This window comes from Homarus americanus, unplaced genomic scaffold (assembly GCF_018991925.1).
Source record: "Homarus americanus isolate GMGI-L3 unplaced genomic scaffold, GMGI_Hamer_2.0 scaffold39155, whole genome shotgun sequence".
Lineage (NCBI taxonomy): Eukaryota > Metazoa > Arthropoda > Malacostraca > Decapoda > Nephropidae > Homarus > Homarus americanus.
The window spans coordinates 8,232,401-8,350,272 of NW_024737042.1; the positions used below are offsets into that span (position 1 = coordinate 8,232,401).

Here is a 117,872-nt window from a genome sequence, read left to right on the forward strand (position 1 = left end):
TAAATTAGCTACGAAGGATAAGTAACATGCTAAGGAAGACATTAAGTGTAACAATAAAACAGGATTTCTTTTGTCTTATGTCTATGATCAGTGATTCAATAAGCGTGTTTAATTCTAATCTCACTAGAGTACGATAAATTAATCCTTTCAGTACGATGACTTTACCCTTAGAGTACGATAACTTAATCCTTTCAATACAATGACTTATTAACCCCTAGAGTACGATAACTTAATCCTTTCAGTACAATGACTTATTAACCCCTAGAGTACGATAACTTAATCCTTTCAGTACAATGACTTATTAACCCCTAGAGTACGATAACTTAATCCTTTCAGTACAATGACTTATTAACCCCTAGAGTACGATAACTTAATCCTTTCAGTACAATGACTTATTAACCCCTAGAGTACGATAACTTAATCCTATCTGAACGATGACTTTACCCCCCTGAATAAGTTATCGTTTTTATAGTTAAGATATTATACTTTAGGTCAAGGAGCTAGTCGTTCTGTTGTACTGACGTAAGGTAGTTATTTAAGTCATGATCTTGAGCCAGTGATATGACCGAAAAACTATCATCACATCCCCTCACTTCACTTAATCATAATAAGCCGCCCACCTTTGCCTGTTGTGGTGGAGGGTCGCTATAATGGTTCATCTCCTCCCCTTCACTGTTATGGTTGGTGGTGTTAGATAAACGGATTTGATATTTACAGCTACTGAGAGAGGTGTAAGTTACGAGTAATATAGTTCCTCTCAGCTACTGTGGGAGGCGTAGGTGGTGAGGAGTTTGATGCATCTTAGCTCCTGTGGGAGACGTAAGTGGTGAGGAACTTGCGGGAGGCCTTTCAGCTGCTGAGGGAAGCGTAAGTAGCGAGGAATCTGAGGACACCGGTGACGGAGAAAGGACACTTAGGGTACTGGAGCTGGCAGTTAGCGCCAGTGCGACCCATCTCCACAGCCTCCGTCAGGGAGGTCTTACCCACCAGCGTCTGCAGCCACGTGCTCCTGCGCCGTGATATAAACAAGTTAAAGGCAAGGAAAAAGAAAGTACTGCACCATACTTAATAAATATGGTGAAGGTTTATGTTGACCTTAAGTATAGTTGTGTGATGGAACACGAGGATGTATGGTGACTTGGTGGGCAGAGTCTCCAAGGACACGTCTCAGCCTCAGTAACCTTAAGAAAATAAAATGACGTATATCTTTCTCTAAAATATCTTTTAGTCTTAAAACAGAAGTTTAATGATGAATCAATTACAGAATTTGGAAGCTTGGTGTAAGAAATGACCAATATCATGGAAACACTACCCCTCTACCACCACCCTCAACCTCCACCCCCTCTACCACCATCACTACCAACGCCCCTCTACCACCATCACTACCAACTCCCCTCTACCACCATCACTACCAACTCCCCTCTACCACCATCACTACCAACGCCCCTCTACCACCATCACTACCAACTCCCCTCTACCACCATCACTACCACCACCCCTCTACCACCACCCTTCTACCACCATCACTACCTCTTCTCCGTCACGAGCCACATCACCACTAAAGATTTACTCCACCATGACAGCGACACTCACCCGGGTTTTACTTTCATCTGTTGACGGGAAGCTTTAATGGGTGTACTGTACTGTGTGTCGTGGAGCGTGAGGCGTCTAGTGCTGCCGGTAGTGATGACGACGACAGCGATGATGATGACGGCCTCGTGTTAGGTAATGATCACATTGTGTCATATCTCTGTTCCACTCTACGGCTCATGTATTGTTGTGACACTGATACTATTTCTGTTTTTGTTTGACTTTCTATCGACAGTTAATGTTTGGTAATTAATACGATTATAATGGCATAGGTGTTATTTGTCGAGACCTCACTAGCACCTGTGACAAGAAGATCTACCTGGCTATCACCCTCACAGGTAATCGTCTTCAGTACTATTCTCCCCTACTTTCTGGGATCATCTAACTCTTATTATGTCACCGCCTGTTTATACCTGATGGTAATTTTGATGTATTTTAGCACGTTACTCACACTTGAAGGGTGGTGGTGGTGGCTCAAACTGTTTCTGACTCAAACTCACCTTAACTCTTAGACGACGATGAATTAACCCTTTGACAATAGTGGCTTAACCCTTTGAGAAGGATTATTTGACCCTTTGACGATGGTGGTTTAACCCTTTGACTATGATTAATTAACCTTTTAAGATCTATTATTTAACCCTTTGACGATGGCAGTTTAACCCCATGATGATGATTTAACCCTGTAAGGACGATTATTTAACCCTTCAAGACACAAGGGGGTAAGTTGTGTCTGATCGTATAGCCTTGTGTTGAGTTTGCCGTCGCCCGGGGTGTTATGAATCAGACAAAATGAAACTGCCCTAGACTCACTAACCTGGTAAGTCGGCATCAAGACAGACCCATTTCAACACCAATACCTGCATCAATATTTGCACCAACACCTACATCAACACCTGCGTCAACACTCACCTAGCGAAACCCGACACAATCATCTCTGAAGAATCTGCGTCACCCTCCTTCACGCTCTGCTCAGATTCGGCCACGTAGGTACAGACGGCGCGCTGCATACAGGACGTGGAGTCGAGGTCGTACTGAGCCAGGGCGTCGTCCAGCTGGTTCAGGATGGAAGTGAAGGGCTCTACCGGCAACACACCTCCGCCTGTATCAGCGGAGGAACCAACGTGTCAGTATTTCACATCAGGATTTAGGAAGGATTTTACAGGACAACAAAAAGGTGTATACTAATTTACAAGTGGTTAATCACAGGTGAGTTAGAGAGTCATCCAGGGCAGGTGAGTCACAGGTCATCCAAGGCAGGTGAGTCACAGAATCATCCAGGGCAGGTGAGTCACAAAGCCATCAAGGGCAGGTGAGTCACAGAATCATCCAGGGCAGGTGAGTCACAAAGCCATCAAGGGCAGGTGAGTCACAGAATTATCCAGGGCAGGTGAGTTAGAGAGTCATCCAGGGCAGGTGAGTCACAAAGCCATCAAGGGGAGGTGAGTCACAGAATTATCCAGGGCAGGTGAGTTAGAGAGTCATCCAGGGCAGATGAGTCAGAGTCATCCAGGACAGGTGAGTCACACAGTCATGGCAGGTCAAAATCAAAGGGTCATCTAATCCAGGAAGGAAACCAAGGTCATGACTGATCACCTGGCACTGGTCTCACGGTGCCTCCTGCCACACAAAGTGATTTCCTTATCTGGGCAGCTATACGTCTTCACTTCTGTAACCACACGTCTTCACTTCTGTAGTCACACGTCTTCACTTCTGTAGCCACACGCCTTCCCTTCTGTAGCCACACGCCTTCACTTCTGTAGCCACACGTCTTCACTTCTGTAGCCAACGTCTTCACTTCTCACACGTCTCACTTGCACTTCACTCTGTAGCCACACGTCTTCACTTCTGTAGCCACACGCTTCACTTCTGTAGCCACACGTCTTCACTTCTGTAGCCACACGCTTCACTTCTGTAGCCACACGTCACTTCTGTAGCCAAACGCTTCACTTCTGTAGCCACACGTCTTCACTTCTGTAGCCACACGCTTCACTTCTGTAGCCACACGTCTTCACTTCTGTAGCCACACGCTTCACTTCTGTAGCCACACGCTTCACTTCTGTAGCCACACGCTTCACTTCTGTAGCCACATGTCTTCACTTCTGTAGCCACACGCTTCACTTCTGTAGCCACACGTATTTACTTCCATAGTTACGTGTTTGCGGTTATAAGACTGTGTCGAGGAACTGATAAACATAAATAATTAAGATATGTTACGACAATGGCAGAATAAGTGATTGCATTATGCCAATATCTTTCAACTTAAAATGAAGACATGTTATGGATTTAATAGCCAGGGAATGAAAAGCAGAGGCTGGGGGAGAAGGCGGATTCTGAGTAACTTGCTGAGAACGGTCAAGATGTATACAGATCATCTCGGATTCATACGTGATAAGTTTTTCTCGTAATTAGGGTTCAGAGAATCTATCTACTTAACGGAAGAGTTTCATTATAATTCCGATATCACTCAAATCGGGAGGATGGGAGTGTGGGAGGGAGGGAGTACGGGGGTGTAGGAGGGAGGGCCAGATGATAACAGACCCACGTACCATGTTAACCTTACCACTTGTTGCCATGGCTACTGTAGAAGGTTTTGATAGTTGTGAGAGTGTGTGTCCAGACTCCATAGCTCACTCTTGGTGCACTTCAACACACTCTAGTTCGAGATAGTCTACCACTACCCTGGGCGTCTGCCTCCGCACCTCGATCAAGTTTGACGTCAGAGTCAGGTGTGGATGCAGCTGGTTTGACTCCTGGTAATTTACCTGCATTAAGGTTTCTACAACAACAACCAGCCACGAGGAGTGACACAGTCAGCGACGAGCTTGTTTTTTCGCCTAACTGAAGTCACTATTTATGTTCGCCAGTGAGAAAAAAAAACAATTCCCGCCCGCGAATGAGTAAACTAGTGACAAAATAATATAGATTTTTTTATGGGATTAGCCCACTGCTTACACTTATTACTTAAAGGCATGTATACAGGTAAACATTGGAAAACATGTACAGCTGTTGAATTAAATACTAATTACCCTTAACAGGAAGAAAAAAAGAGGCATGCATCAGTGTGTTGACTGACCTCGTTCAATATTACGACCATAAGAGCTACCGTAGCCCGTGCCGCTGGTGGTGCCGGTGCCGGTGCTGGAAATGAGGCTGGTGAACAAGGTGGCCACCTGAGGCAGGATGAGGACGGCAAGCGCGATGGGCAAGACTATGGACAAGACAGAGTTCCAGTTGATGTTGACGAGAGAGTTTAAAGCGGTGGAGGTTGTGGCCCCGAGAGACTGCCCGATGTTCATTAATGAGGACGCCGGGATGGAGAGGAAGGGCACGGTGAAACTGAGGCCCAGCTGGTGGTGATAGAGGGAGTTACTAGTCTGACGGGATCACGTGAATATTAAGCACCCCAACTTATATCACCTTCAGAGTAAACACCCTAACGCTAACCTATCATAACCTAATCTAACATTGCCTACATTAACCTAAAATAACCTAATTTAACATAACTAAACCTAACCTTAAAAAAAAAATCGAACTCTCCAGGTAAAGTTCGGGGGTTAAATCTTCAGGTGAGCCGACTAAACTAAGGCTCTCTTGTTCATTCTTATCTTCCTGGCACTCAGAGTGTGTGTGTGTGTGTGTGTGTGTGTGTATGTGTGTGTGTATATATGTGTGTGTGTGTTTTATTATGCTGCGTGCTACGATCGATAGTTACAAAAGACAACAATCAAGACCAGAGAGAGAGAGAGGACGACAGGGGGAGACACTTACGTCAAGGGTCTGGGTGCCGCCGGAGTTGAGGGTAAAGAAGCGACCGGTGTGGTTCTTGTAGTTCGATCTCTGATAGGAGTGGTCGCCCCCGGCATTGTTATCTGCACCTGGAGATGAGGACCAGGCTTAAAGAGAAAGAAGCTGGGATGAAGGTCAGGGGGATGGGTGGGATGGGGGGAGGAAGTAGAAGAGTGGGGGGTGGGAGGGAAGAAAAGGGGAGGTGGGAGGGCTGGAGTAGGGAGGGAGGAAAGGGGCTGTGGAAGGGCTGGGGGATGGAGGGAGGAGAGGGGAGGTAAGAGGGAAGGAGAGCTGGCTGGAGAAGGGAGGGTAGAAGAGGATAGGTGGATGGCTTGGAAGAGGGAGGGGAGGAGGAATATAAGAAGAGGGGAAGTAAGAGGTCTGTAGGAGAAGGGAAGAAGAATTGAGGTGGGGAGGGGGGCTGGAGGAAGGAGGAAAGAGAGGAAGTCAAAGAAATGGAAGAGAGGAGGAGGAGGGCTGGATGACTAGAAAGTAAATCCACATAAATTTCCATCTACGTTACAATAAAAGAGTCAAGTAGACATTTACCCATAACAAGAGGTAGACTAAAGTAAGATCAATATATAAGTAAACTAGAGTATACACTTACTGTGGGTCGATTGACGACGTTTGTTGTTGGAAGAAGAATAGTGCTATAATATGACTACTGGGCTACATCTTTAGTATCTGAAAATCCACTTGTTCTGGGTCATCCGACACGAGAAATTTCTCTCCTCAAAATTCCCCAGATGTGACCCGCGACGTATATCCGGTTTCACATTGTGACGACTCTGTCCCTTCCTCACTCTACCATCATAACCATCACTTGCTCCAACTTGACACCAGGAGAAGAAACTGCTTCACGAAGCGACGCGACCCCAGTGAGCACCGTTTGAGAACCAGTTTCCCACCTGACTATGAGACCGAGGTATCGAGGCAGGTGTGTCTGCCTGGTAAGCTGAGTCTCCTCTTTGCGACCTACGGTGTTCCAATGAATCCCCTTCTCCCGGGGTGTGGACGACGAATTGTATTAAGGACTACTGCTGGTGGTGTTGTGATAGTTTGATGGTAGTGGACTACGGCGTTAATCCCCGGTTCCTTGTGGTTGGCCAACGCAACATAAGACCTGCTACCTGAGCTGCCATTTTTATCAGGTTTTTGTGTTGTTGTATATAGTATGTGTATTTAATGTTTAAAGTGAGAATAATTGGGTAATATTCTGGTGTTTTTTCGTAGATGCATAGTTGCTACTTTTGTGTTGATAATTGCATATTTTGTGTTTTACTTGTGTTATTAAATGTACTTAATTAACTAACTTAATCAATATTTAATATAAATGTTATTAAATTACTTAGTTTACATGATCATCACATCCCTTTCATAACTTAAATTTGTTTGTCACGAACAGTAATTCTTGTGTGTGTGTGTTCCTAACTTGCTGCATCCACGTATTTCAACCCCTAGATTATTCACTCGGTATTTTTACTTGTCAACTTTGCCATTCCTCAATGTTGTGGGTAGCAAGGAGGGACATCACAACATCTAACGGACTCTCGATATAACGGATTTTCATATCTATATAGTTCGTTATATGGAGGCTTCACATTTAATGAACCCTAAGTATAACGAACTTTTCCATCCAAATAGTTCGTTAAATAGAAGTTTCACTGAATCGTTCATTTTCCAACAAGACACTTTCGTAATTCGGATTTAGTGATGTATGTCACCATGGTCCGGATTTTGAATGATTTGAAGAGATTTTTTTAAATTATGATAGAGAAACGTATCTAGTTCTTTCATGGTGTTTTTCGCTAACTAGGCTACTTTATTTATATAGCATAGAAAGATAGACAGTCATGTGTTCTTAAATCCCATCTTAGAAAAATGAAATTATAGTAGGAATCTTTGACACTCGGCCCAGTGTTACAACTTACCAGGGAAGGAAGTCAAGGTACCCAGATCAAACTTGGTGGTGTTGTCAACATTGGTCTCGGGGGGAACGAAGCTGCTGGAGAGGAAGTTGAAGTCCGACGCTTTGTTGATCTAAGGGAGGAAGGCGGGCTGAAGAGGAGGACCTTCTGCTGTATGGCCAGGAATTGTGGCTAATATTGAATAATAGGAAGGATTTAGTCGTATAAAGTCTTACTAAAGGAGGGACTGAGACACAATGCTCAAGAGATGGGCAGGAGGTAGGAGCACTACTGAGGTTATACGATATGTTATGAACAAACTAAAGAGTTAAGAAGTAGATGTTAAGAAAACCTTACTACAGGTACATATTAATTATTCAAAACCATGTCTCAGAATCCTTCCCGAAAAATTATTCCCGAGCGGGATATGTTGCCTAGACGGTAGTGAAGCCAGGAAGAACAGTGACTCATTATACACAAAGCTCAAAATTAAAGTGATCGTGTGGAAATAAATCTTAGTTGAGGATCCCAAAGCCAACGAGAAATCTCAAAGAAAGATAATCAGAAGGTAACACTTGGGGGTGGAGGTAGAATTGGAGGGTGACTTACTGTTAATGTGTAAAACGAAATACCTTTACAAAAAAGATGTGAAGATCAGATAGACAAACAATCAACATTTTACTGGACACAGATACCAGACGTTAGCACTTAGACTAAAATGCTTACGAGCAACAGTGACTTAAGTCTGTAAGCTATATGTGTGAGAGAAGATCAAGAAAAATAACTCACTGTAAATGGTACATATATTATGTAATATGTTGTAAGGGTGAGTCGGGGTAGCGATTAGGCCACGTTTAAAGATGTTTATGACTCAACCATTGTCCTCAGTCAAGTCAGTGGAATACTGTGGTCCTCCTGAGGTTAAGAGTGTTCAGTAAGACAGTCAGGTCGGGTACAGGAGCGTCACCAATTCTGAGAATGATAAACAGACAGCCACCACACCTGCTGGTGGTGATGGGTGTTAAGCCCCTACAACAGGTATCATTACTGTACACTTTGGTCACAATGTTTTACTTAACTGGCTTTACTTGATCCGTTTTTCGTTACTCTTCAGCTTATTAGCCAGTCAGGTGGTCGGTCAGTTACAGTATCTGTTACACACTGAACATGTGTCAGTGTTGGTCAAGTCTTGGCCAGGATAGGGCAAAGTTTCGCTATTGTTAGTTTACACTAAGATGAGCGTGAGTGAAACTGCAGAGAGGTACAACTTGTAGCTGCATGTTCAGAAATATTCAGTTATTCTGTCTCGTAGTTATTTGGTGTTGTGTGTGTGTTTAGTCCCTCTTCATCCTCAGATTTATTGTTTCTATTAAGTGTCGCCAGAAAAAAATCCCCAGAAAATGAATATAGCAGCCACGGTATTGTCACTGATACAACGTAACAAAATATACAGCAAAGATCCATTATGAGTTTAACTACAGTGTGAAAGACTGAGGGGCAGCACAGTTAGTCTACTGTGGTAGGTAAGACCCGTGTACCCGTCAGAGCTGAGGTAAGGAGTGCGGTGTAGGTACGCACGAGGACGAGTTAGTTAGGTGACTAGCTACACCTACATGCGTTTACCCAAAGAGCCACAGGTGCAGGTGAGGGTGCGGAGGAGACAACACAGCTCACTCACCTGCCCAGTGTCGGCGGAGCGGTAGGAGGAGCGTCGCCTGTCCTACGGGTGATAACACGAGTCAGTGAGGGAGGCTGGCAAAGTTCAACGCCTATCCTAAGTATAATATATCAAAGACTCACGTCCGTATTATTAAACAACATCTTCCCTTCAGGAGGGTCGTCGTGTTTCAATCCGAGTTTGACACTAAATGAGCTCTGAGGGACACCGCAGTACAGTACTTAACGGGGTGGTGTGGCGGTAAAATTAACTTATTCCAATATTATAAATTAATTTGATTGGAATTAATTAATTTTCAAGACTTCGGCCCCAGTTCATCGATTTATTAATTTGAATGTTGTTATCTCTGAATAGCATGTGGGGTACAAATTGGACTGGAGGTATTCGAGTATTACTTGAAATGCTGACATCGTTTAATTTTGTAAGTGAAACAGATTACTATAGTTAATGATAGAGTGTGAGTTTTGGCATCTTAATTTACACTCCGCCGAGAGACGTAGAGTGAGGGGCGATATGATAGAGGTGTATAAATGGAAGTCAGGGCTAAACAAAGGGGACATTACAAAGGTACTCAAACTATCCAACCAGGAGCGAACTCGTAACAATGGTTTTGAATTAGACAAATTTAGATTTAGGCGCGAAATAGGTAAATATTAGTTTGGAAATAGAGTAGTGGACGAGTGGAACAAGTTACCAAACATCATTATTAACTCGAATACGCTGGATAGCTTCAAACGTAGGTTGGATGGATATATGAGCAATAGGGGTTGGGTGTAAATGGGACTGCCCAGTATGGGCCAAAAGACCCGCTGCAGTTTCCTCCATTCTTATGTTCTTATGTCTGTGAGGAGATAGGTCAGTGGGCCTCGTCTTGGGTCACCAACCGTCCGTCTCAACTGTCTCTGGGATTTCAATTCTATTGTTTTCAAGTTTCATCATTTTCATGTAATCCACCGCAAAGGACACCGCCCTAGCAGTCCTCAATAACCAACGGAACGTTCCCACGTTTATGTTACCCTAACCAATTAAACCTTGAGGGGTTGTATCTGCCTTCCTTAATATACCTGTCCCTGCTGTGTTACACCTATCACCAGCTGTCATCATGCTTCACTATAACAGGAACCGAGGAAAGAGTTATCAACGTTTAACCTAAAATCTTATTGTCGATAAATGCAATTTCATAGGCTGGTTTCTGTATACTTGTTACATAACCTGATTTGATTTTAGCATGTCTCTCTTATGTGATGTGTTAAGACGCTGCCCTCCTCCACGACACACCCCGGCGTGTTGTGTGTTGACTGTTGCCTTGTTCCTGTCTTGCGTTTAGATCGACATTGATGAGTAAATGTCACAGGAATGTTGTTTTATTATTTTCTTTCTATATAAAAAAATTAGTACTGAGGTAAGTAAACGGCTGCACTGTATAAATTTTGTGAAAAAAAAGATATTTCTGAATAGGTTTTACTGCGATTCAGTTCCAACTTGTGTATCCAGTATGGTAGAGGCAAAACATCATTTCATGGCGCGCGCGCTCGCGCTTTTGTGTGTGTGTGTGTGTGTGTCCTTACCGTCACATAGTAATAACGTCACACAACAGTAGCGTTAAGTAGCAGTAACGTCACATCGATCCTGTCAGATGGCAGAGTTTCCAGACAAACCTGTGTCGCAGAAGCAAAGTACATTAAGTGAGTCTTATGTTCGTATAAGTCAGTCATAGCCACTACAACACACAAGACATTAACGTCATACTCACTATCCTCAGTACTCTCGTGCCTTCCCTCACCCACCCACCCCCCTTGTTGACCTGTCGAACCTGAGAAACCACACTTAAGTCAGGGAGTCTTGTGTGGGTGGTCGTCCCGTGGTCTCTCTGTGTGGGTACTGTCGTGGGCGGTAACATGTATATACAGAGAGAAAGATATGGAATACCTGGTCTGGTGGAGGCACAACCACCTCCTTGGCTATCGAAGACTCTGCTGTCCATTGGTCGTGTCGCACCGATGGAGTGAATATCGGGAAGGTGACGCCTCCGTTACTGCTGGAGACAGGGAAGGCGGTGATATTGTGTTGTGCTCTTGACACAGACAGACAGACACACTTAAATATCTAGAAAATTATAACAGAACTACAGGGACTATATATAACATGCATTTATTAAAATTATATGTTGTTTACATTACCCAGCGCCTCAGTGACGAGCGAAAGTATAAAACAGAAGTTGTTAAAATTTTACTGTTACTTTACTTCACCACTTGTCAACTTACTAGCAGAGGGTGGTTGATTTGTTGACAAGTACTAGGCATGTGCGAACTCTTGAATATACTGTACCTGAACAGTGAACATGTGCCAGTGTTGGTCAAGTCTAAACTAAGATGGATAGTAATGGTGAATAAAAGTTGCTGAGAAGACGTGATAAATCCATGACGACAAGTGTTTCTCTGCCACCCATTACAGTAAATCCACTTGCTGAGAAGAGTTTGTCAGTAATTAGGAAGTTATCATGAGCCTGGGAAGTGACCAAGAAGAGGCACCTAATAGAACCCGAAAATTTCTCAAAACTAGACAAAGACTAGACGTAGCCTCGAAAAACAAAAGTATAGTACCTAAAACAAAACTATCGTACCTAACAGAAGGAGTGATCTGTATGGACTGCGTGGCTGCTAGGTGAACGAGTGTCACCATCATGCCCCATGTTGTCACCATCGGCTGTGCCTGCAAAACACACTATAGTTTAGTCATTACTTATAATACGTTTTGGATCACCTGAAGATATAACACCTTAGATTATTTCACCTGATTATTAATCACCATAACGCTGCATGGGGGGAGGGGTGTTAGGATAGGTGGTTTATCTTGAGTTGACATTAGCTGGAGTGTTAATCTTCAGGTAATCCCAGGTTTCAGCAACAATCGCTGTACTTAGCACCTTACACACACTCCTTCACTCAAATACCATTTTCAGAGGTTCATGAAAAAAAAATAAAAAATAAAAAAAAATATATATATATATCTTGATAAAATCACACACACACACACACACATACACACACACACACACACACACACATATATATATATATATATATATATATATATATATATATATATATATATTATATTTGAAATTTGAAGTTGTCGATGTATCGTTAGAAAATGGATCACTTTAAAATTAGGTTAGGTTTGGTTAGCGTTTGGTTATTTAATCGTCGGGTGAAATAAACATTACCATTGACACATTTCTGTAGTCATTCGGTACATACAGGTAATACATTCATGTTTTAACTCGATGCTTGCAAGGTGTAGGTGAAGATGGTCAACTAAACGCTGTGTGTGTCGTGTGTGTGATTGGTACTGTGTGAGATGTGTCACACTAGAAACTATAAACAGATACATAGAGTATTAAATCAAGTGAATGTTATGCTTTTACTGATGGTTCTGTGCAGACAAACACAGGTAGAACAGGCTGTGCAATTGTAATATATAAAGAAAAAGAGATGATAGTGTCAAACAAACAAAGGCTGAACAACTGGGTCAGCACAACACAAACTGAACTAACTGGAATCTACTTAGCCACAGACTACCTCAAAGAAAATGGAGGTGGGGTGATATTCTGTGACTCTCAAAGTGCTTTGAAATCAATGAACAGCCCGTCAGGCTCTATGTCTAAAGTTGCGTGTGATATTAAAAGGAATGTGATAACTGCCAATGAGAACAACTTTCGTATCGAATTTGTGTGGATTCCGTCCCATGTTGGAATCAGGTATCATGACCATGTTGATAGACTGGCCAATGAGGCATGTAAGAAAGAAAATGTTGACCGCGACCTTGGTCTGTCCAATGCTGTAATTAAAAACATTCAAGTCAGAATCATGAACTCTGATCTAGAAGAAGTGAGAAATGCAGAGAGACCTGACAGTTGTAGCATTAGTAAATATGACAAATTTTGTAACAAGAGGTACCGGTATGGCCAGCATAAGGACAGAACCAGACAATGTGATGTAGTCGTGGCCAGAATTAGGCTAGGATACAGACACATCTGGCAAGTTAGTAACGCTGTACCCATACCGGAACACTCAGCATGTAAACTTTGTGATAAACCTTTAAAGCATACACTTGAACACTATATTATTGAATGTGACACTGTCAAAGACTTCAGGCCACCTGACTTATTGTATCTTGAACTATGTAATTACTTCATTGAATCAGGTGTGCTTGAGGACATTCTTGCTGTTTATCCCAAATTTGCTAGCCCACACTGATTAGTCTTCAATTAGAATATGACTCCAATGTATGTGATCCACTGACCTATATATACTGCTAATGAATATGATGCATTTCCTTCTTTGTGTACGAACCTCTGTCCTGCATGGCAGTGAACAATGGCATTACCCACATGAATCTGACCTATATATAGTGTCAATGAATATGATGCATTCTTTGTGTACGAACCTCTGTCCTGTATGTCAGTGAAGAGTGACATTACCCACATTAATCTGACCTATGTATATGCATATGTGTATGTATGTATATATATATATATATATATATATATATATATATATATATATATATATATATATATATATATATATATATATATATATATATATATATATATATATTATATTTGAAATTTGAAGTTGTCGATGTATCGTTAGAAAATGGATCACTTTAAAATTAGGTTAGGTTTGGTTAGCGTTTGGTTATTTAATCGTCGGGTGAAATAAACATTACCATTGACACATTTCTGTAGTCATTCGGTACATACAGGTAATACATTCATGTTTTAACTCGATGCTTGCAAGGTGTAGGTGAAGATGGTCAACTAAACGCTGTGTGTGTCGTGTGTGTGATTGGTACTGTGTGACGACTGTCTATACATTTAGAAATAATATTATAGAGCCAGTTGTTATAGTTGACTTTGACCAGGGTGATTCTTACTATAACTATATTCAGCATCTTCCGTGTTTACAGTATACTAAGGTCTAAAATTCTAATTTTAGTCGAAATTATTATATTAGTGAGATTCATGATGTTCGTTGTGTCTTTGGCTGCAATCCATACGTGAGTGTGCAGAGAACGTCTGTAGAGAGGTAACGTTATGTCCTCCAGTATGTTGATATTGTCATGATAAATGATCCTGGTATACAGTATGTCTCATTAACATCAGCACATGGTTAGGACTTTGTGGTGACTTTTACGTGCGTCTTGGTTTAGTGTTGGTCTACGTGTCTTTGTTGCCACGGCAGTGTTGATTAACTCGCCGCACTTCTTAACTCACCTTCAGCGCCAGGCGAGTCATCCTGCAGGAGGGTGTTGACGGTTGGCAGGGGTCTGTTAGTCACCAACAACTCAGCTCAATAACTTGCCCAGTCAGTCAGTCTTTACCCTTTATTAGTGCGGTTAGGTCTGCTGTTGGTCTCTGCTGCTACGGTGAAGCCTTCTGCTACTGTTACCTTACTTAGTTAGCAGTTGCTACCTCTGCTGCAGATTTGTCTGAGCCTGCTGTGTCTGTTGCTGCTGGTGATGTCACCCTGAAGGACCTGTGGGAAGGACTGCAGGGACGGAGCCACTGTCATCCTTTATACTAACTTTCGAAGTCGAGACCGTGTCGACGGGCTCGGGTGGGTGGATGGTGACAACATAGGCGTGGCGAGGAATCACGTGGTGAGGGAGTTAGGGGTGGCGGCTCCGTGTAACACTTTAAATGACGTAATGTACAGCCTACGCCATACAACATGTTGCCGAGGAGTTATGGCACAATTCTCCTCATCAGCCAGTGTTGTTATTGATTAGCTGACTCGGCTATCTCACCCGGTGGCCGGAGGGGGGGGGGGATGCGGCACCTAGCGTTCAACTGTACCTTCAACGACGATGAGAAATATATACATAGTGAGATAAACATTAAGACTTTAAAATTAACTCCATCCAAACTCAGAATGTTTCACACATGTACTGTATAGTTGTATGCTATGTTCAATCGGGGTCAAAAGTCTTGAACACTGAGCAATCTGGCATCTACTTCTGAGTTATACATATATGATTGGGATATACTAATAACACTACTTGTCATCACATATTATGCCTGAACTACAAAATGGGATCAAACTCTCCTTAATACCTAAGATCTTCGGGTACTTACATGCCAAATACTGTCAAGTGTTCAAGATTTTTGACCCCGACTGTACATACTCAATAATAATAATAAAATAATAATAATAATAATAATAATAATAAATAAGGTTTTCTCTTGAGAATTTGGGTACTAACCAGCGGATCTCAAGTCATAAAACACAAGGTAATATATAAGACAATACGGTACAATAATAGTTACAGTACAGTTATTAAAGGTCTACATCATGTAACACTACACACTCCCTCACAACACAAAACACACGACACAGAGTTAAACATTATTCTTAATTACATCAGCAAGAAAATAAACAAGTGTTTCAAAAGTTTCAAAAGGAGGCTAGATAGATTCATGGATGATAGAAAGTGGTAGTAACTCTCGACAGGAGCTGCCATGCACAGGTCAACCGGCCTATTGTAGACTCCTTATTTTCTTATGTTCTTATGTATGTTCTTATGACGTATGAGATACACTAAAATATGAACAAGTATATCTGTACACACAGTACTACACACACACACACACACACACACACACACACGCATATACATTTATAAATACCATATACTGTATTGTCTGTCTTTTCAGATAAATACAAGAGTGTATGTGTATTAGCGTTTAGAGACCCTGGTGTAGTGGTCAGCGTACTCACTTCTCGAGAGAGACCCAAGGTTCGATCACGAGGGAGGACGAAGTTTGAGTAAGTTTGTTTATGCCACATGCGTCTCTAAACTGATGTACTGCTGGGTGATAGGTAGAGAAACTCCCTATATTTCTCCTTAACTAAAGCTCAGGGGTAATTTTCAAGGAAGACAACAAGTATCTCAAGCAGGACACAAGAGTTAGAATCGTGTAATACAGCTGAAACACTGCACCATGAAAACTCCAGCAGGAAGACTATCTAAAAATCACCTGAAGTGCCTCCACCCCAGCTCATTTCACCTAAAAATTAACAACCCTAACATTATTTAGGAGGTTAAGTTAGGTTAACATTAGGGTAGTTAACCTTTAGAAATAAGCTGGTGAGGATGTTCTTCAGGTGATCCCAAACTTACTCTGACGACCCGGTCTCCAACGCCAGATAAACAATAGCCACTGTTATACTTGCAACAGGTTTTGTAAGTGATGCATGCATTCGCGTCTCCTCCCACTTAATGAGGTCCGCCACACTACCACCTTCCTTTTCTATTGGCGCCTCAGTATTTAAACCACGTCATTAACCTTGAATCGTGATTTTTTTTTATTGTTTGATTAATTCCTCCTTGGTCAACATCCAACCCGACCTGTCGTCTTCAAAATCAGTCAATCAGTTTTGGGATTATTTTGTACACACACACGCGCGCGCGCACTCACACACTTTGCTGTCACTTGTAATCGAGTATGACGATCATCCAGCTATGATACAATGATATGAGTTATCAAGGATGTCACCTTAGTTGGTGAGTTCTGAGGTCACACACACACACACAGTAAATGCGACAGACCACAAAAGTCGATTACCTGATTCTTATGTCCTTCAGTAATTATCATTACTTTCTTGTAATAGTATTTCTTAGTGCAGGTCTGCACTTATATTCTGACAAGCACAGGAATAGACTAATATCTTGATAAATGCTATTACTTAACGCGTTGTTCAAGGTCTAGAACGTCTGGTGTCATCTTAGGTGTGATATAAATGTGCTAATTACCCTTTGAAAAATGTTAATTATGAAACTCTATACCCGTATTTCAGTAATGGTATTTTGATCTGTGCAGGTTGTGTTTCATTGTCTCTAACTAACATTTCCTCGAAAATCTTTTATTCTAGTCAATGATGTATCTCTCATGTTATATAACTTTCGCCATGAAATAATTGAAAATGAATTGCATACATTTATAACTATGAGTGAATAATGGGGTTGTGTGTAGCCTAACATGATTCTCCGTCACGATATTACGATTTATGTCATCGTAATTATTAAATTTATTATAATTATAGCGTTACTTTCAAAACTGTTACTTGCTATAGATTTCCACTCACATTTTACCCCATAATGTTGTTAATAGTAAGAGAAACAATTAAAACCCAGCAAATGTGTGTAAATGGGGCAGAAAGTCAGATCAGCAACCTGGGACTTGCTCACAATTTTCGTGATGACATATGGCAGCAGGGTCTACCATTAGACAATACATTATGCTTCCAATATCTTCCCAGGCGGTAGTACCTCCCTGTTTGGTAGCTGCCTACAACCTACTGCTTTCCGTGTTGTTACCAGCAGAAATACAGGACTTGTGGCCATATAGTGTTGATATATACAGGCATACCCAGGGCCGTCCCTAGGAGGGTGCGAGGCCCCACCAACCCCCATGGGACTGTCGCTATGGATGGTAAGGTCAGATTAACCAGTCAACAGGTAATGTGTCCGAGGTCACTGGGTCTAGTGCTGGGCCCCGCGGGGCCCCGGGCGGTCGCCCCTGTTCGCCCCCCACCCCCTAAAGGACTGGCCTGGGCATACCGTATATTTAGGTTAAAATAAATCACTGCTCAAGTATCATCGTGTGTATTTACTTGCTGGGTGCCAAAATGATGCAAAAGACCGATACCTCCAACATGGAAGTTTTCATCACTGTTCTCTATTTCATGTCTAGAAAATGTAAGTTTTCGTTACTAATGTCTATATTTCATGTTGTGGAAGGACTAGGGATGACCATGGCCAAGGAATGGGCTTGAGATGATCAGATGACAGATGCAATTTAACGGCTTCATAGCTGGATGGCGGAGTTATTGATAAAACTCTACAATCATAAAGAAATCTACTTTTGGTAAATTTCTTTCATCTGCCTTGATGAACCCTGGAAGTAGTTGTCCAACCTTCTTGGCTGATCGGTTCTGTAAATAAATATTATTAGACTATTAATTGTGCTTTACTGTGCAACACAGTAATGCTATATTGAATATATAAATATTACTAAGCACATTAACTAACTCAATGGATATTAGCTGCCCCTACTACAAATTTCATAGTATAAGCATTCCAAACAATATTGGTATTATTTTGGTTTTGGTCATCTGGGGAACCTTAAGATTCTAACTATGGCATTAAGTACTACTTTAAATAATAAGACACATTATCTCTACGGGATTTCTGTCGCAAAATTTTTTTCGATTGCATAAGAAAATACAGGTCATAGGTTAGGTTAGAGTATGATGAGTAACATAAGTTATAAGGTTAGCTTAACATACACCGGTTGATTTCTGATAGAAATGAAAGTCAAAATTGTTCATAACTCATCGCAAACCATCAGAAAAAAACAGTCTGCATGTCTAAGTACAGGGATGACTAAAACTTAAAATTTACCCATTATAGCCTATCTCGAATCAAAACATCCAAATACTTATGGTAGTTTTAGTAAAATTTTACCCATTAATTAATATAAATGATATTTCCCATTACATTCTCAAAACAAAGTCCAGACAATGTCATTACTTCTAAATTGGCTTGTGTCTCCATCTAGTACTGATATACTCTGTAAATGCACTGGAAAAAAAAGAGAAGGTCCACCAGGTAAGAGTACATGACAGCTGAGCTGGTGTGACCATGGGAGTTTTTGTATGTCCATAAGCTGCTCTTCACGGCACATTTCTTCACTTACGAAATGTGCATTTTTATGTTCGTAATTTTTAACATTATTATTGAGAAGAATAGGTCTAATTATAAATTGTGAACATATTAGTATGATAAATGCAGAGGTAAACGAACACTTTTTATGGATCAATCGGCTACTTTTTTAGCATAGAAAGGGGGCGTCGCTTCTGGGCCAAGCTAGTGTAAAGTGAGTTTTTTTATAACGATTTTACCAGAGGTCACAGTTTTAGGCAGTTTAACCCCTTCAGTACGATAACATAACCACCGTAAGTCATCAAAATCATCATGCTTAAGGGGTTAAATCATAGGACTCGAGCTGTTGTCATCGTACTCGAGGGGTTAAGGCACAATTGCGTCTTCAGGGCATATAGAGACTGCTTGCCTGAGGAGGTAGGTGTCAGGTCTCCCACAAGTTTGAGAGATGTGTGGATAAGAATTTTGGGGCAAATACAGAGGTGACCTTTTAGTGGCTTTCTTGGGTCATCCTTGGTTAAATATGCTTCCCATTTACCATTATTTGTATACTTATACTGCCTCTGCACATGCTAAATTAATGTGAACCTGTATGGCAATTTTACTTAATTAATATCTCTGTCTACCTACAGTATATATCAAGTAAACTGATCTTCTATTGTAATGTATATTTGCAACAAAATTCTCTCGATATTTATGGAACTATCTGGCAACCACCTGAAGGTCAGGTAAGGGCCAAATTGTAATTTAGATCAATCACGGCTCTCGAGTTGAGCAATGTGTTTTTTCCGATGGTTTAGACAATTTTAAGAAAATTTTCTTCGATGGCGTTTCCCTTGCATATGACTTAAATATACCGGGGGATCCAGGGGGCGGTTAGGTAATTTTAGGTCATTTGCGACGGAAACGTCATCGATGAAAATTTTCTTAAAATTGTCTAAACTATCGGAAAAAACACATTGCTCAACTCGAGAGCCGTGATTGATCTAAATTACAAATTGGCCCAAGTAAGTCTGGGGTGATTGGTGTTTTAATATCTATTTACATATTTTTTTTGTGTTACGATTTTTTATCTTTGTATGTTTACTCTGACAGTTTATAGCCAAGAGCATCGTTCACTAGCTATAAAATAATTACATAATACGACCCACAAGTAAAGTACAGTAGATGCCAGATATTGCCAAGTGTCCAATGATATATGTATGACAACAATGGACTCAATTTAGTACAATATATCCTGTCTGTGTGTGCTCAGTCAATCAATTACGTATCTTACTTTCACTTCTCTCTGACGTTATTAAAAAAACTTCGAGTTTAATATTTTTTATTTTTTTTATTTTATGTTTGCTATTACTTTCTATTTATAGTTCTGCTTTTGTCGTCAATTAGTTCAGGAAGTATAGGTGACCGCAAAACTCACCTCCTGGAAACAAAACATCTAATCTGGGAGAAAGTGCGACTGATTTAATTTCTTTTTATCGTCTATCTCTCAAAAAATTTAATTGCTTGCGTGTGTTTTTACCTTCTATGTGATGACTGGGTTATAATATTATAGTTAAGGGTAAATAGCGCACTCTGTAGAGTTAATTAATACCTACAGAAGTAATTTTAAATAATTTTGTGACAATGGAAAGTGATTTAAGAAGAGAGAGGGGGGGGGAGGGAGGGAGATAGACTTATTAAGGAGAAACAAGTAGTGGTAAAGACAGTTAAAGAGACAGACGGAGATATTTAGAAAAAATAAAGAAAAACATAGATTTAAAGAGGAGAGACAGAGGCCTGGGAGAGGAACATAGTACGTACAGTAGGTGTCGGGGTCGTGGTGGATGAAGCAACATAATTGTTTTCTTTAACAAACAAATAAACAACAACTTGTCATAATACATAGATGGCTTAACTATCTTAATAAGACCGTATGTATGTGTGTGTGTTGTGTTGTGGATGGCACTCATTAAACATTCACACTGATAAACTATACAGTTTAGTTTGGTTTTGTTTTTGTTTTGTTATGTTTTCTGGAGTGTTTGGGGGGAAAGCTTAAGTTTGTGTGTGTGTGTACGAGTTGTGCAGTTACTACTTGTTAGATCCGTCAGGGGTTAATCATCACAGTGAAAGGGCCCGACCCAAACTTTCCCTTTCAGCCATGTCACGTCCGCTGCGAGTCTGTTGTGACGTCATTCATACTTCATAATGAATCGAGACCTCCAGGACGTACACACCACTCCTGGTGATGTCACTGAAGTTCATGATCGGTTAAAGTGAGGTATGTTACTCCAAGGTCAAGCAGCAGAATGATTCCTTATCTTAATGACCCCTGTGGGTCATTGGTCATTAATATAGTGATAACAATCACAACTGACACTCAGTAATAAGTTTCGTTCCATGATGTCACAGAGGGTGAAGAGGTTCGAACAATTAAAACTACCGCTTGAAAGAACAATTCATTCAAGAAGACTCTTCGTCGGAGAGGGGTGATGTTTAAAACGCCTGCGGTGTGTCGTGTTGGTAGACCTATGGGACCCACTTTCGCACAAGCCATCCAACACTTTTATGGCCTTTATGTCGCAAGTCATGGTGCACCGAGCTGTCAGGTGTATCTGTCACACCACCCATGTTCCATATACTTGATGATGTCATGGCTATCAGTACAAGTGTGACAGTCGGCAGGTGACGGGCGAGGTTAGGTAAAGTGTAACGTTTCCTGATCATCATTACACAATGTAACAGTTTGTAACACCGTCCCCCAAATATAACGCATTTCACGCTGTAACCAACTGTTGAGCAACTATACACAATAATCGGTCCTATTTGGGAAGATATTGGAAGCATAATGGTGACCAAGTCCCAGGTTGCTGATCTGACCTTCTGCCTCATTTACATAAAATTGCAGGATCTCGATTGTTTCTCTTACTTTGACAACACAACATACATGAACTGTACATATAGTTACTCTCACACGAAGCTCTTTATTATTTCAACCCCTGTCATTCATCACCCTCCCTGACCTCGCCTCACTCCTTGACCTCGCCCTCCCTGACCTCACCTCACTCCTTGACCTCACCCTCCCTGACCTCACCTCACTCCTTAACCTCACCCTCCCTGACCTCACCTCGCCCTCCTTGACCTCGCCCTCCCTGACATCACCTCACTCCTTGACCTCGCCTCCCTGGCCCCACCTCACTCCTGACTCACCTCACCCCCCTGCCTGCTTCAACCTGACCCACCTCTCCCCTGACCCTCACCCCTTGACCCACCTCACCCCCTGACCCACCTCACCCCTGACCCCCTCAGCCCCACCTCACCCCTGACCCACCTCATCCCCTGACCCACCTCATCCCCTGACCCACCTCAACCCCTGACCCACCTCATCCCCTGACCCGCCTCAACCCTGATCTACCTCACCCCCTGACCCGCCTCACCCTCCCTGTGCCTCACCCTCGACCCACCTCACCTCCCCTGACCCACCCTCCCCCTGACCCGTCTCCCCCTGACCCTGCCTCACCCCCAGCCACTTCACCCCCTGACCCGCATCACCCCGGACTCACATCACCCCCTGACCGCCTCACCCCCTGACTGCCTCACCCCTGACCCACTTCACCCTGCCCAACCTATCTCACCCTATATAGAGATGAAAGTCCGTTATATGGAAGTTTCATTGTGCATCGATATTTTCCGGTAAATAGTGTTGAGTGGACGCATCTAGTTATAGCATTGCGGTTATTATTATTTTGTTGTTATTTGGTTTGTCCGAGGAATAGGCAACTTAACGTATTTCAACTGAAGATTAATCGGTTTACAGCTATCTAGGGGGATTAGGTTAGGCTAAGTTAAGATAGGTTAGGTTAGGCCAGGCTAGGTTAAGATAGGTTAGGTTAGGCCAGGCTAGGTTAGGTTAGGCTAGGCTAGTTCAGGTAAGGTTAGGTTAGGTTTGGTTAGGTTAGGCTAGGCTAGATCAGGTAAGGTTAGGTTAGGCTAGGTTTGGTTTGGTTAGGCTAGGCAAGATCAGGTAAGGTTAGGTTAGGCTAGGTTTGGTTAGGCTAGGCAAGATCAGGTAAGGTTAGGTTAGGCTAGGTTTGGTTTGGTTAGGCTGCGTTAGGTTATAGTTCAAGGTGTTTTATCATCAGATGAAATAAGCTGGGGTTCCTAAGCTGCACGTGATCCCCCTCAAGTAACACTGTGATCCAGCTCCACTCTACAAGTTGTACAGCAGTAAAGGAAAATGAAATATCCTATGGTACAAATTATTATCGTTAAATGCATGTGGAAGATCTGTTGTTCAAGAATTATCAGCCAGAGTAAGCACACACACACACACACACACACACACACACACCAGTGCCGGATTTAGACCTGTGGAGGCCCATGGGCAGCCTCTTTGTGGAGGCCCCCCTCATTATAACTACCCAAGAGGGTGGGGTGGCGAGTGAAGCGAGCCTAAACATCTGGGAGTTCTGGGGGGCACTGTAAGACCCACGGGAAAATTTTGAAATTTGAACACTTCTTTGGAGAATTTTGAAGCCATATGCAGTTATATTGAGGAAATTAGAACATTGAGAAATTTTTAATTAACTGTATATTTATTGATAGTGTACAAATTCCCAACACACACACACACACAAAAAAGTGAGACATAACTGGAGTCATTCATGTAGTTTCAAGTCAGCCCTGTTCATACCGGTCAAACATTTTCAAAACCAGGTATTATTAGTTATTTCAAGGAGTAGCTAGCCTAATTTCTATCACGCTTCTTGCTGAACATAGTTTTACGTGATGGAATAGATAAACATGAATTTTAAAGAATGAAAATAAAAATAATCCAAATGAATAAACAAAAAATAAAATATTGTAATATGTGGAGGCCGCCAGATTGTGGAGGCCTCTGGGCAGCTGCCCTCCCACACACACACACACACACACACACACACACACACCATCCTCGACACCGGCTCCTACTGCCACCTGAGATCCCTAGCCCGAGAATTGCTGTTCGACACCACAACCGCATCCAGCCCATACGTGCACGAACTGATCTCTATAAGAACAGCCCAGTCCCAACCATTGTAAAAATTATCAATAACTTGTAATAAACGAGTGTATTCACTCCCAGTAAACACTACTCCTTGCACTGTCACTATGTTGAAATGAACTGTAGTTTGAGCTTTTCCCCATCTAGTTATTATATATCTTATTTGTATCACGTATGTTACTTGTATATTATTTGTAATTCGAAACCCATTCTCCAATTATGTAACTGTATATTTTCAGCCTTCTGGCTGCCAAGCTCTTTCAATAAACCGTTAATTATTATTATTATTTATACACTTTAGTTTTTGTTTTATCTTTTTTCTTTGTTTATGTGTCTCTCCTTATCTTTTTCTCTGTCTGTCTCTCTCTCTCTCTCTCACAAGTCTTGCATGACACTTTCCCTTTGACACTGGCAGACCGCCCCCCTCCCTCCCCTCCTCACTCACCTTTGTTTCGGCTCACCCCCCACCACCCCACCCTACTCCGTGTCTCCACTCACTAACTCTTAAATTTTCACTTTTTCTCAGTTGAAAGTGAGATGACTTATGGCATTAGAACGTTATCGCTTGCTGTTCATATCTAAAAACAAGTTGAACTAGTTTGACAGTTTTTTTTATGCAGATGAGAAGCACAACTAAGATCTTAATTATTTTCTATTTTAACTCGACCTTTTATTATAAGGAAAAGAAATTTTATTTTATTACTGTATAATATTCTCATATAATATAAATACAACAGTATCTATTATAACTTGCTACATAATATAACTTAATATAGAATGGCAAACAGAATTAAATTTGAACTGTGCTAATACTCGTGAAGGACTTTGTTCCTGTGTGCTTAAAGTCTTTGTTGAGTGTGAGGGCCGCGTCCTTGGTGGGCCCAGATCCTCCCGAGAGACGTCAGTCAATCTCATCACTTATATCCTCTTCGCCACTGAATTCACTAGGTGGGCAGGATGTAGGTCATTTCTGTTACACACTGTTGGCAAGTAATGGACATGTACGGGCTCTTGAATGCAACTGAACATGCGCTAATTTTGGTAAAATCTGGTCTTATAGACGCTCACGCTCGGTGCCAGTTGCAACATCCTCTGGCAGATGATTCTAAAAGTTCACAACTCTTGCTACAAAGATGCTAACTAATAGTTTTCGTTACTGATAATTTCTTTAACGTTGAGGCTGTGACCTCTAGCGGGATGGCCATCTGCTAACTCCAGATACCTGTATGTACAGTACATTTAGCAGAATTATGTCCTTTGAAATGCTTTTACATCAATCTTATCTCTTCAAACAAGTAATTATATTGAAACACACACACACACACACACACACACGCCAAAAATGTCACTAACATTAAACCCTAAATTAATCCCTTTCCCTTAAATATTGTTTCCCATAAAGATGAGGTAGACAGGAAGTGACGTACTGTACATATACGTCATGACAGTAGAGAAAAAAACGTGTAAATCATGACACGCAAAAAAGGGAAAGAAATTAGAAAATGTATTACCGAAGTGACAAAGGTTATGTAATGTACTGACGTAATGCTACACACCATTTGTTCAACCTACAAAGAGAACAAAAATAATAATAGTTATTTGTTCATGTCAGTCCATATCACGAAAACTGCGTGAAATGAACACACTAACAACGAAACGCCTCATCATTCACTCTCTTACCCAGGGGGGAAAAAGTGTTCCCATCCCTATTTTATAATGTTCCACGCTTTAAGGAAGTTAGTGAGAATGATAACTTTATGTATATTTATAACTTGACACTTGACACATACTAGTTTATGCTATGTAGGATCATCGGGAAAAGAATATAGATTTTAATATGTAATCTTGCATCTGTTGTTTTTAACACTAGTGAACTGTGTATATTGTACTACAGTAACATTAGATGATATAATGTTAAATTTAACTTGGTAATCTTAAAAGTATTTCAGCCCCGGTGAATAGCCCTCACACGGTAGTATAAGCGAGGGGTGTCACGGGTGGAAAATTGATAAATAAAGGAATTTTATCGTGTAATCTTGTAACTAGGAAGTTTTGTGGTCTGTGAAGTGTGTGTGTGTGTGTTGTCATCTCTGTCTTTTACCAAGGTTGAGTGGATATGGCCTTATTTTAACTCTTTTTCACATGTGTGTGTGTGTGGGGAACGGGTGAGCAGAGAGTGTTTTACCTTCACCCCGGGCAAGAACACTGACAGGTGGGGCCTCCTCTCACAAGCCTCCACCACCTGTTTCATTCACACGCAAATTTCCATTATGAAACGACAGGAAAATTAAATTTCATCTTCGTCATCACCATTTCCGGTTAACTTACATGAATAGTGCTGTTAACACACACACACACACACGCACACATATGCCAGGTGTATGATTGTCTTGCATCACATCTGACATAACACCTCGTAAAATAAATATGTATTGACTTGGTGATTATGCTTGTCTGTTTTAGTACTCTAACTATGGAAAGCTTTGAGCTCTTACCTTCTAAGTTTCAAATTGGCTCAGTGTTCCTCATCTCTGGAAACGCTGTATTTTTATATCGGGTCAAAGTCAGGTTTTCAAGGTCACCCATGTAGATCAGAGTGCTAAAATGCGATGGTGGTGGACCTCTAACACATAACGTTGTTGATCGTTACCTCTGTGGTGTTTATTCCAGATCACAGAGAGGTTAAGGCCAGCTTCAACCTTCTTAAAGTTTTTCAAGGCGAATTGTTGAGAGTTTTGTCAAATAACATCCTAGTATAATTACTTTATTAATAAGTCATCCTAAGTTTATGATATTTGTTTAAATAGTGTAGAACTAAAGCATTGAAATACGTTCCTTACAATCCATTAATTATTGAGGATGGTACAAACCAGAGCCTTCAATAGGGATTCTATAGTTACGCCAACTTTGCGCTAGGCGACACAATTTTGAATGCCTCACTCTGTAAACCGTCCTGGGTATACAAGGCTCTGCTGATCGTGTTTGCCGCAGTGGCGTAACTTTCCCTAGATTTTACGAAATAGCAGAAACTTAATGATGGAAGTTTGACCGCTTCATTATTTTGGTGGCAGGTGTCATCTGTCCAATAAGAAAATTTTCTACCAGTATTTCGTCCGTCAGCTGCTGTTATTACTGTGAGACGCTATACCGAGCCAATGATTTGTGATAGATAACTCAGCGAGCTCCCAGAGGCACCTGGAAGGTAGTAGAAGGACAAAATACCACATAGATCCACGAGAATACTGCACCACCACCACCACAACAACTACTACGACCATCACATCTGCCACCACCACAATCTACCACCACCACCACAACTACAACTACTTATACCATGGCTTACAGACTTCCTCAGTGACCGACGCCAAGCTGTACGCTTCCGAGGGGCTGTCTCCACCTTTCAGTCACTCACCTGTGGCGTCCCCCAAGGCACCAAGATGGGACCACTCTGCTTCCTTATGCTCATCAATGATGTCCTAAGAGAAACCCCTGCTCGCTGGAAATATGTCGACGACTCCACCAGTGGGGTCAGCGTCAACAATTCTGCTCCCGACTATACCGCCCTTCAGGATTTATTGAACAGTCTCCAAAACTGGGCCACCAACAACCATGTCACCATCAACCATACCAAGACCATGGTTATGCACATCAACCTCTCCTCCGACATTGTCCCACCTCCTTCCATTACTTTAGGTCCGAACACACTCCAGGTTGTAGATTCCACGAAGCTCCTCGGCGTCACCATAGACAACAAACTAAATTGGAAACCACACGTCAGTGAAGTTGTCAAATCCTTCAGTTTCCGTCTCCACCTCCTCCGCCGACTCAAGTCCCTCGGAGTTCCTGCACCCGAGCTCCTCAGTGTTTACACAACTATCATACTTCCCAAGCTCACCTATGCCTCCCCTACCTGGTCTTCCTTCCTAAATGCCACACAACGTAAACACCTAGAAAAAGTGCAAAACGGGACATGCAAGATTATTCTCTCCCCTTCCTACTCCACATATCAAGAAGGGCTCAATACACTGACCCTTTCGACTCTCACTAACCATCACCACGACCTCATCTGCAAATTTGGTAAGAAGCTTCTACACCATCCTCGACACCGGCTCCTACTACCACCTGAGATCCCTAGTCCGAGAATTGCTGTTCGACACCACAACGAACTGATCGCTATAAGAACAGCCCAGTCCCAACCATTGTAAAAATTATCAATAACTTGTAATAAACCAGTGTATTCACTCCCAGTAAATACTACTTCTTGCACTGTCACTATGTTGAAATGCACTGTAGTTTGAGTTTTTCCCCATCTAGTTATTATATATCTTATTTGTATCACTTGTATTACTTGTATATTATTTGTAATTCGAAACCCATTCCCCAAATATGTAACTGTATATTTTCAGCCTTCTGGCTGCCAAGCTCTTTCAATAAACCGTTAATTATTATTTAATTATTATTATTATACTACTACCACTACCACCACCACAGCTACCACCACAACTATATATATATATATATATATATATATATATATATATATATATATATATATATATATATATATATATATATATATATATATATATATATATATATATATATATATATATTTTACCACCACCCATACAACTACTATTACCACCACTATAACTACAACTATACGACTCCTACCACAACTACAACTACCAACATAGTGTAGCAGACTTTCCCTCACGTCAGCCACAGTACTCCTTTGCTTCACTTTTACAAACGCCTCCTCATGTAATTAGTAACGGGTCCAACCAACCTCTAACACACACACACGTACATGACTTCGCGCACACATGTACTCCTGCTCGCTGGAAATTTGTCGACGACTCCACCATTGGGATCAGCGTCAACAATTCTGCTCCCGACTATACCGCCCTTCAGGATTTATTGAACAGTCTCCAAAACTGGGCCACCAACAACCACGTCACCATCAACCATACCAAGACCATGGTTATGCACATCAACCTCTCCTCCGACATTGTCCCACCTCCTTCCATTACTTTAGGTCCGAACACACTCCAGGTTGTAGATTTCACGAAGCTCCTCGGCGTCACCATAGACAACAAACTAAATTGGAAACCACACGTCAGTGAAGTTGTCAAATCCTCCAGTTTCCGTCTCCACCTCCTCCGCCGACTCAAGTCCCTCGGAGTTCCTGCACCCAAGCTCCTCAGTGTCTACTCAACATTCATACTTCCCAAGCTCACCTATGCCTCCCCTACCTGGTCTTCCTCCCTAAATGCCACACAACGTAAACACCTAGAAAAAGTGCAAAAGAGGGCATGCAAGATTATCCTCTCCCCTTCCTACTCCACATATCAAGAAGCGCTCAACACACTGACCCTTTCGACTCTCACTGACCATCACCACGACCTCATCTGCAAATTTGGTAAGAAGCATCTACACCATCCTCGACACCGGCTCCTACTACCACCTGAGATCCCTAGCCCGAGAATTGCTGTTTGACACCACAACCGCATCCAGCCCAGATTAAATTAAGTTTACCAATTTTTTGTGATTTTGTGACAGCAAATACTAGTCGAGAAGTGATTGGCAGTCCGATTTATTCATCTAGGACCATTATTTGACTTCACTGCGACTACATTTGGGTACATTTAGGTAATTCCTCGCTCCCTCGGTACATGGCCGCGATCTATTAACTCATCTTAATGTAAGTTTTCCAATTTTTGGTGACTTTCTGACACCAAATACTCGTCGAGAAGTGATCGGCAGTCCGATTTATTCATCTAGGACCATTATTTGACTTCATTCCGGCTATATTCGGCTACATTTGGGTACATTTGGGTAATTAGTCGGACCCCTTATGTTACTTGTATATTATTTGTAATTCGAAACCCATTCCCCAAATATGTAACTGTATATTTTCAGCCTTCTGGCTGCCAAGCTCTTTCAATAAACCGTTAATTATTATTATTATTACACGCAAGTGCACATGTGTATATAAGTAAATATATGTATATAATAGTAAATAATATATTATTCGTTAAGATCTGCACATACACACGCACTTGTTTGTCTACTGTTCTCACAAACACGCCAAAAAGCTCACATACACACATACTGTACACACACCGCGTTCATAATCACATATATAGACTAAGAACAATAAAAACGGGAATTGTGTAAAACGCTCAGCCTCTACACACACACACACATGTCGCACTTGGCAGGACAAACCCAACATCATCTCGGGTGGTAGACAATTAGAGAGTGGAGCTGTCATGGTCGCTAATGACAAATAGTTTCCAGTCGGTAAAGCAACAAATATAAAAACATTTTGCGCACTTGATAATTGAATAAGTTTCCCAAATTATTTTTTGCGTAGTTCTATTGATTTAAGTAATATTGAAGAGGGTTTTTTTTATTGTATATTAAATGAATTCACGAATAACAAAAAAGAAAACGAAAGAGAAATATTAATGGGTAAGTATATGTGTGTTGTTATGGTAGGGTTTCAATGCAAATTCGGCATCATATTTGCCCTCATTTTTGAGACGCTGTTTCAGTGAGGTAGTGTTGAAATTTTGACTGATTTGTTAAAGGTTTGTTGGAAGAGAACGAGTAAATTACAGTATACTCTCTCACAGTGACACGTAACGTTCTTCATTGACAATTCATTGTGAATTTTATAGTGAGTTAATTTCGGTAAACAGTTTGGTACAAAAAGAGACTACAACAGGATATTGCACAACCCGGCTGACACAGATCCCGTCCCCAGGTATCAACAATTGAATCATGGCGTCACTAAACATGTGATGGTGACTTACCTGAGGGCCAGTAGCCTGCCCTCTACCTCGGAACCAGCCTCAATTCCCGTACGCCGACCCATCTCTTCTACTAACGTAAGTGTTAAACCTAACCTTGATTTTTCCTAACATAACCTAACCTTAGGTTAATATTAAACCCTCATTTTTTAAAACATAACCTTACCTTACGTAAGTGTTAAACCTTGAGTTTTTCTAACCTAACCTACTGTAGTGGAATTCTCCCCTACAAACGCTGTTTGTCGCTGCCTAGCCGACCCCACCAATTCCCCAGTGTATGCCTCGTGGTCTAGGTCAACCAGCGCCGCCATACACCACGGAGCGGGGGTCAACTGCTAAGCCACGCCTACTCCCGCTATTTAAGACCTGACCTCGTGGTGATCTCTCTCTTACTACATACAGCCGCAGCCAGCAACACCTCCTCCTCCGCCGCTGCCCGGCGGCCCTCGCTCCTCCGCCTGCCTGGCGGTCCTCTCTCCCGCTGGCGAGCATGGCGACCCACAAGCTGTCCTTCTCTGAGCGTCCTCACCAACCAGCTCTCTCTACATCACGCTTGTAACCATGCTGCCTTCCCAGCACCAAGCTGCATTGTACACCCAATACAACATGTATATAGAGAGCACATTGTGAGTTTCCTTTCTCCATTCCATCCTGAGTGTGAACCAAACAATCTCATACCCCACAAATGGTGACTCCCAGAGATTCGCACTCACACAGGATGGAGGAGAAACTGATCACGCTCCCAGTCTTCAAGCAACATGGAAGACTGGCTTATCCACCCAGAAGCAGCTCTCATCGGCTCTACAGCTACTGTCTCTACACCGCAGGTTAGACACCCTAGAGCAGCTCTGCTACTCTAAGCAGACACCAGCTCCTCTTCCTGCCCTAAGCACCACGTCCTACCGACCCCAGCACACCCGTCCTGCCTCAGACGCCGACCCCGGCCCAGCAGTAACCCCTGCCGCCCTTGATGCGGCCTCTGTTCCTGAGTGCGGACACACACACCCCTCTTTTCTCCCTCAGGTACTCCCTGCTAATGTCCTGCACCCTGCTGCTGTCGTGGACCCAGCTGCTGTCACGAGCCCTCATCCGTTTCTGCTGACACAGCCCCTGCTCCTGACCCAGGCCCACACACCCCAGCAGGCGCATCTGACGACTCGGTACCTGCCGTGAGGGAAGCACAAAATTCATCGCCTCCACACACCCTTATTCTCCCTCTCTACTCCCACAGATATTGTGTATCTAGACAGTTGTCCCCAGCGACCGGCTCATCCACGCCATCGCCGTTGTCTCACATGAGGCACGCACCGCCCGTTCTGCCTCACATGTGCTATGCAACTCTGCAGACAACAAGTCTCCTACACAGCCTGGAGGGAAGGGGGAGTATTGTAGTGGAATTCTCCCCTACAAACGCTGTTTGTCGCTGCCTAGCCGACCCCACCAATTCCCCAGTGTATGCCTCGTGGTCTTGGTCAACCAGCGCCGCCATACACCACGGAGCGGGGGTCAACTACTAAGCCACGCCAACCCCCGCTATTTAAGACCTGACCTCGTGGTGATCTCTCTCTCTTTCTACCTACACCAGCCAGCAACACCTCCGCCTGCCTGGCGGTCCTCTCTCCCGCTGGCGAGCATGGCGACCCACAAGCTGTCCTTCTCTGAGCGTCCTCACCAACCAGCTCTCTCTACATCACGCTTGTAACCATGCTACCTTCCCAGCACCAAGCTGCATTGTACATCCAATACAACATGTATATAGAGAGCACATTGTGAGTTTCCTTTCTCCATCCCATCCTGAGTGTGAACCAAAACATCTCATACCCCACACTACCATGACATATGTGTTAAACCTTGATTTTTCTTATACCTGGTACAGTATATTATACTCTTATTGATATTTCTCTTCTATATTATGTATGTGTGCATACCATCATAAAGTTAAGATGTTACTTTTTACTAAAACGTACGTATTGTGTTGGGAAAAAGTGGAGTTTGGGGGTCGTCCCAGTCTCTATTTCAATTAATCCCATATGTTCTGTTGTTCACTTTACGCGTTTGGGCCTCCGTGGGTTCAATTGACCGCGTAAAGCGAGGTATTACTGTGTATATATATATATATATATATATATATATATATATATATATATATATATATATATATATATATATATATATATATATATATATATATTTATTTATTTATACTGTACAGTATACCGTATTTACCGGTACATTTTCCGGAAAATTCTGAGAATATTTTCCCGATACCCGGAAAATTCCTGGGATGAGGGCCTGGGGGGCGAAAATGTGATGATAATAATAATAATAACAATAATAATAATAATAATAATAATTCAGATAAGTAAATTTTTAAATAAAATATACAAAAATTAAAATAATAAAACAATAATGATAACAATAATAATAATAATAATAACACTGCAATAATAATAATAATAAATAATACTAATAAAGAACCATAAAGAAATAAAAAAATAAAAAAGATCAAGAGTGAGAAACCATATATTCTGTGCTGTGCCTGTATGTATGTTGTGTTGTCAATGGTAAGAGAAACAATATTGTATATAGTTTTGACTCATTGTCTGGGCAACAGTTTTTATTTTAAATTATGTACTTGTGGGTTAAGCTGAAAAAGAAAAAATTATTGACAATTGTGATGTTATAAGGAAAATTAAAGTATATAATAATAAATGGAAATTTTTATTTTGGAGAATCAGAGATCCCCCCAATCATATTCCTCTTCCCAGTCTCACAAAAAACTAATCCGAAAACATTAGACGGTAATTCCTAGAGATTCTCAAAGTTCGTACCAAAACACTCTTCGTAACTGAAGACGCAATAATGCACTGTACCGAACTGAATCCGAGTTGAGTAGTCAGTAGCTTCATATAAATGTTCTCTGAAGTGTTAGTTTAGTGGATACTGTGAAGAGCTGCAGAAGGACCTCTGTGGGCTACAGGAATGGTCGAAGAAATGGCTGCTGAGATTCAATCTCACGAAGTGTAAGAGGGTGTACAGTACCTGGGGCGTACCAACGGTAAGGAGGCGTGTCATATGTCCCAACGGGATGAAGAAACTACACTAGTTGAGACTGAATGTGAGAAGGACCTAGGTGTGTATGTTGACAATGAGCTGAAGTTCTCGGGCCATTGTGAGAAGAAGGTAAACCAGGCAAATAAATTATTGGGTCTTATAAGAAGGTCGTTCAGCTATCTAGACGGTCCGTCCTTCGTAACGATCTTCAAGCGTGAAGTGCTTCCCCATCTGGAGTACTGTCACCCCATCTGGTCCCCGAGATATGCTAGGGACTGTCAGTTGGTTGAAAATGTTCAAAGGAGGGCCACCAGACTGGTGCCTGCACTTCGGCACCTCAGCTACCCTGAGAGATTGGAGCGCCTGAACTTGCCTAGCTTATATTACAGACGGGCAAGGGGAGACCTAGTTGAGGTGTATAAGCATCTCAGGGGGCACTACTCAGTCGAGAGTCCTTACTTGGAGCTGGAGGACGCTCGCCCCACAAGGGGTCACAGCTCAAGATTGAAGAAGCCGCAAGTCCAGAAAACTGTGAGGGCAAACTTTTTCGGAGTGAGGGTTGTAAACTCTTGGAACAATCTACCAGAGAGTGTTGTGACGGCACCGAGTGTGAGCTCTTTCAAGACAAGACTTGACCAACACTGGAGCGGGTTCAGGTACATCCAGGAGCCGGTGCATGCCCAGTACTTGCCAACAGTGCGTGACAGAGACGTGACCGATCGCCTGGGCGGCTAGCGAGCCGATCTTTTGGTGAAGAGGATAAATGAAAAGGAAAAGTAATCAGAGACGTGATCGATCGCCCAAGCGGCTAACGAGCCGATCAGTGGCGAAGAGGATAAAAATAAAAAAGTAAAGTAAATGAGACTAATCTGTGCTCCTCGTTATTATTGATTTCTCTATTACAACTAATGCCTGTCCTGTTACTGCTACTAATGTGAATCTACTGGTCTTAGCAAAGTAAAATATTAAATTGTAGTGTAAGGGTCAGAATCATGTTTAACTAAGTTTAGATAATATTTTTGTTAAAACCTATCTCGATCAATGGTAACCGTTTAAGGAACCGTTTTAATGACATATAAGTTTTGTTGTCGTAGTCCGCGGTGTTGTCAACCAGCCTGGCCGAGCCTGCAGGTGTAAACAAACCTTATTGTAGGAAGACCTGTGATTGGTGTACACAACTTTTGTTCAGCCAATCACATGCGTTGCACTAAATACATAACAACAGGGCACTAAGTCTGACTGTCTGTGTTCGTCAAAACAGCCTTAACCGAAGTAGCAGTTATAATGGTGTTGACAGCCAGAAAATAGGAATAATGTGTGTGTGGTAGAATCATTCACTCACCTGGAGGTACAGGTAAGGTTACTTATTTACTAAATGGCCACCCACTAGAAGTGGCCATACCGAGGGAAGGATGCCAGTGGCCTTTATAGGATCACTATTGTTCTTAATTCCAATTTTATTAAGGGCTATAATGAAGCACAGTAATACAGTACTGGGTGAATTTATAGTAATACACCGGTCTTTATCTTGCTGTTATTAATATGTATTTCATAATGTTTAGACAATTCTAAGACATTTTTCTTCTATGATTTTTGCGCTGGAAATTAAGGATAACCGAGATATTACTTTTTCAATATTACAGTTGGGTCTTCATTTACGCGGTCAATTGAACCCGTGGAATACCGTGTAAAACGATAAACACGTAAATGGGATTAATTGAAATAGAGACCAGGCAGATCCCCAAACTCCACTTTTTGAGATACAATACGTACGTTGTAGTAAAAATAGTATCTTAACTTTATGATGGTATGCACACACACATAATATAGAAGAGAAATATCAATAAGAGAATACTATACTGTACCAGGTAAAAAAAAAATCAAGGTTTAACACTTACGTTAGTTTAGAAAAAATCAAGGTTTAACACTTATGTAAGGTTAGGTTAGAAAAAATCAAGGTTTAACACTTACGTTAGGTTAGTTTAGAAAAAATCAAGGTTAGGTTAGGTTTAACTCTTACGTTAGTAGAAGAGATGGGTCGGCATACGTTGATGGGGGCTGGTTCCGAGGCAGAGGGCAGATTGCTGGCCCTCAGGTGAATCACCATCACTATCCACCATAGTTGTCAGGGCCTCCCTGACAAATCCCTCAAAGTCCATAGCATCACTGTCACTATCACTGGCTTGGGCTGGCTGGCTGTGGTGGGTTGCGGGGGAAGAAGTCCGTGATGTTGCGCTGACGGCTAGTGTTGATGTTGTCGTGATACATCTGGATGTACGGCCCCATAGTTTGCAACAGCTGGTTATTGAAGACTTCATAGCGGTGATCATCAGGGTCGTTGGAAAGGACGAGCTTGATTTTCTCTGCAAACTCGATGGCATCCTTAACATTACCATGCGTTAACTTGTGTTCTTCTCGGGATGACGCACCACCTGCCTCTTCACTGACGTCATCGTCTTCTAACATCTCGTCGGCAGTCACCTCAGGATTCCTTATCACCTCCATAATGTCGTCGTTGGTGGTCTCGGAGAAGCCTGCAGCTGTAACACTCTGCGCAGCTTCTCTTGCAAGGTCCACTGCCACTGCAACAGACTGAACCTCACCAGTCACAGGTTGACTCTGCCTCCCACCTGGGATACCTTGCAACACATGCCGCCTTGCGTGACGAATCGTTGCCACAGACAGCTGCTCCCATGCCTCCACCAAGAAATCAACAACTTTCTTGAAATTAAATTTCTTCCAAAACTGTTTGACACGAACCTCTTGATCCGCCAACTCTTGTTCCTCGTCGTCGCTCTGGCTATCGCTATCGGTGTCACCCAGGTTACGCAACTCATCCTTGGTGTTGGTACAGTCGTTCAGGAGCTTAAACTTCTTTGTAAAGAATGCAGCCTTGACGTTGCATATCAACTCCTGGTCCATGGGCTGGATTAACGACGTAGTGTTGGGAGGAAGGAAGACCACTTTTACGTTGGGGTGACGATCCAACAGTAGAGGCGAGAGTCCTGCTTTGTTGTCAAGGAGCAACAAAATGTTGAATGGAACATTCTGTTGCTCGCAAAATTTCTTGACGTCGGGAACGAAACAGTCGTCAAACCAGGAGAGGGACAGAGCAGTGAACATGCACGCCTTACGTGCGGTTAGCCAGTGGACATTTAGCTTGGTCATGTCCATGTTCTTGTAGGCGTGCAGCTTGCGTGCTCTGTGGATCACCGATAACTTGAGCTTATAAGTACCGGAGGCATTGGTGGTAAACAGGACGGTGATGCGCTCCTTCTGCAACTTCCGGCCCCGACACTTGCTGGCAGACTTGACAACGAAGGTCTTGCTAGGTAGCTTTTTTCCAAAACAGACCGGATTCATCCATGTTGAATGCCTGGTCGTCAGTGTATTGTACTTCCTCCATAATGTCACGTAAGAATGGAGGAAAATCACTAGCCGCAACACGGTCAGCACTCGCACCTTCACCACCAATGTTAATGTTGGTGATCTTGTTCCTCTTCTTAAACCCTTGCAGCCACGCAGAGGAAGCATTGAAGGGTTTGAGCTCTGCAATTCCCATCTTACGTGCCACTGCTACGTACAGTTCACGTGCGTAGTCCTGAACTGACCGCGTGTCCACCGCCATGTTCTGTCTTGCCTGACGAATCAAGTAGCTCACAAGTAAATTCTCAGTTTTGAGCAGCACCTTGTTCTGACAGTACTTCACCATTGAAGCACCTGCAGACTTTGTGATGTTCACGTGTTCTTTTATCTTGGCGGCATCCTTCTTGATCGTGCGGATCGTAGATTCGTTCACGCCATGCTGGCACGCCAAATCAACTTGTCTCGTTCCTTTTTCTAAATATTGTACGATCTTGTACTTAACTTCGTAACTTAGGGAACGTCGTATCCTTTTCGGCTTGGGGCGGCTGGGTCCAGGTAATGCAAGGTTTTTCTGTGGTGGTGGGGGTCCAGCGGAAGCCATTCTTACGAGATTAGCGGGCACAATAGAACACAGTTTAAACTGAGTGACTGGGAGGAGAGTGACTGACGCGGGTAGGTCAGCAGCTTCTTCCCTCCCGTGGCAGGGCACGTCATATTACATTAAACCAATCACAGCTAGCGGTGGAGGGAGGTAAGGATGCGTGGCCCAATCACAGTCCGATACGTCATATGACGTCACCGATAACGCAACAGCGACATACCTTACGACATACCCCCGCTTTGGTCAAACATGGCGGGAGGTTTGAATCCAAAATGGCGTGACGCTGCAGGACCGCCAGCTGCTCTCCGATAGTAAATGACCAAATTTACCGCGTAATTAAAGCATTTCAATTCTGGCAAGGCACCGCGTAAATGACAAAACGCGTAAACAAAAACAGCATAAATCCAGACTCAACTGTATTAGATTTGCTCAGTCACAAGTGTCTCCATGTGTTGTTTATTTTTTGCGGAGAAGATCTGCCCCCCCACACGCAGTACTCCTTACCTCTGTCTTTGCTTTTTAAGGGTTTACAGTGCATGTGCGGGGGTGGTGTGGGAGTTTCTTATTGGCAATACCAAATAACATTCTTTGTCCAACCTGATTCTTCTTCAGATTATGGTAAGATGTGGGGCATGAACAAAGGGTGGGGGGGAAGGGGTTGCTGGTTGGTTATGTGATTTACTGGAAAAAAAAAATCTAACTTTTCCGTTAAGAGTGTTGGGTGTGGGGGAGGGGGGACTCTCGAAAACTAATGATTTCCGGCGGAAATCAATATCAAATTCATTCGTAACTCATCAAATACCAAAGGAGAAACATGTTTCTAATATCAAAAGAAAGACCGGTGCACTACTATAAATTGACCCAGTACTCTTCTTGATTCCACAGCTTGGGCTGGTAGATGGTTCCTTAGGTCTACCACCCACTGTGTGAAAAAGTATTTCCCTCTATTTGTTTAACATGATAACTTGGCTAGCTTGTATATATGTCCCGTCATGTTGGTGGTGCCTGACATCACAAGGAAATGTCCCGGGTTCACGTTTTCCATCTCTTTCAGGATTTTTCATTTTTCAATGAAATCTGCCCTAAGGTTTTATACTTTCTGTTTACAGTCCATGCTGACCATCTAACTTTACAAAATTATGCAAAATATTCCTTTGTATAAATATTTATTTTATAAAAGTGCACAAGTTGTACAGTATTGTACTTAGGTTTTATTTATAACTTCCATTATTACAGATAATTATATTGCCACTTTGATGGGGAAAGGATGTCAGTGGTTTGTTTAATATTCCATTGTTCTTGATGAGTTTGTCATTTATTGTCCAGTGTTAGTACAGAAGGAAACTGGAATACCCTGTACCTTGAGAAAACCTGGCATGATTGGGTAGGGTCGCACTGGATAAACCCTTCTCACATCTTGCCCAAGGATTGAACCCAGGATACACTGATTAGAGGCAAGCATACAACAACTGTACCACCAAGTTTTATATGACTATGAAAATTAAAGGCCTAAATAATACTTAAAATAATTAAAACACACCAGTAGTGAAGAGCAATGTTGTAGAGGGTCTTTTTACTGTACACTCATAGTATAAATACATACTGTACAGTATCTTAATTCTTGCAATTAAACTCAAATGTCGGCCTCATTAAGATCCATGTTATCTGTCTTGTAATCTTAGACTCATAACTTATTATCTGTTTTATCAGAATACTGTATGGCTCTTTAGTAACAAGTTTGTTTGAACTGATACACCTTACTGGTATTGTGCACAATTACTTCTCTTCTGGCAGGTTAACTTGAACTTGGTGTTTCTTGTTATTACTGGACACACATTAAGCATACAGTACAGTAGTTTTCATAGTGTTTCCTTTATGGTAGCTGTAGCGAGACTGGGATGAATTTAGAATGTATCTTGTATTAATACAGTATTTAAATTACTAATTAGTACAATTGGAGTGCATGAATATTAAACACCAGTCTTATTTCACCTTATCATTAAACACCCTATCACTAACTTAACTGAACCTAATCTGCCCCCAGAGAGCATTAGGGTGTTTAATCATCGGGTGAAATTAGCTGGGGGGGGGGGGAATCTTTATGTACTGTGCTGTAATCTGAATACTGTGTTACTCATAGGAAAATTTACCTGATGGCAACTGACATACCATGCCATCAGGTAATCACGGCTAACACACACACACACAAACACATATAATGGCTGTAAAACAGTGTTGATAATGATTTATATGCAGCTGTAGGTAGGATAGGAAACTTAAGAATATTGTACTTTATACTAGTCTTCCAATGGAATATGAACTTGAACAGGATCATTGATGTATCTCTGATATTTCAACTGAAAATCTCCAATTATGGAATGGCATACCTGAGATTAACCTTTATCTGGCAGCTAAGCTATCATGTTTTTTTTTTATTGTTTTGTATTTGTTTGTTAATTTCAAACTGAATCAACTGATTTTCCATTTGAAATAAAAATGCTGTACTGTACTATATAGAGATTATTGTGCCAGTGCTGTACTGTACAGTAAGAAAAGTTTGCCAGTTTCCCTGTCTTATAAAATAGTAATAATTACAGTACAGTATATTAATATCCCTTGTACCTCTGCTGGGGTACCCCTCCCCTGCCTGCCTTCTAATATTCCTTTAAAAATTTTATTGGATCACATGAAGGTTAACCTTCCAACTAATTTTACTTGATGATTGAATCCCCTAAATCCCTAATGCTGCTGGGGGGTTTAGGTTTGGATAGGTTAGCATTGGGATGGTTAATGTTTAGATGAAATAAGCTGGCCTCTAATCAACTTGTGACTTCTCTTACTTCATAACTAAATGAGAAATCCAGGTGCTTTTTGAAGCAAGAACAGTACAAAAAAAATTCATTGTCATTGTGTCAAGTTCATAAATGGTTGTACAGTACTTAAATTTTTGTTTGATAGTTGTATAGTACAGTAATGTGAATATCTTATCAGAATTTATAAAGTAGTAAATATCTAATTTTAAGCTTAAGATTTGCTTCAAGCAAGGATATGTTCTGTAATTTAAAATGTTCAGTAATTCCACAGATGAAGGACACTGATTTCCTATGAAATTACTGTAATTTTCAATAAGTGATTATGTAGAGGATTCCGAAGTGCTCTAAAGATATAAAACAGTCTTCTTAAGGTGTACTGTACAGCTTCTCTCAATTGTTTGAATACCGCACCAGAAACATGTGTACATAAGAGGGAAAAGAATTGTAATTAACATTTATAAATGTACTTGCAGTTTAATCATGGCAGACATATATTATGTTGGAGTGGATGTTGGTACAAGCAGTGTCCGTGCAGCTCTGGTCCAACAGCATGGAGCCATCCTAAAGATTCACACCGTCCCCATCACTGTCAACAATTCTAATCCTGATTTTTATGAGCAAGACTCTGGAGAAATATGGCAAGCTGTCTGTCAGTCAGTAAAGGTATTCTTATTATTACATGATGAATAGTTTTGTATGTTGTATAGGTCATAGATTGTACTGTGCTGAAAAATGGTATGAAGTTAGATTCTTTGGAGTATTTATGCTAATACATGTACAATATTGACTTTGTCTGACAAATATTTCTTTATTCTTGAAACAAATACTGTTTCTTCAGGATGTAACTTGTGATATTAAAGACAAGACCCAGATTCACGGTGTGGGGTTTGATGCTACATGTTCCCTGGTAGTGTTGGATAAGGACTTGGACCCTGTTACTGTCAGTCCTGCTACTGGTAAGAACTTTGCCAAAGAAGAGAGTAAAGTTTAAAAAGTTTTTTTTATTGCTTTCATATTAAATACAACTAAAAGTGTTATAACTCGTTGTATCAAACTTGTTTTTTTTTATTATATACTGTACGGTACTTCTTCACTTTTCTTACAAGGAAACTTTATTTACTGATGGTTGTTATTATGAAAATCCACTGAATTACTGTACTGTACTCCTCATACACCATACATAGTTCAGTTCAAATGGATACCAACACTGACTGAGAACCATTTCACACACTTACTGTAACTTGATTTAACTTACTCGGTCTTCCTTCCTTTTAACCTAACCTATCTGTTCCTCATGTCTGCTTTGGTTTTGTCCTATATGACAGCACACTGCAGGTTTGCAGGAATAAATTGGCCAGAATATGTCCCATTAATGGTGTGAATGAAATGAAGGAAGACAATATGCAAAAGAAAAAAGCTTTTTTCAGCTTATATTAATTCTGTTTCAGGAGAAGACAGATTTAATATCATGATGTGGATGGATCATAGAGCAAAAGAACAAGCTGACTTCATAAATTCTCATGATCACAAGTAAGTATTAATTTAGAATTTTTTGATTATACAATTGAAAGAGGCAGTGATACACAAACAAAATTGTCCTTTATACATATTGGAGTGTCTAACTATCTGTACCCTTCTCAGGTCTTGATGTCCTGAGGCCACTGAAAATTTTAGTTGCACCACTTAGAAATTCCAATAGGGGAGAGGGGGAGTTGAGGGGCGTATACATTTTGAATGGACGTCAGGGATGTAAAGACGAAGATCTCTCCTGTTATTTTTTACCCAGTACAAAATATCAGTGCCAATATTTGAAGTCCTTCTTCTCAAACCACGTCTCCCCTCTCTGTTACTGTTGAAAAAGTAAATTGTTAGTTCTTTCTTGTATGTAATTTCTGTGTTTATCTTATTTATTTATATTATTTTCTCCAGTGTACTGAAATATGTAGGAGGCAAAGTGTCCCTTGAAATGCAAACTCCCAAACTCCTTTGGCTAAAGAGTCACATGAAAAGCACCTGGGCTAAGGCTGCCTACTTCCTTGATTTGCCAGATTTCCTTACCCTGAAAACCACAGGACAGTTTTCAAGGTAAGTGTGTGTGTGTGTGTGTGTGTGTGTGTGTGTGTGTGTGTGTGTGTGTGTTAAAACATACAAAAAACAGAGTAAGCTTTGGATTTATTGAGATCTATCAGTTTTTTCACATACAGTATAGTCTGCATTTACGCGGTCAATTGAACCCGTGGAAGTCTGTGTAAACGAAATAACAGAACATATGGGATTAATAGAAATAGAGACTGGGCCGACCCCCAGACTACCCTTTTTCCGACACAATACGTACGTTGTAGTAAAAATAACATCTTAATTTTATGATGGTATGCACACACAATTAATATTTAAGAGAAATATCAATAATATTAGGGTTTTTTACACTTACGTTAGTAGAAAAGATGGCTGGGCACACGGGGATGGGGTGTTGGTTCCGAGGCAGAGGGCAGATTATTGGCCCTCACCTGTATCACTTGTATCAATTGTATCACTATCCACCACAAAGGCTTGCAGGGCCTCTTTGTCAAACCCCTCAAAATTCATATCCTCACTATCACTATCACTGACTTGGGCCGGCTGTGGCGGGTGAAGAACTCGGTGATGTTTTGATGACTGGGCGACCTTGTGCGCACCCTGCCCGCGCCGCTTCCCGCGTAAATGATGAAATTTACCGCGTAATTAAAACATTTCATTCTGGCAAGGCACCGCGTAAATGACCAAATGCGTAAACAAAATCTGCGTAAATCCAGACTATACTGTAATCTAATTTTTAAAACAATTGTTTCAATACTAATCAGGTTATTGGTTGTTTGGGAGGTTGGCCTGTTCTTTGTTATGACCTTCCTTGTCTAATGTTAGTACAGGAAGACACTGGAGTACCTACAGAAAACCGGTATTTTTGGTAGGGTTACACTGGATACACCCTTCTCACATCTGTCCCAATGTTCTTTATTGTATTTTTCCAACATCCTTATAGCCTATTTGTTTATTTACTCTAATGTATACTGTATTAATGAAGTATTCTGTTGTCATTTTCTGTACACATAATAGTTTTGTTGTTTTCCTCAATATAAATACAGTACACGTATAATGTATGTGCTCACTTTGTTTTATCATCCATGTTTTCTCACTCAGCTTCATGTTTTATAATGTCTTTGTTGTGCCTTTTGATCATCTCTTGCCTCCCTTCTAAATTTGCTGCTAACAATATTTTTCTTTTCACAGTTTAAGATGAATTTTACTTTTGGTCTTTCCAAAGGTCATTATGTTCCATGGTGTGCAAGTGGACATATATGTGTGATGGTCAGACTCAAGGATGGGACCTCAACTTTTTCAAAGCAATTGGATTGGAAGACTTAGCTGATAATGATTGGGTTAAAATTGGTATGTATGGGTCAATTCTAACTAGACTCAAATTGGCTAATACAGGTTGACAATCCCTTATCCGAAATCCTTGGGACCAGATGCATTTCGGTTTTTTGAATTTTTCGGTTTTCAGAAAGGTTAGGGTTTTTTTTTTTTTTTTTTTTTTTTTTTGCAGGGATCAGCCCACCCGGGCACAGGTCACTGACCCACACTGGGGCCTGGGGGGTAAAATATAATAATAATAATAATAATAATAATAATAATAATTCATACAGTAGGTCTACTGTAGGTCGTGTTTCTCACTTTTGATCTTTTTTTCATTCTTGTATTTCTTTATTATTATTATTATTATTATTATTATTATTAATTTATTATTTTATTATTACAGTACAGTATTATTGTTATTATTATTATTGTTATCATTCTTATTTTACTTTTGTGTATTTTTTATTAACAATTTTATTTACTATGAATAATTATTATTATTATTGCTGTATTATCATTATTATTATTATAATTATTATTACTATTACATTTTCACCCCCCAGGCCCCGATGTGGGTCAGTGACCTGTGCCCGGGTGGGCTGTTACCCAAAAAAGAAAAAAAAAGGAAAAAAAAATTGCTCCACAAAAAACTTTCGGTTTTCAGAGCTTTTCGGGTTTTGGAATTTCGGATAAAGGGTTGTCAACCTGTAATAATAAGAGAATAATACTGCAGACTTTATATTAATATATTTCTGTTCACGAAATAGATCATATTTCCTTTCTGTGAATGCTAAAACCAATAACATGTCTAAAGAAGAGATTTGTAAAAAAATATACCTTCATATTTTTTTAGATTGAAATTATAAAATAAGAGTTTTATCAAATTTTACTTATCAAAGGCACAGAGGAAATTATTTTCATACTACAGTACATAAAAATAACATTAATTTAATTGATTTAATAATTGTAAGAAGGCTGTGGAAAGTGTTCAGGATTTATCAAGAGGGGAAGTAAATATAATGTAAAAGTAGACATATACTGTACCATGTACTGTACTACTGTATACTGTAAATTGTTTTAGGTAGGATAAAAATTTTATATGTCTGATATATTGGGAGTTCATTTTTAATTATTTTTGTACAGTACATGCCCTACAGGGGGTCCCTGACTTACAAACGTCCAACTTACGAACAGGGATAAACTTGAGATTTAGAGTACAGTATTTATTTACCTGATGACTTTTTTTACTTTCAATTACTGTATTTTGTCATTCTATTTTTTCTTTTTCCTTAAATTAAGTGATTTTAGATGTATATAAGGACTTAGGCTGTGATATGCACATAACATGTGTTCCGACTTAAGAACGTCCTCAGGAACGGAACCCGTTTGTAACCCGGGGAACCCCTGTACATGCAATTTTATTTTTTCTCTTTATAACATGCAACAGCAAGCCATACATCCTGTATCTGGTTGTCTCACTCAGGGAAGGAAATGGTGGCCCCTGGGACTGAGTGTGGCAGAGTATCAGCAGCAGCAGCTCTGGAGATGGGGTTGTGTGAGAGCACTCATGTTGCAACATCTGTTATTGATGCTCATGCTGGAGGCATTGCTCTAGTGGCTGCTGAGGCTAAAACCAAACAAGATCTTATTGGAAGATTAGGTAAAGAAAGTTTATGTAGTTCTGGAAAAGCTCATTATGAAATGGCAAATATCCTAAAGAAGTCTCGGCTTCCAGAGTTTTATAAAGGACATTTTAAAAACCGGAAAAATTAGTAATTACTGTACCCTGTATATCATATTATTGTAATTGAGGGAAATACTGTACAGGTGCTCTTCTACTTAAGATCATTCAACTTACAAATTTTCAGAGATACAAACATCACCACTGAAGGGGGTTACCTGTCAGAACAGGTGTTTAATGTGGATGAGACTGGATTATTTTGAAGAAAATTCCAGATAGAACAAACATTACCTAAGAGGAGAAGAGTGAGCCAGGTTTTAAGGCTGTATTAAAGGGTATAGCTGTACTAAATATCCATAATCTTTTCATTTTTTACAATATGTTTGGTATCTACAAGAGTAAAGTTGGACTTACAAACCAGCCTCAGGAACGTAACTCGTTCGTAAGTAGAGGAACACCTGTATTTGGACGAGGAATGAAAATATGCAAAATACCTGTATGTATGGAATATAGAAGTCCTGGGAAAGGTGTATTGATGAAAATATATTGAGATCACGAAGACAAGTAGAGAGTACCAAATAGTGAAGAGTAGGATGGTAGAGATAATTTACAATATTGCAGTTGATGATGATGTAGAGAGGAGTGAGGTGTTCAAGCGGTAACTTTTTGTCAGGAGTTTAAGTTTTATTTTCAGAAGACATAATTTGTGCAGTTATAAATTTTAAATACTTAACAGTTCTGTATCTATCCAATTGATTCTATCATTTGTTGCAGCCTTGATCTGTGGAACATCTACATGTCATATGTGTGTGAGTGTGGATCCCATATTTGCACATGGTGTTTGGGGGCCATACTACAGTGCAATGATTCCTGGGTATTGGTGTGCTGAAGGAGGACAAAGTGCAACTGGTGCCCTTGTTGATCATGTTATAAAGACTCACCCAGCTGTCAACAAAAACCCAGACAAGTAAGAACAAAAAATGGAGTCTGAATATTTGTATATATAATATATTTATCATATCCTCTTTTACAGTGTTTTAAAATATTTCAAGTTCTTATATACAGTAAGCCCAAGATATTCTTCATCAAATTAGGCTGATGGCACCTGACTTCTTGCAATTGAGGGAGAAGGTTATCAAGAGTACACAGAATCAAGCCAAAAATTTAAAACTACACCAGTTGATATATTAACCAGTCTATAGGCAGACGTAATGAAAGTGATGAGAATGAAGTTAGAAAGAAACAGAGCCCCTAAATGAAGGTTGTACATGTATAGGCAGAATACAAGCACATAGCTCTTATTTTTCCTATACTGTACCGTACAACCTCCATTAGGGTAAACATTGGCTTCATTTAGGGAAATTGACTTTGATTTTAGTTCATTGAGTGAGTCATAGGACCATACAGTATATTGTACTGTAGCTTTTCAAAATATTTTTTAATTTGTCATTTTTATTTATTTCTAATTACTGAATATTCTTGTTTTTAGTTCGTATTGATACAGTACAAGATCTCCAGTCTGAATTTCCCCAGGGTTGAACAGTGTTTGAATTGTGAATATTTCTTGCTTACAGATACAGTACAGTATAGCACTGTGGTAATATTTAGCCTAGAATGAAGTTCAAATATTTCATAACTTTAAAAGCAATGTTTTGCATACCTGATGTTGATAATAAATGCTACTTTACTGTATTTGTATGTAATAATGTATTTTTAAATACAGTATAGTCTCAATTTACGTGGATTTCCTTTACACGTTTGGTCATTTACACGGCACCTGGCCAGACCGGCAATTATTAGTTACGTGGCACATTCCATTATTTACGCGGGAAGCGGCGCGGGCTGGGTGCGCACTAGGTCGCCCAGTCAACAAAACATTACCGAGTTCTTCACCCGCCACCCACCATAGCCGGCCCAAGTCAGTGATAGTGATAGTGAGGATATGGACTTTGAGGGGTTTGACAAAGAGGCCCTGCAAGCCTCTGTGGTGGATAGTGATACAAGTGATACAGGTGAGGGCCAATAATCTGCCCTCTGCCTCGGAACCAACCCCCTATCCCTGTGTGCCCAACCATCTCTTCTACTAACGTAAGTGTTAAAAAACCTAATATTATTCATATTTTCTTAAATATTAATTGTGTGTGCATACCATCATAAAATTAAGATGTTATTTTTACTACAACGTACGTATTGTGTCGGAAAAAGGGTAGTCTGGGGGTCAGCCCAGTCTCTATTTCAATTAATCCCATATGTTCTGTTATTTCGTTTGCGCGTTTCTCAATTTACGCGGACCTCCACGGGTTTAATTGACCGCGTAAACCGAGACTATACTGTATGTACAGTACAGTAGATAAAATTTTAAAAACACTTATCAATTGCACTGACCCAAAATGTCCTTCAAGGTACACCATCACTACAGCATTGCTTAAACCTGGCATAACTAAGGCTGTGAAGGTTAGGGATTTAGCTTCATACAAGCGTCTGTGTTTCATAATGCCCCTATTTGTATCTCTCTTGGCATAAAACTTTCTTTGTTTTTGACATTGATTCTTGTTAATATTTTTTATCATATGGGTGTTGGTGATAGAGTTGTTGGTAGTGGCCTTGCCTCGCACCATTGTGTCCTAGGTTCAATTCTCGGTTTAGATGTGAGAATGGTGTTATCCAGTATGACCCTACCAAACTTTGCTGGTTTTCTCACCAACACTAGACGGTGAAAGCTGTAGCAGAGAACTTACCAACTGCCCGACTGGCTAATAAGCTACTGACAAGTGCTGAAAATTAATAATATAAAGAATTATTGCTTCTTCAGGTAATGGACTAATTTGCCTAATCTGATTTCTTTGCAATTTCTTCTGTTTCTGTAATGGTCACTGTAACATATTTCCTCTTCACACCACTACACTCAGCACTATCACTTTGATGCTTATTGATATCATTATAAGTGCAGAACAAGAGCAGGATCTATAGAAATAAGTGAGAAAGGGACAGTAAACACTGATGACAGAGTGAAGGCACCACATGGAAAAAGTTATAATCTTCAAAAACTTATGCACCAGTTTTTATGGAACTTTTAATGTATGGGCTCTCAAATTTGAAACTACTGTACTGTACTGTATAGTACAGTATCCTCATGTTGATTTTTGGACTGGGGGTCATGTACTGTACAGTACATTATTTGTAATTTTAGAATAAATTTTTTCTTAGAAGCTTGAAGGACCATGGTGGATTTGCAAGTTTTGATGTAGGACAACCCACCTTTTTCACAGAAATGTGTATGAATGGCTTGAAGGAATCTTGGATGAAATGGCAGAAAAACAGAGTCTCTGTAGTTCCACATTTCTCACCAAGGACTTGCACTTATATCCAGATTTCCATGGCAACAGGTCACCTCTGGCAGACCCTTCCATGGTTGGAATGGTGTGTTTACCAGCTTTTTTGTTCATAAGAAGTAATTTGAATATTTATTGTACTGGTATATAATTTTTATCTTTGTTTGATTGATAATTTGTTGGGTGTGCTATATGCTTCAATCATTACATGGCTTATGAGTAAAGGTAAACAAATGTAAAACGGTAAAGATAAGTACTTGTATGACTATGAGAGTGTAATTCAGGATGGAGAGGATTTTGAAATTCAAAATTATTATTACTGTAGTAGTAAATAACCATAGAGAACTGATGTATGCTGTAATAGATATGAATAGGTGATAAACTGAATTTGAGGGGGAAAGATAAGAGTGTATAAATTACACCAAATATTAGGGCAGATGATAGGTGAGGGAGTTTGCATCCAAGTGGTATGATATTGAATTCTACTGAGGCATTAATGTTTTTTGTGCATTTCGCATACATCAGTGTAAGTTTGTGTGTGAATGGATATTAGAATGGGTCATCCAAAATTTTTTATGCATGTAAATTTCTTTGTTAGTTCAAGATACTGCACACAAGCTGTATGTAAAGTGTAGGAAATGTTTATTGAAAAGAGGGCAGGTTGAAAATTGAAATTATGATTTTTGCAACAAGAAAAACTTAATTGTACTGATGTGTTAGTGATGTGAGAAGAAAGGTAAGAAAGGAGTGACAAAGATTATGTGAGATAGGGTGCTGCGAGTCAAGAAGGTTCAGGGAATTGGATGTAAAAGATTGTTGTACTCTATTTATATAGTAAAATACAGTATATGTAGCTATCCCAACTGTATTTAGAGAATATTATATGACACTTATTTTATCAAGGAAACATTGTTTTAAATAATAAGTTGAATAATTTGATTAATCTCTCACAGATATGTGGCCTTACTCTAGATTCAAGTGAAAGGAGTTTGGCTTTGTTGTATCTTGCAACTCTTCAAGCATTGGCAGTAAGTATTAGAATAAAATATGCACACTTAATTTTGTGTGTTTGCATGTGTATGCAAAACTATGGTTGTCTAGGTTTTACCCAGCATTTTTTATAAAAAATTCTTCAAGCTTTGGCAGTAAGTACATGACAGTATCTTTATCCCAAATCCATAAGACCTAAACCATTCCTTTAATCTTAAATATCTACTAAAAAGAGGTTATGGATGCATATATTAGATTAGGAGTGTTGCAAAAATAATTCAGAATGTCATTTTAAATTTGAATGCAGAATTATACAGTATTCAGGGGGTCCCCAACTTACGGACACCCGCCGATACGAATGAGGTCCCTTAAGGTCAATTATTTTAAGAATCCGACATAAGTACAACCGGTTTATAGTATTTACGTACGAGAACTAGTTTGTGAGGAGGAACAGTGCATGGGGAGTGATGCGTCACCCAGCCACACACCTTGGGGGAGTGTCAGTACACTTTACCTTCACTGCATTAATATGTGTGATCAAGTGCAAACTGTTGTATTTTGCTTATTAACTCTGTCTGCCCTCATCATAACTCCCAAATGCAAACCTGATGCAAGCCTAGTGCATCCAAGAAAAGGAAAACAGATACAATGGAAGTGAAAGTTGATACAATTAAACATAAAGAAAAAGGCGAAACGCCTTCAGTCATTGGGAAAGCGTTGGGCTTCAGTCTGTTAACGGTTGGAACAATTTTGACAGACACACAGAAAGTTCTTGAACATGTAAAATGATCTACACCAATGCACTTAACTGATACAACAAAACAAAGAAGTGGATTGTTAATTGAAATGGAAAGACTGTTAGTGATATGGGTAGAAGATTAAAATCAACAGCATTTGCCTCTTTAAGTCTAGCCTTGACTCAGGAAAAAGTGAGAAGCTTGCACGGTGACTTGCAGGCTAAACGTGGTGGTGAAAGTGATGGGCAAGATTTTGTCGCTTGTAGGGGCTGGTTTAATTGGTACAAGGCAAGGGCAAATTTACATAACATTAAAGTGCAAGGTGATGCAGCGAGTGCAGATGCAGCTGTAGCTAGTGAATTTCCTGCTGCTTTAGCTAAAATAATTGAAGAAGGGGATTATTGTGCTGAGCAAGTTTTTAATATCTATGAGACTGGTTTATTTTGGAAAATGATGCCCAAATGCACGTACCATTCAAAACAAGAAAAAACAGTACCAGGGTATAAAGCTGCCAAGGAGAGGCTGACCTTACTGCTGAGGGGCAATGCTATAGGGGACTATAAACTAAAACCTTTGCTTGTCTACCAGTCAGAAAATCTTAGAGCTTCAAAGGATGTATTCAAGGCAGCACTTCCAGTTATCTGGAAATCTAATAAAAAGGTTTGGGTGACATTGGCTCTTTTTGAAGACTGTTACCTAAATCATTTTGTGCCTGAAGTGAAGCATTATTGTACTTCAAAGTTTTATTGGTACTTGACAATGCACCTGTCATTTTTAGATTATGTTCATCCAGACATAAGGTTGTGTTCCTGCCTCCAAACACAAAATCTGTTTTACAACCTACTGACAAAGGGAGCATATTACCTGAGACATATGCTCAACCTATCAGGGCAACAGAACAAAAAGAGGATAGGACTTTAAAAGAATTTTGGAAGTCGTACAACATTTATGATGCTGTGAAAAACATTGCAGATTCATGGGCTTAGATAAAAGAAAGCAGTTTTTTTTTTTTTACGGGGAATAGCCCACCCGGGCACAGGTCATCGCTCCACAATGGGGCTTAGGGGGCAAAAAAGTAAGAGTAAAAAGAAATTAAAAATGTAAAAGAAAAAGATTATATTAATCTACACCACAAAGATGCCGGAACAGCAAGATCCCAAGACAGCAAGATTCACCAAGATTCATAGAGGTATTACTGAATGTTTATGATGCTACAGAGAGATTTGTGATGAAAAGAAGAAAGTTTCAGTTCCACCATCCATTTAAAAGTATTTTAAGAAGTTGAAATGTAGCCCAAACCAGTCCCAATAACCTCTGCAGCATCTACAGAACCAGTTCCATCAACCTCTGCAGCATCTACAGAACCAGTTCCATCAACCCCTGCAGCATCTACAGAACTGGTCCCAATAACCTCTGCAGCATCTACAGAACCAGTTCCATCAACCTCTGCAGCATCTACAGAACCGGTCCCATCAACCTCTGCAGCATCTACAGAACCAGTTCCATCAACCTCTGCAGCATCTACAGAATCAGTTCCATCAACCTCTGCAGCATCTACAGAACCGGTCTCATCAACCTCTGCAGTATCTACAGAACCGGTTCCATCAACCTCTGCAGCATCTACAGAACTGGTCTCGTCAACCTCTGCAGTATCTACAGAACCAGTTCCATCAACCTCTGCAGCATCTATAAACCGGTTCCATCAACCTCTGCAGCATCTACAGAACAACTCCCAGCAACTCCACAACCAGTTCTCTCCTCCTTAGCAGATTCTCCAGAACTAATCCTATTAACATCTACATCATCATCATCATCACCATCTTCAATTTCATCCCAATAAAGCCTCTTGTCATTCCTACAAATGCCCATCTCTACATGCAAGCCAGCCCCAGGTTTCAGTGTAAGTATTAAACTTAAAATTTTAGTTTCCTTTATTGTATTTTGTCATTCAATTTCTTCTTTTCTCTTAAATAAGTAATTTGAGATGCATAAAAGGACTTACGCTATGCTATAGTGCACATAGGGTATATGTTTCCACTTACGTACATTTCCGACTTGAGAACGTCTTCAGGAACGGAACTTGTTAGTAACCCGGGGACCCCCTACTATGAAGAGAAAGTAATTTCTGTACTCAACATTTCTCTCACTGAGTCATTATAAGTTGTTTACTTATAATTTCTGCAATATGATTTTGTTTTTAATTGCAAAAGATTTCAGAATCCCAGTGAATGATAAGTGGACTGTTAAGAGTTCTCCTGGGAAAGTGCCAACGCAGACATCTGCATTGATTTTGCATATTTCACCTGTCATGAACCTCTTTTATTTCAGAGACTGGTTTTGTTACTGAACCCACCATAAATTGACTGTATGCTGTATAATTCACCAACCATTATTTGATAAAGTTCTCCTATTTTTCATATTATAGTAAGTAATTTCAGCAGATGTAAAAGTTTCAAATTCTCCAGCAGAACTGATACCACCAGGACAGAGTTTAATGGCAAATTTGAGAAAATTATCATATACAGGTACAGTACTGTATACAGTACCTAGATCTTTTTGAACTGTGCTAGGCCTTCCATTTGTAGAGTTCATTTACCTTAATGAATCATAGAAAGGGAGGGCACCTTTAATGGCTTCTAAGCAAGTAGGGATATATAAACAAGTTACATCTCCTACTGGCATTCTTCAGGACATATTAAGGGTCAAGAGCTTATTGGTAAACTTGGCCAGTATGCTTAGAGCAGAACATGTTCTTCAGGCTTTCTTGGCAGCCTATGTGATGGTGAGCAAAGACTGTCATGGTGGTTTGCAGGTTTTGGAAGGGCTAGAATAATTTTCAGTGGAAACAGATTTATGTAAAAGTACTACCGGTATGGATCCTGTGTAATTCATGATTGTCGAAAGAGTTAATTGTGTAGCCGTTTTGAATTTCTTGCTTTGTGTCCGAGATAGAATAAAAGAAATTGATAACAGTTGTTGAAATCAGTGACTAAGGAAAATTGTGAATTTTGCCTCATAACAGGACTGAAAAGGTTGTCAAAATTTTTTAACTTCCCAGTTGTACAACCTGAAAAAGAAAATTGACCCTTTGGTTGGTTAGGTTGAAGGGGTTCAACCTTTTTTCATCCCCTTGACATAGATGAGGATATATAGCCCTTGGTGTGTGTGTATTTGACTGTCCACAATCAAATTTATAAAATCACCCCTGAAATTTTAAATTGAAGTTTATGAAACTTGGTAAAATTTAAATACAGTATAAAGATGAGTCATGTGGATGTGTGTCATGTTGGTTCCATTCTGACAACTTTGGGTAGTTATTGTTCTTTACTGTTGTTTAATCCATGCCTAGGAGATATTTTATTTTATTTTCCAAATAACTTGTTTTTACAATCTTTTTCATGTTACTTGTATCACATTTGGTATAATAATAATTATATTTGTTCTATCTTGAAAGGGGAGACCATTGTACAGGAGTTATGCTGAACATTTGAAACCCACATGGGCTGGCTTTAGCTGAGGGACCTGCAGAGTCAGCAGGGTTGTAGTCATTATAGTGTGCAGAAAATTTGTCACTCCATTGTTTCAAGGTCCTTAATGAGTTTCACTTTTGTTTCTGGACGATCATGCACCACCTGATGGAAGTTCGAAGGACAGACAATATTCCCTTTAAAACTTTTAATTCTCTTCTGGAGGACTGAGTTTCATTTACAGTAAACCCTTGATAACTCAGAATATACAGGGCTCTAACCAATCCAAGTTATGAAGGCACTTTCTTCCCGGTCTTTTGATTCCTTTGTCTTTTTCGGTTTTCATAATAAAACCTTGCCTCCCACCTAAATACCAAACTTCTTGGCTAAAATGACCTCCCATAATCAGAAAACTTGAACAAAAATTAAAACTTGCCAGCACTGCAGGCAAAGGATGAATGTAATTCAAGTTTGTGGTGCCATGTGGTAGGCTAAAGAGGTGATGGGGAGCTCATTGCACTACAGTAGAGTACTGTAAGCACTTGCAGCACCAACTGAAGATTAACTTGGTTACATATTCCTTTAAATGATATTATTCATTTAATCTTTGATGTTGGACTAATCACACACATAATGCATGGCTGCCTCAGCATTCACCATCTCTAAGACTTTCATCTTTTCTTGAGGACTAGGGGGTTTCAACTTCATTCCCCTCCTATTAGGCCTTGTTGATGGTGCAGAAGCCATAACTACGAGTGTTGAATAACACTTTGCACACATAGTGAAAATAAAGAAATTAAGTAGAGCGACTGCGGATGGATATTCTCTCGTTAGGCTGACCGACAAGTAAATGAGCGGCAGACCAGGTACCACATGCTACACCTTTCCGAGATTACGTCATCATAACTTGGAAAATTGCGAGTTATATAAAAAATTATTTATAGTTAACTATTTTACTGCCACTCTGAGTTATATCAAATTACGAGTTATCAAATTCCGATTTATCAAGGATTTGCTGCATTTTATAAGGTACAGTACTGTAATTACTATTTCTTTTATGTTGAAGCTAGTATTACTACTAACAGTATTACAGTATTTGCATTTTTGAGTGTTAATTAACTGCATGTTTCTCTATATTGCAACTGGTAGTATGGAACGCGACAAATTATAGAGCAGCTAACAACATGCGGTCACAACATTACCTCTGTGCTCATGTGTGGCGGACTCTCTAATTCCTCCCTCTTCATCCAAACTCATGCTGATGCCCTTGGTTAGTAAATACTGTGTAAAGATATTTGTGTTTAGGGTAGTACAGTACAGTAATCCATTTAAAGTATAATGTAGCTCTTGTTTTACAGATTTGCAATTCATTTACTAAATTTTCTCCTTGTGTATTCGTTACTCCTAGATGTTGAATACATATGTGAAAAAAAAGTATATATAAATAAGTCACTGTAAATTGTATTGTTTCATTATGTGAAATAACTTTTATGTTGTCCAGTACTTATGTGGACATTCACATTAGATTGGAGGTAGAATACAGTATTTCCACTTGTTTTAATGGCTATAAAATAATGGTGATGGTTGGTTACTGACCATCACCACACCATCAAGTTTCAAAATCAAAACTCCATTAATACTCAGAACATATGAAAAAATTTTATTGTAAGCTTTTACTGTTAAAAGTTGAAAGTCTTGAACACACAGCTCAGATACCATATACAGTATGTAGGTTTTTAACATGTGTACATGCATGGAATCACTTATCCAGCATCCCCCCTATCTGTAGGAATTTGAAATACTGTGCACTCACTAGTAGTTCAATGAGCTGCCACTTTGTTTTGTTGGTGCTATCAATGTGCCCTTCACAGAGCTATAGACAGAGAGAGTTCAGTCAACTCGGTGACATGTGAGCACCATGTTGTTACTCGGCTGATGAAGAAGTTTGTGTTCGTACTGTAAAGGATGATGAGAATGCTGTTTATTCAGTAAAATTTTCATACATGTTTACAATTGGATAAGCATACTGTATTTATAAACTTTTGTGGGAGAGAACCTGAGAGAATTTCCGACCTGCTAAGTAACAACATGGCACTTGGTTGGCCAAACTCTCTCTATCTACAGCTCTGGCCCTTCAGATACACATACACTAACAGTTCTCTGAGCTGCCACTATGTTTTGGTGATGCTACTTCAAGTAAGAGAGCAGCTTATGTAAACAGGCATTTCCGGGTGATTATAGTACATTTTTAGCCCTAGTTATATGAAATCATGTCAAAAAAATGAGTGCAGGAAGTCCTCTTTATGAGTTGATAGGCATTACAGAGGAACTTATATGTTGGCAGGAAAAAAGGAGCTTCATTTCAGAGAATTGTCCAGACAGACAAACCAAAAACATCCAAAACAAATTAAGGTTCAAGATATGTTTACATGAATTATATTTTCTATATACAGTACTTACTTCTGCAACATTTTCTTTATTTGATGCAGTAGGTGGGTCAATTTATGAAAAAAACCCACCCTAACCCTCAAAAAATTCTAACAAAAGAGTTTTCAGTGTTTGTTTGACCTACTGGGTGTTGTAAACGACAGAAAAGTGGTCTACCAAAATCTGACCACTGGAAGTGGGTCAAAACTGGGTCATTTCTAAGTTGGCCGCCGCTGACCTTGAAAATCAGGAAGGCAGCTGTAACTTCCATATTATTAGGAGTAGAACAATAATTTTTGTATCTAACCTTGGGTTTTAAGGGTCAACGAATTCATTGGTGCCAATGGATTTATGACTTGGTCCAACAAATCCGTATATCCAATATGGCGGCTAACACTCCCAAACGATTTGATATAGGTCAGTGGTTTTTGCTTCATTTTTTCTTCTTTAAATATTAGTTATTTTGACATTCTTTCATCGAGTAAACACTTATACACTTATGAAGTCACTAAAAAGCACAGGTGGCTTGACTCATGGCAGTAAGATAATGGAAAAACAGTGAGTATTGTGGACAATGTCAGCCCCCATAATGTCTGAGTTCAACACTACCATGCAGGAATTCAATGATCTCACATACACCACAAGTGAACAACACAAAGATTCAAGTGATGCCAGAATTAAAAGAGACGCATCAGACCTTTCGAAGATAAGCGCAAAGCTGATTCATGTTCACCTTTCTCCTCTGACCCCTCATTGAGAAATATCAATGGTATGGTGGTGAAAGAAGACGTCAATGTGTATGAATACGAATCCGTTGAAAGGAACATCATCAACAGAATGATTGGACAGTCTGTATTTTCCTTCTCTTTCAAGAGGAAAGACAAAGCCAAGACCCTGGGAAAATTCGTCTGCTGTCAAGGTTACTCCTGACAGAACCATTGATCCTGGCCTACTGTTCCAGCAATTCCTGTAGTGTCCAGGACAGGACATCTGTCTCTAGAGGAGGTGATGAGATATGAGCTGAGTCCGTACCCGTCATCCCTTTTTGAGGACAAAAATATCTTGAGAAAGACCGACAAACCTCAACTAGCCCAAGCCATCGATGACCATTGTAACAAGATACCATCAAGTGAAGCGAAATCAGATGCTATCCCGAAGACTGAAAGGTGTGTGCTTGACGGAGGCTCCTTAATACGCAAGCTGAAGTGGAGGAGGGGAGATACCTATGGTAAATTAGCCAAGGTATATGTTGACTTTACAAGTAAGCACTATGGGGCAGTAACTGCTGTGTTTGACGGGTATGGGGCAGGTCCCTCGATAAAGGATAACGCATATCAGAGATGGAAACAAACCATCAATTATCTGGTTTTGAACTTCACCAGTGAAAAAAAACGAATTTGAAGGGAAGCAGGAAGAATTCTTTTCAAGGGGAACTAACAAGCAACTACCAATCAGCTTAATAAGTGATGAACTGAGGAGAGTGGGCTGTACGGTCATTCAGGCAGAAGGGGACGCCGATGTGGACATCATACTAAAGCCACAGTTAACACTGCATATGCACTTTCCATCACGCTGATTGGAGAGGACACTGACTTGTTAATTCTTCTTCTCCATTACGCCACAGCAGATGGCAAACCACTGTATTTTACATCGGACAGTCAGTCAAGAGGCATTTCAAAAGTGTACAACATCAATTGCATAAAGCATGTTCTTGGCAGTTAGTTGTGTACACAATTGTTATTTCTTCATGCTTTCACAGGATATGATTCAATGTCCCGTGTTTATGGTGTTGGAAAGAAATCAGCCTTCCAAAAACTTGTGAAAGGTGATCCAGTCCTCCAATCCTGTGCAAATGCATTCTTTTTACCAGGCAAGAACCGTACTGACATAGAAAATCTCGGCAGCCAAGCGATGGCAGTTATGTTTGGTGGGAAAAGCACATGGTCTCTGGCAGCCTTGCATTATGACATTCTCACTAAGAAAGTCGTCTCTGCAAAATCATTTGTTATGCCTGTACGTCTTCCCCCAACTGAGTCTTCCACCAAATTCCATTGTCTCAGGGTGTACTTTCAGAACATGACATGGATGGGGATGGAGAGTGATATTGATCCTTTGAACTGAGCTTGGAGACTTAAACACAATTAACTTGTACCCATAATGTCTGATATGAATGCTACACCTGATACTTTATTGAAATGGTACATTGCAATTACGCAACTGGTTGCAGCACCCCCCGTTGCAGTTGCAGAAGATATGGGCTTCCATGTATACTTCTACATGTGGATTATGCCAACTTACATCCTGTGGCAATCTGCACAACCAGCTTTCAGAGTAACTAGAGGACAGTTTTGAGGACTAAACTGAGATGGTGAAAGAGTGAGTTTTTTTTTTTTTTTTACTACACTATTGCATTTAGTATGTACAGTCTCTCATCGACCTACAACATATTCGACTTACCATAACCCAGACATACGACGGCCACGGTCGTATAAAATATTTTTCACATTACGTATTTTCGAGTCCCGACAGTGATCGCTCTGTGTACTGACAAAATTTTCGTTTGTAATTCCCTTTAAAATGGCTGGCAAGCATAAAAGTGAGAGTTCTCATGGTGCTGAAAAGAAAAAGAGACACCCATTTTAGATTTTCTATATATTATTTTCGCCTTTTCGACTTACGACCTTGTCGTCAGGACGGAACCCCGTCATAAGTCGAGTAGAGACTGTATAAGATTTTTCAATGAATCATTTCAGTATACTCTCTGAAATACATTATTCTGAAACATGTCAATAAAATTTACTCTAAAAAATGGATATTTACATTCTTTGGCCCTAAAACTGCTTTTCAGGTGAAATAACATGGGAGTTATTGGTATTTGTGCCTTCATTCATGATTGTTGGCCGTAATCTTTAACTTAAGGGTCTGATTGGTCGGATTGAAATTTTATTGGCACCAATGAATTCCTTGACCCTTAAAACCCTTGGTTAGATATAAAAATTATTGTTCTACAAATGATAAGGGAGTTACAGCCGCTTTCCTGATTTTCAGGGCCGGTGGAGGCCATCTTGGAACTGACTCAGTTTTAACCCACTTCCGGTGGTCGGATTTTGGTAGACTTTTTTTCTGTCTTTCACTACACCCAGTAGGGCCAAAAACCGTTGACAGATCTTTTGTTAGAATTTTGGGGGGTTTGATGGTATATTGACCCATCTACAGGTATAGTGTACAGTACTGTAGACACATTTTAGGCCCTGAAATCCAGACCTCCTCAGGCTCCAGGCTTTCAGGATAAGGGATCCCATATTTGTACTTATTAGTTCAGTACTAAAGACTTCTGTTTTGAAGAATTTATTGAGAAAATTCATGAATAAAAACCCAGTACATAATCTCCAAGTAGAATTGGCCTAAGTGATATTATATGTATTTAAAATTTCAATCGGTCTTTGAAATGAAAAGTAATCAATCAAAACTAACCGTGTCATTAGTCTTTTTCCCAAAATTTAATACTGTAATGATGACATTCATATTATTTTTCAGTGTCAAAGATGATTTCCCTTTGTATGATTTGGTCCCGTTACACAGCGCATCACTCAGTGTGGTTTCATGAAAATTAATACAGTGCTACATTCCTGTTAACCTGACAAGGTGAATTTCAAAAGAAAATAATAATTATAGTATATCCTCAGGATGAAGTTCCTTACACAACCTTTCACATTCCTTGTTTTATGTCATTTAATCAGTATTTCAACTTACAGTACATTTACAAACCTTTGAACAGTATTTAGCAGTTTCCCAGGTTACCCTTAATTTTTTATATACTGTACAGGTAGTACTTTCCACATGGCTCTTCTATCAGGTCTAACATATGCTTTTTCCAGATCTAAAAGTGTACAAACATTCTCCTCTATTGCTAGGTATTTTTCATTCATATTCCAGAACACAAATACCTGATCCATGCATTCTCTTCCTTTACTGAACCCACAGTTGTTTCCTTGGCCACAGTGTTTAGTAATGAGTCACTGTACAGTACTACAGGTATTCACTTACCTGGTAGTAATTAACAACTCTTAGCACCCTTCCCTATATGCCCTGACTGTTCCTCTGTTATAACTTATACACTTGTCTTCCATTGTATAATTTTTTCCTTCCATCCATACCATTTCTAGGACTACATTTACACCTGGTGTCTTACCCTTCACAATGCAAACATCATCATCTCACTTCTTCCTTCTTTTTTTTCTTTCATTTTTTTTTTTTTTTTTTTTTTTTTTTGACTGGGATTAGCCCACCCGGGCATAGGTCATTGACCCACATTGGGGCCTGGTGGGCGAAAATGTAATAATAATAACAATTCAGATAAGTAAAATTTATAATAAAAAATAAGTTACATTCAGCAGTTACTATTACGGGTGGTCAAAATGTTCTTTCCATCTCCTTTTCACTTCATCTTTTTACTACAATGTCTACCTTCCATCTTAGATGCCATAGCCACACATTCTCTTGAATTTCTCACCCCATTCACCTTCTCCCAATATAGCTTCTAAATCTTTTTCAGAACTTTGATAACCTTACTTCCATCTTTCAGCTGCTCCTCTTTTGTATTGTGGCACCACTCTCTTCAAATTTCTCTTAACCTTCATACACCCTTACTTTTATTACTCATCACTTAAAACTGGCCCCTCCTTATTTTATTTACATATATTTTTTTTAAGTACTGTAGTACAGCTATCTATTATCTTAGACTTTTATTTTCTTGTTTCTTTTACTCATTCGCCTCGGCTGCATTGCCCATTCTTCTTCTACCCCTTCCACTTTGCACTTGTTTATGTGTGATTATTTCCTCACAGGCTTCCCTTTAATTCTCTTAGCTACATTTACTTTCCACAACCCATCACCTATTATAACCTCCTTTACATCTCACTGCTTCTATATTACCCTGAAGTTTCCTTGCACTATTACTGTATTCTCTCATCTATCATATAATAGTCAGATACTGTAAGTTGTTCCCCTTTTACATGAAGTGTTAACCCCTTCAGTGTGGGGATGCCACTTGTAATATTCTACTGTATTTGACTAGTGCCTGGTGATTTTATTTGGCACAGAGGGGACCCTGTACACAAGGGTTTAATTATGCTGTATAATTGCTTATTCAAATTATCTTAAAAAAATTAATGGCTTGCCAAATGGAAAAACACTGTTTGATATAGGATACAGTACAGTACTGTACAGTACTTACGATATTTATGATTTGTGGAAAGTTAATTAATAAACGCACAATTTCTGACAGGAGTTCCTGTACTGATTCCTCAAGAACAGCAATCAGTATTACTTGGAGCCAGCATTCTTGCGGCAACAGCATCTGGTGACTATCCTGACCTCACTGCTGCAGCTGTGGCAATGGGGGGGAAAGCACGTACATTTGAACCTCGGAAAGATGTGAAAAGGTGAGTTTTCCTTTTTTTCAAATGAAAATATGGTTAATTAACTTTAATATTTTCCAAGTATTTTGACCACATTCATGTACAGTATACAGTACATGTGTATTTACTGATTTTTTTTTAACTAGATAAGTTGTACGGTATAGATTACCGGTACAGTAATTATATAATCTATGAGGAAGTGAAGCAAATGGTATACAGCACAGTTTATTGTGTATGTGAAGGTTTGATGGGGTTCAAAGAGGATTAACCCAGCAAGTCCATTAGCTGATTTTATAAGCTTGAGATAACCCATCAAGTGATTTCATATCTTATGATTTTTTATAAAGCAAACAAGTAAGGTGAATATTTTTGTACATTATTCAGTGGTGCAGTCCATTAAGAATGTATATTACTATAAAAATTTCAGAGAAACAGAATTTCTAGTCTATTATTACTCTGGTAATCTAAGAATTTATGCCATGTACAGTACTGTACTTGTTTCTTCAGATATCATGACCAGAAGTTTGCAGTTTTCAAGAAGATGCAAAGTGACCAAAAAGACTACAAGCACATCATGTCAGGGATGTGATACCACCAGTATAAGATTGTTTTGTTATTCTGTATCACTCAAGCATGTCTCATGATGACCAATATGTCATGATCATTTGTTTATGATGTCTGAATTGCTCTTGCAGCTTTTCTTATGTTCATTGATTCTGTATTTTATATCTTTGTTAAGAAATTAGATTTTTTCTGTTTTTAGTTTTTATATTCCTGTACGGTATTTTGTTTATCAGAGAACTGTATACTATATCTCCAGATATCCTTTGTATTCTAAAATATACTTTCATTTTCTGTATTGGTGTCCTCATCATCATCATTTTACTTACCCTGTACAGCCATTTTATCAGAATCAGGTCTTCCCACTACAGTAACAGTACCAAGTACAGTATAGTCTGGATTTAAGCGGATTTCCTTTACGCGTTTGGTCATTTACGCGGCACCTGGCCAGACTGGCAATTATTAGTTACGCGGTACATTCCATCATTTACGCGGGAAGCGGCGCAGGCAGGGTGCGCACTAGGTCGCCCAGTCAACAAAACATTACCGAGTTCTTCACCCGCCACCCACCACAGCCAGCCCAAGCCAGTGATAGTGATAGTGAGGATATGGACTTTGAGGGGTTTGACAAAGAGGCCCTGCAAGCCTCTGTGGTGGATAATGATACAGGTGATACAAGTGATACAGGTGAGGGCCAATAATCTGCCCTCTGCCTCGGAACCAACCCCCCATCCCCGAGTGCCCAGCCATCTCTTCTACTAACGTAAGTGTTAAAAAACCTAATATTATTGATATTTCTCTTAAATATTAATTGTGTGTGCATACCGTCATAAAATTAAGATGTTATTTTTACTACAACGGCCGTATTGTGTCTGGTGACGTATAATTTGTTTATTTATACTTGAGATTTTTGTTTTTAGCTCATAAAATTCATAGAAATTACCCGGCCAGAATATAATTTACATTTCTGGAATTCTTATAAGATAGTGATTAATTTGAATATAAACAAGCTAAAATTTGCATTAGACATACAAATTTTAGATCTAATTTAAGAAATTTATTAGAAAGCAAAAATTTTATCTTTTGTGCAAAATATATGACGTTTATATTCAAATTATTCGCTATCTTACAAGGAACCCAGCAATGTAAATTATATTCTCCTAACTTTAGTGTGAGGTATTATTTATTACTAAACATGTAAGCCTAGTCTTTTTCCCCAAACATTTCTCGGGAAGGTGGTGGGTGGGTAGGGAGGGAGGGAGCCAGCTAGCGTGGGAAGAGGGGGGGGGGAGTTGAGTCCATTATATGAACGGACATTAACCCGGCGACTGTACAGTATTTCTCTTAAATATTAATTGTGTGTGCATGCCATCATAAAATTAAGATGTTATTTTTACTACAACTTACCGTATATACCCGTGTATAGCACGAGTTCTTAAGACCAAATTTTTTGGCAAAAAGTTGGGGGTCGACCTCTATACGGGTAATAGTTTCGTTAGGTTGAAAAATATTTACCAGTAACTACCAGTAAACAATGGAAACGACGCACCAACTCACCACCCGCTGTGAGTGTCGGTACAGTTGCCAGGGTAGATCTCTTGCGTCATCATAGCAAGCCCAAAGTAGCCAAATGCATGGTATGGTATGGTATGCACAGGAGTATGTAAAACATAAAGTATTCATTTTTAAAAGTTTATTTATGGATACATAAATTTTTTTAAATTAAATTTGAAACATCAATCTTTGTTAATTAAATTTGAAACAAAAGAAAAATACGATACCTTATTTATAAATATTTTCATTAAAATATTACATCACAAGTATATTTTACCTTAACTGTGCCTGAATGAATATATTCTCAGAAATAAATATGGAAATGTAATATTTTTGCTGAAATGACGTACGTATTACAGTGGAAAGTGGGATAAAATTGTGACGAAAACAATGACTTTCACTTTCTTTCGTCGTTCAAAAGATTTTGCCGTAATCGCTTTTCGAATGGTTTTCAGTTAAAAACTGTTGTATTACAATAATATTCTATCCTAATTGACTTGAATAAATACTACGATACCATATTTCTGAATATTTTCATTAAAATCCATCAAAATCATTTTCCTTGTCATCATCTGCAGCACCAAACAGCTCCTCCCAGTCCTCTCCTTGAACAGCATCGTCATATGGATCAACACCATCATCAGCCATAGGATCATCAATATCTTCATCCTCATTCACGCTCTCATTAGCCTCATAATCCCACAACAAGTCGTCTTCTGTTCCATCAAGAGCATTCGAAATCCCACATTTCTTAAAAGATTTCACCACAATTTCTGGTCTGATTGCATCCCAGGCCTCTACAATCCATTCACATAATGTTGCTAGTGATAGAGCTTGGATGTTGCCTCCCTTTGTGTATGTCTTATCGCCTTCTATCATCCAGTTGTTCCACTTCACTTTTACCGCATCTTTAAATGGTTTGTTTATGGAAACATCCAGTGGTTGGACAAGACTTGTTAATCCACCAGGAATCACAGCTGTATCAGTGTTTTCCTTCCTAATCCCAGCAGTAACACTGTCAACAAGATGTGACCGAAACATATCCCACACAAGAAGACTTTTTTCTTTGCGCAGTTCCCCTGGTCTAAAGTTCAGACTTTTTTAAGCCATATTTGTATGCCGCCTTCATCCTTCCATCCTTTCTCGTGCACATGGATGATTAAAAAAATGCTGTCTGACTTGCAACACTGTTGGTAGGGTCAGGTGGTTCTAACGGCACCTGCCAGGACCCGGTAATCAAATTTATAACAGTGTCTAACCTCAATTACTGTAGTTTATCTGATGTAGGCAATATGAAGTAAAAAATACCAGTTAAAGTGAGAAATTGGAAGAGAATAATTAAGAAAGATGTCGTTGGGCTATTTTTGGTAGGGCTGAGGGAGAGAGTACCAGCTGTTTGGTCTTTTTTGGCGGGAGAGTCACGCAAATAACCGTAGGACTGGTATTTGTTTGGTGTCTTCTGTATTTTTAAAAATGAATACTTGTAAATTAAAAGTACCGTAACATTGTATTATATACAAACTTGTCATATTTCTGGAAAATAAGAAGCAAGAAAATAGAATATACCGGTAAACACAATTTCAACGTACGCTAAAATTAAAAGCTGCTTAAGAAGGGCCCAAGCAAACACAAAGCCTCCGCGACCAGGGCTCTGCCGTATCAGCTAGACGGTACACGTGTTTTTCAAATCGTTTTCAGTTAAAAAACTGTTACATCACAAATGAATTAGGATAGAATATTATTGTAATACAACAGTTTTTAACTGAAAACCATTCGAAAGGCGATTACGGTAACATCTTTTCAACGAAAGAAAGCGAAAGTCATTGTTTTTGTCACGATTTTATCCCACTTTCCACTATAATACATAAGTCATTTCAGCAAAAATATTACATTTCCATATTCTCAGAAATAAATAGTAGTTTTGCTGAAACGTGATGTATTTTAATGTAAATTAGGATAAACTACATGAAAACAAAAGACTTTACCAAACCTTCCGATGTTCAAGATATGTTACTCGTGTTTTTATTAGTTTTCGGTTAAAATACTGTTATATTAGTGATACTCTATTCATACTGTGCTTGATATAATACATTCACGGAAATGTAATATTTTTTGCTGAAATGACGTACGTATTACAGTGGAAAGTGGGATAAAATTGTGACGAAAACAATGACTTTTGCTTTCTTTCGTTCAAAATATGTTACCGTAATCACTTTTCGAATGGTTTTCAGTTAAAAAAACTATTGTATTACAATAATATTCCCTCCTAATTGACTTGAATACATACTTGAATGGAAATATACAATATTTTTGTTGAAACTACCCGCGTTTCAGTGTGAAGTGTCGTAATAATAAATGGTAAACAAGTTTATAGGACGTAGTGTTTCTCTGAAGGTTTTGTTGTTCCTTTACCCTCAAAAACTTGGGTCGACCTATAAACGAGGAATATCATAAATTAACAATTTCTTGGTCAAAAAATCGGGGTCGACCTATATACGAAGGGGGGTTATAGACGAGTACTGTATATACGGTACATATTGTGTCGTAAAAAGGGTAGTCTGGCGGTCGGCCCAGTCTCTATTTCAATTAATTCCATATGTTCTGTTATTTCGTTTCTCGTTTTACGCGGACCTCCACGGGTTCAATTGACCGCGTAAATCCAGACTATACTGTACTGTACTGTAATAGTAGTTGTACCAATCATATTTTTAGAAATTATTTGTATGGCATTTATGAGGTGCTAAACAAGATCCTGTGTGAAATTTTTTATAAGTTTACCTTGTAATCCCTGTTAACCACCAGTTAGACCTAACAATGACTGTTAACAAATGAGCTAACATCTTCATTTGGTGAACTAACCACTTGTACAGTGTTTAATATTTAAATCTGGAACCATGTTTGAGTAGAGAAATTATGACACACAACCTAGTTGAAGAGTGTTTTAAACTTTCCTGTTTCTGCTCAGTCAACCACTATGATTTACTGAGAATATTGCAAAATGCCTGGTTTATTGAATGTACTGTACAGTCGTCCCCCAAAAAGTATGTATTGTTAGCCTTGGGGTTGATATGATTCGAGGCTTTCTAAGTAATGTTACTACTGTATACAGGTGCTCCCCAACTTACGACGGGGTTAGGGACCCAAATCCAGGTCGTAAGTCCGACATAGATAAAAAATAAATAAAAATAAATAAAAAAATTAAAAAAAAAAATTTCATTTTTTTTTTAAATAAAAATCTACAATGAAATACAGTACAGTACAGTAAAAGTAATAAATAATGAGGAATGGATACAGTGTGACTGAGCACTTATCTTTAATGTAGTCAGCTGAATGCACAAGGGGCCCCCATAATTTTCTAATTATACATGGAGACTACATTAACTGGAAGAAGCAGAGGAGGAGACAGGGCTGGATGGGTCATCAATGTCGCTTTCTTCAGACAGGTTTATGTACTGTGGAAATTTGCTGGTTGAAGGAATTGGATCATCTTGAGGGAGTGAAGAGGCAGCACTGGTGGGGCGTGAGGAGACAGCACTGGGGGACTTCTTGAAATAGATGTCCAATTTAGACTGCACAGTTTGCTTTTTCTTTTCATTATAAATTTCTCTGAAGCAAGCAAGTGCATCTTGGATCATTCTGTCAACTTTGGCATAACGCTCATAATTTTGATCCACGCCATCAAGTAATTGCATTCCTTTATTAATTGTAGCAAATGTCTCTGCCATTTGTTTCACTGAAAACTTTTTGGGGGGTGCAGGTTCTTCTTCTACATTTTGTCTCTCTTCTTCCTCTGCAATTTTCTGTGCATCTAGTTCAATAAGATCCTCGTTACTGAGCTCTTCTGCTACACTTTCAACCAATTGTTCAGCATCTTCATTATCAATTTCTAACTGAAGCTGTTTACCTAACTCCACTATCTTGTTACTAATATCCGAAATAACTTCATTTTCATTAAATCCTCTAAAACCGCGCGTGTCATTAAAAAAAAAAATGGTCACAACTGCGGCGGTCGTATGTCCCGATGGTTGTAAGGTCAGAGCAGGTCGTAAGTACCGATGGACGTAAGTTGAGTCAGTCGTAAGTTGGAAACTACCTGTACCTGTTTCTGAACAGTTAGTAGTTTTACAATCGGCCACAAGAATAAGTACTGTATACACCTACAGTTCATGTTTGAGACAAAATATCTAGTAACACTGTCCTGAACAGAACAGACAAAATTACATAACTACATTTGTTGTGAATGTTTTACTTGTGTCTTGTGTTTATATTACAAGTACCTGTACAGTCATTTCTGCTACAACGCGTGTTTGGTCAACGCGAATTGGCTATAATGCGATTGATGAATAGAAGAACGATATTTGTAAAACGCGAACGGTGTTGGCTGTAACGAGTCCACTCAAACGTCCCCTCCACCACCACCACCAGTGTCCCCTCCACCACTACCACCAGTGTCCCCTCCACCACCACCAGTACCCCCTCCACCACCGCCACCAGTGTCCCCTCCACCACCACCAGTGTCTCCTCCAGTGTCCCCTCCACCACCACCACCATGTCCCTCCACCACAACCACCAGTGTCCCTCCACCACCACCACCAGTGTCCCCCACCACCACCAGTGTCCCTCCACCACCACCAGTGTCCCTCACCACCACCACCAGTGTCCCTCCACCACCACCACCAGTGTCCCTCCACCACCACCACCAGTGTCCCTCCACCACCACCACCAGTGTCCCTCCACCACCACCACCAGTGTCCCCTCCACCACCACCACCAGTGTCCTCCACCACCACCACCAGTGTCCCTCCACCACCACCCCCTCCACCACCACCAGTGTCCCTCTCCACCACCACCAGTGTCCCTCCACACCCTACCATGTCCCTCCACCACCACCACCAGTGTCCCTCCACCACCCACCCCCTCCACCACCACCAGTGTCCCTCCACCACCACCACCAGTGTCCCCTCCACCACCACCCACCCCTCCACCCACCACCAGTGTCCCTCCACCACCACCACCACACCACCACCAATGTCCCTCCACCACCCACCACCAGTGTCCCTCCACCACCACCAGTGTCCCTCCACCACCACTACCAATGTCCCTCCACCACCACCAGTGTCCCTCCACCACCGCCAGTGTCCCTCCACCACCACCACCAGTGTCCCTCCACCACCACCAGTGTCCCTCCACCACCGCCAGTGTCCCTCCCACCACCAGTGTCCCTCCACCACCACCACCAGTGTCCCTCCACCACTACCACCTGTGTCCCTTCCACCACTACCAGTGTCCCCTCCACCACCACCACCACCAGTGTCCCTCCACCACCACCAGTGTCCCTCCACCACTACCGCCAGTGTCCTTCCACCACCGCCAGTGTCCCCTCCACCACCACCAGTGTCCCCTCCACCACCACCAGTGTCCCTCCACCACCACCACCAGTGTCCCCACCACCACCACCACCAGTGTCCCTCCACCACTACCACCAGTGTCCCTTCCCACCGCCAGTGTCCCTCCACCACCGCCAGTGTCCCTCCACCACCACCAGTGTCCCTCCACCACCACCAGTGTCCCTCCACCACCACCACCAGTGTCCCTCCACCACTACCACCAGTGTCCCTTCCACCACCGCCAGTGTCCCCTCCACCACCACCAGTGTCCCTCCACCACCACCAGTGTCCTTCCACCACCACCAGTGTCCCTCCACCACCACCACCAGTGTCCCTCCACCACCGCCAGTGTCCCTCCACCACCACCACCAGTGTCCCTCCACCACCACCACCAGTGTCCCTCCACCACTACCACCAGTGTCCCTTCCACCACCGCCAGTGTCCCTCCACCACCACCACCACCAGTGTCCCTCCACCACCACCACCAGTGTCCCTCCACCACCACCAGTGTCCCTTCCACCACCACCAGTGTCCCTCCACCACCACCACCAGTGTCCCTCCACCACCGCCAGTGTCCCTCCACCACCACCACCAGTGTCCCTCCACCACTACCACCAGTGTCCCTTCCACCACCGCCAGTGTCCCTCCACCACCACCACCAGTGTCCCTCCACCACCACCGCCAGTGTCCCCTCCACACCAGTGTCCCTCCACCACCACCACCACCAGTGTCCCCTCCACCCACCACCAGTGTCCCTCCACCACCACCACCACCACCACCACACCAGTGTCCCTCCACCACCACCACCAGCAGTCCCTCCATCACTGCCAGTGTCCCTCCACCACCACCAGTGTCTCCTCCACCACCAGTGCCCTCCACCTCCACCACCAGTGCACTCAACCACCACTGTTCCACCAGCACCGCCTCCACCAACAGTATCCCTTCCACCAGCACTACCTCCACCACCACCAGCACTGCCTCCTCCACCACCACCACTAGCACTGCCTCCACCACCTCCAGCACTGCCTCCTCCACCACCAGCACTGCCTCCACCGCCCCCAACACTGCCTCCCTCCACCACCACCCCTCCTCTGCCTCCACCACCAGTGTCCCTCACCCCCTCCACCACCAGCACTGCCTCCTCCACCACCAGTGTCCCTCCACCACCAACACCAGCACTGCCTCTACCACCACCAGCACTGCCTCCTCCACCACCAGTGTCCCTCCACCACCACCAACACCAGCACTGCCTCTACCACCACCAGCACCTCCTCCACCACCAGTGTCCCCTCCACCATCCAACACCGCCCCTACCACCACCAGCACTGCCTCCTCCACCACCAGCACTGCCTCCGCCACCACCAGCACTGCCTCCTCCACCACCAACACCAGCACTGCCTCCTCCACCACCAGCACTGCCTCTTCCACCACCAGTATCCCCACCAACACCAGCACTGCTACCACCGCCACCAGACTTCCTCCTCCACCACCACCAGTGCCCCCAGCCGACCCACTGCTACTTTCACCAGGTGAGGGAGTGAGGTGGGCCCGCCACTACTACACTGACCTGTTGATTACCATAACCACCCTCTCGCAAAACTACTTCGAATATAAAATTCCCATCTGGATTATATTTGTCTATATTACCTATTAAGACGTCTCAGACAAAATATAAGAACTTAACAAATTCTCTCAATATTTCAGGTTCTAAGAATTTTCGTATTAGTATCAGATTTTTTTAGCGCCATATGGGGAGCTATGACTGGGTGAACCGTGTTTGGTACTTTCAACTGAGGCTTTTTAGTGGGTGATGTAGGGTGGGTGACACAACTTTCCTTCCTGGAACCAAATGCGGCAATCTGGAGCGTTGGGTAAGTTTGCTTTCGACGTTGTGTGCTATTGTATCATTATCAAGGATGGTCTGTAGTGTCAAGAAAACGAAGCTTTATGGGGAAATGAGCATGACATTTTCTATCAATTGCATATAGTTTTTACTACAAGCGTTATTGAGTCAAGTGGAGATCTGAATGCAGTGTATAGGCATAGAGTTGGTGTCCTGGGTACTCCTTCTGTGTTTAGGTTACAGTAGGAGTCCTACTATAACCTAAACACAGTAAATCAATATTGGCTTTAAAATACATATTTTATTCTTGTGTTCATCCTTTCGCTGCGGGAGGTTACCCTAAGCTGAATAAAATCGTCTGGCGGTAGGCAGAATAAATTGGCAAGTGCGCAAAACGCAGCGAAAGGGTTAAACCGCGTTGTATAACTTACTGATATTACTGTACTCTGGTTTCTACATGAATGCGATAAAAAATGTTTCATCATATTTATACATCCCTTCTTTGCTAGGATAGTGGCTTTCAGTGTAACTTGAATCATTTAGATAAAAATGAAACAAGTGCGAACTTGACATCGTTTTTAATTTGGGTGAAAAGTAAACCGTGAGTGGGCCGTCTATTGCCACTGGCAGCGCCTACCGGGACGATTGATCTGATAAGGTCTGTTTACACCCAAAATATTGGCACACTTTAGTCATCAAAGATAAAAACTATTGACGCCCCTGCTCAAGTGAAGTAACTCCATTTTAATTTTTTTCATCATCACCTGGTTAAATTCCCCCTTTAAATTATTGTTAACAGTGTGTTTGGTTTAATTACTGTATACCATCAAACGCGTTCCCGGGATGTTAAGAAATCGCTTGCGGCCATGACCAAGGCCTATAGAAATAGACCTTGGCTATGACCACGGCCTTCATATGAACACGATAGCCCTTGAAGGAGTGGACTAGTTCGATAACAAGAATGGTCTGATTATTCTAAGTAGGGTGTTTTGAGTGATCGGGGATATTTACCGATTTACCCCACCCACTAAAGGTGGCCATGCCGAAGGAAGGAGGCCTGTGTAGGATCATCCATTGTTCTTGATAATTTAGTTAAGGATCATTTTGAAGCTGTTCCATAGGTCTAACGCCCTCTGTGTGATGATGTATTTCCTTATGTTCGTCCTGTATGATAACTTGGCAAGTTTTTAGTTATGTCCCCTTGTGTTTTTTTTTTTTTTGATTATCACCAGGCACAGGTCACCGACCTGATCGGGGCTGGGACAACAACAATAAATTGAACCATAAATAAATACAGAATTGGAAAAAAATAAAATAGATGAAGAATGAAAAACGATATACATTATGTTGTGTTGTCAAAGTAAGAGAAACAATTGAGACCCTGCAAATGTGTGTAAATGAGGCAGAAAGTCCAATCAGCAACCTGGTGGTGCTTGACATCACAAATAAATGGCCCGGGTTCACGTTTTCAATCTCGGGAGGATCCACATCCTAGTGAGACGATTCCCCCTATACACTGACGTCGAAGATGCGAGTGACTTTAATTCTAGTATACTCGGTATACGTCGACATTACCGGGGGAACACCCCACCAGCTGCTGTCATTGTCAAGTGGAAGGGAAGGGAATGCCCAACCACTGTGGAGGCCCACCCAATCCTCCCTCCACTTTATGCAGAACCCTATCATCCTGGGCCTGCATTTTGTGTTATCTGTTCTCATTGGGGTCACACCCTCACTGCCTGCTGCCGACATAATCGTCCCAGATGTCGCTTCTGTTCACGTAACCATAACTCTTCCGCCTGTGCCCAGAAAATCAAAGACCACCTTAATAGGAGTGGTGTGGGCTATGTTACTGATCGCAGGTGTTGTAACTGTGACGGCCAGCACAATGCTGACTCATGGCAATGCCCCAATCGCCTGTCTGCCCCAGGGGAAAAGCCTCCTCGAAGGCCGCATCCACCACAACGTTCCCCCCCCCCAGTCTACCGGGCCGCCTCCCTCTGCGTCCCCTCTGTCTCCAGCAACGCCTTCTTCAACAACACCTGCCCCTGCCTGGCCTCATCTGGCTGCAACACAGCAATCCCTTCCGTCACCTAACTCAACTACCACTGGGCCTCCTCCCCGTCTCTACTCTGACGCTGTCAGGCCTTGTGCTCCCACCGGTGACACCCCCCCCAACAACCTCCCTCCAGTGACATGACACAGATCATATCCCTCTTCCAAGAATTTACCAACCATATTGAAAAACTCTTCGTCACACTCTGTACCACCATCTCCGACCTACTCTTGCCCTCTGTTGCCACCCAGTCACTCCTCTCTTCTGGTTTGACACAACTTTTTTACTTTTACTTTTATCCTCTTCACCACTGATCGGCTCGTTAGCTGCTTGGGCGATCGGTCACGTCTCTGTTACAGTCACGTTTCTGTTACGCACTGTTGGCAAGTACTGGGCATGCACCGGGTCCTGAATGTACCTGAACCTGCTCCAGTATTGGTCAAGTCTGGTCTTGAACGAGCTCACACTCGGTGCCGTCACAACACTTTCTGGTAGATTGTTCCACGAGTTCACAACTGTCCGAAAAAGTTTGTCCTCACAGTTTTCTGGACTTGCGACTTCTTCAATCTTGAGCTGTAACCCCTTGTGAGTCGAGCGTCTGCTGGTAGTCCTCCTGTGAGCCCCCTTGCTCAAGGCCTAATCCACCGCCGGCGGCCCTCACTACTGGTATAGCACCTACCGGGCTTGCCTTGGTGTGTCCTGCTGCCCCCGAGCGAAGTCCTGCCTCATCTTCACGACACATGGTGCCTCAACCTGTCCACCCACCGCAAGCAGTGCCCGCTCCTGTGTCTGTGCTGTCTCCACCAGGGCTACCTATTGGACCTGAAGACACCACCCCCGGCATGCCGACGCACACGCCATCACAATCACACTAAAAGGTATGTCCCTCAATATTGTTAATGCCTATGTGCCTCCCTCCACTGCTACTGTACCTGTCCCACCACACCATATCACCTCCACCCCCACTGTACTTCGCCACGCCTCGTACATTGGCCACCCTGAGCCTGGCCGCACTGTTTGTAAACTTTGTGGTCAACTCGACTCTCACACCCTCTCTCACTACATCCTCACTTGCCCAATGACCTCCTCCTACAGGTCCCCAGCCGTTACCAACACCTCTTCCCTCCCTGACCAGATATCCCTCCTCCTGGTGACAGGCCTGGCACTTGACATTATTAGGGACCTGCCACACTTTGCCATAAACAGATAAATTGTACCGGGAATTTTCCCCCCACACACTCATCATTCTGTCACTTTATATAACTTGCTGACAAAACCCATGACCCTTCAGGCTTTTACGCCCTTAATGCACGAGTCATAAAGGCAAGCATGAACTACGCATGCTTCTCAGATGGGCGTTGTAAATGCTTCTGCGCTTCACCTTGCACAGGGTGTAAGGGGGTTGCCCAATAAACTAGCCCCCTCGGAGGCAATAATAATAATAATAATAATAATAATAATAATAATAATAAGTACAAAAAATCCAAGAATATCAAAAGGATTGTTAGTTTAGAGTCTAGACTCTAGACCAGTGGTTCTTAACCTTTTTTGAGTCACGGACACCTTTGAGAATCTGGTGAAAGCTATGGAGCCCTTCCCTAGAAAAATGCACAAAAGCTCATAAACAACTTTGCATGCAATGAATATTCTTTATTTTATTGAAAATTAATTGCTTCATGCTGTATAGTGTATGACATATACAAAGTATGAATAAAGTAAACAATCTTAACAAAGAATTATGTTTCACACTTTTTTATGCAAAAATTAATTTTTATCTGATCTTCACGGACCCCCTGAAGCCCATTCATGGACCCCAGCTTAAGAAACCCTGCTCTAGACTCTAGACCTTCCGTTTGTTTGGATAATCTGATATAATTCCAGGATTATCTTGGCACTCCGTATTTTTTTTTTTTTTTTCTGGGGATGTTAGGGTTTTCTGAGAATAGGGTTTCCATGCCTTTATACAGTAATCCAGACTGGGACGTATTTGAGATTTGTCCAGTTGAAGGAGCATTTTCCTGTCTTTGTACGCTTTATGATTCCCAAATCTCGATTTGCTTTTTCACTGTTAACCCCAAGATCTTTCTCCTCATCGACAGTATCCAGAAGTGTTGTTAACAGAATAGTTGTGATTAGGGTTGTTGTATCCTAACATCACGTGTTTAACTTTGGGTGAAAACACGCACACGGCATCTACTTGTGTTTGGAAGTACAATGAAGATACATTTATGTAGAACATTGTTAAACAAGCTTTTCCACATACCGTACTGTAGTTTTCTCTCTCTCAAGGACAGCGGTTTGCTTGTTCTACCGTCCACCACCGCATTGCAACGACGCCTATGTAGTGGCCAACAACACAAATTCACACTAGGATGTGGTAGTATAATATAACATATTCCACTTTAGATTAGTGATTTCAAAACTGCTGAAGACAAAAACTTCCATATGTATTATGTTCTTTTTATCATACGACAAAGAACTATATCACTGTGACTATCAGACAGACAAGTAATGGAATTAGTTGTGTAAATTGGATACTAAAATAATTCAACAAAATTAAATGATTTATTGGTAATAACCCTCAGGTGAGACAAAAAAAATATGTACGCTCATACTGTTCACTAACTAATCTCAGAGAATGTCTTCAGATAGTGTCTATGTAAATTTCACACCACTTGGACGTAATAGTTTGTTTTAGTTTAAAGTCAGCTGGTTGCATGTCACAACATGTATTCTGACATTTCTAGTTAACAGGAAAATTTAACATATGAATCTTTGAATGCCCGAGCCCCAACGTCCGACCTTCGCGAGACACACGTGTTGTACATGTTTCCCTGTCTTTGATCATTACCTTTGATCATTAGTTTTAGCCTACAACTGATGACAACTTGCTGATCAGTTTCCTCACCAGGAACCAGCCAGCACTGGCCCGTACGAACGCGAACATTTCCTATCAGGTTCCGCCACACACAGCATGGCACAGTCGAAGTTTTTTTTATTTTGTATGTATCGCTCTGATGTGTCCATAATGATAATCTATTCCCAGAAAAAAATCTAAACACATATAATATCCCAATGATTATGAGTAAAATTAGAAGAGGTTTTTTGTATGGCAGCTTAAGAAGGATGGATCATTAAGTTTAACTTTGCCATGCGATCGACTATAGAAGATCTTCTAGGGTTATGAGATATTGGTTCACACTCAGGATGGGATGGAGAAAGGAAACTCACATGTGCTCACTGTATACATATTGTATTGGATGTACAATGCAGCTTGTTGCTGGGTAGGTAGCATGGTAATAAGCGTTGAGTAGAGAAAGCTGGGTGGTGAGGGTGCCCAGAGGAGGGACACGCTGCTTGAGGGACGCCAAGGTCGCTGGCGGGAGCGGCAGCCGCCAGGCTGGCGCGGAAGAGATGTTGCTTGCTGGTGGCACTGGGTAGAAAAGAGAAAGAGAGCGGTCACAGCGGTGTGACTCAGGCCTTATAAGGCGGGGCTAGGCGTGGGTAGATAGTTGACCCCCGCTCCGTAGGCGGCGCTGGAGGCGTAGGCTGTGGAATTCGAGAAGGTTCGGTGCTTGTAGGGGAGGAATCCACTACAATCTTGCAATCGACAGGTTGGCCACCCCTGGACGAAAGTGCCAACAACAAAGTGCGATTTGTGAATATGTGCTCTCTCTCTGTCTCTCTCTCTCCGTGTGTGTGTATGTGATATTCAAGTTAAATTTAGCTGTGAAAAATGTTCATTGACGTCATATTTCCGCTTCCTGTGTCTTAATCAAGTCCGTTACACATGTTCACATGTCAATGACTTCCTACACTGACTTTTCCTCCTGAACTATGTATGGTTAAGAGAATGCATTGTTGGTGGAATCTAAATGCAGTTTTAGCGTCCTTTTGACATTCTTGGAGGGTCATATCTTTACCTAGTTAGATGTATTCTTATCTGTTTGTTTATGTGCACTGTCTATGGGCATTGTTTTTTCTATTTTTATTTATTTATTTGTGTATTTTATTTTTTACGGGGATTAGTCCACCTGGGTACAGGTCACTGACCCACATCGGGGCCTGGGAGGCGAAAATATAATAATAATAATAATAATAATAATAATAATAATAATAATAATAATAATAATAATAATAATAATAATAATAACTAATAATAATAATAATAATAATAATAATAATAATAATAACCATAGATAAATAAAATAAAAAAATAGTGAGAAATGATATATGTATGTTGTGTTGTCATAGTAAGAGAAACAATTTAGACCCTGTAATTGTGTGTAAATGAGGCAGAAAGTCAGATCAGCAACCTGGGACTTGGTCACAATTTTTGTGTTGCCATATGGCAGCAGGGTCTACCATTAGACAACAAATTATGTTTCCAATATCTTCCCAGGCGGTAGTACCACCCTGTTTGGTAGCTGCCTCCTACCTACTACCTAACTGCACTGTCTGTGTACATGCTTAATCAAAATAAATGTGTTTAACCATTTTGCTTGTCTATCTGTCTATCTATCTATCAATGAGCCACTGAAAATCCTGATTCTTTCTCACTAGCATCTGGTTGACACCATCACACTACACTACCCAGGATATGACGCACTTCACCTCCTGCCTCACTGACAACAACCTTTATACATGTGTACATCTGGGGATAATCTGTGAATTGTGTACCACATCCCCCCACCTAGTCTTTTCTCTCCTCTCTTCCCTTTTACCCCTCTTCTCTCCCATCCCCCTCCCTCCCACACTCATTTTTCTCCTTCCTCTCATTTCACTCCCTCTCCACAAATTCATACCCCATCCCTCCATTCACCCCCTTCTCTTTTCTACCAGGCCCACGTACTGTAAAAGTACTATATACTGTAGACCTAGGTACTGTCGGCCTCCACACGCACACACACACACACACACACTCGTAATTTATATGATATGCAGGTAACCACAAGGAAATACAAATACGAAAAGATAATAATAATAATAATAATAATAATAATAATAATTAACGGTTTATTGAAAGAGCTTGGCAGCCAGAAGGCTGAAAATATACAGTTACATAATTGGGGAATGGGTTTCGAATTACAAATAATATACAAGTAACATAGGTGATATAAATAAGATATGTAATAACTAGATGGGGAAAAGTTCAAACTACAGGGCATTTCAACATAGTGACAGTGCAAGAAGTAGTATTCACTGGGAGTGAATACACTGGTTTATTACAAGTTATTGATAATTTTTACAATGGTTGGGACTGGGCTGTTCTTATAGCGATCAGTTCGTGCACGTATGGGCTGGATGCGGTTGTGGTGTCGAACAGCAATTCTCGGGCTAGGGATCTCAGGTGGTAGTAGGAGCCGGTGTCGAGGATGGTGTAGAAACTTCTTACCAAATTTGCAGATAAGGTCGTGGTGATGGTCAGTGAGAGTCGAAAGGGTCAGTGTGTTGAGCTCTCGTGATTACTCACATCACTGCTCTTGTATTCCCCCAAGATATGAATAAATACGAAAGTGCTGGAAATTTATTGCGTTTCTCTTTCCTTGCGGTTAACACTATTTCTTGCATATACAGTATATATAATTTTCTTCTTTTTCATCTTATTTTTCTTTTACGTATCAATCCTCTTCTCGCATAATACAGCTTAGTCGGATACAACAACAAATACTTTTACTAACTTTTATCCTCTTCACCACTCATCGGCTCGTTAGCCGCCCGGGCGATCGGCCACGTCTCTGTCACGCACTGTTGGCAAGTACTGGGCATGCACCGGCTCCTGGATGTACCTGAACCCGCTCCAGTGTTGGTCAAGTCTTGTCTTGAAAGAGCTCACACTCGGTGCCGTCACAACACTTTCTGGTAGATTGCTCCAAGAGTTTACAACCTTCACTCCGAAAAAGTTTGCCCTCACAGTTTTCTGGACTTGCGGCTTCTTCAATCTTGAGCTGTGACCCCTTGTGGGGCGAGCACATACAATTTCCTTTCAATCGTTGTGCCTCAGTTTATCGCTGTAAGGGGTATGTTCGACTGTGGCACTCAACAAAAAGATTCCAAATCTGGTTTATCTGTCTCTCCAAAAAGATTTGTATCACGTCCAATCCGCAGCTGCACGTCCTTCCCCAAAAGTCACTCGACATACTTTTACTTTTATCCTCTTCGCTCGTTAGCCGTTTGGGCGGTCGGTCACGTCTCTGACTCTCTGTTACGCACTGTTGGCAAGTACTGGTCATGCACTGGCTCCCGAAGTTATCTGAATCTGCTCCAGTGTTAGTCACGTCTGGTCTTGAAAGAGCTCACACTCGGTGCCGTCACAACACTCTGGCAGACTGTTCCAAGAGTTCACAATTTTCACTCCGAAAAAGCTGTGGCCCCTTGTGGGTCTGGAGTCTGCCACCTCCAGGTATGGACAGTTGACTGAGTAGAGCAGATGTTTATACACTTCAATTTGGTCACCCCTTGCCTGTCTGTAGTATAAGCAGGCAGTTGCAGGCGCTCTAATCTCTGTGGATAACTAAAGTACCGTAGTACAGGCACCAGTCTGGTGGCCCTCCTTTGGACATTTTCAATAAACTGACAGTCTCAAGCATATTTCGGAGACCAGACAGTACTCTAGACGGGGAAGCACCCTACTCTTGAAGATCATTAAGAAGGACGGACCTTCCGTCTCGATATCTGAAAATCTTCTAATAAAACCAACTAGATTAGTTACTTGATTCACCTCATGCTTACCTCTCACGGAATCAGGCACACTTGTGCTTCTTAAATGCCCACCCCTCTCAATTTTGATGTGTCCTCCCCGTCCTTTCATCTCCCTCTTGGTCTTTCATTTTCCTCCAAAAATATCACGGTCCCGATCACTGCATTTTGTGGTCAGCATCAGATAAAGGTCAAAGTCATACGAGATCATCATTTAAGTTTACCCCTCTTCAAGAGTGGGAAAGGAAACTTGACCAACACTGGAGCAGGTTCAAGTGTCTGTACATTCAGGACCCGGTGCATGCCCAGTACAGTACTTGCCAACAGTGTGTAACAGAGACATGGCCGATCGCCCAAGCGGCTAACGAGCCGATCAGTAATGAAGAGGATCGCTACCACCAAAGCAAATAAGTGCCCATTTTGCCTCTTTCCATCCTCCTCCACTGACCGATTATGTGTCAACAAGCCATCAATAATTTTTACTTTTATCCTCTTCACCACTGATCGGCTCGTTAGCCGCTTGGGCGACCTGTCAAGTCTCTGTTACACACTGTTGGCATAAGCTAGGCAAGTTCAGGCGCTCCAATCTCTTAGGGTAGCTGAGGTGCCGAAGTGCAGGCACCAGTCTGGTGGCCCTCCTTTGAACATTTTTAACCAACTGCCTTTTATTTTGGGGTCCGTGTCCAGGCCTGACTTTCATTAACTTAGATTTTTTAACATTATATTGTTAATTCACCTTTTTATACTGCTATTTACTGAATTATTATTCGTTAATTTACTTATTGTGGACTTGTAGTGGATAATCTCCCCTACAACTGCTGATTGGTCACTTGCCATCCGCTTACCAGCCAACCAGCGGCGAGTTCCACAAATCAGCCCTCGCGTTCGAACTGCGCGGTGATTGGTCAGTTGGCGCCTTCATCTGAGCCAATCAGCAGCATTTCTCATCTTATCATTTCGATTCTTGATTACACACATCAACTGAACATACACGAAGAACTTAGCGACGGAGCAGCAATAGCTATCAAAAGAAACATCAAATACAAACTCATAGACAACTTCCAAACCAATTTCTTAGCAGTCGAAATCAATACAACAAAAGGCCCAATAACAATTGGTACAACATATTACCTTGCCGACGACAAACATTCCCGACTGGTGACTTACTAAAACTAATGAGACGTAACACACCAGCATATTTTATAGGAGACTTAAACGCGAGACACACCATACTCGGACACCGAACCAGAAACCCAAGAGGGAAGATAATACACGACCTATTAGAAAACGGCAACATCACACACCTGGGCCCTGATGTCGAAACCTACATAGCTGCAGGAAACACCGGGAAGCCGGATATAGTTCTGACCAATAGACACCACCATTTGAATACACACATGAAACCTGGACCAACCACCACTAGCGATCACCTGCCCATAATTATCACTCTATCAACATCACCAATACAAATCCCCTCCATCCCTAGATTCTCTTTCAACAGAGCAAACTGGGAGAGTTTTAAGGCAGAATTCAACACAAACGAACAAATACATCTACACAACAAAAACACAGCAGACATTGACATAACCCTGGGAACAGGGTACACTAATGTCACCACAGCCATGGAAAACAACACCCCCAAAACATCTTACCGTACACTACCCCACGCACAATTAACACACGAACACAAGATAATCCAGACAAGACTGAATAACCTTCTAGAACATATAAATACACACGGCTGGAACCAAGAAACAATAACTCTTTAAAGAAACCTAAAGGAAGAGCTGAAAGAAATATGTAAACAATCACACAACGACAAATGGAACCAGCTAATCACAAACACAGAGGCCGACTATCACAATCCAAAACTCTTCTGGAGTAAAATAAAACCCTAATGGGCACTAACTCCATAGATAACAGCCATCTTACAGATGACAACGGGGTAAAAGCTCCACAATCTGTAGACAAAGAACTGATTTTCAGAAATTTCTGGAGTAACATAAAATCACAGAAGAAAAAAAACAGAAACTACTGTAGAGTAACAGAACAGATGGTAACAACACACCTTACACTAAACACAGAGAAACAGCAACCACCAAGAACAATAGACCTCAACATACTAAACAGTGCAGACACATTAACCACGCCGATCACCACAAAAGACATAACAAATATAATAACCAGTTTTAAAAATAAAGCACCTGGACTAAGTCAGATAAACAAAACCGTCCTTCAAAACATACCCACAACACTGATAGAATAACTTACACAGATCTTTAACGCCTCACTAGCAACAGGACACTTCCCCACGAGATTCAAAATAGCCAAAATCAGACTCATACCCAAACCCGGGAAAAAACAGAACAAGGCCGGAAAATTACAGACATATATCCCTATTAGAAACACCAGGCAAAATACTAGAAAAAATAGTCAACAGCAGACTCAGAAACTATCTAGAACAGGAAAACAAATATAATCCCAGACAACATGGATTCCGAAAGAACCGAGGCACAAACTCGGCTATTGCACTAATTTACGAAACAATAGCTAACGCCCTCAGCATTAAAAACGTGTGCAATGTCGTTCTCAGAGACGTATCAAAAGCGTTCGATAAAGTGTGGCACGAAGGCCTCAAATATAAAATAATTCAACTTGACATGCCAAAAAACATGACAACCCTTCTCTGCAACTTCTTAGACAACAGACAAGCCAAACTCATTATAGACAACTACACTGGACAAACCTTCAACATACACAATGGAGTCCCACAGGGCAGCAACGTTTCACCCACACTGTACACAATATACACAGCAGACATACCAGAACTAAGACAGTCGGACTACATAGCATACGCAGACAATATCACGCAAATAACACAATATCCAGGGAGATCTAAACAAATGATGGCAATAAGAACAGGGAGAGAAATAGAAGCAATTAATAACTATGAGAGAAAATGGAAAATCCAAACCAACATCCAAAAACTAAAGATCATATACATTGCAAAAATAAATCCATACCCAATCATAATCAACAATCAACAGTTACCATATGGAGAAAGTGGGCAAAACACTGGGACTCAAAATCACCAGAGACGGTATACACCAACACATAGAGAAAGATTGACGAAAGCCAAATTACAACAAACCAAACTCCGTCGCTTTAGAAAACTAAACACCAAAACACAGCTGCATCTATACGAATCACTCGTCAGACCACACCTTGAATACCCACCAATTCCACTTAACACAATAACTAAAACAAACAAACTCAAGCTGCAAGCAGTCCAAATTACAGCACTAAGAAGAGCAGCAAAACATAGGCCGCCATACAGTCAAAAAATTCGAGACATACACATCGAACATAACATAGACACAATTAACATAATAACACACAAACAAGCAAAAGCGGTATGGGACAAACTACACCTAACACAAGACTCTATTTTACAGGAACTAGTACAGGCAAATAACAACATATCACACAGCTGGTGGCCAAGAAGCATCAACATTAACACAATCAGCCCAGAACCATTATGCGCGAGAGAATAACACCACTCTTATAACCGAAAAGATGGGGACTATCCTGCCAGTTCACACAAGGACCTGGTGGGACCCCCCAATCACTAAAGATGAGGAACATCCCTTCAGTTACACAAGGACCTGAAGGGATCCTCCAAGAAACAACCAACAAGAAAGAGCAACACCATATGCATAACCTTAAAGATGGGGATTATCCTGCCAGTTACACAAGGACCTGGCGGGACCCCCCTAGTCACAATCACAAAAGATGAGGAACATCCATTCAGCAACACAAGGACCTGAAGGGACCCTCCAACAAACCCAAAAACATCACCTTCCTTAGGATGGCACTTTAAACCAGCTTAGCTTAGCTTATCTAACCTCCCTTGCCCCTGGAGGACTAAGGAACGTCTGTCACTGGTTAAACCACAAACCAGCCTCCGCAAGGTGGAAAGCCCACCTGCTATCATTCTCCTTCTGCACTTCCCACTTCTTAACTATACCTTGCCCTAAATATCCTTGTTCACCTCAGAGCCACGGCTCTCTTATCTCGGTGTTCTGACTGACTGACTGACTGTGGGCAGAACCGTCAGACAACACCACGCTCTTAAGCAGAGAAGACCTCCTCTAAAGGAGCTCCTCCACAGCAACTCCTCTACCACTCAGCAACTTCCCAGGACCAGACTGTTCTGTACATATATATATATATATATATATATATATATATATATATATATATATATATATATATATATATATATATATATATATATATATATATATATATATATATATATATATATATATATATATGCTGATAACCACAAGGAAAGAAGAAAACACGAAGTTCCCAAGCGCTTTCGTGTAATTCACTTCGTGTTTTCTTCTTTCCTTGTGGTTATCAGCATATACCTAGATCACGCGCACCTACAGTGATTTACTTGCATATATATATATATATATATATATATATATATATAACGTAATTGTGAGTTTCCTTTCTCACCTCCATCCAATGATAAATTAGACAACTGGCCACGTGCACTACGCTATAGACTTGACTGGGATTGTAGGGTTACTTGATATTCTGTTGTCTAGCACTCAGGATGGGATTGATGGAAACGCTAAGGTGGTGGTTTTTTTATATAAAATATATTATATACAAGACAGTTTGGTGCTGGAGATGCCGTGTGGCTAGAAGCTTGCTCAGAAGACACGTTCAGTAAGTAGCGTGCCTGAGGAGGTATCTGTGCAGGAGCTTCGTTAGAGGAGATGTTGCGTGTTGCTGTCCTCCAGGTTGAATGAGAGCTGGACAGCGAGGAGCTTGCTTGGAGGAGGTGTTGCATGTTCAGGAACATAGGGCAGAATGAATCTCAATGGAGAGAATGCGAGCTTATATACACAGCAGCCGGAAGTAAACCCGTGGGAACTCGCCGGTTTCTTGATTCCGTTGCTAGGGAAGATGTAGCAGGTGGCGACCCCGGTGTTGCTAGGATACTGTCGCATTGGAATGCGGATATAGTTGTAGGGGAGAGACCCACTGCAGGATCACCTGAAAAATCGTCACCCTGGAGCGGGCTGGGATGCCGATAATTCAGGTGGAGTTAGATTAGGTTAGTGTATATTGAATGTGGGCGGGGTGATGATTCTTCAGGTGATACCTTGACTATTTTAAGACTATTGTACAGTGTGTTTTTATACATAGGGAATTTTTCTCGAACCTAGATATACAGTATATACAGTGTGGGGTACGGGTTGTTTGGGTTCGCACTCAGGATGGGATGGAGAAAGGAAACTCACAATGTGCTCTCTGTATACATGTTGTATTGGATGTACAATGCAGCTTGATGCTGGGAAGGCAGCATGGTTACAAGCGTTGAGTAGAGAGAGCTGGTTGGTGAGGTTGCTCAGAGGAAGACCAGCTTGTGGGTCGCCATGCTTGCCGGCGGGAGCGAGGGCCGCCAGGCAGGAGGAGGAGGTGTTGCTTGCTAGTTAGTGTAGGTAGAAAGAGAGAGGTCACCACGAGGTCAGGTCTTATATAGCGGAGGTAGGCGTGGCTTAATAGTTGACCTCCGTCATGTAAGGCGGCGCTGGTTGACCTAGACCACGAGGCATACACTGGGGAATTCGCGGGGTCGGCTACTCAGTGACAAACAGCGTTTGTAGGGGAGGTATCCACTACAGTACTCCCCCTTCCCTCCAGGCGGTGTAGGAGACTTGTTGTCTGCAGGGTTGCATGGCACATGTGAGGCAGAACGGGCGGTGCATGCCACATGTGAGCCATAACGGCGATGGCGTGGATGAGCCGGCCGCTAGAGGAGACAACTGTCTAGATACACAATATCTGTGGGAGTAGAGAGGGAGAAAAGGGGTGTGTGGAGGCGATGAATGTTGTGCTTCCCTCACGGCAGGTACAGAGTCGTCAGATGCGCCTGTTGGGGTGTGTGGGCCTGGGTCAGGAGCAGGGGCTGCGTCAGCAGGGGCGGAGGAGAGTCCGTGACAGCAGCTGGATCCATGACAGCAGCAGGACCCACGACAGCAGCAGGATGCAGGACAGAAGCAGGGGGTACCTGAGGGGGAAAAAAAGGGTGTGGGGCCGCACTCAGGCGCATGGGCCGCGTCAGAAGCAGGGACTGCCAGGCAGGAGCGGAGGGTCTTCGTCAGGAGGAGGGTCCAGGACAGTGGCAGGGGGTACTGTTGGGCCGGGGGCGGCGTCTGAGGCAGGACGGGTGTGCTGGGGTCGGTAGGACGTGGTGCATGGGGCAGGAAGAGGAGCTGGTGTCTGCTTAGAGAAGCAGTGCTGCTCTAACCCGTCTATCCTGCTGTGTAGAGACAGTAGCTGTAGGGCCGATGAGAGCTGCCTCTGTGTGGATAAGCCAGTCTTCCATGTTGCTTAAAGATTGGGAGAGTGATCGGTTTCTCCTCAATCCTATGTGAGTGCGAATCTCCGGGGGTCACCATTTGTGGGGTATGGGATGTTTGGTTCGCACTCAGGATGGGATGGAGAAAGGAAACTCACAATGTGCTCTCTGTATACATGTTGTATTGGATGTACAATGCAGCTTGGTGCTGGGAAGGCAGCATGGTTACAAGCGTTGAGTAGAGAGAGCTGGTTGGTGAGGTTGCTCAGAGGAAGACCAGCTTGTGGGTCGCCATGCTTGCCGGCGGGAGCGAGGGCCGCCAGGCAGGAGGAGGAGGAGGTGTTGCTTGCTAGTTAGTGTAGGTAGAAAGAGAGAGGTCACCACGAGGTCAGGTCTTAAATAGCGGGGGGCAGGCGTGGCTTAGTAGTTGACCCCAGCTCCGTGATGTATGGCGGCGCTGGTTGACCTAGACCACGAGGCATACACTGGGGAATTGGTGGGGTCGGCTACTCAGCGACAAACAGCGTTTTTAGGGGAGAAATCCACTACAAGCACACTCTTGGTGCACTTCAAAGAAATCAAAGCATTTCCGAAAGCTTTCGACGCTGGTCTTGCGTTTGAGTAATGTTTCGTTTTCTGAACAAAAATCGTAATGTAGAATTTAAAGGAAATTTTAAAATATATAAATAACTGAATGTTCATAGATTAGGCTTAAATTTACAGGTAGTGTGATAACACAGTAGTCGGTAGATAACTGTACTAGTCATTCCTGAAGAATGTAGGTTACGTTAAAATCCTGAAAACAGATAGCGCCAACTTACAATATATTTTCTAATGTAAAATGAAAATAATAAGAATTATAATTAATAAAGTATTAATAATGTGATATATTTAGCATAATAAAAATAGTATGATCGAAATTTTTTATAAAAATGTTCTAAATGAAAATGTTTATGTGGATCTTGTTAAGGCTTACTCCTGCAGGCGGCAGAGGGCAGGAGTGTGTTGATGAACTACGCCCAGCTGGTGAGGAATTACTACCTAAATTTACTTGTTTCCTCTCTAAATATACATATATTTTTGCATTAGTTAAAGTGCATGATTCTTAGGAAAAGGATGAAGTACAGTGTTTAGCAAGGCTTTGTGTAATACTCGCCGAAAAGGAGTTAAAATGAAGGCGGGGCTCGTCAAGATGGCTGAAAAAAAACATTGAAGTTGACGTTAGGAAATTAAATGTCAAGGTGTCGGTATTGGTTCTAGTCTGAAATACCTTATATGTGTATCTATGTTCTCAAGTATGAAGTTTTAGTTACTGAAGGTAGTGTGTTGGTGAGTGAAAACAGAACTATGTGGTAAAACAACAGTGGACCTGCCAGGACTACTCAGTATATGTGTGTTTAGTAGCTCGTTTTAGGTGATAAAAAAAAATTAGCGCATGTCTTATACACTATTTAACAGATATAATTGTTTTATACTGTAGGTAATGTGATATAAGCTTATTATCAAATCCTATTCCCCTCCAGCTTAGGAAAACACTAAGGTTGTGTGATGAAGGGAAGGGTGGGGTATGTCTGAGTCATTGGATTTCCTGGATACTGAACATTTAGGAAATATATTAATTTAGCATAGTATTATTGGAAGAAAATCCGTTTATTATAGTTATGAATGTGATGTGTTTATCTAATTTGAAGCTGAAATTGGCTCTTATTAAAGTTCATAAACCATGTTGAGAATAATATGAAATTGTTATGTGCCATATTCTTTAATCTCGTTAGCATGTAATGATTATTAGGTAAAGGTGTAGACGAGGGTGACCACCAGAAGGAATATCAGAATTGGTTGAAAATTATTCTACACATTAATATCATATTAAACACAAAAATGGAAATGACAATGCATAGAACCTAATAGAACCTGACCTAACATACCCATAGGTTGGGTATGTTAGGTCAGGTTCTATGCATTATCGTGTTACTTTGTGTTTAACTACTTACCTTAATACCGAGGTTGATATAAATCAGCAACGGCGAGGAGGAATTCGTGGAAGCGTTCACCATCATTTATAGGAAACATATTTTGAAGAGGGATTCAGTGAGGTAAACAACAAGAATGGCGCCGGGAGGAGAATTGTGAAGCGGGGTATTTAAAAAAAAATCATAATAGAAAGTTGTCGTTTCTTTTAATATACTTAAGATCATCAAAACAATAAGTATAGCAAAATTAAAGAAAATCAACAAACAACTTCTGGTAGTCTCCCTCTTCTACACCTTCACCGATTATAAGATAGGTTTTACATGCTAGAGGCAAGTAAACTTAATTATATAAGTGCATGCTATGTACAAAATAAATGTACATAAATCATTCCCCTTGGATAGGATGTCTTTTTGACTCGTGATGATGGACACAAATGAAGTCGGCCATTGGTGACCTCGACCCAGTTACAGTGGTGATCCTGGCCCATTTCGGTAATCTCGGCCTCACATAGGATGGGCCGATGTCAACAATCATTTAACTGTCAGGCTTTTTGAGGATTTTTTTATTATAATTTTATTTTAAGCACATGGATTTAATATCATATACATATACTGTACAGTTTATTCTTATGGGCCATACAGTCTGGATATTGCAGAGAGAAATTGTTTGGCGCTTTGCCTACCATTTTCATAATCTTCCCATACGGAGAAGACCCTTGCTTGTACAGTAGTTGTTTGTAGGTTCGGCTTTGATGACGCTTCAGTTTTCCCTCAGACACGAGATGAATCTAAGTAGTTACTAAAGTTGCTTCATCATGTAAAAGGACATCTGTGCCTTCCCTTTCGTCTTCATATGGTTATGCCACCCCTCAACGTCGTTGTTAGTTCTCACACTTAGTTTATATATGCTCCAGGACTTGGGTGGCCAGATAGAACTGTTAATCCCAGAATATGTTGTTCCGGAATAAAACAACGTCATGAACTTCCGAAACAGCTTGTGAGTCCCTTCATCTGATGAGTAGGAAGTTTAAAATCCAAGCTCTTGTATTTTCTGGAAGAGTGCTTGAGCAAAATGGAATGCACACCCTTTTATTTCAACAGTCGGAAGCAGAGAACTTGTAGCACGCCACAGAGCTTTCTCAAAGTCCATCACAATTCACTGGGAAGCATATCAACGATGGCTGCATAGTTAATCAGTCTGGATCGTTGAGAACATTTCCATGTCGTGGACTTGGCACATTTCCTCTTGACTGTACATGAACAACCGCTGGAATCGAAAAGTTTATCTCCACCATGAATTAAAGTTCCTTCAATAATCTTGTAGCTGACTTCATGCGTGTCTTGGTCCACTGCAGTCATTGTGTTAGGTTCCATATCAACCAGCGAAGATTCGTTGAGGGGGTCTGGTTCATCTTGGGTTGCAGTGTTCTGAACTGTGTTGTCAGAGCCGTCCCTTGGGGGGTGCAGGCCCACATCCACATCCTATGTGGGCCGAGATTACCGCAGTAACTGGACCGAAGTCACCAAGGGCCGACTTCACTGGCACCCATGATGATTAGTAGCAGTCTTTCATTGATTTTATTATATGAAGTGATGGCATCAGGAAGAGTAATGTTGTCAGTCTTATCCTTTCCAGTACTTGTATTCTAGTTTTGCTAATAAGAATATTTTTGGTAGTTATCAGGTTAATTGAGACTACAGTATCTTTACCTTCAGAAGTTTAGCTCATTTTAAAAAGGCAGTGGATATTTTGCTGTGACCGGTAATTTCCACCGAATGCTATTTTACCGTGAGTGCACGCTGATTGGCTAATCATCCATTACCGGCAAACAATGCGAGAACTATATTTGACTGTGACTGGCGGCATTGGGCATTAATTTTGCCCTGAGTTGATCACTGTGTAGCTGTAAACATACCTAACCATGTTTCAGTTGTGCATGGAAACTTGTCACATAAAGGCGACATTTACTAGAACGTAATAGAACCTGACTTAACCAACCAAAGAACCTACCTAACCTTACTTAACTTCATAGCCAGGGGGTGATCCCCCCGTCATATAAAGCAGAAAGTACTAAGACAATCAGAGCGCACTTGAGGTAAAATAGCGTAAGCTGGAACTTAGCCGGTCACAACAAAATATCCACTACGTTTTAAAAAATCAATTTATGGATATGAAAGTCAAAACTTCCGAAATGTATGGATATATTGAATGGAAGATTAGTCAAGGTAGTACAGTAGTTTACCCGGTAACCATTCTAGCATACCTGAACCAACTCTGAGACTTTTTATAGAAAAAAAAAGTTGTTACCTCAAGAATAGTCGTATCCAGTTGAGATATTGCAATTTATAAATGTTTTATTTTGCTTTTCGTACTTTTATGTCATCTGCCTCTACATTAGAACCATAAATCTGATTTGCTTTAGTTTTGAGGGAAGAAATAAATTCTTTCTATAGAGCTTTTAACTTAGTTGGATGGATAACATAGACAACTGTCTTTAAATATCATAAATTTTCTATGGAAGAAAATTTCTTTCTAAACCTTTGAATGTCAATAAAATGGTGGCTAGGAATTGCAACTTTTGTACTTTCACATAAGTGCATGTTAATGTGGGCAACGTACTTGAAGTGCTGCCATGATTTACTTATATGCATGCACCAAAAGACGAACTTTTTCACACATTAACACATCCGTTAAATAAACAAGGAGAACCTGCAGCATCTTTTATTAGTAATATAACACTAACAATGGGGTGTTGGTGGTGCAGCGGGAACATGTTATCTCTCACAAATATGTCAGGACTTCGAGTCCTACTTGGCACGGACACACATGAGAAGGTAGGTCTCGGATTTCCTCCCATACTAACACTGGAGAGACCAGCTGCCCGAATGGCTAGTAAGGTGATAAGTGGTGAAAAAGAAAATATGTATAATAATAATATGCCAACAAATAACAAGGATTTATGGCAATTATCTTGTTATTGCTTTAGCCACAATTCATACATATATAACATAGATGCTCCTCCACCAATGAGATGATATATTGTATGTGAAATAAAACCGACTAAATCTACCTAAGTTGCCGATCCTAGGATGGAAGTGCAGTGTTCTACATTGGGTTTGGCCAGGTTAGCCTGTTACTGATATCCCTCATTTAGTGTCAATTTATTTTACGTTAATTTGATGTAACAATAAAAAAAATTTGACACCCTCTCTCGCTTAATGTTAGGTCAAAATCCGGTTTAGCAATAGCTTGACTCATTGGGAAGGGGAAAACTGAGGCTCAGGTGAACTGTGAGATGGCATGTTGCCATTGTTACATGTAATGAAACTATAAAAGTTGTGGAAATTTATATGATTAAACTACTCAAATGTGGTTTAGAAACTTAAGAAAATATAATATATAACTATAAAATAAGAAAATTGAGGAGCATGGGTGTGTAAGTGTAGAGGCAGTAGGCTGTAACTGCGTCGCTGACTCGCCACCCAATAACATTCCCTCCCCTTGGTGTGATGTCATGGCAAACACAAACACACACCTCTCAAAGTCAGCTGAGTGACTGCCCAGCTGAACTGTCGTGTTACCCACAGGATGGTTTAAGTGTGGAAGGAGTTATTTTTTTGGTACATAAATATGTACTATTGTATTTTAAGATAGGCTGTGTATAATTTTTATTGTTTATCATAGCAAATTTTGTTCCATTTTTGACATAGGGACACTGAAATTTATTTGAATTGGGCTCACCTTTTGCTTACTAAATTGTTTAACTCTGAACCACATCATTTATATACTGTAAAGGTTTGGTGTTAATAAAGCAATCATTTGACTTTGAAACCGTTTATAACAAACATTAGTATTTTTATTATGTGGTACAGTATATAGCCCCTCACCATCCTCGGGAGTTAGGTCCTTGAAAAATCCCTTGGTTGGCAAGACTAAAGACAGACTGGTATAGGAAATAAGGGGCTAGGTTCCATGGCGACGGATGACACTCGTCAGAGCCTAACTAAGTTGCCTGTTTCTTCACTAAACAATACCTGTACAGTCAACCCTCGTTAATTCGGACTAATAGGGGGGGGAAGGGTGTCCGTTTTAGCCGATTATCCAAATTAACCGATTTAGGGGTTAATATTGCATTATATTTCAAAGTCATTGTTTTCTTCACGATTTTATCCCACTTTCCACTGTAATACATACGTAATTTCAGCAAAAATATTACATTTCCGTGAATGTATTATATCAAGCACAGTATGAATAGAATACCATTGTAATATAACAGTATTTTAACCGAAAACTACTAAAAAAACGAATAACATCTCAAGAACATCGGAAGCTTAGGTAAAGTCTTTTGTTTTCGTCATGTATTTTATCCTATTTTACATTAAAATACATCATGTTTCAGCAAAACTACTATTTATTTCCGAGAATATATTCATTCAGGCGCAGTTTAGGTAAAATATACGTGTGATGTAACAGTTTTTTAACTGAAAACGATTCGAAAAACACGTACCCTCTAGCCCTGTTCAAGGAGAGGACTGGGAGAAGCTGTTTGGTGCTGCAGACGATGACAAGGAAAATGATTTGGATGGATTTTAATGAAAATATTCAGAAATATGGTATCGTAGTATTTATTCAAGTCAATTAGGATAGGATATTAATGTAATACAACAGTTTTTTAACTGAAAACCAATCGAAAAGCGATTACGGTAACATCTTTTGAACGAAAGAAAGCGAAAGTCATTGTTTTCGTCACGATTTTATCCCACTTTCCACTAATACCTACGTCATTTCTGCAAAAATATTACATTTCCATGAATGCATTATATCAAGCACAGTATGAATAGAATACCATTGTAATATAACAGTATTTTAACCAAAAACTATTAAAAAAACGAGTAACTTCTCTAGAACATCGGAAGGTTGGGTAAAGTCTTTTGTTTTCGTCATGTATTTTATCCTATTTTACATTAAAATACATCACATTTCAGCAAAACTACTATTTATTTCCGAGAATATGTTCATTCAGGCACAGTTAAGGTAAAATATACATGTGATGTAACAGTTTTTTAACTGAAAACGATTCGAAAAACACGTGTACCGTGTAGCTGATACTCAACAGCTGGTGGTGCGTCATGTGTCGTTGTAAACAATAGGAGGTTGAAGTAGATTACCGGGTATTATATTAAGTGTGAAATATCAAAAAGGTTTTTATCACCGGTATTTTTTGTAGATCAATGAGAACTGTGATACCGTATGATATGATAAGTTAGCCTGTGCTAAGAACTTCAACATAGACTACTGAAAACACGTTGTAAGGTAATTTAGCCTATTGTAAGTTGGTGAGCTTCATTTGCTGAAGGAACTGCACAACTTTTCATTACTAATTGGTACAAATTTTACGTTTCCATTGTTTACTGGCAGTAAATGGTAAATATTTGTCATGTCTGAAGCTAAAAGTTGCATCCCCCCCCACACTAGTGGTGGAGATGTTACAATTGACCAAAAAGACACTGGTGTTTTATCCCAGCAGTGGGTGGACCAGCATTTTAGCTTAAGGTCCGCATAGGTAATATTCCTACAAATCTTAAATAAAAAAAAGTTCATTTAGATTTTGTCCGAATTATCCGAAATCCGGATTAAAGGGGTCCGAATTAACGAGGGTCGACTGTATTGTACATTTAATAAAATTTTTGTCAAATACATATAAAATAACTTACCTTCACTTTCCGATGTGTTGCGAGGAACACTTGCCCTTATCATAGCCTCTTTTTGATGTTACAAATCAATTATTCGTTTATCCCCCATAGTGCGTCCCACTGATGCTATGCTCTCCCCACAGGCTAGTCTATCAAGTACTTAATTTTCTTTTCTAATGTCATTACATTATTTGCCCTTTTCACCTTCATCAATAACACTTGGTGAACAGTTAGGGGTCATAGTTAAAGGAAAAATCAATGTTAATACAGTAGAAAATACATAAGAGAATACCGACCGGTACAGTACATCTGTACACTAAGAGATCACAGCACCGAAGAGTGTGGATAGCAGTGGTGGGAGATGGGACGCAGTACAGAGGAATACAATAGACCACGGGGGATAAAGACCCTCCACTAACCTGTGGATACATAAAACTTAATGCCGCAGTTTGTAAACTTGTATACAAAGTGAAAACCGCTGATACTGTGTATGTAATCCGCGGTTGGCGAGGGTCTACTATAACATAATACTGTACCTGGCCATTCACTATAATGCATTAATTCTAAAGCTTACATCCATGATGTTTTATTTCATCAAGGGGAACACTTTGGGATGCTTTATTAGTTTATTTCTTACACACGAACAACTTCCCAACGTCTGCTACATTACAGTACTGTACAGTCAACCAAAGATGCTCTGACCCCACCCTGGGTCTCATACTGGTAGTTTTACCTGGCAATACTGGTAAAGTAAGGCTGTATGTAAAGGTGATAGGTGGATCTATTTTGGGCTGTATTACTGTCAGAATAACTTAACAAACCAAAGGTGTCATTTTTATGAAAATAAACTATCATTATTTCAGATCATGAGAAGCTGCCAAATGTTCGTATATTTGCTTAAATAATGAAGAAAATTTGATGTGAGAATCTTGTGGCAGCTGTGGTTGTAGTTAAGTTGCCAATTCATTAATATAATTTTATTCATTGTTTAAGCAAATATATGAACATTTGGCAACTTCTCATGATCTAAAATAATGATAGTTTTTCATAAAAATGGCACCATTGGTTTGTTTAATAGTTATTCTGACAGTGATACAGCCAAAAATAAATCCACCAGTCACAACCACCATTACATACAGCCTTACTTTATCAAGTATTACCAGGTAAAATTGGCAGTACGAGACCCAGGGTGGGGTCAATGCATCTTTGGTTGGCTGCGCATGTACTCTACGGTACAGTAGCTATATGATTTATTATAGATAAAGGAAAAACCTAATCTAACCTAATTTGGTTTATCCCAAACAAAATGTTCTGGATGTAAACATTGAATATTGCATTGTAGTGTATGACTGTAAAATACTGTTCGGGTGGGAAAAACATAAAACTAATATTTAAAAAAGAAAATTTCTCCTTTTTCTCATGGGGAAAGAAAACATTTATCTAATGCAGAAAAAAATCTCAAGTTGCTGGTTGACATGTGTTAGTTTTTCAGTATTACCAAAATAGTATTGTATGTGTGTGAGAGTAAACGGAGGACTACTGTAAGTGAAAGGGAGTAAGGTCACAGTGTACTGCTGCCAGACAGTACTGGGACCCTAATTGCAGTTTACTGAGGGCTAGATGAATTGTACTGTACAGTACTCTGCTCTTAGAGCATAATGTACCATTTGTATTTTTTATTGCGTGCTTACATAGTCGGGTACTCTGGTTAGGTAAAGTTGGACAGAATACCTGGCTACACAAGCTCTACCTATTTTTTAATGTAGAATCTCTCAGTATGCTCTTTAAATGTGCTTTAACTACTTACCATACATATGTTTTCCAACATTGTTTCATTGCATGTGCTTTGATATTGCCGTCTCTTACGTTGCATCACCTGGATGGGGAGTGGGCCTGGTGTCAAAAAAAATTTTTCCTGTTCCATGTAATGCTTGCAATTTTGTTGATTATCGTCATACGTTACAGTAAAGAAAGGAATACATAATGTTTGCACATAAAGATAAAAAGTACATTTAGTTTGTCAAAATGTGAGTAAAGATACATACCATCTTGTATTTGGCAAATTGTAATTGTTTGCATTTACTTCTGGTAGAGAAGCCATTTCGTTCTCTCTTTTACTGTTGTGTTGATCAGGCTCCAAGAATGGATAAAAGTTTTACAAGTCATATCAAAAGAACCAACCTTAATTCAAGATTTTTCATGGAAGAAACTGATAGGATTGAAGCTCAAGCCTTAGTTATTCCATCAGATATTAGACATCAGGCAAATTAATATCGTATTGTCATTCAATTGCAAAAAAATTTGGTATTGATTGTGGTTTACATTTGTGAAGCGTTAGCTTTAACAAAACACCCCAACAATCATGTAGTTTTAGTTCCAAGCACCCCCTCCCCCCATCGGTGGATCACAACTGTACTTGTACATTTTTTATTTATATTTTTAATTTATCGAGAGTATCATATTCGGTGTAGACATAACTGACATTCACTCAACATCCTTGTCTCATGCCGAGCACACAGAGATGGCCCATCCTGCCATGAAAATATATAATTTTTCTCCCTTGATGATCATCTCCTAAAAAATGAGAGAGAAAAATATAAATTAAACCATCATCCAAATGCCTTTTTGATGTACATGTACAATAAAACCTCATTCAGGTGGACCCCACAAAGCTGGATATCGCTAAAGCTGGACCAAATTTGCCAAAAGAATTCAAATAATAAAAAAAAAGGAGGTACATTAGGACAAAATTTATCCTAAGATGCCATGTCTGCCTTGAACCAAAATTTTTGGGGACCAAGGCTGACAGACCATGTGGTTCACCCACGCTGGTAGAACAAAGGGACAGGCTCAGTCATAAATCAACGTTGCCCGTGATAGCGTCTCTTTCACTCTCTCACTCCGTCAATTGTTTTATTGCCATTTAGATGTGCTGAACTTTATTTTAATAGTTGCAGTATTTGGCATTTCCAATAATGTGGTCATGTTTTAGGGTGAAGTAGCATGCATATTTATTGCATTTTATTGAAAAAATAGACAATAACCATGGGTCCTAAGAAAGTATTTGGTGTTCATAAGGGTGGTGAGAAGGTTTAGCCTAAAACCTCAACAGTGAACAAAAAGTTAAAGGTGATTGAAAAACTAGAAAGGGGTGCTACTCCCTTGTAAATAGGTGCTGAATACAGAATTTGGAAGCAATCGGTGTTGGATATGTGAAAATCAAGGAATAAGTTGCACAAGTGTACAGTACTCTGTACAGTCAGCAAAATATTATTCTGCACCTTTACGGGTTCCTACAGTATGACACCAGACCAAGAATTCTTAAAACACTCATGAGTCAAAGCGGATGTTGGTTGCCCTGGCTTCCTGAGTTGCCAGTTACTCTTGTATATAGTGTGTCTGCATGCACAATGTGTTACAAGATGCATATAGAGCAGTTAACATATATCTATACTGTACAGTGGTATTTATAAAATAATCGACGCTCAGTTACCTGTGCGTAAAATTGTACAACTTTCCTACCTTACAAATGTTTTGTATTGTTTTTTCTGGTTGAGGTCTTGTATTATGCCACTTCTCATCACTTTATCAGATAGTGGTTATAATCATGAGTACAGTATTTACATGATTTCGTTGTACAGTATCTCATAGTATGCGAAATTCCTATACAGCACCTCAGTTTCTAGAGTGCCTGCCATTCCTACCATGTTTGGGTGATCAATCGTAGTACTACTGTATACAGCTCCTCCCCGACTTACGACCTGCCTCAGTCGTACCAAATTTTTTTTAAATTACGTATTTTCGAGTCCCAACGTCAGTATACAGAGAAAACTTTTGTTTGTAATTCACTTTAAAATGGCTGGCAAGCTTAAAAGTGAAACTTTTGTGGTGCTGAGAAGAAAGAGACACCCATTTTAGATTTTCTGTGTATTATTTAAGCATTTTCGACTTACGGCCTGGATTTGGGTCCCTAACCCCGTCGTAAGTCGGGGAGGAGCTGTAGTATATCTGGTTTTGGTGCTATGGGTTTTATATGTATTCCTGATAATTTCTCTGTGGTTACTACACATGGTATAAGGAATAATAGCACATTAGTTTTACAATGAATCACACAATCAGGGGAACCAACCTTACCAATACATGGCGTCAGTCTCGCAGTGTTCGTTGCGAGAGCCATCGCACCCAGGGGTGCAGAATAATTTTATGCTGATTGTACATTGCTTTTAGTTCTGTATTTTTTATGAAAAAGCAAACAAACATGCATTTCTTTCATAAAAATTGAATACATTAGTGTTGTACTAATCTTTTGTTTTTGTTTTAAAATTTGCTTTAAGGTGGACAACCTCTTATCCCGGACAACCCTTCTCTCCAATTAGTCCGCTTTAGTGGACTTAAAAAAGATATCCCAGATTTTTGTATTGTAAATTTAGCTTTAACAGCTCATCTGTCACTTGCATAACTAGGCTTCACAAACAATAGCTTTTGAATAGAAAAAAATTGGGAAGCTAATAAGGGTCACCTTCTGAAGTTTGAAGAAAATATAATCTCTTTCAAATGACTTTTTCTACCTTTAGAATTGTTACCATTTCAAGGCTTTATTCAGATCACCTGAAGAATAGCCACCAGTTTATTTTACTTTAAGATTAACCACTCTAACATAACCAAATTCCACCTAACCCCTCAGGTACCATTAGGGTCTTTAACCCTATGGGTATGAGGGGTATCTTTTCTGAATAAAATCATCTGGCATTAGCCATATAAAATATTAAATGTGGCATCCTATAGTGAGGGGGTTAATTATCAGATGAAGTACCAGTACTCTAGGGGTTAATCTTCAAGGGATCCAATTTTAATTGTTCATTGCATCTTTGTCTTCCTTGGTATTGTTTTTTATTCTGCAGTCCTATTAAAGCATGTTTCTTCACTTCATACAATTTTATCTTTTCCTTTATTTGCAGTTTAACATCCACTTATGGAATTGCTAGCTGGACAAAAAAAAATAGTGTTTGTAGATAAAACATATATCAGTACATGTAGTTGTGTAAATTAAGTTCAGTAACTTCAAAGAAGAAATCTGCTGGGGAAATGCATTCATTGTCAGTTAGTGAAAGTTTGCTTAGCAAGGCCATGACATGCCTCATCAGAGGAAGTTGTGGTTGATTTCTCTGAAAGTTTGTAGTGGGTCATGTGTACAGGTGTACTGGTACCGTATCAGAATTTACTGGATGTGCTATTTCCAATAAAACAGTTTTAAGTTAAACATTTGAGAAAGCTTGTGTGTGGACACACTTTAATTACCGTATACACACAAACACTGTATATTACAAACATTTACGTTCAGTGTTTGTTTAGTTTGTCATTTGGGTTGAATTGGTTTTGACTTATTTTTTATGGGTCATTTAACTTGTGACCTATGAAATTACCATACCAGAGCATCCCTTGTTAGGTGAGCTATTTGCTATCCTAGGCAGGGATCCTGTATTGTCAATTTAGTGTAAATTGCCACATTTCATAACTAGATAACTTAGCACTAGACAGTATGAAAAAGTCTTTCCAAATGATTGTTTACCAGAGGTTCATCTCTAAACAGTTGCTAAGCAAAAGTATCTGGTCATTGATATTTTGCAGAATTGAAACTTCATAATCCTTTGTTACAGTTTTTGTGATTAACAGCTGGAGTGATACCATAATTTGTAGAAGATGGTTACAGTTGGAGCTTCAGTTATCACCTTCTCACATGTTACTACTATTTCCCTATTTATTTATTTTTTTTTTTTATACAGTGTATTTTTTTTTTTTGCTGTTGGTCAAGAGGCACTGATATGAACTGACTTTAATAGACTGGAGAACTATGTGATAAACTGAAGCATTTCTAATTTTGTATTAAAAAAAATAATATATACTTTGTGGACATGTTAAATTGAGTAGCTCATATTTACATTTTCTCGTTTTGACTGTCAGTTACTTTATTAAACAATAAATGTTATTTCCTTGGTGAAAGTTTAAATAAATATTGGTGAACTGGCCCTTTAACCATTGATTTTTGACGAGTTAATGGAGCTGGAACATGTAAAACTATATAGGGTTTTAGTAGCAAAACCCAACTGTCTTTCTTCTATTAAGAAAATATATTATATACAGTTCCAAGTGTATATCACCGTAACTTAATCACTGTAGCTATGAGTGTTAAATGAGGATGGAGACTATGTTAAATAGCTCTTATAAAATACGTCCTGTTGAGGTGATGGGTTGAGTAAGTGTGTCTGTAATACCCGTCGAGGGAGAATTGTAATATATTCAACGTCCTCCCTCGAGGGAAGACGGAACCATCCGTGATGGCTCTCAATAACGTCTTCCTCTAGTGTAGGATATCAAACTACTGCCCGCATTAAGTGGCTAGAGAGCCGGCTACTTAATGCCTTAGCTCAGCACTAAGTGACGCTACTTCCCGTGGGCACACCTTAACACGTGCTCTGAACATGCTACCTCATAGCTAGTGAAAAGTTACGGAGGGTGTTAAAGTATATAAGTCTAATGTAATTAACCCATTTATATAAATACTTCTGCCTATAAGACAGGGGTGAGCATAGTGGCATGAAAGGAAAGGAAAATGGTTGAAATGAAATTTCAGGGAGCTGAAGGCATTATTAACAGCAATCATAACAATGTAAGGTGGCCTGTGTAAACAACATGGACTGAGTGCCGACTGGGGGGAGGGAGGGAGGGAAGGATCAAAGATAATCCACATTCTCAACAGCACCAAGTGTAGGTAGCAGACCACTTACATTTTCAAGAATTGGTATTTATATTGAATCGCATATACTGTACATGAAATTGATGTTTTACTCTACTATGGAGTACCTTCCCACCATCCCTCTCTTTTTCTCCTTCTATTTACACTTTTCTCACTTAGCTATAGGATTACTCAGAATTTATTGAAATAAATTCCCAAGTAGCTGTACACTAAATTGAGATGTCACTAATACATGTATCTCTCATTTGACAGTCTGCTGGGGATCGTGAGATATGCAGACGATCAAGTGTGTGGTGGTAGGAGATGGAGCGGTGGGTAAAACCTGCCTGCTCATCTCCTACACGACAAACAAATTCCCTTCTGAGTATGTTCCCACGGTAAGTAAATGGAGGTACCTGTACATTCCTTTTCAAGAAGTGCTGATGTGTCAGTACTCTGCTAGATTTATTAGCTGGTTTTTGATGAAAAGGTAAATGAATACAAGCTTGCTCATTTAAATTCATCTTATTATTGTTATAGTTATTACATAAGCAGAAATTCCTATACCTTTCATAAATTAATTGCTTATATACACACACACACAGACAGTGTTGTACGCATCAACGAAAAAAAGTGGCAGCGTCAGCATAAACGGCCGAGAAATTTGATAGCATCGGCGTTAGCGAGTTTTCAGTGACGTACAAATACAGCCCTGAAACGCGTATACTCCTCTGTATGGGAGTAACATGCAAAATCAAAAAATTTTCATTAATTTTTAATCATTTATTATGACTTATATTATATCATTTTAATTATTCATTTGTTCCCCCGCAAGAATACTGGCATGTCAAAATGTTTGTCGCTCATTCTGCTGCGCTTGGGCCTCATGGCCTTGTTGGGGAAGGTGTCCTTGTCGAAAGTTTTTCGAAGGTTTCTCCCCCAGGAAATGCTTGAAAAGGTCACTGTCTTTTTCATTCCTGCAGGGGGTCTCGTACAGGGCCTGGAACAATTCGTCCTCCACGTCATGGTCTTGTTGTCTTCTCATTGCTGCTGCTGCTCTGTCTCATGCATGAACTTCTCGACCAACCTGGACAACTGGTTGATGGCCTTTTTCCTGACTAACAAATTGACGCTTGACGCTTCGCTCAGGTGAAAAGTTGACTGCATTGCCTGTAGCGTCACCTGCCCAAAAAATTGATGGCGTCGGTGTTAACAAAAATTTGCCGCCGTCCATTGACGGCGTTATATTAATGTAACCATTTCGGAACTCTTACAAGCATTACAATCTATTAATGCCATACTTGCAATCTTTATTTTTAAATCTACAAATACTTGATACAAATGAAGATTTACACAACTTTCTTTTTACATTTGTGTCTGTTAACATCATTGGCAGCATTGTAGCCAGGTTAGACTCCTCACTATTACTACTAGGCTACTGGTGTTATGGTTTTTTCATCTCGTATTTTTGGGTAAATATACGTTACTTTCTTCATTTATTTTTACTTAGTTATATGCTCTCACCATCCTTCATACATATTGTAATAAAGGACAAGAAATAATAGTCCAAAGGAGAATCATGTAAAGGGACCATACATGTCTTTACACACAAGTTAGCTGGCTAGCTCAGTGGGGGAGCGGGTGGAGGCTGGATGTGGGGGGAGCCTTGCTAGGGGATCGGTGGAGGTGGCGTCTGCGTTGTTATGGTGAGCCAGGGACTACAGTACAGTACAGTATATGCAAATGGCAACTGTGTTAAACTTTCACTTGGCTTTTATTTACTGGTTTGGCAATACAGTATTTTTTGTTGTACAGTACTTTATTTATTGGTATTTCTATTTATTCCTCACATTTACTGGTACTGAATATATTATTTTAAGAAAACTATGGCTACAGGAGGAAAATACACACAAGTTCCCCTAAATACTCCCTGCCAATATGGACCGTGCATCTTATATGCTTTAAAATACAATAAATATATTTTAAAGGCAGAAAAACATTTTCATTCAATATGATATAATTTACTCTTTAAAGAAAAAGACTGAATTCAACTTGTAAATACTTTGGGGATGGTATTGGTCAAGGCAACCACAATGGGTGAATGATAGCTAGCTGCTGCTGGCCTATTACAGTGTCTTTATTTCCTTCATAAAGCATAAATCAATTTTTTATTAAAATTAGTTAATGCATTTCAGGCATTAACATTGTACTATCAGGGAACACTTGGTAAACCATGGAAAATGATTATCAGCCACTTGGAAATGTCATGGCATAAAACTTTACCACTTGATTTGAGTGCACAGTTTTGTGAGAAACATGAGCTGCAGGTGTTCTGATGAGGTGGATACTATTGGGGTCGTGATCTGTAGTCTGAGTGAACTCTACATCCTGTAGGTGATCTTAGTACTGTAAGGTGGTAAAATTGTCTTCCCCCACAAGGCCAACTTTATGTGTATCAATTACTGGTTTGACACCCTCCCCCCTCCATTCCTTTGTCAACATGACTTGATCTTATCTCACACCACCACTAGGGTACATCAATACACAGCACTTGCCTAACAATCCTCCTGGGCAATGTCACCGGACTTGATGTCGCCTTACACCTCATCTTCATGATTGCCATGCAGGTAGTAGGCAGCTACCAAACAGAAAGGTAATAAATAATAATGATAATGAACGGTTTATTGAAAAAGTTTGCAGCCCGAAGGCTGAAAATATACATTGGACATAAATGACTTATTACATACATTGGTGGTTTAACAAAAGCCTTCATTAGAGAAAGGTGAAGGAACATATACAGTGAACATACAGATTAATGTTTACACACGTAGATCATGTGAGCTGAGGTGTTGAACAGCAGACACGTAGTGTAGTAACTCCCTCACAGATGGCGTTATGAGGGGCATCGCGTGGAGTACTAGATCCCTCACAGGTGGTGTTATGAGGGGCTTGACGTGGTGTAGTAATTCCCTCACAGATGGTGTTACGAAGGGCCTGATGATGTAGTAGTTCCCTCACAGATGGTGTATGAGGGGCCTGATGATGTAGTAATTCCCTCACAGATGGTGTTATGAGGGGCGTGATGTGGTGTAGTACTTCCCTCACAGATGGTGTTATGAGGGGCCTTATGTGGTGTAGTAATTCCCTCACAGATGGTGTATGAGGGGCCTGATGTGGTGTAGTAATTCCCTCACAGATGGTGTATGAGGGTCCTGATGTGGTGTAGTAATTCCCTCACAGATGGTGTATCCCTCACAGATGGTGTATGAGGGGCCTGATGTGGTGTAGTAATTCCCTCACAGATGGTGTATGAGGGGCCTGATGTGGTGTAGTAATTCCCTCACAGATGGTGTTATGAGGGGCCTGATGTGGTGTGTAATTCCCTCAGATGGTGTTATGAGGGGCCTGATGTGGTGTAGTAATTCCTCACAGATGGTGTATGAGGGGCCTGATGTGGTGTAGTAATTCCCTCACAGACGGTGTTATAAGGGGCATCACATGGCGTAGTAATTCCCTCGCAGGTGTTATGAGGAGCCTCACATGATGCTGTAGCAACTCATTCACTATGCGGTGTCGTGCATAATGGGGACACCACGTGGTCCGTTGTCACAGGAATTCACTCACTCAAGTGGGTGAGGTGTGGTCCCAGGCGCCTCTATCATGGAGTCTCGGGGGAATTATCACTGGGTACCTGGGACCTCAGAGTGTGAAGGTTAGCTTGGCTCAGACTCAACTGCCGAGTTGTTTTTCACTGACTTAAGCACTGTTCACCACTATTCAACACTGGTTCCATTCCTTTCCCAAATGAAATAGTAACTTCTGGCGAGAACTTGTTGATATTCCGGTGGGGAGGAGGGTGTTGGTATGGGCCAACATAACAGTTGACGTGGCTGCTGCTGAGCAGCGCCAGGTGCGTCTGACCCTTCTTGACCCGTCGGTGGTCAAGGATGAAGTACTACCGCCTGGGAAGATATTGGAAGCATAATGTATTGTCTAATGGTAGACCCTGCTGCTGTATGGCATCACGAAAATTGTGACCAAGTCCCAGGTTGCTGATCTGACTTTCTGCCTCATTTAAACACAATTGCAGGGTCTCAGTTGTTTCTCTTACTTTGACAACACAACATATACATACTTTATATTGTTTCTCACTCTTGATTTTTTTTTTCATTTTTGTATTTCTTTATGGTTTATTATTATTATTATTATTATTATTATTATTATTATTATTATTACAATTACATTTTCGCCCCCTAGGCCCCGATGTGGGTCAGTGACCTGTGCCCAGGTGGGTTAATCCCCGTAAAAAAAAAGAAGCTTTCCCACCAATCAGTGACCAGACCACTTCCTTAACCAATTTTTCTTTTACATATCACAACAGTTAGTCATGCAGCCCATCTGCTGACTGAGAATGCCACTCAGCACTTAGATATGAGAATTACTGTATTACATTATCTTAGAACCTCTGACATTGGAATCATATTTGCTTCCTCTGATGAAGTATTTTATTGCACACACCTTATTTCTTTATAAGGAGTGTATATTTGACCATGGCTGAGTTCCCATATGAAAGAACAGTACTGTACTAGTCATGTGATATTCCATTATGCAGGAGTATGAAATTGCATTAATGGATTCTCAAGCAGCCAACTGTTGTCATTTGAATAATGAAGTTTGGTACTGTATTGTGCATACAGTACTCAAATCACTAATCACTACAGGATACAACCATTGCCCTGGTGTCTTTGAGATGGTTAATTTATGTTTTCTTATTGTTTTGCAGTTATAGTAAACTATATAATTATGTATAAAATTAGAATTGTTTATATTCAAGCAAATCATTCATTTCCCCAATTGAAGTATAAACAGATACAATACCAAGGTATTTAAACAGGATTATATAAAGGCTTGAAAACTAGCCAAATATTGACACACAACATTATTCCAAGCTTTATTAGGAATGACTATTTACCGGTCAGTTTTTTCTCTCTTTTATAGATGTTGCAGCCTCTTATGTGTGTCCTTATGTCTTACAAATGATTAAAAATGTCTTCTTTCCAGGTATTTGATAACTATGCAGTTACGGTAATGATTGGAGGTGAACCATACACATTAGGCCTTTTTGATACAGCAGGTAAGTGTTTTCCATCCTGTTGATGTTTTGTATACTGTATACAGTATAATCAAATTGTTTGTTATAAGCTATTGTCAGGGTCATGAAGCATTTACAAAACATTAATATTGTGTTCTGCTCCTTTCATATATTAAACACATTCTAGTACTGCAAACAATTATGTCAAAAGTTTTGAAAGAAGTAGTGATGTCATCTGGTTCCAGGACTAAGCTGCCATTTGCATTTAGTCCCCAGGTGTCCACTGTAGAGACCAGACATTTCTCCAAGTCACACTTTACTATTGTTGGCCTGAGTGTCTTTCCCCCTTAGTATGACACGTTTAGGGTAGTTCCTTGAGATTAACTCAGTTTGAGATGTTATATTTAATTCAAGATTTGTATTAATCAGTCATAGATCTTTTAATTGGGGGTATGTTTGTCATATGTGGCATGGTTGTAAGTAGCTGGTGGGGTCAGTATGACTTGGCAATGTTGCCTTTCTTCATGCTACAGTAATTCAGTCAATTGTAGGATAGCCTTATTCTAAGTGTGGACTCTGACGTAGGGATTCTAAGTGGATGTGACAAATGGTGGAGCGTTCTGGGGAGTTTTTTTTTTTTCTATTGGTGTTGCATTAGGGATCTTTTGCTTGTTGCTTAAACTTTTGTCTTTAGCCAAGTTGTAGTTCATTCCTTTTTTAATTTTGAACAGAATCTTCTTTGGCTCGCTGCAACTTTTAGCGATTCCCATGTTTTTCTGTTTTATGCAGTCATTTTTCTAGTGTAGGATAGTTAGCTCTGTTTTTAGTTCTTGGTTTTGATCTGCATGGTACTGGCTCTTGTCCTGGATAGTAAACTTTATAAGACATTCTCTATAAATGGGCAACTGTCATCCTTTGTCCCAGGGGGTTCTTTCTAGATACCAGTGGATCAATTTCTCCCACAGGTCTATATGGCTTTTCTATCTGGCTGTCTATTACTTGAAAGACCTAGTGGAAGACATCTTACGAGAAGATGAGGAGTTGATCCTTAAATCCTATTTTCTAGCTGGCGATATAACCAGGTGACTTGGATACCCTCCCCTCTTCCTCATGATTATGTTTGGTCAACTGGAAACAGTGCAAATACAGTACAGGTAGTCCCCGACTTAGGACTGCATGGACTTACGTCCATCAGTACTTACGACCTGCTCTGACCTTACGACTGTCGGGACATACGACCGCGGCAGTCGTGACCAAAAATATTTTCAAATGACTCGCGCATTTTCTATACCGAAACGTTTCGGTCCCGGGTGAGAGCGTGGGTGCACTCACTCAGGAGAGCGCTTAGTTGGTGTTTGGCTATCGTATCCTATATACTGATCGCGCTGTGAACTTTCATTATTATCGTATTTAATTGACTTTATAATGACTGGAAAGCGTAGAAGTCAGAGTGCTGATGGTGCTCCAAAGAAAAGGAGACAGGCAATTACTTTTGAGATGAAAATGAAGATAATAACTCAGCATGAGAATGGAAAGACTAGCAACAATCTCACGTGACCTGGGTTTCTCACACTCGACCATATCCGCTATTCTGAAGGACAAGGAACGTATTCATGATGTAGTGAAAGGAACAACACCAATAAAGGGAACTATAATTTCAAAGAAAAGACAAGGTCCTATTCACGATATGGAAAAATTATTGGTGATAGGGATAGGAGACCAGATACAGAAGCGTGTACCCTTAAGCCTTCTAACCATACAGGCTAAAGCAAGAAGCCTGTTCCAAAGCCTGAAGGAGCAGGCAGGAGATGAATGTGATCAAACCTTTACAGGGAGTCATGGGTGGTTTGATAGATTTAAAAAACGCTACAGTCTACACAATGTTAAGGTGAGTGGAGAGGCAGCTAGTGCCGATGTTGGTGCTGCCGAACCTTTTAAGGAGGAGTTAGATGAAGTGATTGTGGAAGGGAATTATTTGCCTGAGAAAATATTCAATGTGGATGATACTGGATTATTGTGGAAGCGCATGCCTGAGTTGTCATACAGTTTCAAAGGAGTTAACGAAAATGAAGTTATTTCGGATATTAATAACAAGATAGTGGAGTTAGGTAAACAGCTGGAGTTAGAAATTGATAATGAAGATGTTGAACAGTTGGTTGAAAGTGTAGCAGAAGAGCTCAGTAACGAGGATCTTATTGAACTAGATGCACAGAAAATTGCAGAGGAAGAAGAGAGACAAAATGTAGAAGAACCTGCACCCCCCAAAAAGTTTTCAGTGAAACAAATGGCAGAGGCATTTGCTGCAATTAATAAAGGAATGCAAATGTTTGATGGCATGGATCATGGTTATCAAAATTATGAGCGTTATGCCAAAGTTGACAGAATGATCCAAGATGCACATAAACCTGTCTAAAGAAAGCAACATTGATGACCCACCCAGCCCTGTCTCCTCCTCTGCTTCATCCATTTAATATAGTCCATGTATCCTGTAAATAGAAAATTATGGGGGCTCCGTGTGCATTCAACTGACTACATTAAAGGTAAGTGCTCAGTCACACTGTATCCATTCCTCATTATTTATTACTTTTACTGTACTGTATATCATTGTAGATTATTATTATTATTATTTTTTTTTTTTTATCTATGTCGGACTTACGACCTGGATTTGGGCCCCTAACCCCGTCGTAAGTCGGGGAGCACCTGTAGTGGATTGATACTGGAAGTTTACTTGATTGTGGCTTTTAGCTGGTGAAAGGTGTGTGTGAGTGGTGAGTAGGAAGGGGAGAGAATAATCTTGCATGCCCTCTTTTGCACTTTTTATAGGTGTTTACGTTGTGTGGCATTTAGGGAGGAAGGCCAGGTAGGGGAGGCATAGGTGAGCTTGGGAAGTATGAATGTTGAGTAAACACTGAGGTGCTCGGGCGCAGGAACTCCGAGGGACTTGAGCCAGCTGAGGAGGTGGAGACAGAAACTGGAGGATTTGACAACTTCACTGACTTGTGGTTTCCAATTTAGCTTGTTGTCTATGGTGACGCCGAGGAGCTTAATGGAATCTACAACCTGGTGTGTGTGTGTTGGGACCTAAAGTAATGGAAGGGGGTTGGACAGCGTCGGAGGAGAGGTTGATATGCGTAACCATGGTCTTGGTATGGTGATGTGGTTGTTGGTGGCCCGGTTTTGGGGACTGTTCAATAAATCCTGAAGGGCGGTATAGTCGGGAGCAGAATTGTTGACACTGATCCCAATGGTGGAGTCGTTGACATATTTCCAGCAAGCAGGGGTTTCCCATGGGGCATCATTGATGAGCATAAGGAAGCATAGTGGTCCCGTCTTGGTGCCTTGGGGGACGCCACAGGTGAGTGACTGAAAGGTGGAGACAACCCCTCGGAAGCGTACAGCTTGGCGTCGGTTACTGAGGAAGTCTGTAAACAATGGTACAAGACTTTTTCGAAACCTGAGGTCGATAGCTTTATTGATGATCAAATTGTGGTCGACTAGGTCAAATGCCTTGGTGAAGTCACTGAAGGCGACAGCTACAGACGTTTTTCGTTTTTCCAGATGGCTGTATATGTAGTCGAGAAAGCTGACAAGACAGTCAGTGGTGGAGGAAGTTTTCATATTACCAAATTGCTGAGGATCTATGGCCCCTGCAATATCAGCCCAGTCAAACACTAAACTTTCACAGATCAAGCTGGGTATTGGGGTGATTGCAATGGGTCGTAGCTGATTAAAGGATTGTGGGCCGGTTGACTTGGGCACTGGTGACACTTACGAAGTCTACCAGTCAGCTGGGCATCTGGCTTGACTGAGGGAAGCATTGATAATGGAGCAGAGGGGTTTAGCTAGCTCCGGGGAGAACTCCTTGAAGAGTGTCATTGGTAAGTCAATGGGGGTGGTAGAGCGTTTTAACTTTAGTTTGTCCAGACGTTTTGCTACTTCAAATTCTTCTACTAAGTCAGTGGGAAGGGGGGCTGGTAGGTAAGCAGGGAGAGTTGTTGTGTCAAGCCAGGGAGGCGTTTGGCATATAGTAGCGAAATGGTTATTTGATTGCTCAGCTGCACCAAGATTAGTGGGATGGCTAAGGAAGGGGAGGGGGTGTGTCTTATTGTTTAGTCCACAGAGCTCTTTAAGCTTACCATACCATTGACTGATGTTGGTCTGCTTCAGGTGTTGCAATTTGGTCGGGTAGTGAGACTTCTTTGCAGTGCGTATTTCGCGGATGACTCGGTTGCGAAGGGACCTGTAGTGGATGTGGTCATCGAGGCAAAAGGCTGTCTCTCTGTTGCACAAGTCTTTTGACTGCCTCTATGCTCCCTCTCTGCAGCTCGAGGGAACCAGTGACGTCATAGCCAATCACAGAGTTTTTCGCAGTAACTTGACTTTTAGCAACTTTAACCCTTAATTTTTAAAAAAATTTACCTTCGGTAATTTATTCAAATATATTATTCCCATCATGAATTTAAGTGTTTTCTTTACCCATTAACCTGCCATCTTACGAAAAAATTCTGACCGTCAACTCATCAATTGTAGTATCAAGATGGCAAGGGCGTGAAAAGAAAGGGTGGTGAATAAATTTCTTAGGCTGATAATAATAGACCAAGTAGAGAGAGCAGTTACATGTTCTCCTGGAGAATTATCTGGAGTTATGGAAAGACCTAAGTGAATGATGTAATAGTTGTTGAAATATTGATAAATGCATATTTTTGACTGGCTTTCTGTTTGTATTTCAGGACAAGAAGATTATGATAGACTGCGACCTCTAAGCTATCCGCAAACAGACGTATTTTTAGTCTGTTTCTCTGTTGTGTCCCCATCATCATTTGAAAATGTCAAGGAAAAGGTTAGTTATAATTCATATTCAAGTCTCCTAAGTTTTCTATTTTCATTGTTCCTTTTCTACTCACTGTTGCATTTGATCCAAAAGAATTTTCCCAAACACTGAAAAACTGAATTTTGTTTCGTCTTTTGAGCTTAATCAATGAGTGTTACAAAAAGTAGCTGTTTAGATATCCTCTAAAAGTTTTGAAAGTAATCAATAATTGCACACACTGTTTTGGAAACACTCCAGCTCTTGTTATTAAATTTAGGATGCTCATTACATTGTCATCATAGACTTAATGTTTGTGTCTAATGAGTTTAGTTTTGTTCTTTGACCTTTTTACTAGCTGGCCGTCCATTCCAAATTTCATCCATAGACCAGCAGATGATGCAAATTGCATTATCTAAAATGTATAGATTTTTCTTTGAATGCCCTGTATTTCAATGTCTATCATATTTCGGAATTTTACCAAATACTCTGTATTACGAAATTTGTAATATATACTGTACTGTATTCATAACCGCAAAACATTATGAATTCTGAGTGATTTTGAATTAGAGGGGTGCTAATTATGGGGTTTTTACTGTAAGTTAACTGTAAAACAGATACAGTTGTTGAACAGCAGAAATAAATGGATGGGCATTTACAGAGCTTTATTAACTAGTTATTTAATAAATTACATGCATTTTACAGTGGGTGCCAGAAATCACTCATCACTGCCAGAAGACTCCATTCCTCCTAGTGGGCACTCAAATTGACTTGCGAGATGATGCTGCTACAGTAGAAAAGCTGGCCAAGAATAAGCAGAAGCCTATAACGTATGAACAGGGTGACAAGCTGAGCCGTGAGCTTAAGGCAGTTAAGTATGTTGAATGTTCAGCACTAACACAGAAGGGCCTCAAGAATGTATTTGACGAAGCCATTCTTGCAGCCTTAGAGCCTCCAGAACCCCAGAAACGAAGGAAATGTGTTGTTCTGTAGGGTAGGACACATCCATGGTAGACCTTGGAGGAGCCCCAGGCATATACAAGATGTGCAAGATTGCCTTTTATGGTCAGTAGGGTTTTTGTGGAGTTAGGATTGCCTCTGAAGCTATTTGGATGAGATAATTTTGTCAGTGTTATAACTGCAAGAATGTGTGTTTTTATTATAACAAGGTATATTCCAGTAGTGGATGAAGGAAGATGCCAAAGTTTATATTTCTTGGTGAGTGAGTGAGGCTTCATGCAGCTTTGGGGCTGTACTCCTTGGGAGAATGTAAGCAACCTAAGCACAAGAAATGGCTGCCAGGTAGCATGGGTGGAGAAGCAGCATTGTGCGGCTGAATGTATTTCTCGCACAACCTCCTTTTCCATCGAAACATTTACCTGTTGTGTTCCCACTTGCCCTCTCCCCTCTCCCTGGGCCAGCATCCTACCTGTGCCACTTGAGAGCCTCATGGTTCCACTTGGTTTGCTTCCAGTTAGGTCAAGAGTGTCCTTTCATTTTTTCATATAAACTATTCATGTAAACTACTATGGAGACTTTGAACACAAATATCATCTGATTCCAGTCATCCCAGAATTCTCTAGTAGATTCATTTTATTCATGAAACAATGATCAACATCTCAGTATTCAAGTTCTATTAGGATCTATTTCTCTCTCTCTCTCTCTCTCTCTCTCTCTCTCTCTCTCTTTCTTTCTTTCTTTCTTTCTTTCTTTCTTCGGCTTTTTCAAAGCTTAAATGCATCTCATCCTATTTACTAGTAATGAATTTAGAAGTGTTGATAAATTTAAAAAGTAACCCATATTTGTATGAGCTTAACTTCTGATATAACTGCCTCAGACTATCATAAGTTTCCTATTCTTACATTTACACTCTTCATTGATGTGTATCTAGCAACTATAACTTCTTTTTTATTGTAATTTTAGTGCAAACTTTAGAAAATGTCAGTGGATTATAACTTGGTTTTGTGGGCTCAGTACCAAGATAATCCCTAAGACAAGACCATTTGATTTTAAGTAACAGTTAATTTTTTTTTACTATGTGGTGTGCCTGAGTAAGAAACTAGGTTTGAAGTAAGTGGCATTTATGCAAAGGGGTTATCAATTATTGTTCACATAAAAGCATGTTGTTCCCAGTGTTTTGAGTTCATGTACTGCACAGCAGAAGTATCTGCTGACGAGTCACCCACCTATGTGGTCATATGCCAGCTACTTATGGGTGCTTCAAGACAATTGGGAATGTCTGATGTAGTAGAAAGTTATATATTGACTAAGTAGTTGGCTCAATGATATGAATCATTATTTTTGTACAAAATCTGTAAATCTGAAAGTAGTGTTCTATGATTTTCCAAATTTCTGCTGCTTCAGACACAAAGTTTGGTGATAACCAGATGGTTGGTAGCTACCTTGCCTCATGTGTTAACTAACCCACCACTGGTCTTGGTAGGGAACTCTTGTTTAAAATAACTGTAGTTGCCATGTTGACCATTGCAAATATAAGACAAATTGATTCTGTCTACATTTAAAGTGTGATAAAACCTCATGATTTTAAAAGGAAGTTTGGTATTTATGGAGGGAGTTACAAATAAACCATTTGGATTGGATTTGATTATTGTTTTATTTTGTTAATCCTAAATGTTCAATAAAAATGACCTGGGCATAATGAAATTTGTAGGACTAGGCTGTTGACACCAAAATTATCATTCTTCAGATCTGTAAATGCATGAATTATCTTAATATGGGGGGTGGGTGTTGAGAAGTAAACTTCTCAAGTTAGTATTCTTAATGCTGAACATGACTGCCATGTTACTACCCTGTACTTTATATAGGCACTTTTGTAGTTCGTTTACATTATCACTTATAAATATTGGGGATGTGGGGTGAAGATGCACAATATTTTTGTACATTATCAGTTAGAAAGGATTGTTTTGGCAAATTATTAAAAAATAGAAATTTGTGAAGTCATTCATTTTCTATAAAGGGTGGTAACTTGCCTAGGTTGCATCAATCAAATGTTAATACAGGTACTCCTCGACTTACGACCTACTCGACTTACGACCACCCGGACATACGACCGCCGCAGTTGTATAAAATATTTTAAAAATTACATTTTCGAGTCCCGACGTTATTAATCGCGCTGTGTACTGATAAATTTTCGTTTGTAATTCCCTTTAAAATGGCTGGCAAGCGTAAAAGTGAGAGTTCTCGTGGTGCTGAGAAGAAAAGAAGACGCCCATTTTCGATTTTCTATGTATTTTCGCATTTTCAACTTACGGCCTGGTCGTCGGTCCATAACCCCGTCGTAAGTTGAGGACTGACTGTACTGTACAATGTGTACTACCAAAATGTGAGTACATATTAACCTGTAAGGATCACCCAAATTGATTGAAGTGGATGCAAATGAACAATTCTAACCTGACTAGAGCAAGTAAATCTTAACTTTAACAGAACTATTTTGGTTTTTACAATGCCCATGAAAGTCCCATTATTGTACTGTACTGTAAATCCTTTTGAGCAATATTTTGGTTATTACTGGTAGGTGTTTTGGAAATAAACTTGAACCTGCCATTGTGGTTAATATGTCGGTGAATTTTATTTTCAAAACCAAATACAGTACCAGTATATAATATTCTTATTAAAGTAATATAATTTAAAAGGGGCAATAATATTTTATTGCATAAATTAATTTTTATTTTTTATTTTAACTTTTTATTATCACTTTTTTATGTCTGTTTGCACAATTGATTAAACTTCTCTGCCTTCTGTATTTCCAACCTGTTTTTCATTTTGAAGATTCTGAAATGTTAAGAAAATGAATTTGATTGTATATAAACTTGTACAGTGAGAAAATTTAAAGTGTCGCCCCAGGGTTTTGACATATACATTGCAGAATGGTTGAGCCATGTGACACAGATGTGTGGAGCCCATAAACCAGGGGTCTTCAACCTTTATATTATACTGTACTATTCAGCCACTAAATGGCAAGTGATCAGCAATCGGCCGCAGCTGTACTCAGGCAACTTCAGTCAACAATGTGTTCCACAGGATTGAATGAGCAATAAAAAATTCAGACTATATATTATTACTTTTAAGAAGAATTCTGATAAACACTTTAATTATGGCATAGCGAAAATGGAACAATCCGCACAAGCCTAATTTGATGTTCTATAATAAAAGGGCAAACAAACTTATATTAGTATAAAATTAGGTAACATACAATTTTGCTAGCTGTAATTGGCTTAAAGTATTATGACGTGTCCACCCGGGAGAGGGAGGGAGGGAGGAAAGACGACGCTTGACCTAGCCGCGGCAGTTTCATCCCTCAAGGCCACACCGTGTAAACGCGCATCCATTGTTCCGTAAAATGGCTTCCGCCGGACCACCACCCCCAGAGAGAAACCTTTCATTACCTGGACCCAGCGGCACTAAGCCAAAGAAGACACGACGTTCCTTAAGCTACGAGGTGAAGTATACCATCATCCAAGAGTTGGAGAAAGGAACAAGGCAGGTTGATTTGGCGCGCCAGCATGGTGTGAATGAATCTACGATTCGAACAATAAAGAAGGATGCAGCCAAGATAAAGGAGCACATGAAGATCACAAAGTCTACAGGTGCTTCTATGATCAAGTATTTTCACAACCAGGTGCTTCTCAAGACAGAAAAATTACTTGTGAGGTACTTGGTGCGTCAGGCGCGACGGAACATGGCGGTCGACACGCGCTCTGTTAAGGACTACGCACGTGAACTGTACATCGCAGTGGCACGAAAGATGGGAATTACAGAGCCCAAACCCTTTAATGCTTCCTCTGGGTGGTTACAGAGGTTTAAGATCCGGAACAAGATCACCAATATAAACATTGGTGGTGAAGAAGCGAGTGCTGATCGTGCTGCGGCTCGGGAATTTCCTCCGTTTTTACGTGAGATTATGGAGGAAGGACAGTACAGTGACGACCAGGTGTTTAACATGGACGAATCTGGTCTTTTCTGGAAAAAGCTACCTTCCAAGTCCTTCGTTGTAAAGAATGCCAGCAGGATTCGGGGCCGGAAGATGCAGAAGGAACGCATCACCGTCCTGTTTACCACCAATGCCTCCGGTACCTGTAAGCTCAAGTTATCGGTGATCCACACAGCACGCAAGCCGCACGCCTACAAAACCATGGACATGACCAAGCTAAATGTCCACTGGCTGACCGCACGTAAGGCGTGGATGTTCTCTACACTGTCCCTCTCCTGGTTTGATGACTGTTTTGTTCCCGATGTAAAAAAATTCTGTGAGCGACAGAATGTGCCATTCAATATTTTGTTGCTGCTGGACAACGCACCAGGACACTCGCCCCTACTGTTAGATCGTCACCCCAACGTAAAAGTGGTCTTCCTTCCTCCCAACACTACATCTATATTACAGCCCGTGGACCAAGAGTTAATCTGTAATGTAAAAGCTGCATTCTCAACAAAAAAACTCCAGCTCCTGAACGACTACACCAACACCAGGGAAGAGTTGCGTAACCTGAGTGACACCACCACCGATAGCAAGAGCGAAGAAGATGAGGATCAACAGTTGGCAGAGCAAAAAATAGTTCAAACAATTCTGGAGAGTATTTAACATCAAGAAAGCTGTGGACTTCTTGGTGGAGTCATGGGATCAGCTGTCTATTGCTACAATTCGTCACACATGGAGACATGTGTTGCATGGAATACCAGGTGAGAGGAGGAGTCAATCTGTGACTGGTGAGGTTCAGAATGTTGCAGTAGCAGTGGACCTTGCCAGAGAAGCTGCGCAGACTGTTACAGTTCCAGGCTTCTCCGAGACCACCAACGACGACATCCTGGAGGTGATCAGAGATCCTGAAGTGACTGCCGACGAGATGTTGGAAGAAGAACACGTCAGTGAAGAGGAGGAAGAAGGTGTGTCATTCTCCGAAGAACACAGTTTAAGTCATAGTGATATTAAGGGTGCCATGGAGTGTGCAGAGAAGATGAAGTCCTTCCTTTCCCGCGACAATGACGATGACCGCTATGAAGTCTTCCATACCCGGCTGGTGCAGGCTATGGAGCCGTACATCAAGGTGTATCACGACAACATCAACGCCAGCCGTCAGCAAAGCATAACAGATTTCTTCGCCCGCAACCCACCACAGCCAGCCCAAGCCAGTGATAGTGACAGTGAAGATGACTTTGAGGGATTTGTCAGGGAAGCCCTGACAACTGTAAGTGACAGTGATGGTGATTCACCTAGTAATGGTGATTCACCTGAGGGCCAGTAATCTGCCCTCTGCCTCGGAACCAGCCTCCATCCCCGTATGCCGACCCATCTCTTCTACTACCGTAAGTGTTCCACCTAAGTTTTAGTTTTCTAACCTAACCTTTATTTTTCCTATGTTAACCTTTATTTTTCCTAACCTAACCTCTTCTATATTACTTGTTTTTTCATACCATCATAAAGTTAAGATAAAATTTTTACTACAACATAGTTGTGTGTCGTCAAAAAGTGGAGTTTGGGGATCGGCCCGGACTCCATTTCAATTAATCCCATATGTTATGTTATTCACTTTACGCGTTTCTCACTTTCCGCGGTACCCTCCGGGTTACATTAACCGCGTAAAGTGAGGGTTAACTGTATATATATATTCTTGCATGCCAGTAAAATAATAAAACAAAATTGAATACAACAAATTATAGTAGGTCACACTGACAATGTTATTGAGGCTGTACTCTTATGGGAACATTTCTTGGACACTTAGCTCCTCAAAGTGGAACTCATATAAACTCAGGGTATTGCATCTTCAATGAACTTTCTGAGAAAAATTACACATCAGTTAATCCTTCAAAGAATTACAGTACAGGTACTTTATTTTCATCCAAAACCTCTGGTACAAGATTATCAGACAAAGAAATGATTCTTAACTGACTGTGAGGTGCTTAGGAGTATTTGAGTTTGTCCCATGTACCCATCAATGTGCTTAGCACTTGGAGATCGCTGTTGTGTTGCCACCTTTCTGGCTTTAGATCCACAAGTTGCTTATTGGAGGCATTAAGCCTGCAATTTGTAATCAAGTAGAACCCGAGTTAGATGTAAAACTTAAATGTGACCTGTTTTTCTCCAAAGTAGCTTAACAATGACATCATTTACAAGAGGTAATCATTAAGTTTGGTGACTATAGTAATGCATTTCATTACAGGGGGTCTCCAACTTACGATTACCCGCCAATACGAATGAGGTTAAACTTGAAATTTACAGTACTGTATTTTATTTACCTGATGACTTATTTTTT

The 117,872-nt window shown here is 40.6% G+C and overlaps 3 protein-coding genes across 10 annotated transcripts; 2 read left to right on the top strand and 1 right to left on the bottom strand.

Moving 5' to 3' along the window:
• Window positions 1-347: 347 nt before the first annotated feature.
• LOC121872663 lies at window positions 348-14,511 on the bottom strand. Of its 5 annotated transcripts, none has more exons than XM_042375616.1 (9): window positions 14,421-14,511; window positions 11,588-11,676; window positions 10,894-11,002; window positions 8,965-9,006; window positions 7,311-7,419; window positions 5,359-5,483; window positions 4,664-4,937; window positions 2,500-2,689; window positions 348-1,009 (listed from the first exon to the last, which is right to left on the bottom strand). In XM_042375616.1, exons 2-9 carry the CDS (start codon window positions 11,665-11,667, stop codon window positions 850-852), a joined length of 1,089 nt encoding a protein of 362 aa, XP_042231550.1. In that variant the 5' UTR covers window positions 11,668-11,676; window positions 14,421-14,511; the 3' UTR covers window positions 348-849. The 5 variants fall into 5 exon arrangements, with proteins under 5 accessions (XP_042231550.1, XP_042231548.1, XP_042231549.1 ...); XM_042375614.1 differs by having other exon boundaries at window positions 10,894-10,999; window positions 14,246-14,511; XM_042375615.1 differs by having other exon boundaries at window positions 5,359-5,465; window positions 14,246-14,511.
• Window positions 14,512-34,703: 20,192 nt separating this feature from the next.
• Window positions 34,704-62,692, top strand: LOC121872664 (FGGY carbohydrate kinase domain-containing protein-like). 4 transcript variants are annotated; one of them, XM_042375618.1, is made up of 13 exons: window positions 34,705-34,948; window positions 40,848-41,037; window positions 41,213-41,330; window positions 41,823-41,904; window positions 42,304-42,459; window positions 43,676-43,800; window positions 45,251-45,427; window positions 46,223-46,415; window positions 48,718-48,868; window positions 49,734-49,808; window positions 55,124-55,244; window positions 61,689-61,845; window positions 62,329-62,692. In XM_042375618.1, the coding sequence occupies exons 2-13, from the start codon at window positions 40,855-40,857 to the stop codon at window positions 62,408-62,410; spliced, it is 1,620 nt and encodes a 539-aa protein (XP_042231552.1). In that variant the 5' UTR covers window positions 34,705-34,948; window positions 40,848-40,854; the 3' UTR covers window positions 62,411-62,692. The 4 variants fall into 4 exon arrangements, with proteins under 4 accessions (XP_042231555.1, XP_042231556.1, XP_042231552.1 ...); XM_042375619.1 differs by lacking the exon at window positions 34,705-34,948 and adding an exon at window positions 38,737-39,355; XM_042375621.1 differs by lacking the exon at window positions 42,304-42,459 and having other exon boundaries at window positions 34,704-34,948.
• A 24,567-nt stretch (window positions 62,693-87,259) lies between these two features.
• On the top strand, window positions 87,260-113,204 carry LOC121872665 (cdc42 homolog). The gene is made up of 5 exons (XM_042375623.1): window positions 87,260-87,331; window positions 100,979-101,103; window positions 105,767-105,839; window positions 110,528-110,637; window positions 111,310-113,204. Exons 2-5 carry the CDS (start codon window positions 100,999-101,001, stop codon window positions 111,595-111,597), a joined length of 576 nt encoding a protein of 191 aa, XP_042231557.1. The 5' UTR covers window positions 87,260-87,331; window positions 100,979-100,998; the 3' UTR covers window positions 111,598-113,204.
• The last annotated feature ends 4,668 nt before the right edge of the window (window positions 113,205-117,872 follow it).

Bases quoted from the DNA above. Each gene is read 5' to 3' on its own strand.
- LOC121872663 (XM_042375613.1), bottom strand. From the start codon at position 14,266: ATGACTCGCCTGGCGCTGAAG. The intron at 11,003-11,587 runs GTACGATAGTTT...CCCTGTCTCCAG, and splicing joins CAGATCACTCCTTCTGTTAG to CAGTAACGGAGGCGTCACCT. The intron at 9,007-10,893 runs GTATTCCATATC...TATCACCCGTAG, and splicing joins TTGTGCCTCCACCAGACCAG to GACAGGCGACGCTCCTCCTA.
- LOC121872664 (XM_042375618.1), top strand. From the start codon at position 40,855: ATGGCAGACATATATTATGTTGGAGTGGATGTTGGTACAAGCAGTGTC. The intron at 46,416-48,717 runs GTAAGAACAAAA...CCTTTTTCACAG, and splicing joins GTCAACAAAAACCCAGACAA to AAATGTGTATGAATGGCTTG. The intron at 48,869-49,733 runs GTGTGTTTACCA...AATCTCTCACAG, and splicing joins ACCCTTCCATGGTTGGAATG to ATATGTGGCCTTACTCTAGA.
- LOC121872665 (XM_042375623.1), top strand. From the start codon at position 100,999: ATGCAGACGATCAAGTGTGTGGTGGTAGGAGATGGAGCGGTGGGTAAA. The intron at 105,840-110,527 runs GTAAGTGTTTTC...TTTGTATTTCAG, and splicing joins AGGCCTTTTTGATACAGCAG to GACAAGAAGATTATGATAGA. The intron at 110,638-111,309 runs GTTAGTTATAAT...TGCATTTTACAG, and splicing joins TTGAAAATGTCAAGGAAAAG to TGGGTGCCAGAAATCACTCA.